The following is a 144,179-nucleotide window of genomic DNA, read 5'->3' as shown; positions in this document are numbered from 1 at the left end:
CACTTATTTTCTGGTACAAATATATTGATTTCCACTAAACACTTGCCGTATGGGAGATGAGCTTCCAAACCAGCACTGAATGAGGGCAACACAAAAGTAAATGTAAAAAAAAAAAAGAGAATTTGGCAAAACCCAAGGACAAATAAGTAGATCTACAAAATTAAGACTTTTAGGTGTTTTATGCAAATAAAACACTTTTTGTTCTCGTTCTGTATGCCCAAGGCCCGTTTATTGACATACTGTAGAAATTGCTGATTTAGTTAAATTTGGGATATTTATCTTGTTGTGAAATATAACAAATGTTTATGCTTGTTGAAACAATAAAACACTTTCAAATGTATAGCGTTTTGTAGCAGCTTCCATATTAAGCAAAGCACCAGCTGTTATGAACCAGGGGCCACCTGTCCTCCGGATGTTGGTTATCGGTCCCTGGCTTGTAGATGATCTGTGGGAGTTTTTATTTAACGCAACCCCCCCCCCAGTTCTCAGATTTTGAGATGTAGCAAACAAAAAGCATAAACTTCAAACATGGAATGGGTTTTGAGAAGGTGTTTACTCCTATTTTACTTTGACATGTAGCTACCAGCTTAAAACTGCATTTGTATTTGCCTGACTGTGAAACAGGGGCTAGTACTTGTTTTAATATATGTGAGAAATGAGGCTGCTAATCTGAAATGGGAATAAAACTTTTAAAAGTGATTAATAAGACAGAATGATGTATTTATTTCTTGTCATTAGTGTCAGTTTCCAACATTGTGTACATTGGTGTATCGAATATCAATCAGTTACTACATATGCTATGCTGTATAATATATTTATCTTAATATACGCCAGGTGCAGGGTGTGCTTTGAAACTGCGACATGGTTCAACAGTGTAGCTTTAAACAAAATGAATGTATTTTGAAAAAAAAGACCTTGTAAATAAATGATGGCTGGTGAATGTTGACTACTGCATATGAGATCCATAAATACTGCAAGTATCACAATAAACCATCTACACTTTTTTTTTTTTCCAAGTCTTTAAACTGATTTTTCCACCGTGGGAGAGAACACTTAAAATTCTTTCTCTGTACGCCTTTCTGGCAATGGGTAGAGTGCTAATAAATAAAACTTGTGCTGCTTTTATAATGGCCTTCCCCTTTGAGCTCTGGATAAAATAACCAATAACTGTGTGAAATACCTCCAATGTAGTTGTTGTTATTCCCCTGATCTAGTCAAGAGTTCTTGGTGAAATCGATATCTGGTATACCACTTTATTTATTGTTCTCCAAACTCATGTAGTCTGTGAGATAGGAATGAACTAATTGGAAGAATCACATACACCTCGTTCAGACTGTTAGAACCTCCGTGACTTAGTGGAGGCTTATGAATCAGGGCTATATCATTCATACCTGGACGCATCATGAATGAATGGGGGCTGTACCAATCTATCGAAATCAATGCAGTTTTTGCAGATACAGGGTTTGTGTGAAGTAGATGGAACCTTAACTGCAGGGAATATTTTCAAGAATTGTACATTTCATTCATGCCTACATGCAGGGTTAAAGAATTAAGCTGTTTAGCTCTCTGGTATCCATGACTAAACGGAGAGTTATAAATATTAATAAATGCCTCCAATGCAAGTAATTTTATTTTGGGCAGAATTTACTGTAAGGGGAAAAAGTACCATTCAAGAATCAGTATGTGGGGTTTTCAGTGTTCTGTTGGAGCCTTTCTTTGTTGTGTGTATGTCTATAACTGACAAACCGACTTCTGAATCATATCCATTTTAAGTGAACGCCTGATGCTCAAAATGTATCCTGCAAATGTTAACACGTAGTAAAGTACTTCCAAAGTATTTTAACATGTATTGTTTCATAATAATAAAATTCAGCTATTGAGGAATGCCCGCTGGCTTTTTTCTTCTGGTAGCAGGAACCAATAGATGATGCCAGTGTGCTGCACTGGCAGGGCCCCCATCTACACGACCATGAAAAGTTCCATATCGAGTGCTGCTTTCTGCTCCAGACCCACTGCAGCCACATTGGAGGTTGAAGCAGGAAATGACCACTGGGGAGGACTTGTACAATATAACATTAAGCGACACTTAATGTGGTATCACTGTACTCAGGAGATGTTGCTGAACACATAAACGGGTGTTGTGTGACCGTGACATATACCAGGAACTGTAAATTCAAAGTTTGACAAAGACTGGTGGTAGAATTAGTGCATGGCAAGAGTTAAAATATAGCATTTAAATTACCCTGGGGTGTCTAGTCTTCAAAAATATATGCTGTGATGGGGTAAATTGCATTGGCTGACTTCAAAAATGTTCCAAATAGCACATAGGGGGAAGAATTAGCAGATTTTGAAAAAAATGGTTTTAAAATAGCAAAATGCAACCTGTACTTATTGGACCATGACGTTCATAAAAAAACATAAAAACATTGGGTATTTCTAAACTCAGGACAAATAGTAGAATCTATTTTGCAGGTTTTTTTATCATTAGCTTTTATAGATGAATAAAAGATTTTACAAGTAAAAGCCAAAAACTTTTTCACCGTATTTTATACTTTTTTTTTAAATAGTAAATTATACGATTCAATTAAAATTACATCTAAAGAAAGCCCTTCTTGTCCTGAAAAAAAAAAACAATATATAACTTGTGTGGCTTCAGTACATGGGAAAGAAGAAAGTTACAGCTAAACACGAGCACCACAGAAATGTTAAAACAGCCAAACGGTACCAAAAATTAGTGTTAACGGGTGCAGGGGACAGGGGACGGTGCAGGGGACCTGCATCCTACTCTCCGATACGCTCAGACAGCCTCCCCTACCAGCACTTTCCACGGGGGGGGGGTTGGCGGCACGGGAGGTTGTCTAAGCGCATCGTGCAGACGGGCAGACGGTCACCGGCTGCGGCTATGCGGATAAACAACCTCCGCTGCCGTGACATCTGCACGATGTGCTTTAACAATCTCCCTTGCCGGGATGTGCCGGCACCGGAAGTTGTATACGCGTATTGCGTAGATGTCCCCCGCCGGCCCCGCAAGACACCCGGGAGTCTGCTCTGATAAGTCGGTGGGGGCAGAGTGGCAGCATATCTCGGGGGGGAGGAGGAGGAGGACAGTGTGGCAGCATATCTCGGGGGGGGGAGGAGAGTGTGGCAGCATGTTTTTTTGGTGCTTTTTAAAGAAATAAAAGCACCAAACTTTTAGGGTGCGGCCTATATACGGGGGCGGCCTATATACGGGGGCGGCCTATATGCGTGCCAATACAGTATATATATATATATGTATATATGTGTGTGTGTTGGGTAACTGGGCTAACTTGGCCTGAGTTGCCTTGCATTTTCCTTTCTAAACACCAGATGGCTCTGCTATACTAGCGCCGTGAAACATGTCAAAAAGAATGCCTTTGTGACTGTGCTGCATGCAGACGCATCTTCAATCACCTGGGAATGAAAGTGATTACATGGAGAGGGCACCCTTTCTTGTCTCTGCTGTACACACTGTGTGTGGCTTGAGAATGACAGCTATGTAGTAAAGTGCTGCAATGTGTACTGAAGAAACTATAAGGTTGTACTTATTCTATAGAATACTGTAATTTCAAGATGGTCTAAATGGCTGCATAATCTAATGCACGAGTAATTGAGTAATTTTTTAACGCTGGAATTCTGTCTAGCTCGTCCTATAACGTCACCTTTGATCCCACAGTGTTTTGTTATTATGATAAACCAGCTATAGGGAAATCCGACTGCTCAAAAGCTTGCCTATACCTAGGGATGCCTTGTATTTTCTATCAATACTACCATCTTAATTCTTTTGTATGTTTTTGTTTGTCTTTTGCAACACAGAGTTGCTTCTATGGACCGTTAAAATCTTGGCGCCAAAGCTGCCGCGTAGTGCGTACCGCGTTAACCCCGTATTAACCTCTTCTACAAAAAACAGCAAAAAAGGAAGAAAAAAATGAAAACAAACAATGTACACGAATATTTGCTCGAACCAAACACAGAAACAGGTGAATACGAAGATTTTTCCCCCCACGAAGACGAACACGAAGAGTTTGCCGGCGCCCAAGTCTACTTACAAGCATAAAAGTGGTTTATTTACTATAGGGAGAATTAGTAGCAGAGTTGTGGTTTTGAGCTTTCTTGCTCAGCTTTTCATTATGACTACTTCAAGTTTCTCTATGGTGAAGGGCTGTGCTGACCCTGTATAATTCAACGGATAAGGAGACTGAAGAAATCTAACTGCTTTAACTATAATTTATACAGGGCAAGCAGTGGAAGTGGTTGGCCCTCCATAATGCATATTAAAGTGTGTTGAAACACCACAACTTCTAATACCTTTTAGTGAATAAACCCCCAAATCTTCTTTTCAATGCTCACATAGATCCCTTTGTTTAGACACGCAAATTGTACTATACTGAAATGTATATAATATTATTTTAATATATATATATATATATATATATATATATAATGTATCGCAGGGTCTTATTTCAACGTTTATGATCTTAAATCCCTTATTTAAAATGTTGTGTCTGATGTGTGTAGGCCTTCTATATGGACGTTCTTCTGCGTGTGTTCAAGAGAAAAATACGGCTGCCCGGAACAGGGTTTGGTTGGTGACAGCTTTGTGGTTCTAGGAGTTTAAGATTCATTGGTAAACGAGAGATGCACTGAATTAGCACCTTAATACATTAAAGAAACAGGGAACATCCTCAGAAAAACATGAATTACTCTAATGAGGAGTATTCTTATTAATCAGCAGAACCTTAGAGATGAAATAGTACTTGGCAGCACATTCTGTCTGAAGCTGTCAGGCACATCTAAACTCACATGGGGAACGAGTTACTGTGTGAACAATTAACCGTTTTGTTCCAGACTGGCTTGGAACACAATGTGCAGCCTCAGCGGAGGTAGATCAGGGCACTGATCAGGGGGGACCCTTTCTGTTGATGTGCCGAGAGCAAAGGCCTTAATTGCCTACTGGGTATAGCAGCCCAGAGTCGATTTCCGATGTTTTTATTGAATCTATGGGGTATTTCAGGATAACGCCAGTGACATCGCGTAGCAGGAGACAACTATGTGTACACAGAGATGGTGTTCATTAGTATAATGATCAGAGGGTTAAGCGTTACTGTGTAAAGATAAATGCTCTTCATTTGCCTATTCTAGAACACAAGCTACATCTTGCATTTTTATTCTTACATCTTGGACTCCCTCCAAGGCCTGTTACCATGTATCCAGTTTGTTCCTTTTCACAGTAATCCCCAAACTCTCCCATTTGTTAGTAGAATAAATAGAATTTATTATGTGGTACCACAGCTGTTTAAGATTAGAGCGGAAGAGTGAGTTGGGGCTAAGGACATCTTTACAAATTCTTAAGTGCCTTTTTCTGGCTTTGAAAAAAAAAACAACTTTAACCCATTTGAATCTGTATCTCTGGCTACTGATTTATTAATGGATAGGGAAGATGCCTGTGAATTATTATACTATGTCTTATTCATTATTCAGGACATCACCACTGCACACATTACACAAATTATCTGAATGTACTTTGCCAAATGACTTCTTTCTATGCATCAGCCGCGTGCTGAAGCCACGGAGCCGTATATTCTGAATAAGTTATTTACAACAGTGTTTCCCTCATTACTTACCTGGAAGAATCTGTATATTTACAAGGTTAGGAAAGACCTCGTAACATATGGCAGCTGAGAATAGATTCCTCTATCGATGTGTGCTATGTAATCAGAGCTTCTAGGTAATAGGCAGGTGTATTATACTCGGTTGCATTTTATGTCTTGTTTTTAAACCACCATTTGTTTTTATTCATTATGCTCATGGCTGCATGTGTAATACGGATGGGTTTTCATATTCACTGCCCGAGGGCCACAGTTTTCATTATGAAAATCTTTATTAATTTAGTATTTGTATTTCTCGCATCTTCACTTAATTCTTTCTAATCTCTTTGTCTCCCAAACATTATGATCATCTCCTTGTTCGCAGTCTTTCTTTTCTACTTTGCCCATGTGCTTTCCTTTCCCAGTACAGCCAGCAAAATAGGATACACTTATGTCAATATGGGCATGTCTAAAAACCAATTCATTGTAAATGTGCTCAGTTTCAATGTAAGGCAGTGGTGTTCAGGAAAGGACACAAGATACATCACTGGTTGAGGCACTGTTGTGTGTAGCTGACCCTTTCGAGTAAAATATGGATCATGGGTCAGTTAGGGGATCCTCCGATCTCCCCAGGTGGTTCCATTGAGTTGTAAAAATCAATGGAGTTCTGCAGGGTTGCACCACGCATCTCCATTGCCACTCATGCATGGCCACCTAGCGATGCTCTCAGGGACATATTTAGAGTATTTGGCACCCGGGGCAGATCCTGTATGTGGCACACTCCCACACAAAAAATAAACATTGGCAAGAATATTTATGTAAGGGTACAAGTTGGGAGCACTAGGCGGGTATTCTATGTATTGTATTCATAAACAGTCAAAAAGTGTCGAGGCAGGCAGCAGACAAATGGAGAGTAATGGACAAGCTGAGGTCAGGACAATAGACGAGCAGGAGAAATCAGGAGTATAGACGAGGGTCAACAGCCGGGGAATCCTATACGAGATACAAAGGAGCAGGGGTAAACAGTAGAGTACTCTGGGAGAACACTCTGTAGCTTGTAGAACATTCAACCAATGAGAGTGGAGAGAGGAAGGCTTTAAATAGTCTGTTCGGGGGAGCCTCTTACTTGGATCCCAGCTTTGTTTCCTTAGTATAGGCAGAGAGGGAGAAAGCCTTTCCCCCTCTCTGACGTGGCCAGCTCCCTTCTGAGCCTCTGGCCCTGCCTCCCAGGGAAAAAAAATTGTGAAAAAAATAATTAACTTAATAAATAGCATTTACTGAGCAGATATGGTACAGCATAACTCCTATCACTATATACTGAGCCAGACATTGATGGTGGTACAGCGTAACTCCAATCACTATATACTGAGCCAGACATTCATGTGGTAGTCCTCTGCCCCTAAAACAACCTGCCTGTGCCACCTCTGCCCCCCTAAACAGCCTGCCTGTCCCATTTCTGCCCCTAAACATTCACTCAGTCATCTATTCACTCTCCCTTACCACTCTTGTAAATTTCACAGGTCCAATGGCTGGCCAAGCGTCACCGGGGCAAGGCAGACATCTATGCGGCCTGACGGCCACCTTACACAGTCCCACAGCTTACTGCTGTGGCATCCGCTCACTGTGTGAGGAAACTCTTTACCCCGAGGTAAGCTGCGGGCCTGTGTTAAATGGCTGTTGGGCCACCGCGCACCCTCTGACATCTGGGGCGGATCGCCCCCTTTAGATACACTACTGGATGCTCTGCTGCTGGTCTCTGCAAGGTGGCTTTCCCGTAAAGGGGGGTGTGGGTGGTCTTTGCCCAGTCTCCACATCTAGCCATGCACCCCAACATAGGTGTCATAATTTGGACACCTGAAATGTTGAGAGATGTGCCTTGGTAAAGTTACAGTAGACCATCAGGTTCCAAATCATCCTCTACTGTGACTGCACTCCCCTCATGGATATATGTAACCAATTTCTTTTCCCCTTGGTCAGCCAAAGGCAAACCCACCTCCCCAGCCAAAAGGTTGAGTCTTCAGGGACCATAGTGGTATTTGACACACAAAATGTTGTATATGTGCACAAAGCAAAAAAGTGTAATGTGTGTGAGGGGGATAAAAAGTGCCTACAGCCCCAGAAAGACCTGGCAGATGACAAAAAATGTAAAAAGTATGACATAGGTTTGTGCAGTCTGTCAGCAAAAACACCTCTGATTCTTGGATGGATATGACCATTTTATAAGACTGATTTTGACAAGAGCAGTAAGAACAAAGCAAACTATACAATGTTTCACTGAATGTATTGACATCCAGGAGTAAGCAGATTGTCAGTGAAGCCAGGCTTCATCAGAGTGAATGTGATAACGTATCTGTTCTGCAAAAGTATATGCTGCAGAGAGATTCAAAATCAGCTATATGTTGCAGGAGCAGGACGCGTCTTCTAATGGATATAGGCCAAGAGATCACGGTCACATTAAAAACATGTAACTTATAATTTACATTGGCATTGATATTAAACAATGGGACTGAAACGAAAATGAAAACCTTTGCCAATACAGTATACAGAAGGTATAACAGTGTGCGACACAAAATAATGTAAGGTATAGAGTTTCTTTTAAACTGTTGAAAACACCAGCATTTGAAACGCATTCAAACCTATCGTGTGACATTTCCATTGTCTTAATTCTGTGTGCAGTTTGTAAAAAACTAGACCTAGTTCAGTTTCCATTTCAATTCTGTACCATAAAGGGGCCACGATGTCCCTAATCTTTTTATCAGTAAGTGCTTTGCAATTGAATCATTTGTTAGGTACACACAAGAAAAGCATAGAATGCATAACCCCAAGTGTAGTGCGGTGTAGTCCCCATATAACTTCAGTACTATTTGAAACACTAGGAACAACACCATTTTTTTATCTAAAAAAAATGGACTAATGGTAATCTGATAACAAATATTCAATAACTTTTATGCAGCATCTTTTTATTAAAACCCCTGCTCTATTCTTCATTCATCTGTGATACATCAGAGGGACCATTTCCCCCAATACGGTTTTTCTTTTGTATGTCTCAAGGTTTTTCCTTTTACTCATAAGAAAGCATTCTAATTATGTTAAATTCTTCTTGATACAGTACATTCTGTCTGTGCTTAGTCATATCAATAAGCATGAACTCACAGGCTAATCATTTTGCAGACTACATCTACATAGTGGAGCCCAGATCCCATTTTGCCTTCAAAATTCCCTTGTTTCATTGGAGTATGAGTTCTACTACATGCTACAATGGAAGCTGGACCATTCGACTCCACCTTGGTAATGCAGATCACTAAACGGCATCTTTTTTTCAACTCAAGGTCAGAGATCAAGCAACAAAGAAGGGAGCTTAGAGGAACCCTACATACATGATATGCACTTTAATGCATAGCTGTGGGATCCCTTTTAATTTTCATAGTGTGAGGACATTCTGCAGTATCCCCCATATGCATTTGCTCCTTTCCTCACCGCCTAGCTATTTTCCATGCAGAGGATGTGTTTAGCTGTACACATCTCCATGTGTGTGATATACTTGCTGGCTCAGGATACACTGGGGAGGCTGTTCAGACCCCCATGCACACAAGGAGAGCGGTTTCCCATTGATTTCTATGGGAGTGATTTCCTGCCACTGGTTGACTGCTTTGTGCCAGTGGGACTGCTTCCCCATGGACCTGCCTAGGCCTAATCACCGTAGGCCAGAATATGTTGCTAGGCTAAGTGGAACAGCTAGCCTTCAATTAACCCTTTCAGTCCTTTTAGGACATACCTGTAGGTCTTTAAAACTTGTGGTAAGAAACTCATTAGGACGTATAGGTATGTCCTGTCTTTGTTGTAGTGGCAGGGACATCGCCCTTGTGCTGCAAAGGAAATCAGACTGTCTATCGCCATTCTGGACTCTCCCCTGTCTGAGTGATCCAACACTGTCATTCATTCATGTGATTGGGTATTCACTTCAGGCAGGTATCACCTCTGACACCCATCGGAAGTACACTTGAGGACAGGAAAGACTCAGCAGGGTTATTGAGGGCTATCAATTTGCTGTGCAATCTTGCTTACCTTTCTAAATGGCCAAAAGAGGAATAAGCGTAAATGGAAGTGAGCAGATGTATCATTAAGATCATTCCTTTTGGCTCCTTCAAAGCCCCCAAAAATGTCACAGACAAACTTTTTTGTTTCTGTAGTATTCAACTTCTAAAGACGATCAATGATTATTGAGAAATCCAGCGCATTGCAGGGTTGTTCCAAAGGGCAGAACATTCTCATACAAGCTTGCAGCTTTCACAGTTGGCTTGAAGAGTCAACATTGTCATGTCAAGCTGAACAAGGTCGACTTGGTCACTTGGAATTCTTTTTTGAGTCATTCCAATGACAGATCAGTTTATTCTGACTGAGTCATACACAGATGCAGCAAGAGTTTGTGGTTTTGGTATCTTTTGGAACGATTGCTATTATAGGGGATTCCGGCCAAAAAACAGATCATTTGTTCAAAACATGATACTTTTTAAATTTATTGCTATTGTTGCTGTTGGCTTGTTAAAGAATGCCTTGTCTAATCATAAAATTATAAATTAACACTTGAATCACGTAAGACTTGGAGCCTAACGTTCTAGAGAAACCCTATCATAAAAGCTCTAAGGGAACATATGTATGATTTATTATGTTTATTAACTAAAAAGTCACATAGGAAGCCTAAGGTGCATCTTGTCACAAATTCTTCTCACGGTGCAAAAAAGAGCTATATATTCTCAACGAGTCCTAAGTGTATTACATAGAGACAATCATGGATCCTACTTTCATACACTTTGAGGGTGAGAGTGCGCAAAAACAAATTCACTTATCATCGCCAGGATTGATCAATCTCCAAAGATACATATGCAACAAAACATAAAAAGTAACATAGTATAAACACGTTAGTAAAATTTATGATGTATCACTATTGTATCCCTCTTGGAGTAACACTCACATTTAGCACTCAGTATATGTGTTTCCAGAAAAACCTTAAGGTCTGGTGGATGTCAGCCATATTCTCAGATGTAGGCAGGAGAAATGTGCAGAGAGCAGGGGGAGCCAAATAATAATAATAATAATAATAATAATAATAATAATAAAAAAGTTAATATAAAAATTCAATTTAAAAACAGCAAGTATCACCTTACATTCTGGATACTTGTTATTAGTCTCCTAAGATGTCCCAGGAGTACATAGTCAGTGTGTAAAGTTAGTCCCATACAGTGAAAAAAGTTCAGAGTTCTGGAGTCACGATTGCCATGTCTTCTGCTCTATTCAGTGGAACTTCTGGGTTGTGCGTGACTCCGCCCCTTTGGGTGGCCCCGCCCCTGATGACATCGACACCTTTTGCTTCCTCCAAGGATGTCCTTTTGATGCTTTTCGCTGCATGCAGCTTCCTCAAAAAAAATTGCGCACCCTTACTGGTGTTTTTTGTTATAGTTTTACTTTTAGTGGTGGATTTGAAGGTGTACACTATTTTTGGGTTGCAGCAACATTATATAATAAGAGTGCCTATATTCACAATATATACACACTTTCTGTTCACCTTACTGTAACACACACACATACAGTGGATATAAAAAGTCTGCACACCCCTGTAAAAATGCCAGGTTCTTGTGATTTTGAAGAATGAGACAAAGATAAATCATGTCAGAACTTTTTCCACCATTAATGTGACCTATAACGTGAAGAATTCAATTGCAAAACAAGCTTAAATCTTCAAGGGGGGAAAAAACCACAATAATCTGGTTGCATAAGTGTGCACACCCTTAAACTAATACTTTGTTGAAGCTCCTTTTGATTTCATTACAGCAATCAATCTTTATTGGGTAGGAGTCTATTAGCATGGCACATCTTGATGTGGCAATATGCCCACTCTTCTTTCCAAAACGCTCCAAATCTGTCAGGTTGGGAGGACATCTCCTGTGCACAGTCCTCTTCAGATCACCCCACAGATGTTCAACCTGACTAAGGCCCTGGTTCCAGCTGAAGAAAAACAGCCCCAAATCATGATGCTGCCACCACCATGCTTCACTGTGGGTATGGTATTCTTTGGGTGATGTGCAGTGTTTTTGCGCCAAACATAGCTCGACAGCCATGCATCCACCTAGGTGCAAACGTGCGGACAAGCTTATACCCACTTTAATGGCGGTCCTGTTTGCATATGGTTTCTGGATGTGGTTTCATCCAATACCCCAATTCTTTTCCAAATTATGATTTTGCCCAATCTTACTCAAATTAGCTCTTCATTAGCACCTGTTTTTACTATTCAGAACGGTTGCTTTGCATTTATCAATGTTGACTTTCATCTGCCATTCCTTTGACCATTCTTATACTTTAATGAAATTGTTCTGCAACACACATTATAAGATGGATTTCTAAGCCTAAACAGTTTGGTATCATTTCTTCTGGGTAAATTATTATTATACAAATTAATAATTATTATACACATTAAAAAGCAAAAGACCTAACAGAGCCTTGTGCTGATGTACATTTTACTGCAGCAGCATCAGAAGAAATTCTGTTAATACAAACGTCCCGCTACCTTAACTGGTTATCAGTCCAGATACAAATACCATCCCAAGCCTAGCTCCCTTAACTTAAAAGTCATCCATTTGAAAGGTTGTGGCAATTTCTGAATAGATTATAGCCACAGCCCTACTTATCTGTAATTTTCTATTTACTTCATCTAGCAGCCAAGGAGGTCTGTTTGGCAGCCTATATTCTTCATAAAATCATGTTGTTTAATACTAATTACCTACCAATTGCACCCTGAACTTATTTTTTCAGGTTATTTACCCACTACTGATGTTTATGTTCCCCATTATATAAGCTTGCAGCTCCTAAAGACCCTTTGGGTGCATACCAACGGTGCCTTGTTGAACTTTTTTCCAGCTTTCTTTTTTTTTTAGTGAGAATGAGGATATGTGTTTTTTGTGAATCCAATATTAGCACTTCATAAAAATAGGAGAAGGAATCATTCAGTATGCTCTCTTTGTCACAACTGATAAAATGTCCTAACTGATGCCTCAAAGAGTCCATATACATATATTTTTATTAATGTATTGGAATTAAAGTTGGGCTTACTTACGGTACTTTAAATTATTGTATTTCATTTTCTGTTTAAATTGACTAGACTGCCTTTTGTGTCATATCTCTTGTTTCTCAAATACATTGATTGCCCCTATCATTTAAGATTTGCGTTATATATATTACCACGGTACAGTCTGTTGTCAAGCCTGGAGAACATGTGTGAAATGTAAGCAACATGACAATTCCTGTATCCTCTTGAGGCCAAACCTCAAAATACCCTTGTAACACCTACCAACCTTGTAACACCTACCTTATATCACTGTATTTGTGAACAAAACAGTGATGCTATAATATAGACAGGTGTGTTTATTCCAGATGAGCAACCTTCATAGAGGGGAAACATTCCACTTTTTTGGTCTCTTGTTTCCTGTGACCGTTGAGTCAGTTGTAGGACCAGGTTTCTGTGCCAAACTCTGTGAGCTTACTGGGCTCTCCTACTCCATGACCTCACATGGACCTGTCTGCTCTAGGTGCTTGAGGTCCAATGAGTCTCCTTTTCATTGTTTGGCAGTCGGGACTTTTCCTGAGGAGTTTTTATGACACTGGGAAGCCATCCTGGATCTCTCAATGTCTTTGATCAAGCATTGCCCCCTCCCCTTTTAAGAGTTTTAAAACTATTTTTTTCAGAGATTCACTTGGGGGTCTTTGTAAGCATACAGTGAACATAAGTATCTGACCAGATTTCACGTTGAACAGTAACACATGGAAAATGTATACTGTACGGCTACATTAAGGCATTGTCTGAAGTTAAATGGGATATTTTATCACCCCAACATATAATATTTTAATACTGTGATGAAGACTTCACTACTCAGCAGGTTATACAGCTACATGAGAATTAGACTAAATATTTGTCAACTTTAGCTAGTTTTTTTACAAACTGTGTTTAACCTGCACCACACCTAGGTGGTGCTGCCGTATAAGCAGATTAAATAGCTGTTCAGGACCCTCAACCAAAAATAAATGGGAGAGATCTCTACGAATGTGATCCATCATTTTCATACTTACATTACTATATTGCATGGGTGTCTTCAAAGGAGGCGGTGAGAAATGGATAGGGTGAAAATGAAAAAGCTTTAATTCTGGCTTTGTGTCCCCCCCCTGGAAAAAAGTCTGCAGATAACGAAGCTATTTGATACTAAAAAGTTTATGCATATAAGAATTGTGCTCCTTGGCCCATGTTTAATTAAATCCATTGGTTTTGTTAAAACTGACTGAGCTATTTCAGGCTCTTTGCTTAGATCTGTAATGATTGATGATATATACATTAATCAGTAAGCTTCAGCCAATTTAGTTCACCATTACTGAACTTTATTCAGGGGTCCTTTAGTGCCCTTTACAGCCCTACTAACGATGAATGCATATTAAAGTGCTCAAAGTGCTTTACTGTACATTCTTCAGACAGAAAAGAAAATCACCTGCCTGAGGCAGATGCTGCAGTTCTGCAGTTGCAGCTGCCCACCTTGTCTGTACTCCGATGATTCTTTCTTCAAGAAGCCAATCAGTGGCAGGAAATCTGTCCCGCTGATATCAATTGGTGCACTTTCCACGCATGTGCACAGGGATCTAGCCACAGTGTTCCAAGAGCTAATGCTAGGACCAACAAGAGGTAAGTATAAGAAGTATATGGAGATGTGTTTGGCTGAACACGTCTCCCGTACAGAAAATAACTGGGGGTGAGGAAAGGGGCAAATCCATATGTAGAATATGTAGATTTTTGTAAGTGTGACCTATAGATAGAAGGTTCCCTTTTATTTTAAGTAACATTGCCTTATATTTTATGTTTTCCTGGATTTGGAGTTTGGGGTATGAATGCATCCAACTGTTCTACATCCCTAAAGGTTACAATAACGTGAATAGAAACATCAGGAAATGTGTTTAAAAATTACATTTTGGAAATAAAATACATTCTTCTCAATCACATGTTAATATCTAGAGGTTACAAAGTGACGTTAGACGGTCTTGTGAAGTCATACACCCCTAAAACTATGGTGTCCCACTTTGACCATTTGAAATGTTGGGCAGTGTGTTGGTGTGTGTTTAACTGCATCAACACAGGGGTTTGTGCTCTTTTCTCTGTTTTAAGCCCATTACCTGATTAAGGAATTCTGCCTTTTTTTATGTAGACCTAATCTGTATAATGTGTATGTTCTCAGCTCATTAATATTAATCAGGATAAACAGGCAGTCCATAGTCATCAATCGTCTAACCGCCTTAAAGAAGCAACTTCATAAATATGGATAACAATTAGGAAATGAGCATGCTGTATAAACATTAATGCATATATATTTACATTTAAAGGGCACACATTTAACAGGCAGCTAAAGGAAACCCTTCTTATCCCAGTGTGTTTGTCATCTGATGCACGTATACTACCCTGTGACTCAAAGGGTTAATTGGCAGCACAACAAGAAATGTATTTTTAAGGAGTTTTTTGTAATTATGTAACAAATAATAAGGCTATTTCCTTCCGGCGCGTCTTTGTAGAAGCGATACTCCGTCCGCTCTGTCCAGCGGAGCGGCCCCTTCCTGTGTTTTGATGTGCTCTGTTGTGTAGCGTCTGTAACTCAATGAGCGACTTCCATGGAATCCCGGACAAACAACAAACACTCAATGAGCTTCTTGCTTTGATAAATGGACAGTCTCCTGAATAAGGGCTTTTTTCCGCTTCATCAAAGGAAAACTATCAAATCATTCGAAATGTTAATTAGCGGTGGTATATTGGTGTCTGGAAATGGTTATAAGGCTGTTCCTCATCCATCTGTTGGTCGTTGTGGCATCCATTAGCACACAGGGACGTGTTAGTGGAACTTGCGCAACCTCTTCTCAAACCAGGCTGGGGTCTGGCTCTGCTTTTGTAGAATAGGCACATTGGTCTACTTGGTCTGAAGCAAGCTGTGTAAAGCAATATTATTAAGGAACTGACCCCTCAACACCCCAAGCACATATAGCCATAGATTACTGATGTGTGTGGCTATATATTACCAATATAAATCTATATGTAAACGCTGTATAAAACATACCTACATCGGATAACCAGTAAAATGAAAAACTACATTTCTTTTAAAACATTTAATAATACGCTTTTACAGGTGCTGTTCTACCCACTGCTGTAATTAAATGTGGCCTTGGAATCGTTTTTCCTAGAACATTCTAACGCACAAACCATTCCCAGAAACAGTTCTTTAATCAATAAAAAGTACATCCCGGCAGAAATCATGTTGTGAGAACATTTAATTGTCATGCAACACAAACGTAGCCAGTGATGGCTTCCTCAACGGCGTTGTTTTCATGTGAAGAATACAATGGCAAACCTGGACACCAAAGCATACAATTAATGTGTTGTTGCCACCTTTAACCTTGAACTTTAATTAAGACAAACTATGCTTCCCGACACTAATTATTACTGTTGCAAGATTAAAACACGATCAGGATCTACAAACCCAGTGACTGTATTTTCAAGGTTCTTATTCTCTTCTGAATGTCTGGATGACGTATAAACCGTTACTTGTGGAGCGCGGTGGATAACCGGCTCATAGTGAGCTTGACCTTAAACCAATATGTATTTAGTATTAAATCTTCAGTCATCTCTTTAATGTTTTGAAAATATTTCTATTGGACCCACACTAGAAATAAGTTGAATTTGGTGGTATTTCTCAGAATTCTAGACTCACAATATCTTTGCCAATAGTTTTTTGCCCTGTGTGAAGAGACTTGAGCGAACAGTATCTATGTATATAACAGTATCTTATGTATATAACAGAATCTATGGATGCAAAGAGGGTGAATTTCACTAATAGAAGAGAACACTCAATTTGACTTGCCCAGTAAAACGGGGGTCAGCAGTGAGTATGCAAACCCCACGTCTCTGTTGAAATGTATAAATGTGCTGTACATTATGGAGATTATCACACCTACACATTAATTATATAAGTAACAATAAACAGAAAGCGAAACATGTAATCTAACCTAGATCCCATCTAAACCTAGGACACCATTTTCCTCAGGTCACTTTTGCTAATTCTTACCATATTTCACCTATTTGTGAGCAGATTTTATGTAAACCTATGCCGTGTCTATTAGCTGTGTATACAGGCCAGCGGTGGACATTACTGATGCCTGATTCCGCTGTGGCATAACGAATGGATGTATAATATATCAGAGACCTCTGCTTACATAACTGATTTACTCGGCAGCTTGGCACAGGCTCCATAATGGAACATGTCACCAGGCAGGCAAGTTTAGGGAGCCACTTAGATCATACATATACTATGCATCCATAAAAAACTTTCATATTATATTTCATGCTCATCTAAATAGAAATATGCATTTCTCAGATCAGGGTTCACCACCCCAAATTAACTGAGAGCATCCTAATTGTTTATAAACATTACTCCTTTGACAATGACTTTTCTGGGTTGTTTAAAAACTGCCATCCAAGATGCCTTGTCATGATTTCAATGCAAAGTAATTGTAATTTTTAGATCATAGGAGATGGTAAGCTTTATTTTGTTGATTTTTCTTGATTCTTCTGCATGGGAACTAGAGTCTTTCCATCATTATCCTTCTGGTGTCCAGAAGACCACTTGGAGAGCCCTTTACGAGTGATACTTGTGAGTATACCACTCTGTTCATGTGCTGTTAGTTCACAAGACAGTAGTCACAGGGGGGTGGGCAACTCGTAGAAAACACCCGGATATTGTTACAGTACTGCCTATCCTGTCTGACATGTAGGCACAGAGGTATCTGATGTAACATGTAAATTTCCTGGTGCTTTTGGGCCACAGTCTTCAAACCGCAGCAGCCTAAGGAGGAATTGCCCAGTTCCCCCTTTTCCTGGTCCCCAAACTCCATGTGTCTGATTTTAAATATACCAAAAGTTGTAAGTTTGGATGCTTGATATATCCATTGAGTCACACATAGTCAATGTCATCGGTAGTCAAGCCAACCATTGAAATTAGTACCGATAATCATTTTTCCATGATGAGTTTGTTTAAGCGATGTCATAAAACCGCACTGAAAATTAGAATGAGCGTGTGGAAAAATTAGTTGGCAAAAACTTTAATTATAGTGCATATAATTACAATGTTTTTGCCAACTCATTTTTCCACACGCTCATTCTAATTTTCAATGCGGTTTTATGGCATCGCTTAAACAAACTCTTTTTTCAGGTCTGGTTTCCTGATGCATTTGAGATATTATGATGTAGCACGCGTTATGTATATTATGCAAATAAAAATATAGTATAGGATGTACATGTCTTTCTTTTAATGTATATCCTAGTTACTGGCAACGTGAGTCATTTAACTTACACATCATAATAAAATAATGCTATTCCTTAAAGAAAAAAGAGGAGGCTCATGTAACAATGGGTAAGGAATCAAAAGTGACCAAACGTTTTGTGTGCATTGTCCATGTTCCATAAGTATCATTTATTTTGTTTGCTAACCTAAAGTGTTATAAAAAAAATCATTCTGCCAATTGAATATATTTGTGTTAAATGGGAACTCCAGTGCCCAATGTAGCGACATCAACAAAGAATGCAAATGAAAGTACTCTGTCAGTCACACTTTAAAGTACTTTCATATGTATTCTTTACCTGAAAGACAAGAAAAAGCACTTATCATGTTGTGCTGCAACTCCAGAACTGCTTGTTATACTGATTCTCTGATCTCCTCTGACTGGCCCAGGGACGGGAAAATCTGTTACATAGTTACATAGTTATATAGGCTGATAAAAGACATGCGTCCATCAAGTTCAGCCTTTCCCATATCTGTTAATTGCTGTTGATCCAAAAGAAGGCAAAAAAAAAAAACAACAACAACAACAACAAAAAACCAGTTTGTGGCTCTTTCTAATTTCGCAACAAACTATGTGGTCAACTATGTGTTGCAAAAACAATATTCAAGGATATATTTTTTTTAATTATGGGGAAACAGCTTATTGATCCAAGGTGGTGAAGAAGGATTTTTCCCCCCAAGAAATTAACAGATATGGGAAAGGCTGAACTTGATGGACTATGTTACATTTTCAGCCTATGTAACTATAACTGCGTACAGAACTTGTGTTCTACAAATAAAGGCACATGAAAGGATAACTTCTCATACTGATGTATCTTCTACACACCAGCCTCTCTTGCCTATACTCCTCGGGTTAAATAAGAAAATCCTTAAAGATATGAAACAGATTGAAATCATATCACCAAATAACAGTTTCATGTGAATCTTGGGACCACACTTTCCTTGGACCATATTGCTGGGTCCCCCACGATTTGGGTGCCATTTTACACTAATCTTTACGGATGTGTCCCATCCTGCTTCCTAAAAAATCAAAAAGGCCTGTAACATTTTATATATAAATGCTTTTTACTTATATTCACTGCAGTAAATATTCTCATCATGCATCGTGGCACACGCCTTAAACATATATTAATTGATGCCACCTTTACAGTTCAATGCTTGGTGTACCATTTTGTGGCCTCCTTGCATGTTTTTGAAGGACAAAGCAAAACCCGTTTTATTTTTTTCTTATAGTAAGAGATAGAAACTTGCTTGTAAACACCTTATCATCCTATTTGTACCAAAGAAAAGAAAGCCTGGAAGAGAGAATTCTCTCACGTCTCTTCTGACCATCAAACAGAATGTTATTTTTCTAAGAGAATGGCACTTTCTCCTCCTTGGCTTGTAGTTATGCCAATTTTGGGGAAATTATAAAAGTTCTTAAAATTGAAACCAAGTTAAGCAACCTTCCCAAAGTACTTTACAAAATGCCAAATGGGCAATGCAATTTTTTTCTTTTTAAAACCTAAGTTTATCCAGATCTCTCAAGATCATATATTTGCTGCTTGGATCATTACATTAACGGCAAAGCCTAAATCTGCCTGCAGGCTGCCTCCTGGTTTTGATGTTTGCTCGTAACCTTTTTTTCACCCCACCGCCCTTGCCCCTTTTGTCCAATTAACAATAACTTAATATAAACTATACAACAGGGTAGTGGGAGAGATTTACACTCAACCTGAATTTAACCTTTCAGGAGCAGGGAGCCCTTTAATTGCCCTTTTAAAATTGTCCTTCCCCACAAGAGGGAAATCCATTAGCTTCCTCAATTTGTCCAAAATGGTTTATCATTCATGATGTCATGAAGAGGACTAAAGGAACGAGAATAAAAGAAACTGCATAATTGGGATGGAGACCCAGCTTGAAGGGTCAAATATATCTAGTTCCTAAAACATATCTGACATACAGGCTTTAGAAATGGATCAACATACATCGGCATTAACCGAAAGGAACATTGAAAAGCACAAAAAGCCACTGAAAGTGGTCATTCGGGAAACAATAGTGACTTTCCAGGATGCGTCATGTTTTAGATGAATGAAGAGAATTGCTTTAAAATGACTACCCTGCTTGGAAGTGTACTGCAAATTGATACTGAAATGTCGGGAGCACTCACTTTCACGAACGAATACTATTTGGGACTACTTCATGTGAATAATATAACCCCAAAGCACTTCTCCATAGGGCTAATGTGATCTATGATTAATCTCTTCTCAAAAATGTAAGGTTGTGGGCACTAATTCAAGCCCTGTTTGGGCATTTGTTAATAATGTGATAACATTTCACTTCGAATTTTATAACCACAGCGCTGTTCTCTTTTTACACAGATTTTACATATTCTGCTGCCCGGGGCAGTGATCCCCCACACTGGAATGTAATATTGTATAACAATGTTGTGTAACATGTATATATTTTTTATTTATTTAGTGCCAACAGATGTATTTAGTGCTTTATAGGTTATCGTATATATTTTTTGAACTTGTGTTCTATTTGATAGGAAGCCAAGGTGTTAGTGTGGAAGTAAGCAGTGTTTTGGAGGAAAAAATCTTAAACTGAGAATGGATTGTAGAGAAGAGATATGGGAAGGGAGAAGGCCAGCGATCATGAAGTTACAGTAATCCAGATGGGAAATGATAAGCTCATGCATCAGTGACGTAGTTAGCTTTTGTGCTGCCCTTAGCCCGAACTACAGGAACATCCCAGGACGCCCCTTCTGCAGTCTGCGTTTTCAGTTTATTAAAAGGCGCGCTGTGCCTTTAAGAAGCAGAGAGCCGGGATATGGCGTCATGTAATGGCACTGTGTCTTAAAGGCTCGCAGTGCCTTCTAATGTAGTCTGTAAAGAGTGGTCCGAGATGGCACAGTCTTCATAGTGTAAATAGGCCAGTTGAGGGTGATCTGCTAACCACGGTTGTTATAGGCATTATGTCACAACATTTAACATAACCAAATTAGGTGCATTTGGCTTGTCGTTGAGCTCAAGTCCATTTCTATATCACAATCGGAAAGAACTCATTTATGAGAAGCCTTTTAGCTTAAGTGTAGAATATGACCGCTGCCAACAGGTCCCCTGTATCTTGTACTGTAGACAGGATGCTGTTTTAGTATTAAGTGTCTGTGGAAAAAGAGTCAGCTGTTTAGTAGTCAGGAATTTCATGTTTTTGGGTTTGCCTCCCCTCTTTGACTGAATATATTCAGTATTGCCCCTCTGTAATAAGGCATACAGAACAATCCCTACTACGTTATGGTTAAGCCACTCTTTTCACCTGAACCACCCACTTCGCTGGAAAGGACTGTTGCACTAGCAATGCCATATAACTGCCATAAAACAACCCCACTGAGAGTGGAATGCAGAATTACTTGGAGAAATATCTCCACTCTCCCTTAATAAATCCATCTAATCATTTATGTGGAAATGAAAGAGGGAAAAAAATTACTCCAAAAGACCTTACCCCCAGAGCTGTGCAGCGAGGAACAATACAAAACCTTAAATAAGAATGAAAGAATCTACAATGTTTGGGATTAGTTTCCCATGAATGAATAATTTGTGGAATGCAGGAGCTCTGTCAGTCCGGGGAGGGAAACCTCTCCGGCCCTCTTGGTACATTGTAGAGCATATTCCATACTTGTGTATATTACTCTAAATCCTTCATTTATTAGCAGTGGGAAGACTTGTAATAGCCACTCGAGTGAAAACGAACTTGCAGGACCAAAACTAAGGAGCTCATTTTGTACATTTGACAACTGTTTGTACCACATGAGTAACAACAATAGTGCAAAGAAATATTATTTATTGAATAGACAGCAATGATTTAAATACCCCTTTCCAGCTATAAACATAGTCGCCTCATTAGTTTCTCTTTTATCTTATTACAATACTACTACAAACTGTCTTAATTATTAACCCCCCATCCACAAACCATTTAAAACAAGTTTAGCCAAATAAAACCACACAAGGCTGGAGCACACTGCGGGTACAAGCTGGATTTAAGCTGTCTGACGCACACTGGAGGCATGGCCGGATTAAAAGCATCACAGGCCTGGTGCTGAGGATTTTGATGGCCATTTTATGGAAATAAATAAAATAGAATCTTAACTCCTTGGCTTCCATACTGGATAAAGATGACATCAGTGTGAGGCAGATTTTATTTATTCCTGCAGTATGTAAAGTGCCAGGAAACAGACAACCAAATATACACACCAGGACAGGCTCTGCCACACCGACACCCACACACACCAGGACAGGCTTTGCAACACTGACACCCAAACACACACACCAGGACAGGCTCTTCCACACCGACACCCAAACACACACACCAGGACAGGCTCTGCCACACCAACACACCTACACAAGGACAGGCTCTGCCACACCAACACCCACACACACCAGGACAGGCTTTGCAACACTGACACCCAAACACACACCAGGACAGGCTCTGCCACACGGACACCCGTGCGGCCGCTTTGAATGATGGTCTGCCGGCCCACCGGGAAATCTCCCGGGGGCTGGTCCGGCCCTGCTCACGCACGTTGGACGCCCCTGACTTAGACAATGCATTTAGTGTTAACTTGTAGCTCTTGGTGTTTAGCGCTCTGTCGTAGGGATATATTATTTTAATGATTGTAGGCTCTGTAGTAAATATTTATGAACAGCGACCGTCCTTTCTCAGGGTGCAATGTGAACAAAAGTACCAATGTTGCTGTTCCCTTGTCCAACAATATTCCAAAGAGAAGAAACGTACCACACACGCCATTAGTGCCACCAATATTTATTTAATAACACACACAAGTAAAATGCACATAAACATGCCCACCCTACGTCCCATAAGATATCCTCTGTTGCATTTAGGGTTACCATTGGAAGCATGACGGAATGTTTCACCAAACTTATATTTTTGTCACAAATAATATTCATGTAAAAACCAAAATGATAAGATTATTCCATTTATTTGGTTGCTTAGACTATAAATTATGTAACTAAATCCTCAATTTGACTATAGAAATAGATTTCTTGAATGATGTGTTTGGCATCTGTGGTCCTTTTATATCTCTTACTTGGGAAAAAAAATATACACACACAATTACTTGTTTAATGTAATTTATTTATAAAGATCCAACATATTATACAAGTGCTGGAACTCACAATATCTTAATTCAATAATAATCAAAACAATAATTATACTACAAAATAGTTTTTATTCCACACGTCAAAAAAGCACAGAGACCAAGGTTTCAATTTCAAAACGCAGAACATTCTTTTCTTTATTCTTTTTATTTATCTTTTTTTTTTTATTTAAAACACTGGCAGTTTGGTCACTTAAAATCAAGTCAAATTACTGACTAGTCAGCGTACAAAGAGAATAAAAGCAGATCTAGATAAAAGTTTGTTATATACAAAGTCGCCTCCAGTTAAATTAGACATAAAATCATTAAACAAAGACAACAGATATATGTGTGGCAGCAGGAAATATAATTTCTAGACACAGATAACCAAATCATTCAGCAGTATTTAAGAAAGCGTAAAAATAAGTGGAATCCCAGCTTTCAATGAAATATTACAGTTACACCGTACTTTGATCTTCACAGTAAATCCATCTTTTATGCCGTATGCCCAGAAACACTTCAAATGTGGAATTCAACCACAAAATACCAGTGCTTTGTGCTGGAATTTCATCATTTACACTCGACACTCGATACAAACATACTGCCCTTGTGTTCTTAATACTTTTACTTCAATTTATCAAATATAAAATTAGGTGAATGGATCGTGGCTTGCCGGGCATTTTAATTGTGCCTTCAAGGTGGAAATGTAACCGATTTCTCAATTATCAAGTAATTACTTAAAAAAAGAAATCTTCAATTTTAAGGGTAATGGCATGATTAATATTTTTTAGAATGGTTAAGTACTGTGCAGCTTACTTGGGATTTGATAGGCCTGCCTTTTTTAACATTGATTTGGACTGTGGTTGACCATTTACTGGTTGTAACTCTCATCACTCTAAGCTAGACAGTACAAGAGAGCTAGAACATTGACCATGCCATAGCCATAGGACAGAAATAAAAAATAAACAGCAAGGAATAGATGCCAAGTACATCCAGAGAACAGAGTAACTAGAAAAGAGGGGTCTAACGCACAAACAAACACTCTTTGGACTTGGTCATTAACCAGGTCATTCCTCAAGGAAAGTAAAACTTTACTTTTATCAACCTAAAGGTGCTTTACAGTAAGAACACTAAACATATGTAATTCACTAAATACAGATGGCGTGCTATTTTGGTTGCTCTCTTAGCGTGTAATATATTCAAAGTTATGTATAAAGCAGCAGGCAATAGACAGAGACGTGTAACACAGGGCTAGAAATGAAAAAGTGACACATTTGGTGTCAGCCTTCTGTCGCCCTCCTGTAGAGTGCATTTTGACCTGTTAACTATTTTGCTTTAGAAAAAGAATCGATAGACTGATTATGTCGGTATTGATGGGCATAATCTTATATCACACACTAACGAGAACAAGAAAACCAATGTAAAAGTAGCCTTATATAAAGGGATGCAGTCATTTTAAAGGTGCTGTTCCAGACAAAGCACTCTCTTGTATGTTACGCAAATAACCTATGGCAGATCTGCAGATTAAGAAATACAGAAATACAAAAAAACCCACAAACATTAAAGATATTGTCTTTGTATGGCAACAACCATCTGCTTTTGTCCCACACGGCACTTAAGAGTCCCTGGCAAAATCTTGAATGAGGCAAAATTGTGCTTCATTTATTTTTGCATTTTTTTTAAAAAAAAAGTTGCATATTCTTAGTTCGGGCATAGAATAGTCCTAAGAATTATATTTGTAGTGGTGAATTTTGTAAAAAAAAAAAAAAAACCCCAAAACAACTTACATTTGGCGGAACAGCACCTTTAATGCAGCAATGTAATATATTTTCCATACATCCATAGTTAAAGGAAAATACCTGTTTATGGAGACGATTTATTACTATTAAGAGGAATACCATATGCTATTCATAAAAGTCTATCCAGGTCACAACAGCAGTACAATACATTCTGTTCTAAACATATTAGATTTAAGTGCCCTGCCAAATAAACGCTACTATTTACAATTTACCAAAAAGATCTTTTGCAGTTTTCTTTTTATTGTTATTTTCTATTAGCCTTCTCATTCAAACCGGCCGTATGCATAATATTTTTGGCTTTTATTTATTTGCCATAATACAATAGACACCACAACACAATACGTGTTCATCAGGAGACTCGCTGCTGCCTGCTTGGTTGATGGGGATAATGTAATCCATATTAATCCAGTTACAAATAACACACCCAAAACCCCAGCCTTCATTTTATGGGAACTGGATACACATGGAACCCAAAAATATTATAAAGCAAAATAATCCTTGCTGGGGAGACATCACAAGTTGGAATACAATTCGTTACCGACAGTAGGATTTTGGAAGGCACTTTGATAATACAATTTGCCATCTGATGGCAGAATGTACATCAGAAATCTCAATTATTGTATTAGCGAAAGGACTGGAACTGAGAAACAGACCACATTGTTAAAGTGGTCCTAGCAGGGAAGAACCGTAAGTCAGAGTTGGTACTTTCACTGGTGGATCAAGTGCAAAGTGCTGGGGCTCACCCCCGGGTTACAGTAAACTTAGCCAACATATACCATACATAACTTCCTATACGGTTCCTCCACTACCAGTATATAGTGGATTACGAAGATGTGAGCACGGCGATGCTTGACACATTTGTAGTGTACTGACATTAAAGGGCACGCCGTATCTAAACATGCGCGCAGAGGCATTACAAAGGACTTTCCTGGCGCACACAGGAATCATCATTAAGGCAATACATAAAAAGTTTATGTCAAACTGCATTTCAGCGATGAATCATTGACTTTTCAATGATCCAGCCCTTCTTCGGCACAGGTGTAGCACTCCTCTTCCTATACACCGATTGCCAAGAGCCTATAGACAGGTAATCATCCTTAAAGCTTATCCCGTTTTAAAATGCAGCTGGACAGTCCCAGGGATAAATCATAAAGAAGGGACTACTAGCTCTTTTGGTGAAAATAAAACCCCGCTACACAATCTACCCATACAAGGGATAGTAAACGTCAGCCACGCTGCCAAAAATATTGCAAGTTCACAATGCTAAAAATGGCACTTTTATTTTTTTACCGAATTCTCCTAATGCAGCCTATTTGGTAATAAGTCTAGCAGCACAGATAATACGGCGTGGGAAGGCACACATGCATTTTCTATCTTTAATATGATCATGCTACAGGCAAAGGACATGATTTGTTCATGCTTATATGGTATTGAGAATTGTTATTCAAAGTCCATTAATTGAACTTTTGTAAAAAAAAAAAAAAAAACCCAAAAACTACTTTTTTGTTGATCCTTTAGGATCTGGCTATATGAGAGACAGTCCCTACTGTCCATAAAGAACACAAACACCAAACTAATTTTGGTCTAAAAACCCATAGGCTACACCTATGACGAATCGTACATTGAAGAATAAAGCTAATTCCCCCAGGATGATTCTCATTAATCTCTTGGCTTATACCATCCCAGACACGGACCGTTCTAAGGCAATGCTTCCGTCTATGATTGTCATTGCTTTTATATACAAGGAGCAGCTGCCAAAATACCGCCGCACCGGTTTCTTTCGTGTGCCTCTCTATCCAGTTCCTTTAGTATGCTGAAGGCTTAACCCCTTTGTTGCCAAAAAGGACCCGTCCTTTCCTCGCTTGCTTTTCTACCAGAAAAAGCATAATACAGCTTTAAAATCATTAAAACTGATCATTTAGAAAAATAAGTGCTATCAAAAAACAAAATACTAACATTTATGTTGCCAGAAGCAAAAATCCATGAAATATGTGGATTTTGGTCTACGGCAAAATGAACAATAATGAAATCAGTTCCCTCTCACATGGGTGAAGCTGACAGTCCTATTACAAAGGTCTTTTTTTTTTAAACTTTTTAATTTTTTTTTTAAACATTACTAAAAGTCACAGTACCACATTGGAGATCCTGTGATAATGTAGGGGAGACTCCAGTGTCACGGCAGAAATGTGCTTACATTTCAAAAGACAATACATTCTTAAGATGGAATGGGTACCAAATATTTCGTACGCCATTCATTAAAAGTCAAATTCACAAAAGATGCAAATGACTTTTTTGGACACGATCAATAATTCTAGGGCATTTAGTTGTCTAAGAGTAATTTTCTTTACTTTGTGCTCATGTCACTTTAACAATCGCCAAATAGTAAGAAACTTGAGGTCTTCTTCATACGCTTGCTTCCCTTTCAGGATCACGCAGAAATGTGATTTTGTGTGATGCAGTCCAAACAACATGTCACTATTCCATATCTTTTCATCATGAAACCTTTTCGATCAATGCAGAATGTGAATATCGTAAAAAGCATTTGTGAACAATACTATCATAATGCGGACCTGCCACCTGAAGACCAATTTGCAATTAATCAATGTAGCTTAAAGAGGTTTATCATGCGAGGCATCTCTCTGCTGGAGTTCAGAATGGTTTGTCTGGACTACCTTTGGAAATAGATTTTTTTTTGAAAGTTTAGCCATGATATCTGGGAAGATATTATCTCTGGGACCTCTTGCCTTGCCAGCCCTGGAGCTCACTAGCAGTGAGTTTAGCATACATGCTTGCTGGCAAGTGGGAGATGCGTTCGGCCGAACTAAGAAGTCAGAGGATGAGGAAAGAGAGCAAATGCATAGGGGAGATTCGGAGCATTTGCACGGAGGGGGGGTCATTTAAAGGGGACACTCAGCTATCTAATACATTAAAGTGCATATCATGGGTAGAGTGTGCCTTTAATTCCCTACAGAATAAAGAGACAAGAAAAATAAAAACTCCTAAAACACGATAGCTATTAGTTATGGCGTGAATCTAGCATAGATCATGAAGATGGTGGGATAATAGGATGGATGATCAGATTTGTTTTGGGGATACAAAAAGATAGCAATGCCTCGTCATTCTAGAGCGTGAAAGATCTCCGCATTAATCAGGCATTGAGTGGGAGCAAGCAGTGGGATGGATTTATGTTAGAGGGCACTTACAGGACCAGTCCGTATGGGCCACGCATTACGATTTATTTTGAGGAATTTCATTATGAAAATTCTTTCTTTTAAAGAAAACCAATCGTATTATCTAAAGGGTCTTAATCTAAGGGTTTCAGACTTATACCCTCAAAGTACTCCTTAAAATAAGTATGAACATGGGGCGCCTCACCTGCAAAAATGAAGATTGCATAATAAACGTGCCCCATTACATTTCCAAATAATCATTTCAAGGCACACATTTCCAATTTTTGGGATCAATGTCCACCTATGGATTATTTTGCAAAGTAGTCTGCCTGTTTCATAAGCATGTGAGCCTTTACCGATGGAGGCACGTGTAGTTACAAATGAGATTCACCGAAAGGAAAATGTATTTAAAGTAAACACATTCTGGTTCAGCTCTTTTGATTAATGGCAAATTCAGGTGGCAGGTCGTTATAAGTAGTGATGTCATCCAAGTAGTTCCCGGCGAGGGAAATTCCCACAGGCTATGTACAGATGGTTACAAACAAAGATTTAAAAGCTGAACTTATCTATGTAATAAATTCTAATGGATATACATGTTGTATGATGATATATATATGCATACAGAGATAAGTAAGCTATTTTAAATGTTCACAGCCTGTAATGGCAGATCAGCTCTTGTGAGTCAAAATTACTAAAACCATAATCAATGTCTCAATTTTGAAGAAGTTAGTGCAGATTTCTTGTTTTTTTTTATATATATAGATTAACAATTTGGTTGCTCTTTCAGGTTGCTAAATTTTATAAACCTTAATATGAATACACAGTGATGACTAACCGTACATCACTGCTAAACAGCAACGTTTTACAATAATATGAATGCGACACTCCAGTGCCACACGCAGACCCCACCATGTTACAGCACTTACCTTTTGACGTGCGTGCGCCGTGGCAAGCACAAGATGTGTTCGGCCGAACGCATCTGCTGAAACCCAAAAAAGGGGGAAAAGAGGCTAATCTGTGTGGGGGTGATTCTTCCCCATGTATTTAGAAGGGGAGAAAACATCAATTCAAATGGGGCACAGCTGGAGTGCACCTTTCATTGTATAGTTGGCAGCCAGGGCTAGTAAGGAGTAAATAAGACTAATCACCCTACCGAGCCCTGTTTACAATCCTGTTGGAAAATGTTATGGGGAGGAAGACAAGTAGTCCCCATAATAAAACTGTTCACTTACAGAATATAGTTGGTATCTAATCACATCCACACCTAAGCCTATGCACTTATATGAAAACCATTTGGCTGTGTTAAATGCACTGTTTGAACCGGTGTCCCTGTGGGTCTGACAGCCAAGCAGACCTGAATTGCAAAACTGGGACAAGAAATGGATCAAAACAGAAATACAACCAACAGTAACAATTAAGAACCGTTGTCTTGCTCAGGCTACATATTGCTGTTTAGTGCCGACTCAAGCTGCAGTTTGTGCCCTGCTGGTACAGGATCTTGTGCAGCAGACAACACACAAGCATCTGTTACAGGGCTGCCGGGTAGAAGCTCTCCGTTCACCACACTATCCTGTGCCTTCTCTTTATCTTCCTCTACCTGCTGCGCCTTCTTCAGATCTTTCTCATGGATCAAAGGAACAGACAAAAGAATCAGCGCTCCAACCAGAGGTGGAATGCCAGCCAGGTAAAACGCCAAGTCATAGCTTCCTCGGTAATCCCGCAGGAGACCTGTAATAAGACAGACGTATTATTTTGGTGGACCGTGCAGTCCTCTGCCTTTTGCTTACCTACACATAACAGGCAGTAGCAGGTAAAGCATTGTATTGCTAGATCCCAGTAATTCACTAATCCCCATCTGCATCTAGCGGTAACTCACGCATGTCACGACTACTCAGAGGATTTACCATCTGCCTAACTTCTCCCAGATTGAGTTTTAAGTCACTATTACTTTGGCAGCTGGAGACAACTTGTTGAAGTTGAGCATTGAGTTTATGTGACACTCACTGTAGTAAAGCAGAAGGTGATCCTGGGGAGTTGACCCTTATGTGAAGAATTACTGTGAAGCAATCCACCTGGGCCTATTTTTATGCCATTTCAGCTCTTAGTGAATAAACAAATGACCTTTTATCCACTGGCCTACTCATCCCTCAAAAAAAGACCCTCAGGTGTTAAGATCTCCCAACTCAAATGGAAAAAAAACCCTCAACCTTCTGCAGTTATTCCTCTCCGTGAGTGCAAAGGTCTGCTGTTTCATAAAAAAAAAAAAAAACATTTAAAATGGGCGATTAGCTTTGTTAAAGGTAATGCTACATCAACTAAGCGAGCATCATTTAAAATCCCTGGTTAATAAACACATTGTTGTTTGTATTCATAGTATCAGCTTGTACCCAGTAATATTTATTAGTACTCATACTCCCTCGAGATAACATATTCAGAATGTGACATTTCATTTTTCTTTTAGGTTTTTGCCATTTCATTTTTATGATCAGAAAGCTGAAATGTAAGGAGAAAATAAGTGGAATTGCACACATTGTTGAGTTTGTATTTACAGCCAGTGTGTTACTGACAACATCTAGTAAAGGTTCTGAAATCTGAGGCACTACACAGCACACAGTGAAGTTGCAGTAGGCATCTCGTTCCTGCTTTGTAAATGGCTCAAGTTAAAATTCTATATAACCAGCCATTTGCTTCCCGCGAGGCATGTTTATCCAGGCAAATGTCGTCCTGGGATACAGTGCTAAACCCGGAACGGTCAATCTTAGAACTTTTACTCCAGAGTTACACACCAGCTTGCTTTGATAAATCAACTTGCTCCAGCTTGTTTCTTACGTATTGCAAGCAACCTCACCAAAAGTGTTATAATATGCTCCCCACCCCCATTCACTTGCGCTGCTCCTAACCTGCTATAGGGGGTCCAGCTGTCATCGGGATGGCCATAAGTCCAAGGACATAACCAATTGCTTGAGAGGCCTGCATTGGCCCCACCAGCTCAAAGACGATAGGACTCATTAAGCTGATCAGAAAACCATCGCACAAGCCCAGGAAGAGGCACACCACAATGACACTCTCAAACACTTGGCACAACGGCAGCATCATGCTCATGATTCCCAGCAGCAGGAACGAGGCCACCTGAAATACATAAGAGAAGTAGCAAGGTATCTGTACAACCGATTAAATACAGACAGAAGAGAATAGTAACACCACTCCATGTGTTTGTGTATATTCACCATGCTTCGTTAATGCAGCATAACAGCAACTTGGTAAGCAATCGTTTTTATCAATGCATCCACCCAGGATATACATTATTGCGACATTGGCGAGTCCTGATTTTGGTATAGATATTGTACAATCAATGACATGTTTTGGGGGTTATTTGGAGTAAAAGCTACTTATAAGGAAAGGGCAGAAACAGCATATTTAACCATTTCCTGCAAGTTTTCTCCTCTGTACCTTCCACCGAAGACAAGCAATAATAGATTAATTAGGGGAGGGATAAATCATATAAAACCTGACAATATGATATATATATATATATATATATATATATATATATATATACACACACACCTATAACTAACTATAAAACTACCTGCAACATGTGTTTTTGTAAATCAGTGAGCATTTTTGGTGTGGAGAGGAACCATAATTAATAATAATTTAATAGGGATGAACAACGCCTTAAAATATTAAGATGGCTGCTCAATTGGCATTCCTCGGCACTTCACAGAGTAGGGTACTAGGCGCTCAATCTGTAAACACCACTATGTGATATGTTTTGTACAGAACAATAAGATATAGTTTGGGAAAAGTGCCAGAGGAGCTTCAGTAACACGTAGTAGTATACTACTCAATTATTCTGAAGTATTTTGCTGTAATATAATTAAGTTAAACATAAGATCTAATGGTGATCTCCAGACCAGCAGATAAGTTAATAAATTATCTTTCACAAATGTAGTATCCTCCCTAAGGAATAAATACCTAGGCATTATTAGCTTTATTTAGCAGATCAAGATATGGTCTGGTAAAGATAAAACAAGTATGCAGCACTTAATCATCAGTAAAATATGTATTTATGGTTTTACCAGTCCCTCATGTTTGTGGAAAAAGAAATAAATGATAAAAAAAAAAGGAACGGTATGTATCCTTTAATTTATCATAGGTGCCACCAATAACATGCCTGCGTTATGCCATGTCTATTAATAATTGTGTTGGAATACACTGTATGATACATAGCTAATCTTCTCCACAGAGATGGTGGTCTTACAGTTTATTAGGATAAAAAGTTATTATCCTCTGCCTACTGCACGTAACATTTATAAGCTGCTTCATTTATTTTGGATTTGAACTCCTCAACCTAGAGTCTTATGTTTGTCATATAAATAGATTAGGTCCACGAGTATATGAAAGTGCATTCTTATCTGGACTTCAATTACACAGCAGCCATGAAAGAGACTTAATTAAAAGCTGAAGCAGGATGTAGTTATCAAATTAATTAATACGATTGAGCTTTATAGGACTTTACATTTTACATGTTTCAGGTAAGTGCATGCAAAACCAAAAGACATAAGGCTCCCTAGCAACAAGTTGGCGCCTTTTCAGAAAGCACCGAGTTGTCTAGCGTTTGCCTGCACAAATATACATTGACTTACCTCCGTGATTCCCTGCACAACATGCGTTAATGATTTTGTACGGACCATGGACTGCAATAAAGCTATAACACTTGTTTCTATTTGGACTTGGATTGTGCCTCATTTGCTTAAAAAAGTCCCAATGTTCATGATGATTCATTCTACACTTGCTGCGGAGTAAGCTCATATTGTCTGAGCACCATGTGATGCTGATTGTATTTTGCATATACTATATTGCATATATATCCCTAGCACCATGTACTGTATATTAAAATAAAATAGTTCTTAAAACAAATGAAACGGGTGCCCAGGAACCCCTTATAATCAAAGAAGGGTGCAATAAGCCAAGACTTATTTTATTACCTCCGTCACTTTGTGCACCTGGTGTAGGAAGGGAAGATATTGGCCCCTTCCTTGGTTAATAAGGGATTTTAGGTACCTCTCTTTACATATACGTGTCAAATATGAAGGCGGGGACAGAGGCGGGGCATACAAATGTGCAAGTTGGAGCCTACTTCTGACTCGCATTTGCTGCTTGCAAGCAATCCACAAGTTGCTTACTTTTTCAACTCAATGCTCTTGCAGTTGATTTGTGAACAGATTTTAAAATACAAATGTGAGTTGGCATTTCTGAATCCGTGAGTTGTTCTTTTGTTCAACTCATGCAACTTTTTCGCTGCAAACTCACATTTTTTTGCAACTTGCAAACACTCAGTTTAAAGCACATGCTCCTTCAACTCTCTGATATATGTGATTGTAATGACCCTTAGATCACTTTGTTACTTTGCAGACTTGCCCACATGCGGTACTGGTTTAAGTTATACACGGCAATGATTTATTTTCACTCCCGTTCATTTTTTCTGAACTTTTAATGAACACTCATTTCAGGGGAATAGAAAACCAATAAAACCTTCTACTCTCTGTACCCACATGTCATGATTTAATGGCCTTGTTATATAGGCTCTGGACTCAGAACCTGTTACACGTCAGCAGTATAAAATTTCCTGCAACATATATAGCTCTTATAAAAACCTCAGACTTGTGGCTGGCCAAGAAACTTGCTAAACCTAGCACTTCATTTCCACAATCCTGCAGGGACATTCTATATGTTGTAACCCTGGATAAAGAAATGAATGTTACCTTATAAATTTCAGTGGAGCAGCTGCATCACATAAAAACTAAAATATCCTCAATCTTACTAGGTTAAGGAAAAATATCTACCATATTGCATATTTACTTCTTATATCTATATAGACACACTTACACTTACTTTGTATTTTATATATACATACACAGATAAAAGGGTAAATACTTATTTATATTAACAATGTAAAAAACAGTCCCAAAAGGTAAAGTCTCCAGGGCTAGAAAACTGACTGATAAAACTGTAACGTGCACAATAATATTCTTGCTCCTAATGCATCTTGGATTGGTAAGTTTCAAGGCTCTGATCTGTCACTTTTCCCAAACCCTATTTTTCAGTTTTACGTTTTATTTGTTTACAGATCAAATGAAGCGATAAATACATTTATGAAACCCACCTTATGTTTATAGGAGCAGCCATTTTAACTTCTTGTATAATCTACATGATTATTCTTCCCCATTGAGTTATCTCCTCCTACTGCTAAGTTGCTGATTGTTGCTGACTGGTCCAAGCAGCTTTCCCAAGGGTGGTTGGGAAAAAGGTGAGAACTCAAGCATAGGAAATTGATCGGATAATGCTACTGATCTTGGCTTCCCTAAGTAAGCTATTAAAGTAAATACAATATATATGCGTGTGTGTGTGTGCGTCATTTTTTTAGTTATTGCCCCAATGCCTAAATTACCCTGCAGAGTATTCAGCCCATTGACTTGGTCCATTTAGTGTTCAATACCCTACAAACCTGCAAAGACCTTATCAAAAACAACAAGAACCCGCAAATTGGTCTGAAGTGCATACAGCGTTGCTTACAATCGATTAACTGGCATATAGACTATAGTACCTGCAAATAGATCTTCTTCAGACCCGGGATGCAGTCACCGATTTTGCCAGATGCAAGACGTCCAATGCCAGATGTGGCTCCAATACAGAGCAAGAGGACCCATTCTTGTGTATTCTCTTTGAATCTCTGCTCCACAAACTTTATCTATGAGAGAGGCAGCAAGCAACCAGAAACAAAAATTTCAAAAAAGCAGGAATCTCTACTGTTGCAATTACTTTGCACGATTAGACAAAACAGTGAAATCTATGAAACGTGTGATTTAAAAAACAGTAGATAAAATCGACTGGGTTTTAGAATAGACACGTACCAGATGAACATAGGGAACAAAGTATCCAAGAACTGTGATTGCAATGCCACATGCCCAAATTGTGTAAGTTTTCTTCCGAAAAACCCGCATACTAAAATACTTCCGAGTGTGTGCCAGGCACTGATGAGCCTTGCTTCTTCCAGGCACTTTTTCCATCTCTTTGCTGTAATCAATGGGAGGGGGCAAGAGAGGTTTGAAGGTGAGCGACAAGAATATCTGGATAAACATGAATGCACTCAGCACTTGAAAGGTGTGTGCCAGCCCGATAGCTTTACCCATGGTCTTCAGTAAGAAAGGAAGGCACATCGAGAACACGCAACTACCACCAGCCACAATGCCATTAGCCAGTCCAAGCCGCTTCTTGAAGTAGTGACCAAGAATGACCAAAGAAGGCTGGAAAGCAAAGGAGCTTCCGCAGCCAAAGAGGATGCCGTAGGTGAAATATCGCACGCCAAGAGAGCTGGAAAAGAACAAAAGAAAATAAACTGCTATCAAAGGATTCCAGAGCACTCTATTATGAGATTGACATATGAATCAAACTCCACAATGCACAAAACATCAGGGGCAATTAACTATAATCTTATAAAGTTATGTTTAAGCTGTAGATGATGTCTGTTCATCTCCAACATCAACCTCACTAAGAAAGCCGCCGTTGTGGTGAAATAAGGAGATGACTGGGTACAGTGCTAAAAGAAATAACACTAACTGGGACAGAAGCAGAAAAAAGTGCTGTGCAAACTACAATTCATATCATTAGATGGTAGGTTTTAAGAAATGAGTTAGAAGGGAGGAGACAGAATTAATGTCTTCCTTATTCAAGCAGCAAATAATCGCTGTATATGTGCAGTGGTAGTAAGTATGGTTTTGTCCACTTAGATGTTTGATCGTGCCTGTTGTGGCGACATCACTCTGAAGGGTTCACTAGGTGAGCTTTTTTGTTGGACTGGTAAAAAAGGTGATCATGGCAATAGGCTTAAAAAAACAATTTATTTTTTTGCACTCTTTCTTTCTTTCTTTCTTTCTTTCAGAAAAGAGGTTGTTTTAGTAGCTGGTTTGACAAAGCTTAATGAAAAATATTTCAGTTACATCACTAACACTAAATACACATGCTAGACATGTTCTTCAGTCAAAATATTTACCCTGTGTAAAACAAATGGAAATACTGATGAGGAATTCTTGGCACATATGATGTAATAAGTGTACTGCTTACATATCGTATTACAGACTTCATAAATTGCTCTCAGTGGCTGTAACTGGTAATAGAAAGATAACTAACAGGTTTAATTTGGCATTTCCTACACACACAAATTGACCTCAGCTGTACACAGAAACTAGCAAACCACATAAACTGCCCCAGACAAGTAAACCAAACCCAGCAGGGAAACGGTAGCATGTTTCTCTGGACAGGAGAGAAAATGTATGTGATATTCGTACTTTGTGAATGAACTGGACAGCAATCCAATGCAAGCCACCGCAGCTCCTCCAGATGAGGTTATTCTGCAGCCCAGCCTATCTGTGAAGATGCTCACAACCGGAGAGCAGAAGAAGATCATCCCCATGGCCAGCGATCCGACCCAAGCTGCAAAGAAAAGGCAGAATTTGGTTATCCAACATATTGAGACATATCAGGTGACCTTGAAATGGTGACCTATCAGATGTAGCAAGTATACTGTGGCAGAAGAGTTGGCAGAAGAGTCGAATACTTCAAATACTCAACTTTACTATGCATTATAAAGACCAGAGTTAGATTTTACTTTAAGAAGGACTGAGCTGGCCCTGCTTAGTTCACAGATAAATCTGGGAGCCCACATGAAACAGATCTTTACACGTTGACTATGCATTATACAGGGCCAACTCAGCCCTGTTTGGAAGGAGAACCTCGCTGACGTTAGACCCTTTATAGAGTAGATGGAGAGGTAATATTGGCCTGCTTTAGTGAAATTTAAGTGAATGCAGCATGTCGCCCTAAATTTTGCTTAACTCACCTGAAGAATACAGCTAGCTAAAAATAAGTTGCTCACAGCTCAGATTCCTATCATTTCCAAACGGATTTGTGTAAGCTTTTACAATTCACCATGGAAATGCTTCACCTCAGACCGTATGCCCATATTGATTGGGAAATACTGACAAACTTATTAGTGAGTGATTGTGTTAACTGCAATTTGCCCTTATTAGCCCCCATTTTTGTTTTCTAACTGCAAGACCTGTCTGTTTCTGTAAATCTCCTTTCCTAAAAACCGGCCTAAATCTGAAAATATAAAAGTGAAGATCAGACATGGTTCTTCACATTCAATAGAAAATAGCAAAAAAATAATGTATGTGTTAAAGAGCCATAAAATTATTAGTAGAGGTTAATGTAATTGATTTGGGGGGAACGGGGGTACACCTGATAAAGAATCCATCACACTGTTGCTCCAAGAGGAGGTAAAAACTCATATTGTAAAACATTTTGGTTCAAAAGGCCAAAAAATGAGTTAATCCAAAATAAAGTTTGCCATTATACAAACGAACATGTTCGAACCATGATGGACATGATCTTGCTGCTTTCTTGTTCAGAGACTCTAATTTGATTTAGTTGACTTTTAGATTTAACAATATAGAAGATAAAGATCTTTAGCAGGACAATCAGATTCTATTCCTTCTCTTTCAGAGAAGCAAAGTGTCATTTGCTGTCCTTCTACTCTCAGCAGTGTTTGTAATCTGTAATGTAATTTAGTTACTGCTCATGCCCTCTGATGGCATGGGTTCATACATAGTAATCAGGTATTTAGAGGTGGCATGCACACCAAGCACATTTGTACCATGTTGTTTAGTTTGGCAAAGGATCCTGCAACAACCGTTGTGATGTCAGCGGAGAGAAAGGGCTTAGACATTCAAGGCATAGTGCACTTTTTTTTAATCATTAAAAGAGTAAACGTGAGATTTTCTGTTGTATTCAGAAATACTAATAGCCAGAGTTCTGACAAAATTCCACTTACTCTATCATCAACGTATGAAATGTTTAAATTACTTTTACTACTTCTATGAAGGCTACAACGTCAAGACTCCCTTGTCATTATCGCAGTGATTTGCTGGACCTGTCGGAAACTTTGTTAACTTGTTCCTGAATTTTACAAGCAGAAAATTGAAAACAAATTTTCCAAGAATCAAAGCAAATGCACCCTTGCTTTGATACACAGACTCCCAAGCGATTACACGCCCTGTTGATTTCAATAGCCGCAAATGTTTATTTTTTTTTCTTACCAACCATGAAATTGCCCAGACTGAAGGCATTCTTCAATGAAGTAAAGTGTTGATAACCTACATATGGTTTGTATACACTGTGCTTAGTGCAGAGAGTTAATTGGCCTTCTCTCGCACACAGTCTCCCTACAGATACTACACTAGGGGATATAGAAAACGGGAATACAAGCAACACAGAGAAATTAGTGCAGTTTACCTAAAAGTTGTTAGGTTGTTCCAGAAAGTATGTTTGTGCAGAGGTAGCCTGGCGCATTATTAGAAGACATGAGCATTCCGTTGCATGAAGATTAATATATACCAATTCAGAACTAACATTGAGTGACCTGCAGTAGAGGTTGGAAATTGCGCCAAATGTATGTTTATGCAGAGAAATTGGTAACAAAAAAAGATAAACTTTTATAATATATTATATAATACACACAGCCACTATGTATGTTATATTAGACTTGTGAATTCTCAACGTCTCTTTTCCCCATATCCGCTTCTCATCTTGCCTCTTCCCCTGTTATCCACTCTATTAACCTGGCCTCACCGAGTGCTTCTGCAAGAGGGTGGAGCCTCCGCACATACCCTCTCCCTTGATTGGAGGAATGGGGAGAGACCCTGTGGCACATGCTGTGGCTCCGCCCTTTTGTGGAGGAATGAGGGTGAGGTTCTGGCCTGTTGCGGATGTACTACACGAAGCTAGAATAATGTAGACAGATCTGCAGAGAAATAGAAGCCACTTTTATTCCACAAATCAGTCTGCATTATTCTGGCCTCCTGGAGAACTTCTGCAAAAGAGTAAAAAGCCACTGTGTGTCCCACAGGGACAGCCTCTCCCCATTCATACAAACGGGGGAGAGGGTTTGTGGGGAGGCTCTCTCCTTTTGCAGAGGTTCTCTGGGAGGCCTCCATAATGCAGAAGATAGCAGGAGGAGCTACAAAAAAAAAGGGAAGACTGGGAACAAGAAGAGGCAAGGCAAGAAGCTGAGGTGTCGAAAAGGAGACGGAATATGGAAGCGGTTGGCGGACAAGGTAGGGAGTCCTATTAAGAGGGTATGAGAGAGTGAATGAGGATCCTTGACAACAAATTTAGTTTCCGAATGACAAAATTCTTGGAATTTCGTCCAAACTGAAAATATTTTTGTTTTTAAAAATTGTAATTCAGACATTTTGTTATTCTGTTGCTTTTGAGAAAATAATACAAAAAGCTCTGTCTTAGCAGTTGATTTGTTTTCTGGAGCTTGAAGTATATACCGATACAAGCATTTAAATGAGCACACAATGCTAACATACTTCCCCTCGGTGCTGGCAGGTGAATGGTCAAATAACTAACTCTATAATACATAATATCAATCAAAATGTATAAGCCAATAGTGGAGAACAAAAAACTTTAAATTTACCAGTGAAAACAATATAAGACAAAGCCAAAACACAGAGAAATATTTTGACAGACCCATAAAGCACATCTTCATTCTGTGTTTGTTCAGGTTGTGGGTTCACATTCTACATCCCAAGTAATAAAGTAAATATGCCTGAAGCCATACGAATTCCATAATTCTACAGGTCCCCTTCAGGACTCTGAATGATTATTCAAGACCGGAGACTGCCACCTTTGGCCATACAATCTCAGCTTCCTCAAGCAGAATACTTCCTAAGATAGATATCACCCAAAAAAATTGTGCTGACTAAAAACTCATAAAGTCACATTCAATATCTCACTATAAAGAATCGCTAACAATCCACCTGTTAAATGCCACAAAGTCCCTTATCCCACTGAACTGGAAAAAAGGGAAGTACCCCCATCTCAAAGTGGTCCATACAGTAGAATTCATTAAAAACATGGAGGGCATGGTGCTCATCGTGGGGCTCAACATAACACAAGATGGATTTACTGGTCTGATCATATGTTCAGCTGATATACAGCAAGGTGTATTGCCACAAAGGCTTGATATTCAATATTATCAATACTCCTCATCCTTTCCTTCTCTTTCGCACTCTCTTTCTTGGAGTGCCCATTGTTGCACATTGGTTAATTGTATAACATGACGCTGTGCATTACTTGTTGTAACATGGTAACTTCAACTGCTCAATAAAATAAACATAAGAATAATTAAAAAGTTACATAAGTCGAAATTCTCCTGTAGGACAAGGTCTGAACAATCCCAATGATCATGCACCCCAAACCCTTGCCAAGCAAAACTCAAAAAACAACATTAAATAAAGCGCTACTTTGTGGTCATGTCCATCACCACGCATTTTTACAGTGTTTACAATATGTTTAATGAATTCCACCTAATCATAGTGATACACGGTACCAGGATACTAATACATTTTATTATGTTCAAATGTTTTTATGAGCTTGAAAAAAAATATAGCATCCCGTGGTTTAAATCCTGCTGCCTGAAAGGATTTTGTAATCCAATGCAATGAAAACCAGCCATTGTACTTGACCCACTTGCACCACAAATCACTGGCACATGGAGCTCACGTTGCACAATTATGTGTAATATACAGGAGCCAGCGCCCTTGACTTAAGCCCTTGGCTCAACAGGTATTAGCTATTAATGTTGAAAATATAAATGGTAACATGGTAAAAAAAAATCATTATGGGCACACAGAAGAAGCAATACATTTATATTAATTACATGTTTCAGCTTCTTTGTGTGCCTGGGAAGGGTGTGATTTATTGTGCAATCATTATAAAAGGCTGCATGCAGCTTGGTAGAGACCCAACCCTGACACTCAAACCTTCAAAAGGCTCTTGTTTCAACCCCTATGCCCTGGGCACTTAATGCCAAGTGAATGTTTCTGGGCATTACCCAAAGAGTTATGGTTAATGTTGAAACACGCAGGATATTATAAGTTAAGAATAATGCCACGTCGATGTTCCTGTCAAACTATGATCTAGATGTATCACCTGAGCTTGATCCAAATGAAACATGGGCAGACAAAAGACAGCTACTATACTAGGGCTGCAACTATTATTTTCATAATCAATTAGTTTGCCGATTATTTTTTTCGATTAATCGTATAAAAAGAACAATATGCAAATGTTTTGTTTATTTAAAATAATTTTATGAACAAACTGGGTGTTGGAAACAAACAACAGAATAAAAAAAATACGTGAACATGTGTCTCTGTGCACACAACACTTATCTCTTTATCACAATCGCCTTCTTACTTTACTGACATTATAATTAAGGCTATAAAGCCCAAACACAATTTTTCTCAAACTAGGTTTTAATACCTAAACAAGTTTTACTAGTAAATATTAATTCACATGTACACTATTTTTTCATATTTAATTAAAACTATGATTGAGAAAAATGCATTTTTTGTTTTTATTTTCTCTTACTTGCCAACCTGCCCCCCAGTTATGCACATCTGCCCCCAGGCTTGCCACTCTGCCCCCCACATATGCCTTATACCCCCTATATGCCACTCTGCCCCCCCCTTGTACACTCGTGGAGTATTAGTCAATTAACTTGCAACAATATTTTGTTGTAAAAACATGTGTTGTTCCTGGATAAAGCATAGTAATCCTTATCCAAGGAACATGTTATAATTCCACCCTAATTGTGGTAAAAAAATACAAGCCAGTGCAGCAAATGGTTAAATGCCTGACCACAGAAAAAAATTGCCTAAAGGTAAAAACATGGCTGGACCTTGATTTAAAAGAAATAAACCGAAAATAGCATTTTGAGCAGTGGTACAAATTTTGATAATTAAGAGTTGAAGATAAAGAGAAAGGATTATCGAGAACCTTTACACTCAGGACAGTGAGCTATAGCTGGATCCTCACTCCTCACTACAAACCATATTCCAAGCGGAATCCAAGGTGGGGCAGAGTAACCTAGATGTGCATTAGAAATCGTAGACACAAGGTGTCCTATATTGTAGGTGGGAACACGGAGAATGCTCACAAGGCATTTTGTGCAAGAGTGCTTAATCATAGGTTTTGCATATAAAGAATGTTATCCCTTGATGAAGACTCATTAAAGGTGAAGCACGTGTACGGCTATGTGGATAGTTCATGCGTATCTGTTACCCTTGAGCAATATGCAAAGGCAGATAGTTTGAGAAACATGTGAGGCAGGGATAATATGCACTAATATTTTTTTTTTAAGTTATAGTCATCCATATTTTTTTGTTTAAAGGGATATCAGGAACCTGGGTGGGAAAAGAGGAGTTTCCTCGCAGAGCATGTGGGCTCCACAGCGGTAAGCTGCAGGCCGCGTTAGGCGGCCATCAGGCCCGTATAGACATCAGTGTGGCCCCAGCCCACTGGGAAATCCATGATTCGAAATTTCTTGCCACTGATTGACAGCTTAAGCACCCAATCAGTAGAAGCAAATACTTCCAATGAAATCAATGGAAGTATGTCCTGTCATTGACAGCTTAAGTAGCCAATTGATGGCAGGTAAGTGCTCCCATTAAAATCAATGGGAAGTCTTTACAATGGGAATTGCATAACTCTCTTTACTAAATAAAAGACATAAGAATTTAAATTATTCATTTTTCCCTTTAATTTAATATTAGGTTTTGATTGGAAATCTGAGACTATTCAATGCCGAATGTATACAACAAAGCAGACAATCAGACAGGGGCAAATGTTTTTTTCACACAACTATATTTGGATACAAAGATCTCTCCATATACACAACATCTGGTTTTAAGCAGATGCAAAGGCTTCACAAAACAGTCTGATTTGCATTTTCACTGCAAAGTTTATTCATATACCCTTAAGGCTCCAATCCATTTGTCTAAATGCTACGGCCTGCGTAGTACTAGTCGAATAGGCTCCTTCTCTGCAAGATTGTAGGACTCCCATTCTCGTATAATGAAAGTATGAAGTTGTACAGCTCATGCATTGGAATGTTCATTCAAAAGATGCTGAACTTAAAGTGCTTGAACAAATCAGAGGGTTCCTCCAGTTGTGTATTTACTGAAACCAATGGTAGCACTACTACTTAGTTGCCCTCCTGATGTCTCCTACACAGGGCCGGCCCAAAGCAAAATGCCGCCTGGGGCGAATTTTAAAATGCCGCCCCCCCATTATCTACCCCCCCCCTTGTACTTACCTTTCAGCAGTCCTGCGGCGAGTCTCCCAGTTCGGTCTCGGTGCCGGCTTGTAATGCTGAGCGCCGGAAATCTTGGGGCGGCGAAATTCCGCCCCATCAAAAGTGCCGCCTGGAGCGGTTGCCCCACTCGGCTCCATTGTCAGGCCGGCCCTGCTCCTACATCTTTTGACCTACCTTTCAACTAACAACAATCCAGACCCACAATCTAAGTCTCCATAGACTATAAACTGCACATAACTTGAAGAAGCTCTTCCACCTAACCTAAGTGCTATATGCAACACAGATCTAAAAGCGGGACAAAAGCACTACACAAAAGGTAAGGGAAAGCATCATCATAATGGTTACCATACAAGAAATAGTACGTCAAAATTCATAGGCAAAAACATAAGATCTTACGAGTAGGGTGTACATTTAAAACTAAAATACACTTTAGAAGAGCTGTCCTCTTAGTAAACAAATAGAGAAAAAAAGCATCCGGGTGGAACCTCTATTTGACCTTTACAAAGTCTACATTTCTGTTTCTCTAAAGAATCCACAAGTATTCTGATCGCAAAAAGAAAACAGTTAAAGGGCTGAAATTAAGACAGAATGTGGTTTAACTTGGGCACAATGTCTTTGGTACATATTTTCCATTAATGGAATAAAGATTCTAAAGCCAAGGCTGTTCGGTAAGGAGCAAGTAACAATATGAATATGGTTCCTGGCCAACAGTGGGCCATCAAAAATGTTGAAACCCTTTTTTCTGCTACCCGAGAAGAGCTGTGAGGTAAACGAACACCAACGTCAACTTCAAGCCCCTGTGTCTTTGGGTCTGTAAATATATTTTTATTAAAATTGATGTCAGGAACATTGTAAGGACAGTGGGCTGTAGAATAATGTTTATGCAAGTGTTCTATGGATTATTGCTTTGATCAGGCACTCACCGCACAGGCTTGATTATAGACCAGGTTAGTTAAATAAAACCTGATTCTGAGCACACACAGTCTGTCAATATATGTCTGTTCTCTGATAAGGCTGCGTGATGTAACATTTCTAGGAATCCAGCCCCGTGTCAAATACACAGCTTATATCAGGTATGTCATCATGGATTATTTCATCTCCAATTCTGTTTTTTCTCTCCTCTCCCTGCCAGGAGGCATGATTGAGAACAGAGAGTCTCGAGACACCAGGATCTGGTAGTCAGTTAAGATCTTGCGGTATATGTAGACAATCGTTTATGGGCCTTCACAGAGTGTTTGAAGACCTTCATTTAATGGTACTATTGGTATTTAGAGGGAAATATGTTCTAGTAATAAAAGCTATTGAAGGTCTGATTGCTTTTAATTCCATGAACTGATTTATCTGGAAACCGAGACAAAATAAGGTATGGGAACGTGATTTTGCTATAACCATTTCGAAGGTGAAGTGGCGACTATTAACAATGTTTGGCCATTAAGCAACGGGACAAAAAATGTTTTTCTTTTGTACGTTTCCTTTTTAATGTTGAAGTTCTGCACGCTTCCAAATCTCATGTAAACCACAAACAATGAAAACAATAACTGTTTCTGGCTGCTTTTCAGAAATTCCAGCAGCCAGCATACAGAGAGAATTTCATGGTTGCATAACATGTTTTGCGATGGTTTGCTTAATTGTACAGACCTTAAGAATCTGGGATCTGTTGAAAAATGTAGGATAAGCCTCCTGCAGCCAGCTATACTTCCTGGTGATAAGTTAAGCCGTGGCTGTTGTGGTCTACTGTAGGTCACTGAGGATTTAATATTTTTCGGTAAACAAGGAAACCAAGCTGCATTCACAGTTCTTACGGAATCTTAAGACGTTGTTGTTCCATAAGCCATCTACTGACAAGTTAAAACATTGCCATTGGGCCAAGTGTGGTGTCAAATTTTTCTGGCCACTAATTTTTCATTGGTCATCCTCTGCATGACAAACCAGTCAGGCAAATGTACCAAATACACATATATATGTTATGGTTATATATTATCATGCTGTATTTTGGGGTACTTTGCGGCGATTCCCGCTTTAGCCAGTTTCTCTCTTGGGAGCAGCACAATGTCAAAATGTGAACGTAATAGCCTGCTGAATAGGGTGCAGAAAACCTCTTTAACAGTCAATAGATCGAATTATCCAACAATCTCCATGTTAAGAGTTTCCCAAACGGTGATGTGTACTCCAACATTGGTATTCACAGGAGAAATATAGGGATGTTACTTGCAATACTTGACTGGAAAAAAGTTGCTTTACTTGGATAGCCACTTAACAAGCCCTACAGCTCAAAGACAAGTACTCAATAGGGCTCCATTAAATTCAGGTTCCATAACATCCTTTTTTGATATGGAAAACAGACAAATGTATGCTCCAGAAGGGTTTAAAAACTAGATATAAATACAGTGACTTACATGTTTTTGTAATTAATATCTTTTTTTAAAAGAACCCACACAAATATTTTTATTTAATTTTTTTTTTTTTTTTACAGGAATTGTTGCCCAATTTTCCCCCTCATTAAATTCTGGCGGTTTCCTACAAACAGCGCTATGAGCTTCATTCTTGAACATTGGCATCCGTGCAGGAGTGAAGTTAATCACTGTACATCCTCCGATTTACAAAAGGACAGTATTTTATAGGAGGCAGCATGGAAAGCTACTCTGCACGCAAACCTGTATTCGGACCCTTGTAGGGATCCCCATGCTGTGAGAAATTTAAACGATTTGTCCTGGCAAGGGAAGTGCCCGTTAGAGCAATCAGACCCTTTCCATTGTTACTGCTCTTAGAACAAAACAATTATTCCCACACATTACCCATAGAAGAATGCTCTTCTCCTTGGCTGCTAATTACAGAGATGCAGTCATATACTTTGGTCAAGCTCTCCAATATCCTGCGGTTTTTGGGATGTTTGCTATTAAGGGTTTTAGCAGAGACCACCTTGTTACAGCACAAGTTAATTAGCCAGAGATGGGGAAGAAAAAAAACACAGCAAAGTGATTGAGAAACATTTCTCCAGTTAGAGCTTCTAAAAAAAGGATTTCCAAATAAAAAGACCTGAAAAGGGCCAGCAGACTGAGAACTTGTACTCGTTAACAGATTACAATTAAATGAAAAGAGAATGTGTACTAATATTGTATTGAGCAGACACAAAGGGCAAACAGTAGGACTGAAAGATCTCTTTGTTAGAGCTGCTTTCACTCTTCCATATAATTAACCTGGAAACACAAAAAAGAATTTACCAACAATGAGGAGAAAGGAGCATGGCATATACCATCTTGAATGCCCCTTTTAACAAACAAACCCAGAGATTTACACAGTAAAAAAGCCAATACCTACATCTGCTTCTGTAAATTGTCTTTCTGGGGTACCTTAACAGGTAGAGCTAGCAGTTCCAAAGTCAAACCATCACCAGCAGAGCATGTCATTGGGATCTCCTCATATGATCACAGCTGGACCAATTCTTGCACTTAACATCGCCAAACAGTTCTGGTCGTCTCCATCTGTAACTAGACAACAAAAGCCACGTCTCCCAGCCAGGGTCTGCCCAGTCACTGCATGAAAGACAGCCATGGTTCAGCAGCTGAGATCTAACAAACTGGAAGCGTTACAGTCCATATCATCCTCATTTGGACCTTGGTCTTCAAGTTTATACGATGCAAGCTTTACACAGAACCAATCAAAACTACAGTTCAGGGCTAATATAGGAGTACAGGGAGCTCACACCTAATCAAACGCTGACAACTGTTACAACACAAAGCTAAGTTACAATGTAAGCTCATTCTAACGAGCCGTCTTGGTAACAAAGTATTCCCAAAGAAATTAAGAAACCGCGACCAAAGCTTTATTCTACTTTATTTGTGTACACACCAGCAGTTACATCTACATTTGAAGCAGGAGGTAGTATATATATATATATATATATATATATATATATATATTAGTCTGTATTTACAGGTCTGGTAACTGATGCTATTGTGTTTGTTGTGCAATAGGAATCACTCACATGTCACAGTGTGTAGATTAGCTGTATGTACCATTACTGAATCTATTTGAAGCAATATGAGGCCACTTACTAGACTAAACTACAACAGAGTGTTTGAGAAAAATCTTCCATTGTAAGACCAGTGAACGTCTTTAGTCCAAACTCTCTGAGATTGTCTTTTGATCACATAGCCTGAAGCAGACTTCTTCAAATATTCAGAAATCTGATGACCCTTTTGACTGACGTTCTGAGTATGATATGGCTGAGATCCTTATTTCTCCAGGTGACGGAAATATATGTTCTTACATTATAACACGTTGGTGTTATAACTTGTATTTGGTCAACACTGTTGTAATTAAACAGAAAGTTGTTACATACAAGAATAACGGTGGATCCAATACACTAGTCAGGATAATGGTTTAATTATGAATTTCAATTACAAAACAAAAAACAACCAACAAAAGAACATGCACAATATATAATATATACACACACAGTACTGTGTAAAGGCTTTCAGTAGGTGTGAAAAAATGGTGTAAAGTCAGAATGCTTTCAAAAATGGACTTGTCAATAGCTTATTTTTGTAGTGAGTGAACAGAAGAAAAATCTAAAATCAAATCAATATGTGGTGTGATCACCCTTTGCCTTCAAAAAAGCATTAATTCTTCCAGGTACACTCGCACAAAGTCAGGGATTTTGTAGATCTCTCTAGCATCTTGTCTAATAGTTTGGTGTTGTCTGTGTAGTCCTTATTGTAATGAACTGCCAGAAGTAATGGAGTCTGATTAACCCTGTAAATGTTTGGCAGACTCTGGTTCACTTTATTTTAATGTATGTGTGTTTTTATCGCTCATTTACAGAACCTCCTGCTTAAGTAATACATGATCATATGATCAACAAATCTCCCTCTTCTTTGCACATAGGGTTCATAAGTTAATTAGAAAGGCGGCCATGTGAGCTTCTAAAGCTGTAACTACTTCTACATCAGCACCACTTGAAGAAAAGCTTTGTAATGCGGTCAATTTGGGGCCAAGTGGGTTCAAAAACCTATATTACAAGCCATTCACTGCATCAAAGAGAGTCTACGTGTTGCCTAGCAACATCAAAGAAGCCATACAGGAAAAACAATCGGCGGTACGCACACTCTGAAATAAACAACACACAAAAGGCTACTCTTGCCGCTAAAAGTTAAACGAAGGAAGAAAGTAGCTGCATAACAACAGCTGCTACAAAAGTCATATATGATACAACTGTTATACATTGTCCAGGCATATCAATGAAAAATATGACATTAGATGGCAACAGTGTTTTTCAACAACTAAAATAAACTGTACTTTCAGTGACTCAGATCGAAAAAGGGGCTTATTTTGGCAAAGGCTCAACGGCGGAGGCAGAACCTCTGTGTTTCTACCATTTAGAATCAATAACAATGAGGCCTCTTATAAATTCTCAGTTGTCTTGCTGGTTTGGGAGATCGGAGAGGAAAATGAGATGGAACGACTGTACTAATATTTCAAGTATGACAACAACGTAGAATGAAGCATTTAAGAAAAATGCCACTTCATTGTGTCCCACACTGTACTGTAATGCTAGCGCCTTACAGTGTGACAGATTCACCTTAAAGCCTATGATCTAGTTTCTAGGATTATCCAGGATCACCATTCAGATTATCACAGTATAATTCAAACAGAGAGCCCGTGGAATCTCAAGTTAAATCATATATTAAGATTTGCATTCATTTTTCTTCTTGTTTATCTATCATACATTAGGAGTAGAATTTAATGCAGTGATAATACTTATTCATTCTTTGTTCATCTTTATAATCAAGGAATGCAAGGTGTAAGCGATAGTTACTGCCTTTGCCTTGAAGCATTATCTTTATGTTAGAGAAACATACTAAAACGCTTCTTTAAGGGCAGGATTTCTAGGCCAGTGAAAATATTAGAGGATCCATACATACCGGTTTGGCGTAATATCAAACTACAGAACAATGTACATTAAAAAGAAAGCAAGGGCAACAGTATATGCCCGTTTAATCTTAAAGAGAACATAAAATCTCTATTGTCTACTGAATGTTACTGGTTTTTTTTTCCTGATGGCAGCTGCACTGAAAAACTGCCTGGAATCCTGTCGTACATACCACAAGAATCCACCCACATGTGCAGAAGAAAAATTACCATACTCTCAAAATCAGCGGGACAACTGGATTATCAGCGACCTTGCTACAGAGAAAACAAGTGTGTCTGCCAAGAAGGACAGCTTTGGCGCAGATGGCGCAACAGCGTAAAGCGAAATATGCCACTTCAAACTTTATGGACATCCAGAAGAGCAGCTTGGATAGGTGAATTATACTCATTGTAGTAAACCTGGCCTTCATACAAACAAGGTAAAGTACTGTCTAAGTTTGAGTGAAGTGCCCTACTATGTAATCTTGAAGACGGTTCAGCAGAAATCGCATGAAGGGTCATGTAAAAAAGAAACCTGGAACATTGTTTAGGGATAACTTGTAGTCCAGGTGATCTATCACTAACATTCTTTGCTGTGGCTGGTTATGCTGAAAGTTATTTTTCAACCACCAGATTTTTCTGAGAATGTGACGTTTCTACAGCTGCCAACGTACATCTGATTAGTGGAAGAAGCAGGGCCGGCTCTAGGGTTTCCAGCCCTCTAGGTGAACCAGGTTTGTTTGGTGTCCCCGCAGAGGACCTGCTGGTGGATATCAATCTAGCTCAAACTCTAGTAGCAGTGAGCGACAACAAAAATAAAGCAACTTCTAAAGACCCCTTCTGAAAATTCCAAATACATTTTAAAAGTACATTTTTTTCCTTAAAATAACTTTAAAATTATTTTATTATTATGTTTCTTGTTACTTTAAGTGCAGCTCCTGATAATGTAGACATTCATTGGAGAACATCTTATCTGCAGGTCAATAACAAGTGACTAGACTGCTAGTTCACATACCCGCTGGAAGGAAGTTATTTATAGGCAATAACCATGATAGAAGCTGGGACACGGGAATGAAAGGTCATTGTGTAAAAAAAACAAAAAAAAAGAACAAGTAAAATGCTCAAAAATCATGAAAACAGCCATTCATAAAATGTATCTATGTAATGTCTAAAAATGGGCATCTATAAAGATGTATTTTTGTTTTTCTACTTCTTAGTCTATTAAATAAAATAGTATATTAAATAAAATCTCATGGTGGCTCGATGTAAGCACTTTAAACAGTTGCTGTCCTGAAATACAAGCTTTCCACATATTACATGGCAGCTGGAGAGCAGAAAAATGACGCTTTGCTGCGCCTGTGCAAAAGCTAACTTGGGGTTAAAATGTTTCCTTAAGACATCACCCAAAATTATCAACGTAGCGCAACTACTATGTCTTATAGTTGTGCAGTTTTAGTTAAAATTGTAAAATAAATATACAAATTACCCTTAGAGAATTATTCTTACAAAATAAGTGAATTACGGTTTGTTGTATTTTGGAGTCTGAACCAAAACACTTTTTTTTTATTTAAAAACCTAATGTTTAGCAGATATTATGCATGAAACAGGACAGTAAGTACAGAAAATAGAGTGTTTGCTTACTTGAGAAAAGGGGTAAAACCCAGTAGCAAGCAACAAATTCATTTTAAAAGCTCAGCATCAGTAATAAGGTGCATTTTGGTGTTTGCAGCTTTATAGTACCTGCCAGTATACACAATGATGTGCAACATCTTAGCAGTTTGCACTTTTCACAATCATCTAATGTTTTACATGTAAAGTATTTAAATGTCAAATAACTGGCATTTTTTCTAAATAGTCACAATTTAAGCGTGTGCATAAGAGCTTTATTAGCACAAGTGCAAACATGTATGCCACGTAAAATTTTTTTTTACAACTTATACAACACGATTTTTTTTCCTCTCCATTTTTGGAAAGTGTCTTTTTCCACTGTGGTCATTTAGTAAAACACACCCTAAAAATGAAATAACTACATTTTACCAAATACACACATATACATTATATATATATATATATATATATATATATATATATATATACACACACACACACAAGTATATGTGTGTGTAGATTGTTGCAGAGGGGTAAGGTCATTACATGTATACTTTTATAATAAAACGTTCAGGGGTGATGTCTGCAAATAATTAAGTATAAGTAATAAGTAATACATAATAAACAATGGGAATAACAAAATAATATATCCCAGAATATTTCTATTAATTATTAATTATTAATTAATTATTAATTAATTATACATTTAGTTATAAGGAAACTTAAAAAAAACTAAAATACATAAACAAAAAAAATATAAAAGAATGATTAAATAATTTCAAGCATTGGGAACAACGAGGTTATTCCCAGCTCTGGGGAAATAATGGTTACTAAGACACAGGGATTCGTCGCCCAGTGCTACCAGCATGTTTATGCTTCCGAAGGTGGCCCAAATCCTGTACGTGTCTTCATTTTAAGGGGTATGGTTAAGTAAAAACATATGTTCTAAACACATAGTATAACTGCTAAGGGATTTTTATAAATCAAACTGTGATCTGCACGGTGCGTTCTAGGGGGATGGAGACACCATTTCCCTCCATGTACCTCTCCTGCCAATACATATGAAATCAGATCCGACACAATATTTTGGTTGTTCCAGAGCTTCCGGTACATGCAGCAAAGCTGCTGCTTCTAGTCGGTAGCCAATACCGTATATCGCAGAACATCAGGTGGACCTCCATATAAAATGTTACAGCATGCAACAAAACTGGAGAAAAAAAAACAAAGAAACACACATATATATTTTTTCAAGCAAAGAATACATATTAAAAGTACTTTGAAATGTACAGTTCCTTGGTGAGGCTAAGTATGACATTAAATTACCCCTTTAATTTGGAACTGAGCTCCAAGACAAGTATTTGCAGAAAGAATACAAGAAGAGCAGCATTTTCCTTGAGATATGCTGATGATTTTTCTACACACAGTGGCTTCAAAATGATGAATGAATGAATGAAGAAAACAGAATGAAAAAAACAGAGCTTCAAAGAAATTCAACCCAAGATTACAGGCCAAACAGGAGGATTTTGAAAAGATTGTGAACTCATCAGAACACACTAAATTATGGAGTAAGTTTTTGTTTGGGAAAACTATGTAAGATTGATTGATCTGCCAAGGAAAGAATCCAATGAGTAAAGAATGGCATCCATGACATCCATTTTTAATGAAGACTTTATAACCAAAAAGGGGAAAAAAGGATTTCTTTCTTTTCTAAAAAAAAAAAAAAAAATGCAATCCTTCTCGCCAGGTTAGGAAAATATGTCTGCTAGCACCGCTGATCTATAGCTGCATTTTCCTCTAACAGACTGTCGCATAAAGAGGTATAGAGGAATTAATGCTTGCTGGAGAAACATTACTCGTTACTTCGTGAAAAACAAAGCAAGTCCCAAATGCTGATCTAAGGCACTCATGCTGTATCATTTGGCGGCCCTTGGATCGGGGCCAGGTGTTCACACCTTAGCATCTACCCAGTGAAAGGGTGTGTTAAAAAAAAAAAAAGGCATCTAAATTATAACTTTCAATCAGATGAAAGAATACACCGGACTATTCCCTTTCATACAATGCCAATTTATGTTTAAGAAGAAGGTCACAATGATGTCATACACAGCTGGGTGCAGCAAGTGGGGCAGAATAAATTAAGGTATAGGGAACTGAATAATAAAATATTGGCTTATATCCCTATTATTTATGGTAAAAACCAAAGACAGCCTCTACATGGGTATTACCCACAACTTAATCTGGAATCATTGAAATCCTCAGTTATGTCAATAGTAGACACTCACGTTTTATTAACAGCTTCTTATTTTCGAAATATCATCATAATCAGAAAGCCTGAGGTCCTGTGACCTTGGGCTTCAGAAAGCACTTTTAGAGATTGGCCATGAGAAATACAAGACATTTTGTATGGAGACCCCCGATATCTCTGTATTCCTAACTAGCACAAGAATTGCTTCACAATGAACTCTTATTTATTTAAATAAAAGGTATGCTTTAATTTTGGGCAAAAATGCAGGAAAAACAGTCTACTTTTAACAAGACCATATATACATAGAAAAGATAGTGACGGCAGGAAAGAACAGTCTGTCTATTTTAAATATATATATATATATATTTCATTTAGTTATGCTTTGGGATATCTTTATTCACATCCCAGGCTTTCTTTGTGCGTCCATTCTAGGTATCTACAACCCTTTCAGTAGAGATTTCTTGCACTACTTTTCAGTTTTCTCTTGGTGTGTATGTGTGTGTTATATACACATATACATATATACCTACTATTATAAAACCCATTATATTACAACTAGTCACTGTTGATTTTCAAAAGAGGTGTGTGTGACGCAAGTACGGATACTCATTTTCTACAAGGCAGAGTGATGACCCACGCATGGGTGACCAGGTACCTTTTTAGAAAATCAGCCTTGCGTTCATAATGCGAGTGCTACAGTATGTACTTCTATTCCACGCAGGGTGCAAACTCTGAAACTTCAAGATTAATCGAAAGCCTGCAGAGCTACGTTCTCAACAAATCAACAAAGTTAATCAGATCATACCATACTGTACTCGCTGAATTATTAACCATTAAAGTTAGCTAAGAGTTTAAAATACATTGAAGTATGTCCAGTTTTGTATGTCAACTTTGAACTGATTCACCAGCGATAACTAGACTTGGGCAATATTAAGTTTGTCCATCACCAGACACTACGCAAACATGTTTTTCATCCATGTTGAGCTCATCCATTCAGACTGGTGTCTGCTGCATTACCGAAGGTCAGGTACTGAACATTCAATGTAAGCACCTCTTAACCCTTATCAGCGCTGGTAATATTCCCCTGACCCTAACAAGTAGACACGGAGCTAACGAAAATAAAAAATAAAATAGTGTTTTTTCTCCCCCCCATTTAAAGAAATTAAATGTCACACATCAATCTACACGCACATACTTTAACCTTTTGGTGTTAGTGCGCAAAGAAAAATGCTGCTCCTCATCGCGCAATCAAAGGGTTAACAGCAATTTCTCTTTACCCCTTTTCTTCGATAAACCAAACATCCTAACGTAGCTATAAATAAAATGAATGATGTGTCTTGTTGTTGTTTTAACCATTACTTTTGGTCTTAAAGCACGTAAAGGACAGGGATGAGTACCGTTTAGCGCACATACCCTAATGCAGTCCTCAGACGGTCATTGAACTCATCCATTTTCAGAGAACACCATTTCACAGAAATGTCTCATATAGACAAAGTGAAGAATGGCTCAGTGTGTTGCACACGATCGCGAGGATACATAGAGTTCGTGGTAGTGGTCATATGGATCAGCTTCCCAGAAAGAGCAACCGCCGCAAAACCAGAAAAACAAAACAAGGTGGAGGCGTTTAAGTCAAATCTACGACATGATGTTGGTTAAAAGGGGGCAAAGGGACCCTGTAGCACAGGAGAGGGGCTTCATGTGTCACATATTACACCAGATCGTAGAGGGGTATATTCATCAGATGACCAGGGCAGAGCTATAAAAGTATCAAAATGAATTGATCGGAAGTATAAGTTTATTCTTCTGCACTTCCCTGAATACGAACTGCTTGTTTAACCTATATCTTATTTATTTTTGTAAAGCAGAATTCTCTTGCTGTTTTGCAAAGACACAAAGGAGGTGTTTTTCCTCCCCGCGTACGTGTATTTACCTTCCCAATGAAATGTGCAATCTATACATTTCCTGCTCGCATACGTGAAGAGGAAAACATACAAAATGTCTATTGGCGTGCTCTGCGGGGGTAGGAAATAGGGTACAGCGCTCCCGTCGCTTCGCACCTCAACATATTTTAGCAGGCATTCCCACAGAGACTTAAAAGGTTATGTTTCTCGCTTTTCTCCAGTGACGAGCTTTGAAATATTTCAAAAATAACACACAGAGGGAAGTGCAAAAAATATAATTTAAGATCCAAGCAAAACAATCCAGCAAAAAAAAAGGCCGCAGGAATATGGATTTAGTGAAGTGCGTGTTTTTAGGGTTCGCGCTGGTCATATGGAAGTAATTCGGATTTTTATGAACATCTTGCTCTCTTGTATAAGGAAACACGCCATAAATCAGGATTTCCATTAAGGGGATACATTTTTACCAAGAACCACGGACATTACAACAAGAGGCACAAGAAGGGGAAGATCCTGGGTCGCGGTTTCCACCCAAGGATCTTTGGGCCTATAAAATAATCCTGTCCTTTATAATTCATTAAAGCGCTCCGTTGACTGGAACATAAAAGCCACTATGGCGAGGCAGTCACGCCTGCGGCCTAGAAAAGCTTATAATAAATAAAATGGAAACAAAATGAAACGTCATTATTAGTGTTAGCTCCCCAGCTGTTACCCGACGACACGTTCCACACTATTTCAGTGTAGAAATAATACATACACCATAACGCGTGAGGAAAATACATCAGATTTGGCACACTGGAACTTCTAACTGGCCTTTGTGGAAACAGAAACCTCCAAAAGAGATAAATTGATTATTTTTTGTAGGCTGTGGGGTAGAAGAAATAAAGTATTTTATTTAAGTAATTTCCATAGCGGCCGTCTCAGTTGTTGAAAGGCAAAAAAAAAAAAGAACCATACTGGATGTATTAACAAACATGGAATTTCTAGAAGAAATTCTCGAAACTCAGATAAGATTAAAGGAACGTGTATGCCATTCTCTGCAGGTTCTGAAATATATTCAGAATGTGTTTTAAGCATATGAGGGGCAGCAAATGGTTCATGATATTTGTCGTTGCCTTCAAAAGGATTTAATGTATGAAATATTAATATATATATCTATTTCTTGGTTGACAGACATTTGCGTCGGACACATGTTCTTTGTAGTTTTAACAAAAAGCGTCCTGCTCAGAAGTTTTTCAACAGATTAATTCAGAGAAATTTGGCTTCTTAAATGCTGCTAAAAGTAGCACAACTCATTTTACCTTTCTTGAAAGGCTGTTGTATGGGAGCCGGAGAAAAAAAGGCAGAGAATATCTGGACAGGGGGATTAATACGATTGTTCTGCCACCTTTTGCCACAGATCTGTTAATCTGACTTTTAAGTCAAAGATCTTCAAAACACATGCTTTGGGTTGTCTTACCAAACATGTTATGTTCAGATAATTTCCTTTGATTCTTCCAAGAAGTAAATTCTGATCTGCATCACAACTACTATACCCACTCAAGTCGTGGAAGAGATTAAAAAAGTCCAAGAACTTGATGGTGGAGTATGGAAAATCTTACTGAAGCGGGCCGGCCACAGTAGCGATCTTGGCGAGACCCTAGTAGAAATTCTAGCTGTGTGTGCATTTGGAGGACTCGTCGTATATAGCACATCACAATGTAACATTTCAAGTTCTCAGCACCTTCTGCGGGAATTATTTTTTATAAATTGGCTAAAGACGTAAACCACAGATGCTCGGTGTTATGATGGTCTATGAAACTGACATTAGAAAGGACTTTAACAACCCTAGTCGCCTTCTTCACAGACCCAAACGATTCAAACAACTGCAGAACTTCTGCATCAATTTATTCTTCACGGGGGGAAATTGATAAGAGTCCATCTTCATACCCCACATTTGTTATGGGTATGTCACAGTTAGAAATGAGTTGCAACGTAAGTGTTATTGTAACCCCTTTCACCGTCAGACACAAACAATGCTTTGCATACTTCATTACAAGAAAAATGGTTCAAGAGGAGGTTGCTTAGAGCTTTGTCTTTCTTTCATGATGTTTCCATAGCCGTTCTTATGCAGCATTCTCTTGAAGCAAGTATTTTATAGCAGCATCAAGATATGATTGACGTTTAATCAATCCAGCAAACTGCAAATGTTTCTGAATCTTCTACAAGTTTCATGATACTAAAATATCATCAAATCTGACTTAAGGATCAGGCTATGTCAACAGGCTAATTGGTAAATGTTATAAAAATGTAGGAGGTAGTATGCAGCCCGAAAAGCAGCATGTGAAAACAGAAGTACAAGCTGGATGGGATTGCAAAACTTTACATTGCTCCCAATGCTGGAGACCCCACTCCAAAACAATATGGCTACTAAAATGTTGCATGGAGATGACATTCCCATTTTTTATATATATATATATATATATATATATATATATATATATATATATATATATATATATTTATATATATAAAATGGGAAAGAGTAAACCATCTGAACACATAGCATAGAAAGATAAGGGAGAAATTTAAATACTGAACAGTACAGGAGGAAAGCATATTTTAAAAGGAGAAAAAACACTCCAACAAAAGGCCATAGTCTAAAAGTAGAGGGTCAGCGGTTTAGATGTAAGTTAACTATTAATTCACAGTGGAACAGCCTTTCTGCAGCTCTTGCAGAGGTCAATACAATAAAAGAAGTTGATCATACAAGGTTTAGCCTTGAAGGACCATGTCTGAGGTCCTAAACCAGGTAGAAACAAAAATGGGCCAAATGGCTCTTATCTGCCGTCAGATTCTAATAGGAAAGCTTTACTTGATGGTTTTACTCATAAATACACAGATAAATAAATTGATCATAAATACACAGATAAATGGACTGCGAACAATCCCAATAAAGTAATGAAACAGAAAACTATAGATACTTCTCCTATGCTGGCCTGATAGCGCTCCTCACTGCATTAACTTTTATCGGTATAAAAAAAATTGGAAATTAATATTAACTTTCTTCCAACAGAGGAATCAGTTATTCATAAAACATTTCCTTGATTTTGTACGGTTTTCATTATAAAATCAGGGGTCACAGTGAGTATGCAAAAAACCTAAATAAATGTTGAAATTTGATGCAAAAAAAAAAAAAAAAAGAGTTCCATTCTGAATATGTGTGGGATTTCAAGTCCCTGGAGATGCAGATTTTTGTATTGTTATGAGCAAAAGCTATAAACGGACAGGAAATTCTTTATTAAACGAAACAACGAAAGAGTACACAGAGTACCAGCGAGTGCTGATCAGAGAACGGAATATCACTTACCTACTAGGGCTACACAAGGAACAGGCTTATCTCTGCTTTAAATATACATCTTACATGGTTTTTAACATTAACTCCTGTGCAGAAACACATTAGCGAGCTCCCTACAGACTGCTCATTGTTACAGACAGGATAGATCTGGCCCCAAAGATACTAAATCAATTGTACCCAGGTTTTCCCTGCTCCAATTCCCACTTGCCTTCTTTATGACGCTGGTTAAGGTTTGTGAGTCTTGCATGTGCCAACACACATCAAAGTGCCATCTGCTAACGTCAGTAACATAATAAGGCGGACAATTTATCCGCCACGTCACTTCCTACGGCTTTAATAACTTTTAGGGTTTTTCAAAACAAGCATTGATGAGGACTTTACTAATTAGGCAACACCTAGGCCCCGTCATTCACAATTATTTTGAGATTTATCGTTCATTGTTATTATAAGTGATCCTCCTCTGGATATCCATGTACAAGATATGGTTTATCAGATGAAATCCACAAAGCTATAATCTAGCAACACCTAAGCATGGAGCTTCATCATTCTCTCTACAGGCACCATGTCCGGTTCACTAAACGTGTAAAAGTCACTTTTTAACCATGCTGGGTTTTTTTTTTTTGATTTGAGCGGCTGCTACACATTCCGATGGCAAACACCAAATACAGCAAAACATGCTTTCGTGATGAATTGCCTTTAAGCCCTCATTGCACCAGCGCTTCCCTTTGGTTTTAATGGAAGGCCCGGCTAAATCCCTCTCCTTTCTGGAGCAGGATGAAATTTCAGATGGGAGCTGTCAGAGATTATTCCGCTGTAAGAAGGTGAAGCAATCCTTAAGCCTGAGCAGATGTAAACAAGCCTGGACAGTACATGCCAGCAGCGTGCCTAACCAAGCTAAAACAACTACAGAATCTAACATACAATTACTGCAGGCTGGCTGAGGACCATAGGAGTTGCAGTTCAACCTCAACTGGACAACTGGGGTTTAGCTAATCCTGATTTAAAGGCAGTGTTTTTTTCTTTCCTGGGCATTAAATGCCTGGGCTGTGGGGTCACTTATGGTGCCTTGGAACGAGGGTAGTTAGGTCTAGCAGATGAATGCGTGTCATGTACTTACATAAAAAGATAATTTGTTTCCAAACATTGCAGTTACTTAAAAAAAAAAAACTTAACGTTTGTGAATAAGCTAAAATACATCAGACTGCTAAATATGTACACTGCATTGCATTCGCGCCTTTCACTTTTTCTGCACACCAAGGAAACGCGTCTGAGATGGAGATTAGGCCGCGCCGTGGGAACATCACTGCGACTTGTTCTAAGGGGCAGACACTGCCAATTTCATTTACCTTCATGCCTCCTAGACAACGCTAGGCAACATGCATGAATGACCCAATTTTGCACACTGTGCTGATCCTGCGGTCCCTTCTATCCACATTGTTTGTGCGCCTGTATCGAAATCATCATGCAATCCTGGGCTTTGCTGCCTGAAATGTTGGATATGGGACAGAAGACAGGTACATCTGCACCTAAATAAAAACAGAAGAGTTTTCCGTCTCCTCCTCTGCACATTCAGCAGCAGAGGGATTTATTCACTATGTGAGATCTGGCTCCTTTACGTCACTATAGATTGCGCCGGTCCAACCCCAGTGAACCCAGGGAATCCTCTGTCACAATATACATTAAACAAGCTGCACTGCCCACAAATGGAAAAAATGGCCACTGTGGCCACTCTTCTTTGCATACAATGCAAGGCAACAATATTTAACTTACGCAAACCCAGTGTCCTAGTTTTCCAGGAACAGCGCTGACGTAGGAGAGCTCTCCGCCCAGGTCCCCAAGATCACTCATGAACACGAGACCAGATGCAGCAGCTCAACTAACCTCAAGTATGCCCCAAACATTTTTTAGGTTTCTTCACCCTTGACACATCTAAGCATTTGTCCCAGATTTTAAACTCGCCTTTTAACCCATTATGTTGATTGGCCAGATACCAAAGTAAATTCTCAATTACAAAAACGTACTAATTTGTATTTTTTTATACAAAATGTAGGCGATAATGTTGGTTGTGGGTGGTCATCTGTTGGCGCTATTCTGTAGTTCACCCAGTCACATGACAGTATAGTGGCAAAAGGTTTAGTTTCACTGATACAAAGCTTACATATTTAGAGTCAAATCATAATAATTATAGAGCCATTTGGTAAATACAGTAGTGAGTTTTAGGTGCAGTCTACCGTAAGCATGCTATGGCTGCATTGCCATACATGGTGGAAGAGACTGCTTACCTGCATGTAAAGTTGTTTGCAACTTTACTAAATTTAGCATGGAAAATATTCACGAGTGTGTGTGATACTGATGTTCTACACTATACACAAGTAAGTCAGCCTCAGGTCTTGACTTCAAAAAAAAAAAAAAGTGCTTTGCATCAGGATCCTTTTCCCTTTTTCTGTTGTTTCCCTGGTAACAAAATTTTGGGAAGATTGGCAACATTCCAACATCTAATCGCTGAAATCATGTCACTCCTTGGGAATATGCAAATTTAACACACACACGTTTTTCTTTTACTGAATAACCGCTACTGTTAATAAGCACAGTTTTCAGACAGACAGTGATCACAAAAAGCCGCGAAATAAGAAAACATTTAACAGCTTTTTTTTCTACACAAAAAAACAAATAAAATAATCCAGTGAGGTCTAATGTTATAGAAATTGTGCCAGTGTTGGGACTAATCAATAAGAGATTGGGTGGACACTGGAGTGTAGGGTTGGCCCAACTGATCAGACTTGACTTGAGTCTCATGAACTCACAAAAAAACTAGGAGATTTGGTAACATAAGAGATGTCTGCATGGCCATGGAGGCGCTGATCTGGGTCAGTGTTCAATGTGAAAATGCCATTAGCTCAGAATGGGGGTGAGCGGGTAAAGGTTGGGGGCCTATAAGCCCCCAAGAGCAAATTTCTTACCCCCTTATCAGACACACAGGGTGATGAAAGAGGGAGCATGCACACCTTGATCATTAAATCTTAAAAATATTTTTTTAAGTTGTTTTTATTTTGTGTGTTTTGGCAGGAAAGTGGCACTCTGATGCCACCACTCTTTTCCCTGGGCTCCAGAATCTTCAAGTTACATGCTCTTTATTAACTCACATCAAACTTTCTTGAAAGTAATCGCAAGCTTTCTTTAGCGGATTGCACTTTTGTCCAACTCTTGCAAGTTTGTTCCTTAAAAATCAAAGTTTTAACTATCTCACAAGTACTCACAGCTTAGTGAATAAACCTCTGTTGTGTCCCCAATACCCAGGGGGCATATATGCCTAATTTATTTGGGGGTACAATTCCCCTTACTCTACAATTCTAAGTGGGATATACCGTGTATATATATATATATATATATATATATATATATATATAAATTATTGATTCGATTTTCACATGTAAGACTTATAGAATCCAATGTTTTTTTTCCTAAAGTAAACATTTCCAAACATAAAAGAAAGTAAAACAGGAAATAACTATGCGCAATATGAAAATAAAACTCTTGCCAGCAAAAATATGAACAATATCTATGCTACAATCGAGTACTTTCTTTGAAGTCCAGAGGATAAGGGAGGTGTAGAGGCAGAAACCGAGAAAGAGGCGTGATATTATGAATTTCTCCAGGATGTTTTGGGTTAACGTTTTGCAAGATACAAATACACTAAAATCTAAAGAGGCTCTAAATTTGGATGGGCGTGAAGGGGAAAATAACATAAAAGATTAGTCACGTCAATTTTCTGGCATGTATACTCCTTTTCAGTAAAGACTGAAGCCCCTCCAGCCTCATTGTGCCCTGTATAATGAGCCGGGCTGCCGTTTGGCTAGTATCATGGAGAGGGACAGGGTCACACCACAGACAAATGCATGGTACTTTTGTCTACATTTCTAGGCCATTAGCATGGATGTATAAATATCTACATTGCCCTCCAGCAATCAACGTTCACACATACCCACAGATCACCATTTGCGATCCCGCAATACATGGTTCATTACGGTCGCGGGCAAAGGTTTTGATCAGTACATATGCTAGCACTTAGAACAACGTACAGGTCAAACTACATTCTTCATTCGAAATAGTTATTACCTAAGGAACTAAGAAGCATATGCCCATAAAAAGAAAACCAACAGCAATAAATTCTGATGATCTAATAAAAAAGAAGTAGTTACCATTACAATGGTGACAATTTGGCTAATTGAAGGCTCAGTTTTTGTACTTGGATTTATTTATATTAAAAAGATGTGCAGTCTATTAAAGGGCCCTTATACAAATTTGAAGATTTGGGTTATTGGAGGTCAGCTTTCTGGCCATATAGGATATTTATCTACTTTGGAAAGTATACTCACTAGGTGGACTTCTTCAACTATTGACTAAAGATACATGCTCCCTCTCCACCGTCTGGAGTATGGAAGAAGCGGCTGAGGGGTATCTCAAACCTCCAACGCTGAACTTTTTCCTGTTTTACCCATCATTTACAAAACGTCTTTGCAGACACAAAGCAACAGATGTTTGCTTTATTATTGAGAAGCGCCAACGCAGCTTTTACTACAAAGCTTATATAATACTTCCGTTTAAAAAACAGACAAAAATGTTTACCCTTGAAGATGAAACATCATTCTCCGAGATTAAAATTCTTGTAAAATATGTTGTTCTTATCACCTGATCGATGTAAATAGCTGGTTATGATATGACATATTCACAGATAATACAGTTGTGTTGGTGCACAAAATGTTAAATTTTATTATTATTATTGAAGTTATTTACAGTACCTTCAAAAATAATTTTATGTATTGATAATTATTGTTTACTTCCATTATTTTCACGCTGATTATCGTTTTGGATTACTGTATCCCCCAGAGGGCCCTGATTAATTCAGTTTGCTAAAATAATGTTGTGTCAAATGAACCAGTGTTACAGACAGGATCGTCTGTAAGGCTCGAGTGAGGTCCAACAAATGAACCCCTTACACACACACGCAACATTACACATTTTGTTGATGTTCTAAGTGAAAAGAAGGCAACACAACCTGTGCAGCAGATTCTGATTAAACACAATATTCTTCTGCGAGTTTCAACGTACAGTTACTGTTTAATTATTTATTTACAATTTAATAACTTCAGCAAACAGAAAATGTGGTGCGCGTTCTAGGAAACTCAGCACGACGTTTGCACTATTTGCCTATTCAGTTTACAAGCAGTGTACATTAGGTTGGTAGTCGCAGGGAGACAGGAAGCACGTTCTTCAGACGTTAGCACCAAATTCATGGAGATCTCACGGCAAGAGGGTCTATAAGTCCCAGTTGTCCTGCACACCAAGTCCACAGGGGAACAAATAAATAATTAATTGGCCTGTGGCTCATGATATGAAATCTGCAGACTAAAATGGAAGCCAAAGGGCAATTTGTTCTACAATATAACACATAGAGCAGAGGGGAAACCCAGTCATAACAGGATCTTCACAGAAGGCCCTTCTTTACCCTACCTATTGGTTTATTTTAGTCCATCAATTCTAGTTTTGCCATGCCTTTCGAACATATGCACTGCAAACCAACATTTTTTAAGGGACTGTCATGCCATGCCAAAAAGGGGGGTAATGCTTGCACCTTTAAATACCATTGCGGCAGTGTCTTAACAGCAGCTTTTAAATGATGTTATTTATAGAAACCTCGTTTTTTTACTTGTCTTGCTTGTTCCTGCTTTTATGTCCTTCTAAAGAGAAGGTTCTATGGGCTTTGCATGAAAACTTGCTATTTCCTAAATTGTCATTCATGAAATTTCTTTTACCTATTGTTCAGTCGTTATTTATTCAAATCCTTTATTGTGTTACTGGATCAATTGGCCAGGTGGTGTGGTATGATACCTGGTCAGTCTCACCCATGGCCTGGCTTTTATGCTATTCCTCAGTCAGTATAAAATCAGCGCTGTATGGAGTCTGTTGTAGGTCAGAAGAAATCACACGTAAAATGACAGGCGGCTTTGATCATTACTTGATGTTATCCTTTTAATGGCTGTGCAAATCCTTAGCTAAGAAATACTTAAGTGCTGAAGTCATTCCAATTACAAAGTCTAACAAGAAAAAGAATTATTGTAGGCCTGTACGTATTATGTGACACAAGTTCTGTGATCTTACTAGTAAAAGCTGAATATTCACACCATACGTCAGCACTGGTGGTCTGGTGCAGGTGGTCAAGGCAATCACTTGAGCCATCAAAACATGATGATACATCAAACATGCATACAAAAAAACTAGGTGGTAGGGCTAAATAAATACGAATGCCGGAAGATATGGACTGAAATACAGAGTTGGTATTGCATTTCCCTTCAAAGATGCTCAACTAAAACATTCCCTAGTTCTGCTGTATTCCCAAACCAGAAAAAAAGTTACATCTTGTAAGATGTTGTTTCCCTCTAGATTGTAAGGTCTTTTGAGCTCACCTGTTGAACAGCGACAGAATAGGATGGCATTATATAAAAACATTAATAACCTTATTCATTATTTGTGACAGGAACACTTACAGTTGTGAGGAAAAAAAAGTATACCCTCTTTTAATTCTATGGTTTTAAATATCAGGACGTAATAACAAACTGTTCCTTAGCAGGTCTAAAAATTAGGTAAATACAACATCAGATGAACAACAACACATGACATATTACACCGTGTCATGATTTATTTAACAACAATAAAAAGGCAACATGGAGAGGCCATGTGTGAAAAACTAAGAACATCTTTACTGCTTCTATAAGAATTAAGATTCTAAGTAGCATATGGGGGCTGCTAATCAAATGCCCTTTTTGACTGATCATCAGCAGGTGTGACTACCTCCAAGTTTTAGCAGCTTGCTTGTCTGAAGCATTCAGGTGTGTGTTAACACAATGTCATGGAGGAAAGACATCAGCCATGATCATCATTGCAAAGTCCATCATTCTACAGTGAGAAAGATTATTCAAAAGTGGAAAACACTCAAGACAGTTATTCTCCCAGGAGCGGACTTCCAAGCAAATTCACACCAAGGTCAGACTGGGCAATGCTCAGAGAAATTGCAAAAAAAATCTGAGTTAAATCTCAGATTCTACAGGCCTCAGTTAGCATGTTAACGTTCATGACAATACAGATAGAAACAGACTGAACAAGTATGGTTTGTTTGGAAGGGTTGAATGGAGAAAAATAACATGGCAGCACGGTTTAGGTTTGCAAACTTACATCTGAACAAACCATAAGACTCCTGGAACAATGTCCTTTGGGCAGACGAGACCAAAGTGAAAATGTTTGGCCATAAAGCTCAGCCCCACACTTGGCGAAAACCAAAAACAGCATATCAGCACATACATCAAATCAAGCAATAACATCAAATCAAGCACTGTGGCGGAGGGGTGGTGATTTGGGCTTCTTTTGCAGCCACAGGACCTGGGAACCTTGCTGTCATTGAGTTGACTATGAATTCCTCTGTATACCAAAGTATTCTAGAGTCAAATGTTAAGGCCATTTGTCCAACAACTAAAGCTTGACCGAACTACAACAGGACAACGATCCCAAGTACACCAGTAAATCTACAACAGAATGGCCAAAAAGAAACTAATAAATGCCCCCTTATGAATAAAGGTTTATGTCCCTTAAATGCTATGCAATACAGTGACAAACAAACCAATGTCTGGTGACAATAATCTAAATAAAAAGTTAAAAGGCACTGCAAACATGCTTACAGACTAGACTAGATTATTTTCAGTGTGTGTTTGTGTATATAGTGGCCATTTCATTTTGTTACCCCTGGTTTTTACACCTCAGTACCTCTTCACATGGAAGGTACGTTATTGAATAAAATAATCTGCAAAAGACTTTGTTATAAGAAACTCCTCAAAAATGTGGATCGCTTATTTGAGCAGATCACAGGAAAACACTGTTTGGAGCCAAGCAGCCTGCATAGGATCCATAGGAAATATAAAGGTTAAATGCACAGGATATTAGAATCTCTTATAAGAACAAACATCCACAGGCAACTGGGAACTAACGTCAGGTTCAAACAGAGACATGGAAAATACTGAATACAAGAATAATAAATACAGAATACACTCCCCATTCTTTTACCGTGATGGGTGGCAGGAGATAGCATTTCACCGGGTGCTATTAACACAACACCTCCAGTTATAAAATGATGGAGGGTCATAGCTAAAGCCAGTTAGTATATAGAGATTCAGAAGATGGGGCTTATGTAGATCAATCATTAGCGCAAATAGCGCACAACACTGGCATTAAGTGGCCACAATTAGCCCCACAAGGCAGTCAACAGACTCAAGTCCTAGGGACAAGCCTCCAAAACACACATGTATAGTGTTGAGGAATACAACTGAACTGTGTAAATCAATAAGTAATATTAATATGCATATGGAAAACCTTTAGTCCATTTTAACAGTTTTTGTTCTCAAATAACGACATCATTCTGTAGATGATTATCACTGCTTAGATTCACTACATTATTATGCAAAGACATGATGCAATTTCTCTTTCAAGTAGATTTAACAGACTGCACTCGGGCCACGGACAGAGCTCTATATTCCACCACTTTAGTCCTGTGGGCTTATAACACCCTAAGTTATGCAAAAAAAAAAATAAAGTTATCAAGGTTTGTGAACCGAGATCTTCATGTTGAATGTACAATTACCCCACCGCAAGTAACCCCATGGGTCTCTAGCTCCAATAACTTACTTTAATTACTGTTATTTCCATGGCTGGAAAAATAATAAATACTATATGTCTTATTAGCTTCCTCGTAATCACTACTTAAAACAAACTGCTAGCTGCCACTCTCTATCCCATGCTTACAGTGCTTAATAAGCTGCAGATCCAGGGGTTTCTTCATGTTGGTGTTTAACCCTTTGTGGGCCGCCGAGAGCACTTATACCATGCTGGAAGTTTCTCATGCCTTTCCTCTCCCCTGTGGTACAGGGAACTGTTAACGCCTCTGCACTCACCCATTACTCATGCAGCTCATGTCAAGCTTCAATCCTCTAATTGGATCATGATGGCGGAATGCGCTTCTCATTTTTTTATTAGCAATGGAGAACTGAATCAGTACCAGATACTGTCTATAGTGCGTCGGTTTTCCATGTTTTCAAGTATTTTTTTAACTTTTTCAATTTTGTGAAAGGGAGCGACAGTACAAACGGCCCTATCGTAAACAGGACTTCATTATGTGAGAGAGATACACCAAGGGTAGTAAAGACTAAAACTCTCCATTTTACTTTACACTCCGGTATAGGAGTAAGCAAACACTAGCCTTAATCTAATGGTTGCCCTGAGCCACCACAGTTTTAGTTCACCAGCTGCTGGGTGGTCACCATTCTAGCAGTTCAGCTATTGTGCAATTTCTATCTTTAATATACCGTATATACAATATGCAATGCAAAGGAATGGCGGAGGGTTTCCTCATTGAGTAAAAAAAACTGTAACAAACCCTTTGTTATTCTTTCTACAGTAACCTAACAAAAATAAGTAATCATATTCTGTACCCAGAATGTGTAAGTTTCTGTAAAATGGATCTGTAAAATGAGTTCCTCATTTAAAATGAGAGATAAATTGAGCCTCTTGAGTTCCATTTTCACAGTTTCCCCTCCGCAGAAACAAAACAAAAAATATGGTTCAATTACATAGTGCATTTTAATGTAGACCATATCTAATAGAGTTAGAAAAAAGAAAAAAAAAAGGAGGAAAAATAATATTCAAGGCATGAGCTTGCACACATGGCATAAACGTGCAGCTTAAACAGTAACAGACCCTTGTATCCAGTACTGCATAACAGGGCCGGACTGGCCTACCAGGGAAATTCCCCCGTAAGCCAGCCCTAAGAAATCTGCAGCTGAGGTAACATGGTGCAAAAAGGTGAATGAATGAGTGAGTGAATGTACAAATGTTTAGGGGCAGAGGTAGAACAGGCAGGCTAATTAGGGGAAAAGGGGGCACTGTGAGACATAATGCTTGTGAAGTTGGGGTGCTCTGAAGCAATTTTTGCACCGGGGGCCCTGTGGTTTCTAGTTACACCCCTAGTGTGGCATGTGGGCACATGAGCTTCACCACGCAAAAAAATATATGGGGGCTGGTGTCCAAATAGTTCCAGGTCTGCTTTTTATTCCCACTCCAGCTCTGCTGCATAGGCACTACAGTGCATGTACTTTCGCTCTTTAAAACCAGACAGGTCCCCATAACGTTGGTGAAAATGTGGTTGATATGTAGTCGATACTGAGTAATCAGTGACGGAGTGTTAGAAAAGAGCAGTTTAAAAAATTTCCCAGAGGTTAAAAGTGCCAAAGCTGTAGTATACATCTGCTAGTAATGGCACGAGCCAGAAGATTTTGATAAATAATGCCATACGACTATTGCTAAATATCAATATAATATACAACATAACTGGAAGTATGTATACAGGGCAGATGTGATTGTTATTGTGGTTTGTCTACTTTAACCAGTTTGCACAAACTGCCCTTTATTTATAAGCTCCCGGCACACCTGAAAGCATAGAATTAGTAGAGGCAATACATTATTGGCAATTATAGCTGTAACTGCTTAGTACTGTAATACATAGAACCCAAGGTAATAGTCGTTCCCACTTCATAAGTGGTAAACTGGAATAAAGCTGCCTACTTCATCAATGGCAACTGTGGCCACATGGTCGAATGTAAAATCAATACCTAGACGGGGAGACGTGACGCGGTTTGCTTCTATGAGAACTATAAAATATTTATACTTTCCAGTCACATCTGTAAGTGTCATGCAAGAGAAATGTCATAGATATACCCAAGATGTATGGCTTAAATGGATTGGAAGGCCAGGCATTAACCCTGGCAAGTGTTAAAGAATTTAAACTAGTTTTATTTTAGGGAGTCAGTGAAAAATATAAACATTAAAAAGGTTTCTCCTTTTCTTCTGCTTACTATGGTGCCATGAAAGAAAAATGGAGAAGAAGAGCAACGTCATTTAACCAAATACCTACAAACCAACCACAACTCTAAATGCCAATACCCAGGTGATAAGTAGCTGAAAGACTGATGTGTTGGCCGTACGAGCACCAAAACAAAACGGCAATACAACATCCCCTATCACGTATTATTAAAATAAAAATAAAAATGACTGCAATACTTCCTAAATCAAGCCTTTCCTTTCTGTAAATAGAAGCATCGGAGTACAAGTCTTATTAATGATTAGATCTGCACTCATTTCTCACACAGATCTGTCAAAACAGTTTGCATATAACAGTTTGTTATATTAACACTTTAGTCTACTTTAGTCTTTGAGTTACGTGGAGCGGCTGGGTAGTGGGAATCAGGTAAGTGAGTTGGTATTCTGCATTTCTGATGATGGGTGTAGGCGCACATAACAATGAATTCATCTAGCTACAAATATTGTTCACTTTTCTGCCGGCTGCCTCCTGACGTTAGTTATGCAGCACTTCCAGAAATGCACGCATGTGCAGATATTGTACCTTCTCATTCATATGCTTTCCTAGCATTTTCTTAAACAGGTCGTTTTCATTTGCTTTCGATTTTTAAATTACCCATTAAACATGACGGATTCCACAAAAAGCCACATTTCAGGGTAATCTGATACCGGGGATTACAGCAACACATAAAACCTCAAACAGTTAATATATTTGTTGTAGCAACTGTACTTTATAGCTACTCTGCTTGTTAAACAATCTCCTGCCACATTCCACCAGGGGACAAACTACATTTTGTATTGTAGCTAATGTCATTTTTTGTGTGCTACAACGTAACTAATCTTACTTAGCAAGCTTTATGGACGGTACACAAGAAGCTTAGCGTCTAGTTGCTGAGTGAGGTATAAGGGGAGTTAACGTCTTTTTTTTATAAAAGCAACTACCAACATGTCTCCTTATTTTGGAAGCTCAGAGGCATTGCTCTGTTGGGTGCCAGACATTGGGCGTCCATTGTTTATATGCAAAGCTTGGGAAACGAACGTCTTTAAACTAAAACACAAGGATTAGCAGTTGGCATCGGATCAAGAACATTAGGGATGTTCAGTTCCATCTTGCAAACATCCAGATATATATTCTGGGATTGTGGTATGCAATGACTTAAGAGTCCCTTCATAAGAAGAAGCCATCAAGCTCATTCCTAGCAATCCAACACTTAATGCTGTTAGCCAATAACAAAGACTGACACTGGTTGTCCTTGTTTAACCCCTGTAAAGGTTCTGCAAGGAACCTAGAGGCACTTGTATTCCTCAAGCCAGTAATGTAACCATTATAGTATTTTCTGGTCATTTAATTTGATATTAAAATGGTCTAACAGACGACTACCGTAAACAAATTTGTTTACATAGTTACTTCAAACTACTAACTAAATATAAATCTTCATGAATCATTAAGTTTTCACTCAGTTTTAGTTGCGGTGTCTGTGTATATTGTGTAATATTCCCAATAAACAACAAATACTCACCACCGATTTAAAGCATTTCTAGAAACTCTTGACTTGTCTACATACCATAAACAATAAGATGATGTATCGTTAAAAGTCCAGAGATCATTTTGATCATCATGTGCTCTTAATTCAGACTTTATTACAGTTATATCCAATAACCCTGGATAGCCAGGGTGGAAAAGGTAGTTGTGTGACAGTAACATGAAACATACCCAAGCATAATCTTGTCAACAAGGCCAAAGTTTTTAAACATTTGTATGGAGAACATCGTAAAGACAGGGGGGGTTTAGAGAAGGAGACATAAGAGGCAAAGCTACAGTAAAGAGATGTGAACAGAAAACACAAAATAGTGGATAGTTATTAATGAGGTGTGGACTTTTGTGTTTGACGTCTCACGGCACAGATTGGTTGTACATGGTCTCAATGAAGTAATCACAGATATAATTGCAGCTGTTAGTTGAACTGATATTTTGCGCGGTAAGTTGAGCTGTGGGTTACACCAAAAGTCAACCTTCATTTTAACTTCAATTCCTTAACAAGCAACTCATTTTCCAGAACTAGATCAGAATAGAGGCAGTAGAGCAACATGACTTATCGCAATGGGGCCACCTCTACAAAATGTAGTGCAGAGAATTACTTAGAATCAACTGCATTCACAGTGGAGGATCACTAAATGGTGAAACTGCTCTGTAACAAGGGTGACGCTAGGGGTGGGCTAAGGGGGCTAATGCCCCGAGTGTTCTGGTGGGAAGCTCCATGGGGATACCTTGGCACTTTTGCCCCCGTAGGGCGCATAGTACAAGTGGTACCGCTTTCATACAAGGAGGGATGCCCCAAGCACACAAGTAAGCTGAAAAGCACCTGGGTGAAGGTATATAGCATCTATCCAAGTAAAATGTTTAAATGTTTTTTTTTGCTTTTATACATTTTAAAGAAATAATACATTGTTATTCATGATACTCGTGGTACTCTTGTGTAGGGATGTTCATATTCCCTCAAATTACAAAACTAACTATATCCTGAACATAATCCTGCAAAACTAATCATTGATCTGCGTTATGTTGTTGGAACATTCCTAGGAAGCATATGGAACTCTACAAAATGTTTGGAAAGACATCTGTTTGCATGTAGCAGGAGGATGCACAGGTGCGGGAGATTCCTATAGCAGAACCTATTATCTGGGGAAGAAATCAATTTAAGAAAAGGGCCAATTTAAGACAGGGCCATCTCTGCTGTTTAAAGGACCCCAGATAAAGTACCATCCTAGTCAATAGTTTGCCATGCCATTGCAGCAAACTATGAAGTTGCATTAATTTTGATGACATCACATTAGCTGTTAGAAGGAACCATCTTAAAATTCAGAGACAGATGAACACTGTAAATAGACTTATTTCTCATTGAGGTTTTTCTTTGTCTACTTAAAAAGGTCAAACCGGCAGAGGAATAAAATGACTTGCCAGGCAGAGATATTAATTTTTCACCATTCACCATTAAGTATTTAATTGAATAAGTCTGTTTTTGCAGTGCTTTGAACACTGTAATCACATTAGTAGTTTAGTACATATCTCTTGTCCTAATAGGAAGGCGGATGACATCTTGGTTCAATAACCAGGAAAGAAGTAAAGTTAAATCCCATATGATGCCTCTTATGAAATCATAGATCACTGATAACTGCGGAAATATATCTGCTCCCCTTTTTTACTGAAATACAAATCTGCTCTTCTGCGCTAGGAACTGAAAGAAAAAAAAACGTTCCGTAAATATTTTACGTTAAAGAAAGGGAGTTTACAGCGGAATATGTTATCATAGCACGCCGACAAACATATACAGGCCTTGCTCCAAAAGTCTTTGAGTTAAACATAACATCAGCAATCCAAAATGCCAGCTAATATATGAGCTATGGTGAATCAGATGGGGTGGAGATAGGATATCATTGTCCAGAACAAAAGAGGGGAAAATCTGGATGACAATTACTCATGGTCTCTAGAGGATTGAATGCGAAATGGAAGTTTCACAATCTGTTTATGCTTCAAATGAATTGTTTACGGGCAGAATTGTTCACCACATCTTCCATGAAGTTCGACTTTGATGTATGCATGCTTTCTTATTCTGGGTAAGGACGTGTATTTCTGACACAATACCCTTCAGACAATTTGTTTTGCAATATACAAAGGAAATCCTTTGGATATTTGTACTGTATTCGCTCTAGGTCTCTTTGATTTGTAATACAAAGTAGCCTTATCAGTGTAAAGAAAAAGAGTACGTTATTTTGCAGAATAGAGAATAAAAAGAATAGAAAAAAGGGAAATATATATATATATATATATATATATAATGTCACAAGAATTAAACACCCCACCAGTCAGCTGTTAGTACAAATTGGTTATTAAATATATTTTGAAACTGTGGAAAAATTCAGAAACGTCAATATGGGCAGTAAACAGCTTTTATACTCTACTTATTGATTTGTGGCACTTTCATAGTAATAAAAACTATGTCTGTCAATATTAAACTTCAACGTCAAAATGTATATGTTTACAATAAATTTATACATAAAAAACCCAAATATAATTATTTTAACCAATGAAAAAGGCTAAGGGTTCTGAAACTGTCATGCTTTCGTCTCCTATGTGACAGTTATAAGTGTCATTGATGCACTGGTGCAAAGATTATGGTTATGAAATACAGCAAATTATTTTACAATTTGATTTGTGACAAATGGATTCAAATATTTGTGACCTTAATGACAAAAACTATTGAAAAATTAAATGTATTACAAACCAGTCTTTTTTGTATATCATTGGAGCAAACGTCTTAACTTTTTGTTCTTGGAAGATTTTTCATTTAAATTAAAAGGTACCCCCCCATGCTAAGTCAAGACCCACCTTTGGTGGATGTTGCTTGGTTCTAGTAGCCAGTATAGGAAAGGAGTATGAGAAGGAGAGCACTAATTGCAATTATACTAGTTCTGGTCCCAAAATGTAAAAAGCCTCCTTAACAGATGACTACAAAACAATTACACTTATTGGCAAAAACACACAAGTTACAGATATTTTTATAAATTAAATTTTGTTAAGCCAAAACCTCAAAATGGATGTTTCCATATGTTTTGGAACAAAAACACATTAAAAAAACAGCTTTTCTGGCACTTTCTAGCCAAACAATGGTAGAACATAATTTTTTAGATCAGCAGCAGTGCTAGGAGTGGGTGGTTGTAATGAGATGACCCCGCCACCACCTCTCTATCCCATTAACTGAGAAAGTAACAAATAACAAGCCAAAATGAAATGGGTCTTCAATACTCTCTGCTTATTATAATAATCCTCTAGTTCTCTGGAGCAGATATAAATCACTTTTTAGCCTTATTTCATTCTAAAGTATGAATTCCCCACGATATTGCGTAGGATTTAATGTCTAAGACTTCATGGCTCCATTTAATATCCAGATTATTTATTGCCCCTTTTCATGAATGCAGCTTTTAATTTCACAAAAAGTAATTTTACCCTAGGAGGACCACACAGATTTCTTTGTTTGAGGTTCTATAGCAACATTTTTCATGTTCGAGGCGCCTACGGTATCCGGAAAAGGCGCTAATTTCAACAGCAGCTGTGTCCAAGCTCCTTCCCGCTGCGCAGCATAGACCCCTAACAGCGTATGTCCTTAAAATGTTATATAAAACACACAATATATATCTATATATATCTATATATCCAAACACTCATATTTTAATGTTTCATCACGTTGTAAGAATCACAGAACAAAAAAATAACTAAAAAGAATATATGTTCCTCAGGTCATGAGCCTCAAACAATTCCCAACTCAATGCAATATCTGAACCATAACCAACCTCCATTACCCTCAAATGGTTTAGAGCGAAAGGTTAGTTTACTTTTGTTTTAACCTTTTATGTTCTTTAAAACAGTTAAACATTTTTTTTTTAAAACTCTCCCAGCATCAGTATTTTGAAATAGAAAAATATAGAAGTAAATGAAACATTAAACATAACCTTTATATTGGCTGTTTTTGTATTCTGTTGTTCCCAGTTGTTTTTCTTACTATATTTTTATAATGCACAGGAAAAAGATAATCATTTTTTGCTCTGAGAAAGACCTAGTTGTCAACAGTTATTTTTAATACTTCTTCCTAAAAAATCGTTTCTAAACAAACCAGTATTCATTAAGCCACACATTTGCGGAACTGAATACTTCCACTCGTTGACTTTACATTGTATTTTAAAAGGTCCCAGTGCGTCTCTCCTACAGCTGGACCTACATTATGCATCTTTATTGTGATCACCATCTCCTAGAATGTATTAATCATTTTGTAAATCCAGCTCATCTCTTCTTCCTGAAGTAGTTTGCTAACTTTAGCACATTGCCCAGTAAAAGCAGGGAGTCGAAATGTTCAAATGTTTTTGCGGTTCATGAAAACATTATTTTGTTACCAGACCAGAATCTGTGTGTATCAATCTTTTTTTCTGTATTGTGTCCCGATACTGTGTGTTCATATATGTTACAAAACAGATCCCAATGATGCAATGCATTCAGCATGCATGTTACAGATATTACATAAGAGGTAAAATGATGCAATTGATAGAACATGTAAATGGTTTTAAGTGTGTTGCCAGCCAGGAAACCTAAAACCGGTTACTATGGTTCACAAATGATTATAGTCCTTTTGTAAAGTACCGGTTACGTACCACAATGAGTACAGTCTGACTTTATTATTCGTTCCGTAGGCATCCCACTGCAGCACCTCGGGTAACATGTTATTTACCGTTATTTTTATAAAAAGGTCATATTATTTTTGGAAATCATGACTTTACATGCTACACTGGTATCCCCTTCTGCTTTCTTGGCTGCAGCTGAGAAGACCAGACATCAGGGAGAGGACACCTTAAAGATCATGAAACCTTTGTGGATATTACATTTTGACTGTTTTCTGGGCTGCTCACTACATACATATATTCCACAGGTGTCTGCAATCTGCGTTCTGGAATGTTTTCACTTTTTGGGATATGCATTGACATTATTTACATTACACCACCAAATATACCTTATTTTACTACTTACTGCGATTACCAGATCTAGAGCGGTTCCTAGAGTTGGTGTATAGTATTCTAGGTTATGTACAGTTTGTAAAAGGTTGTAAAATCAGGAAGAGTTACCAAGACCAGGAGTAGCTGCACATACTGTCTACAGATGCACACTCACAGCTTTGTGCTACTAAACACTCAAATGACACAATTTGTTTTTATGCCTTAAAAATACATCCCATCCATGTGCTGATCTCCCGTGTTTACAAGCACTTGAATTAAAAACTCCACATGCAATAAAATTTCTGGTCCCCAACAATGTGCGTAAAAAATAAAAGAAACTCCCTTCATACAAAAACACAACAGAACTCAACTTTTACTGTCAGATCCCCCCCCCATAATTAATTTCTGGTTTATTTGCCAGAATCCTGGGCCAAAGTATCAATGTAAAGTACAAGATGGTTTTGACAATGCAGATTGACAGAATTCTGTGTTTGCGATGAGGGATTTCTGAGTTACATTTGGTGGTAGTGTTAGCATCAGCTTGTGGAAGGCGTTTGAAGATGCTGTTCCGCTTAGGCAACACATTGAGCTCACAAGTATGTTAAAACAAACATTAGATCTCTCACATTATTCTTTCCACAAAATGTTTACTCTTATAAAAAATTAGAAGCTTTTAAGAAACCCTTTCAGTTGCCTTGGTAACAACCTTTCAGCGCACGCTTTTGCGCCACATGACAAATAAGCGTTCTGGGCAAAAATATGGATCAAGCTAAATTTGAATAATTAAATGAAGGGTTTTGACATTTAACTGTAATTGTAATAAAGGGCTGGGCAGCTTGTGCCTTTTCACTTCTTGCAGGATTTCTTTGCTTTCCCTTTGGCTTATGGTGTGCCCATCACAAAGAAGACTTCGAATAGGATGTCCCAGTCCTCCTTGTCAAAGTTATACAGCCAAAGCGGATGCGGGATGAGCCTGGATCAACAATCTTTACTGCCAAAGAGAGGGGCTAAGAAAAACCGAGGCCATAGGAGATTTAACAGCCTTTTTGGAACACGATTGTGTTTGTATTTGGTGGTTTTACATGGTAAAACGTGGTAGCCACATCTTTAGTTAAATAAAAAATCATGTAACAGAAGCATTAGTAACTCACACAAGCACACCTTACTCCAAGAGGCTCTTGACCTAGACGCAAGTTTTTTTTACCCCTGGCAAAACCCATGAACTACGGCTCAATAAAAGAAATGTTTATATAGTAAAAATAGCTTGTATTACATAACTACACACAGACACACACCGTTCTAATTCATTATTAGCAGCTGGCTGAAGGGTTTATTTATCCAACAGAGAGTTCTGCAAAATGTGGTAAGGTTGCCTTGGGGAAAGCGTCCCGTTCTGGCTCTTGAAGTTACTCTACTGCTAAAAGTGCTTCCGCCTTATGCTGCGAGGACCTTTGGGCAGGGCTTCATATCAAGTTGTTAAGCGCAAAAAAAACTATCCAACAGTGACACCTAAAAAAACAACATCGATGACATCATATCCCAGTGCCAGGGAGGTAAGCAACACACTTGTTCAAATACCGTCACTGTCTAAAATAGATCTGTCACAAGAGTATACCGAAACACTTACTGAAATTACAGTGTTTGGAGGGAAGAATTATCTGCACGCTTTGCTTACAATGCAGTTGTCGGCTTATCAAGGTCATGTCTGTAGAGTTCTCCGTATCCCTTGTTCTAGCATGACCAAGTTTCATCTTCTGCAAAATGTGTTTCATGTAAAAGTTTCAACTGCAGCATTCCAAGGCGAGGAAGGGGTTAATCAGATGCATGTTACAGATGCTACAAAAAACCATGGCGTCCCAAATTAAGTAGCGTTAATGTATTACTTGGGGAGGGATCCTAAACTACTGAAAAGTTTAGAAAATATTATAGGGACTCTGACACCAAAAATAAACAGTACATTAATCAACAGAACATGAAAAATGCCTATATGCTGCGTTAACATTTTACGCAGACCATATGGCACTTTTAAAGTTAGCTGCCACAATTGATTTGTATTTGCACTTCCATTTCTTGCCTCTTCTTGCCTGCGGGAAATGTATCTCAGCATTGAAATGACATCCTCACTGCTCGCTGACTGGCAACACAACGACTCCATAAAGCTTGTTATTTGATTTATAGTCAGTAAAGGTCCTTAAGCACATGCTGGGAACTGCTGAACTAGTAGTGGATGGTCATGTGTGTCACGAGTGCCCATCTCCTACAATAGCCTGGTAGCCCAGAACCTGAGGCCCCTAGGCACATGCTTAGTGTGTTTGATGGATAATCTGGCTCTGTTTGTAGTGTAGAAAACAGAAAATAGAAGAGACTTTTAGGAGTAGCTAAACAAAACTGGCTTTCAGGTGGGTTAAAATAATTTGTTCAAATTGTATTATAAAATAATAATAATAATTAAAACATGGTGTGAATTTTACAAATAAAAACAAAAGCAAATTTGCCAAAAAAGATAAAACTGTGCAGCCACAAAAATACATGTAGACCCAACACAGACAGTATTTGTTAAACAAATAAAAAAGCAAAAAAGTACAGTGCAATATTTAGGATTTTTAAAAAAAATATAATCTAGCACTAAAGGTAAGCTGTTTTACGCGACCTGTTTATTGTTTATAACAATACTTAGCAAATGCATGGTCAGCGTTTCTATCTAAAAGTCAACTATGGCTTTCGTACAGACATTATATTCAAAGCCACCGTATCCCACAGCACAGATGTTAGAGGAAAAGCAAACAAGAGTTTGGATACATGGGAAACAGAAGGGGTCCTTCTGCCGATGCACTACAGAGGTTGTGACAGCCTGAAAAGCAATCAGGGCCTGGGAAATGTTTTTATAAAAAACCATATATTTGGGAGGGTCGGATTAGTAGCTACTAAGTGGTTCATATAAAATATTTAAAAACTTTAAAACCAGAAGCTCATATGCGCTGAATGTAGAGTGTGAACCAGAATAAATACTACATTTTTAATACTGGGCACAAGACATTACTCTTCCCTGATTACATAACCAGCACCTGTTTTGGAAGTAGGAAGCCACACCGCGCAGGAGTGCCCAATGTTACGGCACCCCTAGGCATGATCTCAAATGGAAAAATCCTGCCTGTTGACATGGAAACAAATGAACAGTCTGCTGTTAAGACTCAGTCCTTAACCAGTCCATTAGCCTCTACCATTTCTATTGGAAGGCTGTTCCATTTATTAACCACTATCTAGGTAAAGTAAAACTTCCTTATATTTGAGCTCTGATCCCTCGTTCTGACAATTCTCCTTCTTTTAACTAAAGTCTCCTTCTGTACGGTAAGAATGTCAATGTTTCTATGACATTAGCCCTCTTGAACAAGAACAGCCTGCAGCTGGAATACCTTCTCTCCACCTGTTATTAGACTCAAATAATATTCATCATGGTAGCAGACATTATTTCCTTTTTATCAGTGTAACCCTTTGCTGTTAAAACAGAACCAGATATTCTTATGCAAGATATTAACAAGTCTGCCCCCCCCAAAAAAGACAGCGAAAAATAAAATGTTTTGAAAAACAAAAAAAAGAAATGCTGAAAACACAAACACGTATATATATATATATATTATATTGAAGAGTTTTAAGAATAATTAAACAATGTGTTAATCTTTAAATGATTAATATTATTCCCTTTAGAACATCTAATCTTGTAAGGTAAAACTAGCTCGAAGCCATGGCAGGAGGCGAGTCCAGTCCTGCTTTTCTACATTTTAATCTATAACAATCACTATATTCTAGATCTCCTGAAAAATAAACACCATAGCAAACTAGAACCAGATCCAGAGAGCTCAGCAGCACTTAAACACACTAACTAGGTGGCAAAACAGTGGTCATTGAACAATTCCCTGAAAACACAGATGGAATTCTCATAAACAGAAATTACAAACTATTTAGGGAAAACAGTTGAAGTGCTTTCCAGCAGAAGCGGTACACATTTTAAATTTCCTCAAACCTGCATGCAAAATGATCTATACATTAGTAAAAAAATTACTCCTGTTCAAGACAGGTTATAAAAGAAAATAAAAAATAGAAAAACTTTTGTGACACCATCATGACACGCAGGGTGTTTGTCATATTCTACATTCCTCTCAATTTTTTTTTTTTAACCTATGTAGGCGAGTGTACCATTATATTCCATAGAAGCAGCAATTTGCGTAAAATTCTACGTATCGCTCAGCTTTATTCTGGGAATCCACATCTCTTTGCCGCCAAGCAGGCAGGTTTTATGTCCCCAGAGGTCCTTCATAAACACCAAGTCATTTTTGCCCTACCTTGAGTTGAAAACCAGTTAATGTGGAATTAAAATGTATTCGATTGCAAAGAGAATCCCCCAATTGACAGATCTACAGCTACTACAACACAACATTTATAAAAGAAGCAATAAACAGTTACTGAATTACTGTTATCAGCAGGTAGTTGGGGCATATTTTAAACAACTGGGATACAACCAGATGTGACATCAAAATCATGCTTTACATACAATACGACACAAAATGAAAGATATTGTTTATAATAACTGAAAGTAAAATCTAATTGCTGCGTTGTGTGTAGGTGTAAGGATGTGGATAATCTGGAATGTGATAGTTCCCCCTTTAAAATATTTTCATTTTGGTAGATAAAACAAACATTAGCTAACGCAGCCACAGCGGATTCACACGGAGCGAGACTCGGCTACATTTCACCCCCTCTACAATTTAGCCCTAGAGTTTAGAGTTCATGCAAGACTGGCTCCATTATGTATTAAAATATTTTACTCTGGGACGTCCTTTAAATACACTTTAACCTTCCTCCAAAGCCTTTACAAAGACGGCAGAGGACGTGTGAAGTTGGGAAAATGTTCTTCATAAAGTCAAACCAGCTGTCCGAGACCCCCGCAACGACTGTTACGAAAACAAAACCTGTGTGGGAACACACTTAGAAGACCACATTCATGTGCAGATCAAGCAAATACTGAAAAGAAGAACAGACTCCAGAAGCAGCTTGTCGATGCCCCCTCTTTAATCATAACATTGTATTTTAACAAACGGGTCGTTTATTGTATGATTCCATTCAAATTAACAGAAAGTTTTGCAGCATTTTGATGCCTCTCCACCTTTTCACCATCTAAAGCATTGGACTCCTAAGAGAAACCTTAATATTTTTAACTAACTATCCACGGGTACCCTTACCAGTCTGACAGGCCAACCTACTTACTTACCTATTCTGAATAGGTGCCATTGGGCTAGTTGCCGGATCTGACAACAAAGGATAAATTCATAAACACACTTTCCCAAAGCCTGGGCATCACAGGGGAAAAGATGGCACACTGCATTGTTACAAACAGGAAGCTGCCATGATGTACTTTGTCCAAAGGTAACAAATATTTATGAGCTCACGGTCACTGGCACAAAACAGTCACCTGAACCAATCTGAAAAATCTCTTCTACCATGTTTAGCACAACCATTACATTGGCACCACTGTTGGCACAACCATTACATTGGCACCACTGTTAGCACATACCACAGTAACAGAAAAGGTCTCGTTTGGTGGCACATGTTTAATAAAAATTCAAGAACCAAAATTAGAACTTAATGTCTCCCGGCTATAATCAGATTTTACCCCGGAGTATCCAGGCTTGTTGCAGATGAAGAGTTCACCAGATCGCCCACCAAACTACTATGAATACAATGCATGCCATGAGCCTCCTGTATACAGTTGAAGCTCTCCTCGTGCCATACATTTCAAACATTTTTTCACTGGTCTGTAAGTGCAGATTTTCTAGATTTGCTATGTATACAGGAAGTGAAAAGACCCAGAATCCTTGGTCATTAAGTAGATCTTAAAGGAACAGCTATGTCATTTTATAAGCCTCAACAGCATTTATGACGTTGACTCCACACCTTCAAAACCCCCTTGACCCCCAGCTTGTCGAGTAGATGGCACAGATACGCTGTCCTTCAATACTTAACCCAACCAGTGTGAAAAATCACTGGAAATGCGCAAGCAAACAGGTAAAGCACATATTTTTCAATGACTGCAAAACCTGGGTATATCTGCGCCTTTAAGATCAAGATCTCATCTGCAAACCTGTGGTCTGGGAACCTAATGCCTTGAAAATGTGTTACAACTTTCATCAGCCTCAAGTATACCCCTCACATTTTTGTCAATATTTTATTATATCTTTTCATGTGACAACACTGAAGAAATGACTCTCTGCTACAATGTAAAGTAGTGAGTGCACAGCCTGTATAACAGTGTAAATTTGCTGTCCCCTCTTTGGTTTGTGCCAATGTCTAAACCTTGGCAACAAAAGTGAGTACACCCTTAAGTGGAAATTTCCAAATTGGTCTCAAAGTGCAATATTTTGTGTGGCCACCATTATTTTACCTGCACTGCCTTAATCCTCTTGGGCATGGAGTTCACCAGAGCTTCACAGGTTGCCACTGGAGTTCTCTTCCACTCCTCCATGACAACATCACGGAGCTGGTGGATGTTAGAGACCTTGCGCTCCCCCACCTTCTGTTTGAGGATGCCCCACAGATGCTCAATAGGGTTTAGGTCTGGAGACATGCTTGGCCAGTCCATCACCTTTACCCTCAGCTTCTTTAGCAAGGTAGTGGTTGTCTTGGAGGTGTGTTTGGGGTCGTTATCATGTTGCAATACTGCCCTGCGGCCCAGTCTCCAAAGGGAGGGGATCATGCTCTGCTTCAGTATGTCACAGTACATGTTGGCATTCATGGTTCCCTCAATCAACTGTAGAGCAACAATTCTTTTTTCAGATTCTTTTTTTCAGAGAGTTCTTTGCCATGAGGTGCCATATTGAACTTCCAGTGACCAGTATGAGAGAGTGTGAGAGCGATAACACCAAATGTAGCACACCTGCTCCCCATTCACACCTGAGACCTAACACTAACAAGTCACATGACACCGGGGAGAAGAAATGGCTAATTGGACCCAATTTGGACATTTCACTTAGGGGTGTACTCACTTTTGTTGCCAAGGTATTGAGTTATTTTGAGGGGACAGCAAATTTACACTGTTATACAGGCTGTGCACTCACTACTTTACATTGTAGCAGAGTGTCATTTCTTCAGTGTTGTCACATGAAAAGATATAATAAAATATTTACAAAAATGTGAGGGGTGTACTCACTTTTGTGAGATACTGTATATCCACTTACAAATTCAGTGACCTCATCTCAACAATTACTTGCAACTTTTAATATTATTAAAACTGCGGATACAGGCGTTACAGTGTGCCGGCTGTTTAACGCTAGAAATAAATATACTTATATTGAAAACACAGAAAGTACAGCTTGGGTGGCACGGACCTGTATGGTTAGTTATCCTTAAAGCTGAAAATGATTGTGCAATCGCTCAACTTTCTCATTGAGCGTTAGATCACTAGGAGAATGAGCTCAGTTCTTGGCACCCAGCTGTATTGTTTTTATTTTTACACTAGCGATTTCTGAATGACCATCTGTTGATGTTTTTTAGGCTAAATGTCAGGCTCTTACGGTGTTTATGACCTGAATACTTCTCAATGGCAAAAACACGGATGAAGGCTTGCTCCTCCGTTAATATAACAAGATGGTATCATACGGGCAAAGTATAAATAAATAAGCATTGCATACAAACAGTGCACTCTGCCATTCTTTCTGAACGTGCATTGGATTTCTATGATGTATATGAAGAGTGTAAGCTTGCGCTCTATACCTAATGTGTCGGTTTCACTTAGTCTGACAATTCTAGTTTTGTCATTCTCTTTGTATATACATGTAGAACTTAGTAAACTGCTGCAGTCTGCTGAATTTATTATCGTTTATTTATACTGTGCTGTTAAGCGGGAATGAGCACAATTACAAGTGAAAGTAGCCTACGCAATAAACTTTATAAATGACATGCTATTATTAATTATTATTATTATTACGCAGAATCATAGAACGTGTTAGAAGAGGAAATGGCTCACTGTAGCCTTTTCTGGTAAACAAGCACCGTGACTAATTGCTCCAATCCCTGGTTTACTAAAAACAGCAGCACAAAACAGCTTATATTAGCCTAAAATAGAAGCACCGTGCCACTTTTCTATGTATTATAGTTAGTGGAGCAAATGGAGACGTGTGGAGTGGAATATACACTTATTGCTCCAGATTTATTGTCTTCTTTGTTCCATTTATGAGCCAGTCTTTCAGCACTGCACCTCCGTACTATACTTTGCAATCACATAGCCAACAGATTAGGCCCTATAGCCCCGAGCAGAGCTAGCCAGTCCGTATCCTGTGTCTGGCAGACAAGCCTGGGAATAGTAGTTTAACAAAAGCTCGTGAGCCGGAGCCTGGATAATCCTGGCTTAAAGTCGGCCCGGCCAGAATGCTTTCAGTCCTGCAGAACGGCAGCGCGGACACAAAGCATGCAAGCGCTTCATACGCCCAACGTAATAGAACGAGCAAAAAAAAAAGATTCTGTTCCACCGACGCAGAAAACACAGCTTTAAACAAATTCATTTATGTATAGGCAGGTAATCACTAAATGTCTCTGAAGATTATAGGCGCTATACACAGGTATACACGCCGGCTCCCGGCACATGAATAGTGAGAAGCAGCTCGGGTTTCGCCTGATACTATAGCATGACGGAGGTGTGGGCCGCCCCACGGACGACGCATTCTTAGCTAATACCAGTAAAACATCTGCCTCCCCGATAGCAGATGGCATCATGTCGCATTCATAAGTGTATTCTTATTTATTGGTGCATTCGCTGTCACCTATCTGATCCAGCCCGCCGAGTGCCATGGGAGGGAGAGTGTCACGCTCTGGTCCATGACACCCACCGAACTTAATGAAGATATATGTAATATGAAGCATAACATGTAACGGGGCTGCAGGATAACTATCACCAGGAAAGGCTAAGAGATCTGAATTTGTGTATTTGTGATAGAAATGTTTAAATACATACAGGATGGAACTTTATTTCAGAGGAGAAGTGTTAGAACAAGAGGGTCAGTGGTTCAGATTGAACATAAAGAAGCAGAAGTGGTAAAGGCTAATACGGTGAGGGAATTTTAAAATGCGTGGGACAGGCATAAAGCTATCCCGAATCCAAGGACCGATTAAGGTCTGAGTCTTATTTCAGGAAAAATGGGCACACTGCTGTTTTATTCTACGTTTCTAGAATAAACGCATGTTGGAAGAAAGTGTGCGATTAACTGCCCCCCCCCAAGGCACGGCTGGACATACTTACGTAAAAGTTAAGTAAAATATTTGTAGAGGTTAATAAAAAATGGCTTAAGATGAGAAGTGACAAGGCGTCAGGCAACAGTTTCTATTAACATTAGGAAAGCAAGAGCTCAATGACCAGGTCCTCCTAATACACCCAGCTACATCCCAACTACCCCAAGGAGCGGACGCTTAACCCTGACATTATCCTAACGCAGCTCTCATTAAGATCAGGATTTTTGGGATACTAATACCAAAGATTGGGCTGGTTTAAAAAACGTCGCTACAAGGAAGGGACAAACAGGGGCTTATTTACTAACGGCACAGTTGACTTTGAGACTTTGCAGGACATTTGTGCCCTCTGCTCCTTATTTCGCTATTATGAAGGGCCAAAAAACTAGCATTCTCCAAGATGAAGGGCTAAGCTAGCCATGTATAATGCATAATTCAGAAGGTAAGGAGACTTGGATGAAGCCTTGCCGATTTAACTATACATAATACCGGGCCAGCCGAGATCTTTCTGCAGCAGAAGCTCAGCCATTCATAATGCACATCTACGGGGTCACGAAAAAACACCACATACAATAAAAACACAAGGCCTTTTAATTCAACACACAGCCCTCATTTCACGACTTAGAAAAGGGAACTAGAAACATAGCACAAGGTCACTTTTATGCGATAAATCATATTGTGATTGACGAGCAGGTATTAGGTGTTAGAAGGTGAGACACGTACTATCAGCATAGTGAAAGCGGCACCAACGCCAACCAGATGCTGCCAGCAGTAGAAGGCTTCAGACAATATATTATTATTATTACTATTATTATTAAGAGAGGTATAGGGCATTCCCCATTAATGTCTGCTTTTGTGTCAAAAGAATTGAAGAATGAGACATTTTTAGATGATTAAAGAGTTATTTCTTTGAAGGGCATTGATTCAGCACTACTAGGAATAATAGAGTAGGTGGAACAGCAGCTTTAATTCAGGACATAAGTGGTGCGAGAGTTTCATTTTCTGTTTATTATGTTAAGGATGTTCCTTTCTATGCTGGTCCTAGAGGTAAATGTATTCTAGCTGTGGGCATGCACCCCACCTCCTGTATTAAAGATGCGGATATATATGTAACCCATGCGTTATTATGACAGGGGGCTGATGACCGGTATATATGTGTGTGTATACATATCAGATGAGCAGTATACGCGTGTGTATAAGGCAGTGTAAACGTCCATACTATTAGTGATGGGGATACCTTCCTGTACCTCTACATATCCATTGTGTATGTTAGGAAGAAGCACTGCATGTGTGGGGGGTGTAAGCATGTGTCGGGGGGGTGTAAGCATGTGTCTGGCTGGGGGTAATAACATGCACTGGGGTGTAAGCATGTGTCGGGGGAGTAAACATGTGTCTGTCGGGGGGTATAAACATGCACTGGGGCGTAAGCATGTGTCGGGGGAGTAAGCATGTGTCTGTCCGGGGGTATAAACATGCACTGGGGTGTAAGCATGTGTCGGGGGAGTAAGCATGTGTCTGTCCGGGGGTATAAACATGCACTGGGGTGTAAGCATGTGTAGGGGGTGTAAGCATGTGTCTGTCTGGGGGTGTAAGCATGCGCTGGAGTGTAAGCATGTGTCTGTCTGGGGGTATAAGCATGAGTTGGGGGGTGTAAGCATGAGTCTGGGTGTAAGCATGAGTCGGGGTGTAAGCATGAGTCGGGGTGTAAGCATGAGTCAGGGGGTGTAAGCATGAGTCGGGGGGGTGTAAGCATGAGTCGGGGTGTAAGCATGAGTCTGTATTTGTTTGTAACATTTTGGGTATTAGGGAATACATGAAATGCGCCATAAGTCTGTGCAGTGATGAAAGGGGTCCTGCGAGAACCGGAGTATGAGGATGATGTGAAGGATTTGGGCGATTTATAAAGCTGGATCCAGAGCATTGTACCGTGTGATGCAGACAGACAGAGTGACGTGTGTCCGAAGTATGTGCGCAGGAGGCGAGATGTACCAAGCGCCAGGTACCAGGAAGAGGTGAGCGCGATGTCTGCGCACACACTGGGGAAGGGAGCGCTTTGTAACTCCCGGACACCCCGCGCCGACACGTGCACAACTCTCCGAAGGGAAAGGGGCTGAGAAGTGAACTCGAGGAAGTACCGGGACAGGTGGGAAGGTGCCCCGCGTGGGGCGATTACCTGTCTTGAAGTCCATGCCCTGTCCTTTGTTGCCCTCCATCTCCTCCTGAAGAATCACATAGAGGATCCCGAATGAGTTCTGGATGCCGAAGATGGAGCCGCTGCACCAGGTGGCCGCCAGCACCACCACCCAGCCGAAGCCTCCCTCGGGCGGCCTGCTTCGGACATCCTTCTCCCGGCTGCCCGGTCCGGGTGCCTCAGCGGGTACCGCCACCCCTTCCGGGGTTCCCCCAAGCAGGCTGTCCCGCATCCCCTGCTCTTCCCCCGGTGGCAGGTTCTCGTCCTCCTCCGCTTCTTCTTCCATCGCCTGGCTCTCCTCCTCTAGCAGCTCCCTCCCCGCTCTCCTCCCCTGTCCCTCCTCTCCGCTCCCTCCCCTGGTCTACCTGCTTGTGAAAGCGGGAGACAGACACTGCACCCTTTGCTGAACCGAGCTGTCTGGCAGGCTGTCTGCATCCGCTGCACGTTAAATACTCGGTTACCGAGTTTATCCCGAGCTGCCAGTCGCGCAGTCTTACCCTGCTGCCCACAGTGCTGTTACCCTGCTGCCCCTCCACTCTATGTTACTCTACTGCCCCTCCACTCTGTTACCCTACTGCCCCTCCACTCTATGTTACTCTACTGCCCCTCCACTCTATGTTACTCTACTGCCCCTCCACTCTGTTACCCTACTGCCCCTCCACTCTATGTTACTCTACTGCCCCTCCACTCTATGTTACTCTACTGCCCCTCCACTCTGTTACCCTACTGCCCCTCCACTCTATGTTACTCTACTGCCCCTCCACTTTGTTACTCTACTGCCCCTCCACTCTATGTTACTCTGCTGCCCAAAAAACTGTGTTACTCTGCTGCCAACAGTGCTGTTACCCTACTGCCCCTGCACTCTGTTACTCTAATGCCCCAAAAACGTGTTACTCAGCTGCCCACAGTGTTGTTACCCTGCTGCCCCGCAGCGCTGTTACGCTCCTGTCCAAAACACTTTGTTACTCTATTGCCTTGCTGTGCTGTTACTCTACTGGCTCTGTGTTACTCTACTGCCCATATGGCAATAGTATTACTGTTCACACACATACTCTAGGTAATAATGTCTGGACCTACTCACTACCTGGTAATAACACTAATACCTGCCAATCACACTAATACCCTCCATCTACCTACTGCCTGCCAATAACACTAATACCCTCCGTCTACCTATTGCCTGCCAATAACACTAATACCCTCCGTCTACCTACTGCCTGCCAACCATCTGAAGATAAGAATTAGGAATGCGTTCAGAAGTGGGATCAGGTATTGCTGTGCCCATCACCCGCAAAGTGTTCACTGCACCCTCTCACTGCCTGGTCCATGGCATGCCCAACACACTGCATTGCAGATGAATCTCTGTACACTGCAGGCATGTCCATGACCCTTTATCCCTGTACTGATGGGAGCACATAATGCGTGTCATCCAAAAGGCACGTGGGAGATGTCAGAGGTTACTGCAAATGCACCCTGAGGCATTCATGTCTCCTGTGCACGTAGCATGGCTGCTTCCTTTACACTTTATCTCTATATGCTGATATGCACACCGTGTACCTATACATGGCACACACTACACGGGCTGCATTCCCAGTGAAAAGGCTGGACTGTGTGCATACGAAGCACATGTGAAGCAGACCCAGACTGTACACGTGGGTAGGAGGGAGGGGCTGTTATTGTGTGTGGATCAGCATGGAGAGTAATGCTGAGCAATGGCTCTTCCACGGCGTGCACGCAGCCTGCAATAACAATCGCCCACCATGCCTTAACCCTTACAGAATGCATGCTAGGATCTATAGGCGAGACTGTGATAGAATGCAGGAGAGTGCTTACAAGTTTGAAACAATGCTCGTTTCAGTATTGGTGCCTCGCCACTGAAATGTGAAAGAGTCTCTACTATATGTGTGCATATATATATATATATATATATAATCTGTAGCAGGGCTGGCTGGATGTCAGAGCCTGGCTCCTATTTGTGTGTAACCATATCCCCAATTCTGTAAAATATATTGTTTAGCACTATGATCTCTGACCTACTTGTCGAGGGCAAGATGAATATGGGGGAGACCAGCGAAGACTTTATTTGCAGTAGTTAAGATGGGAGATATCTGGTGCATGAACAAGAGCATTCGTTGCATTGTGTGTTAGGAAAAGACAAACACAAGCAACATTCTTTAAGATGTAGGCAGAAGTGTTTGGAATTAGAATGAACGTGAGGGGTGATTGAGAGGTTGGAGTCAGTGGTGGTACCGTGACGAGTGTGTGCAGTAGGGATAATTATTGCACCATTGACATCCAGGTAGACTTTCAAAGGAATGTTAGCATCGGAGTGAGAGAAGATATGTTTTAAGAATCATGCAGACATCCAGCCGGAAACCAAAGCAAGCCAATTACTCCCATGACAAAAACAGGCAAGGAGAGAGATTTGGGGAGGAAAGGTAGAGCAGGGTGTTTCAGCATACAGGACAAAATGAGTTCTCCAGAGGAGACAATGTAAAGTCAGAAGAGCAAGTGTCCCAGAACTAAGCTGTTGGTAGACCAATCGAGACGAGAGTCCCACTATATCACAGAAAGTTGTGTGTACAGTAGTTAATATGCTCAGTTTAAATTTATTTTTCGCACAGCAACTCAGGTTCATCTCACTGTTTAGTGAATAAATCCCATGTGGGATTATTTCAAACTGTTGAATGAATGATCTAATTCAGCAGAACTGATGACTCTTCTGGACAGGCTGAGACTCATACCAGGCTTCGCTTGGCATTTCGATTCCTGGCTGGCAGACTCTAAACAGTTCTCAACTCTGTGAAAGAGGATTTATCCTGTAATGGATGAAAGCTTTATTTTCTACATAGACATCAACACGTCTGTGTTTTTAATTATTTTTATCATTTGAGATATTACTACATTTATTCAAACAACTTCCTCTAATGAAATTACAGGCCAAAGGGTAGACCAAAAAGTCAGCCCAATAAAGTTTAGTATTAAGGAATATGATGGCGTGAACAGTCATTCAAAGTGAATATGAACTAACATATAACGAATCTCACAAACCATATGAGACAGAAGCTTTTGAGAAGTATTTCAATATTCTTCAGGAAGCTCAATGCTTATACACAAGATCAACCATTTTTGGTTTGAGGCATTACATCGCAAACTTGAACATCCTGTAAAGTGCCAAGTACTTCTGGCCCTACGTCATCTATCAATGAGATAATCCATACATATCAAGTATCTCTCTGCATCCCTATACCAGAATACATTGCTGGTGCTGCCCTCACCTATGGCAGTATCCCGAGCACTTACCTCCACAACCACCGTGCTTTGTACTGAATGCTGGTATATGATGAGATGTCCCAGTGCTCTGCTCAGAAGGCTGTGTGGTGCTGGGTACAGCATGCTATGGCTTTGTGGTCACTTAGATCTTCTTTAGGCACTAGGTTATCAAACTTTTACTCATATAATTGACCCTCACACCGAAGAAGCTCCAAGTGGATGTAGTTGCACAGACACACAGATCTATTCTCTCAGAAATTCCCTAACCAAATAGTCTTCATGACATCAGCCTTTTCCCCACCTCAGTCTTTAAAGGGGGACTTCCACCATCATAACTTAAGCTTAACTAAGTGAATGTATCAAAACTACCCAAAACCCATGCTTTTTAATTAGTCTAATTGTTTTCCAGACATTTAACAGGTAAATTATACTTTATGGGAGTGGAAATCTACAAAAGGTGACATAACTAGCATATAATTAATTTCTCATGTCATCCTCAATGACCCATTTTGTTCACAAAATCAGAGGAATTCCTGTATGTATGAGTATGATATATAATATATATATATATCTTAAATCTGTAAACTTGATAACATAAATTTGCTTAGGTTTGCTTTTTCTTAGTGAAATAGAGACTGAGCGTGCAGGGTATGGATTTGCTTAGGACATGAAAAACGTTCAGGCCAAGTTATGATGAAGACAATGTAAGAGGTTTGTATTTAGTTGTCTGCTGCTCTTTAATTTTCTCACTCTGAGATTCTGCACAACTTTATTTATAATCACTCTGGGATATACTAATTAGCTTAATAAAATAATGTAAAGAAAATGCTCACGTCTCAGACGATTTGAGATGGATAGTCCACCAAAACTTGTCCAATGTATGTTACCAAAACACTTCAGGTGTTTTATTTTCAATAGCGATACAAGTTGAGTGGGACTCACCTGATCTTTTAACTGGCAAATCTGATTAATTATAATATTAGGACAGAGAATTAAGTGGGAATGTCCCTTGAATTATGGCAGCATTTAAAAGGCGGTTAGAGAGATTGCTTATTTAGTTTGGATGAGTGCAAAACCGGTTCATAAAAGTAATTTCTAATATTGACACATTTCTATTTTTCTGTTCAACTGAATTTTTGTCTTCCCCTGGAGTTTTGGGTTCGTCAGGGAATCTGATACTTCAGTCCATGTGCTTTTTATCTTCCCACAAAATGGAGAGTAAGAAGTGTTTTTCTTCACATATTGTCTTAAGAAGAGAGTCTTAACTTGTTACCCCGTGTCTAAATATCAAATATCAAACTGAACGTCTGATCGTTGATCAAGCTTTGTGTCACATTCCATCTAAAGCAAGCCGCATAGGTTTAATGTTTAAAAAAAAAAAAACTGCTCTTCCATGGAGCAGGGAAAGGGTTTTGTTATTGTGTCCATTAGGCGGATCCAACGCTGGTTTCAATGTTGATTGAGGCAGGACCTGAGTGAAATAGCCAGTGGAGAAATTATAGACGAAGAATTGCATCAAGGGTAACCGCTGGTGTACCGAACTTCTCAAGGCACCGGATGGCTGGAGACCACTCCAAGCATATATAACCATACACATACGTACACACCTAAAAACATTCTGTAGCTACACATACCCCCTTCACATCAATGGCACAGCACATTCATTCATTCATATTTCCTTAGCATACATTGTAAGCGTCTTTTTTTTATATATTTTTATAGTCATTGGCTTTCAGACTTGAGGCTTCCTCTAATACAACCTGGGGTCCTGCACTTGTTTCCATCCTCTAACAACAAATCTGCTTCTGCAACTCAAGTTTCCCGACTTTTCTCATGAGTTGAATGCCTGCCTTAAAATCAGTTTCAACCGAACGTGTCTCAGCTTGTAGAAACCAAGAGATAATTGGCAAATGGTGAATTAGTGAGCTCAGCATAAGCTAAACTTTGAGTTTAGTGAATAGACCCCACAGGCACAAGTTGGGTGTGTAAATTTCCTTCTGCTAAACGCATGCTATTAGGAACATATACTACTTAAATGGTTGCACTATGTGGCAACCTTATTATTCAGTTCCCTTTGTCAGTAAGACAGAACTTACCGGTATTTAGAATCAAATCACACCTATACTAGGTTGGCTTTTGATTTGGGACTCTGTACACGGGCACCATGTCTAATCTAAACACTGCTTATGATCAATTGGTTAATGATAATTACTGTCTTGGATCCATAGTATCAGCTAAGCTGAGCATTTAGCAAATGCCACTGCGCAAGAGGCCAACTGCTGTGGACTTCATTTATCTTTTGCATCAGCTATTAAACAAATTCCAGATGTTTAAAGTCGGATGCGTGCAGGGAATTAAAACGCTACAAGCGCAGGTAGGGTTACCGCCAATCTGTGATCAAAACTTCTGAAAATTGTAAACCTGAAAAGAACACACAAACAATTTTAAAGCCAGCGTTCGTGAACATTTTATTTTGTTTATTTTTTCTATTAACGTTGTATATATTATTGTTACAGGAAAAAAATAAGAGAAAAATGTGGATTTCTTTTCTTAATCAATGCAAACATTCTTCTGTATCGGGATGAGATACTTGTCAGCAAATATTTATAATAGTGCTTATTGTACCCGTCTTATCTGCCTGTACTTGCTGATGTATACATTTTTTTGTTCTTCTGTACTTAATAAAGGACATTTGGGGAAAATAATTTTAAATCATCTGTTGATTTAAGATCAAGTAAATTTTAAAAACTTTGTGTCTCCTTTTGATGAAGTCATTTTTTTTTACCTTGAGTCTTGAGAAAGCAGCTTTAGAACTTACAAGGGACTGGCTCTGCCCAGCATCTGGAGTCACTTTATTGGTTTTACCACCGATCAATAGCAAGGGATCTTATCTACATCAATAGAAAAGATTGTTCTAGCTGCTTCCTGTGTCAGATGATTGGTAAAAAAAAATGATACTTTATCTAAGATCCACTACATTGTTAAAAAGTTCTGCAAGCATCTTAGAACTTCTGTGTATTGCAGAGAAACCAGTTATGATGCAACTTAGCATTGTAAGTTATGGACAACACCTCTTTTCAGTTTTATAATATGGTTCGACTAAGAATAAATTTTAAATCTCGTCATACAATGATAGGGGTAACCTGGATGGTTCAGCTGCAATGGGAGTTCATGAATTTCTTTGACACTGTGTTATGAATTCCCCAAACAAATGATGATCATACTCTTTTTGCTTTCACACCTTGGATTGGATCCAATCCAAATATTGACCCGACCTGTGATGGAATCCTGATCTGCGTGTGTCCCTGCAGAGCGCATGGATAATTGTGGCCTTTGTATCCTCACCAGCAAATGTTATAACATTGTACTCATGTGTGTAAAGGTATTGCTGCTCCTGTTAACAATTACAGAGAATAAAAAGAATTATTTCAAATACATTTGATGTGTTTGAAATATGACGATGGGGAGATATGGTAAAATATGCCTGGAATGCGCACATTCATGTACATACTGTAGTTAAGGAAGATATATATAGGCAAGAACAACCTCACACTTTTGTTGTTAAACATCTCTATTTGGATACCTGGCAAAAGGAGTTCCCACTGATCCCTTCTTACAGCGTCTTAGGTCTGTAGACGAACAGGCAGCATGTGGTACTTGGAGCTTTGCTATGTTCTTCATACCTCTTAATAAGTTCATGTACTTTAGGTCATTATTATTATAACCAGATTCTGTTTATAGGGAACATCCAAGTACACCTTCATAACAAACTGACCCCAACGCCACATGGCATTAAATCTTAGGGGCCCCATAAAAGGTCATGTGACGTGGTCCTAGTTGCACCCCATGAGTTACATTGCTGGGCCAGGATTTTGTTTGGTTTTTAATCATTTGCTTCATTACCTAACGTGGAAGCAGTTATATACTTCGCTTGGTGTCACTTATGGGTCTGCTCACATGCTGATGTCACAACATTCCCTCAATTACAGTATGACTAAGAATAACATTAGCAGTTGGCAACCTGTATGGTAATTATGCACACAGGTAAATAAATTATGTTCTGTCACTGTCTGATTCCACCCTTGCTTTCTTTTCATGTCTCTACTAACTAACTGCTGGCAGACAGGCTTCTTATCTATAGGAGTTTGAAAAATATGTAAAATATTACAGAGACTCTACAATCTCTTATACCATATTTGCTCAATTATAAGACAACCCCGATTATAAGATAACCCCCCAGTTATGCACATCTAAATCCAGTTTTGCATATCTGCCCCCAGGCCTGCCACTCTGCCCCCAGATATGTCACTCTGCCCCCCAAATATGCCTTATACCCCCTATATGCCACTCTGCCCCTGATATGCCATATACCTCCCTGGTATGCCACTCTGCCCCAATATATGCCTAATACCCCCTAATATGCCACTCTGCCCCCTAGATATGCCTTATACCCCCTAATATGCCACTCTGCCCCTAGACTTGCCAACACATCCTCAGACTTGTCCCCGTGCTCCAGACTCCCTAGTTTCTAGTGGGACTTCTATAACGGAGCACCGGGAGGTCATGTCACACCGGCGCTCCATCATAGTGGCAGAAGTCCTGGCAGAAGTGCCGGCAGCAGAGAGGTTGTGTGCGCGCATCACACAGACATTCACTGGCTGCCAGAGAGGGGGATCCAGGTCCCCTGCAGCGCTGCGGGGGATCTGGATATTCGAGCAAATACGGTAGTTTTTTTGCTTTATATTCCCTTCATAATGAGCACACACACAAAAAAACTAATAATATACAACAGAACAAACAGAAATGCTGTACATATATAGAAAGCATAATTTTATGTAGGTAGTTCACACCAGCAACTCACTTCTATTTAATCACATGCACTGCCAGTCTTGTAAGAGCACATCAAAGCATTCTTTGGACTTGGAATTTCTGTGCTGTACATCTAAGTAACTATGCCTTTGTAGAAAATGTAAGAAAATGTTCCTGAGAGTGATTTTAAATAATAATGCATATTTTTAAGTACTTTCTGAGTGCTTTAAAATGCAGTATTGAACCTAATATTGTGCAGCACTTCACCTCCTCTGAGGTCTAGCGATTTTTGTCTCGGACTAGCTGCTTCTAGAAGCCAATCAGTGGCTGGAAAGCAATCCCATTCATTTCAATATTTCAATATGTTTTCTATGCATACACACTTTAGTCCTTCCCCTTAACGGTCTCCAAGCCGGCACAAATGCATATCTGGAAGTTCTGCAGAATCCACCCCCCATGCATTTGCAAGGTGCACACCACTTCTCAGCTATAAAAGTACATATGATGGTTGGAGTGTCCATTTAGAGAAACTCTGCCATACAAGTGTCTGAAAGCCTTGCTACAAAGCTTGTAACAGGATCTATATATGCACCAGACTACACTTTCTTGGTCCTGGGTTGTGATGCATGAGGCGCCATATAGAGATACTCTCACCATGTTTACACAGCAAACACACCAACTTTATGACAACTGCACCTGAAAAGAGGAAGGGTAACTGAACAAGCAACATTTCTGTGGGAAGCACTGAAACAGGGAACAGTTCAAAGGTATGAGAGTGGAGTTGTGATAAATGGCGAAAAATGGCTAGTACCCTAAGTTATACTAATCATTTTATTTATTATACAAATGGGCAATAGCATTCTCATCACCATAAGAACCAATTAAATATTCATGTTGGCTGCGCCACTTGCGCCAGAATTGCCTTCATGCATATGTGTGTGTTTGTATTGTGCCTTGTTCTCTGGTAACACGTTGTTACCTGTATTCAGTGATTACTGGTTTGGCAGCTATAGGCATCTCCAAAATGTCTACCTGGGCATCGAAACAAGATCGTGGTTAGTGAGTCACAGAACAATTACCTGAAAACTTTAGGTCCCTCACACCCAGAAATCATCTTTAAAGAATATGTGTCTTTGGCTAGCTGTGCATTATTGGAGGTGAATTTTCACAACAATTTAAGATATTACTGTTGAACTCCACACAAGAATGTTTACGCGCAAAGCAAAGACGTTAGTATTAGGTGGCATTTACTATAAGTGTATAAATACACATGATATTTCAAGTTTAACGCAAAACATAATATGGTCATATAGCTGTTGCTATAAAAACATCAGTACATATTAACTTGACATGCACAGTAGAAATACAGCCCGTGGATCGTAAGAATGTTTCAATTTGGAGCATATGCCATTTAAATTTGGCTTTACTAACGTGTAACAGGAAAAGTGCCAATTAGCCATTTACTGCTGTAATCCATCTTAAAGTCCAATAATAACAGAACAGGAAGTTTGACCGTTTTTAGTGTTGGGGCAAAGAAAGCTGAATTGATTAAGTCATCATTGATTAAAATGTTAACATGAACAGAGCACTTCTTCAATGCAATTCTGCAGAGTCATGTATTTTTAGAGGTGTCTTACATTGATTTAAGAATTTTGGGCCTAATAAGTATACAACAGAATGATTCGCCTTACTGGAAATGTAAAAAGTGTAAGGGTGACCTCTCCTGTTTGACTTGTCACGTCCAAATCCTTATTAGAATTATAATCCCAACTACATCAATAAACACATCCGGGCCTGTCAATTAAGATCAGACTTGCTGTCTTCCAGGTAATTTCAACGAGCCATACAAAGATTGCTGTTCTCCTCACTTGTCATTGCGGATTTCTGTCTCAAGTATTTAATACATGGCTGTGCTTAGAGTGCTCTGGAAATGCTGGCTCCTGACTATCTCCTGATTTAGTAGACACTCCATCCCTCTTATTGTCTTGTACACGACTGGTGATCAATCACCCTTGGCTTTTTTAACCTGTTTGAATGTACTTGGCCATAGTAATGTTCTAAAAGATGGACCTTGTCCTTTTCCACCAAACGCATAGAGGGAGTTGCTTCTGACAGTGGAGACGACAGCTAAAAAGATTTTTAGAAAGGCCCATGTTGACTGTATTTATCCAGTGCCCCACTATTTATACGACATATCCCCCTTACAAAATAAAAATAAAAACAACAAATCTTGCAAGTGCATATCTCTCACGCATTGTATCTATAGGGCTTAACATTTTCTGAGTGGAATAGAACATTGGATTTTATTAAATCTCTATCTGAAGCAGCAGAAATTGGTTAACGTAGGGTACTGAAGCATGAATTGGATAGGCATACAGTAATAGGCCTCTTCAGACAGTAATATCGGGATCGATATATATATATATATATATATATATATACATATATATAATTCTAATAACTGAGGTAGAAGTCTGCTGCTCTCCGGCTGTTGATGAGTTGCTATACTTTTATTAAAGCCATGGACTGCTTACCCCTGACATAGTTCTCCCAGGCCTAAAGGAATTTAGTCTGAGGGATTTGATTTTGTGCAACATGAATTATAAATTGCCTTGTGGATGAGGCAATCCTGCCCTCTAGTGTTTGATGCTTCCTCTCATATCACAAAACGTGTAAACAAAAATCTTTGTTTTAATCTAAAAAAAATAATACAAACACGGTGCAAGATTGGGGATAAACAAGAAACAAGCTTACGTTCGCAGATATTCATAATTTTAAGCACAATTGTAAAACTGATAAATTAATTTGCGTTTGAGTATAAGGATGTTTAAGCTTGCACCGTCCTTATGCTCCTGTGATTTTCACAGACCTGCTTTTTTGTGTAATGCATTCATCTGTTCACAAAAGAAAGGATGGTGTGCGCTGTAAACACATTTTGTGCTGTGTGAACCACCTGACCCCTCTTTTGTGAACAGATACAAGTTACTGCTGCCGTACTGATACTTAGCCGCGTGCCATTTATTATTCCGCTGATCAGAGAGAGAGCGGTTGGGATGAGCAAAAGGGTCGGGCAGTCAGACTGTTATATAACATCTCGCCATTCCCTAAAGGAATATTCTGCTGCAACTTTAATAAGATAATTTTACTCATTCATATTTATACATTTTTGAACTCAAATTTGCGATTTCTTTGTTTGACTCTATGGTATTATCAAGAGAAAATATAGTTAAGATGATACCATTTATTGGCTAACTGAGAGTTTAATTGCAAGCTTTCAAGACCAAGTTGTAAGGTCTCTTCCTCAAGCATTGATGCAGCTAAAACAGAATTTCCTTAATACAAAAAGCACAGTTCACAGGTTATCAAAGAGGTAAAATAAACAAAGAGTTAGCCGGACTAACAGAGATCTAATAGATTGATGCCTGAGTAAGGGACCTAACTACTTGGTCTTGAACGCTTGCAATTAAACTCTCAGCCAATGAATGGTATCATATTAACCATACTTTTCTACTGGTTTTCCACAGCTAACACAGTACAAACCTTTGGATCATGGTATCATCCAGAACAGACGTTCCCAGGAAAATATTTTCTGTGGATGCCCAAACTCATTTTGTACTGGCCACAGACGTACCATGGTGGCCATGCATAAATACACAGTATGGTATGTGGTGGTACGTCGTATTTAAAAACCGTATGCAAAGATAGGCATATTGATAAGGTATCACAGTCTTCAGGGGAGGGCTGGGGACAGGTAAAGCCAAGTGGCCCCTTGCCCCCTGATAACTCACACACAATGGCACACATATTTACACACACTATCACGCTTACGCAGACTTACACACTCATGCTAACACACATACACATATTCACTAACACACACTCTAACACATGCTTCCACACACTCACTCTCACATACATGCTACCACAAAAACACACATTCATGCTCATACACACACTTACACATTCATGCTCGCTCCCACACTGACATACACATTGGTGTTCACACATTCATGCATACACAGCTTACATGTTCATGCTAACACACACTTACACACACATTCATGCTAACACACACTCACACATTCATACTAACACACTTACACATGCACATCCATGCCCACTTACACTTACTCACAAATACACATGCACATTGATACTAATACACTCTCCCTCTCACACTTACACCTACACATCTAAACTGACACACACATACACACTTATGCATGCACTCCCACTCACATCTGTTACCCTTGCAATACTTAAATGGTCAACCTTAACTTGGGCCATCAGCCAAATTTCTTATACCTAATAAATATTGTAAATCCATCTTATTATCTGTCCTTTTCTTTATTTTTATGACATCAGGACAGGCCTTTTAGACCACAGAGTCTTCCTACTTTATCACTGGTTTTCCCCTCTATCGGTGCATGGCCAGTGATTATTCTGAGTGTTTTTTTGTTAGGGTCCATCTGCCCATCAGGTTCTTTGTCATTTTAATGGTTAATTACTAACTGATTATTACAACAACCATAGTAACTATACGATTGTTTTTTTAGATTGTATTTTACTTTTAAAGTTAGAACCCTATTATTTGTTGGTGAAGAATGCCTATATTGCAATTGTAGTTTGTAGGATAAGAATTAACAGAGCAGAATACTATGCTTTATGAGTTAGTAATCCTAACATTTGTCTGTTTTAATACAAATTATAGACAAATTGTTCTGTGTCACTCTGAATGGTATAATTGGAATCTTCAAGACATGGTGCATATGACAGGTGTCATTTTTTCTTTAATCTTGTCACATATTAGCATGGAACTGCAGTTATCACAGAACATGAAACAACCATACTCTACTGAGAAGGAATCTACTATAATAGAAGCATAGAATCTGATGGCAGATAATAAGCATTTACTCAATCTAGTCCGCCCATTCATTTCTTTTGTTAAAAATTTAAATCCTATTTGGTTTGCTCTGTTAAACCCCTTATGGACAAAGACTTATTGTACTTGAAGATGAAAGCATTTTTACCATTTTTGCGGTCTCATCCCTAACGTCTTTTTCTCATTAATTTCATCCAGACATGTTATACATATATATTGTTTTTTCAGTAGGGCTTCCTTTTGAGACCATAATTGTATATATAAACTATCATTAACTATCAAATTAAAAAATATATTAAAAGGATTTTAACATATTTTATAAACGACTAGGCCAAATCAAAAGATAGGCGCTATGTAAAAATTTGGTATGCAGGTATGCAGAAAAAAACAACTTTATTAATACTGAACAAACTTTCTGACTGATTACATGGTCAAGACTGCGAGGGGTCTGTCTGCGTGGGTTTCTAGAAAGCCATCAACAGTGGCTTTCCAGAAACCTCAATCACAAGGGTGGATGCCACCTGCTGAATGAAGTATATACTCGTCATTCAGCACAAAAAGGGTTAATTTCCTCACGTTATTAGCTTCTGCCATTTTCAGACAGACCAAAAGCTGTCCTTCAGTAAGGCAATCTCCACCCTTGTGTAATATGTTCCCTTTTCTGTTTGGCTTTTTTTTTATTAAGGGTTTAAAGCAAACTTCCAAGGGAGCAGTCAAAGCATAACATTACTAAGATTAATGTTTATGGAGGCTTCATGATGCCATAGTGTATAAGAGTACTATAGTAAATAAACCTCTGTAAAGGGTTTGTGTTCTACAACATAATCAAAGAAGACATTGTTTCTCTGGACACCATCATAATCACTATATGAAATCTCTTCATGACGTGATTACGTGGTAGCAAAGTTCTTTTTGAGATTTGTATTGCAACTACTTATTTAGTTAATATTTATTGAAAAAAACCTGTCAGACTGTAAAAATTCTCGGAAATCAGCATAGCCCTTATCCCCATAGATGTGAGTTTAATAATACTTTTTTACGCATTATTTTTGACCATGGTGTATCTTATTTTTATTAGGAGACATGAGATATGTCTGTAGAATAAGGGAGAAAAATGGGGTTAAGATGATAAAACATTAGGAAAATATAGACTAAGAAGGGATGTTTTTTTTTTAAAGCACAAGTTAGAAAAATATAGAGTTTCCAAATTTTATAGATAGTTGGAGATTGGTCTCTGACCAAAGCCATCGATCTGTTCATGTTAGTGCCTGGAGGATGTTCTTTTGACTTAAGCTAAATTGAGAACATCACGCTATGTCCATGTCTCAAGCAGAGCCCTCCAGGACTTGTTTTGATATTTGTCACTAATGGTCAAGAAAGGATGATGTCTCATGTGGGATCCTCTCATCAAACACCAATATATAGGTTGAACTCTCACGTTCACGTCTCAAATAGATTTATAACTTCATGTTGCAATGCGCAAGTGCAAACCAGCTCAGAATACACACATATATACATATATAAGTATTTGTAAACTGTATATGTTTGTGTTATAAATGAGAATAGAGTATTTAACCCCTTTGTGACTATGGCTGATTTTATTTTTTGTACCCTTCATGACAATGACTGTTTTAACATTTCTGTGGTGCTCGTGTTTAGCTGTAATTTTCTATCTTTTTTTTTTCAGAACTGTATCTTGAGATATCTTGAAACAATTTTTTGTCGAACACCCCAATATGTGTTCAGCAATATTTGTCCATGAAATACCTAGTACGTCGATTGTTGTTAAGGGGTTAAAGGTACACACTAGCCATCATTGCATTTTCATTTTACCTTTTTTTATCCAAATGCATAGAGGGATCCCTCAGAATCCTCTCTACAAATGGTGCCTCTCCAGCTCCTTGCCTTACAGGAGATGCTGTTGACAAAATGTGCAAGCAAGGATGCTGGGCCTCAGCGCTGGCTCACACAATATTTCCAGGGCTCCTAAGAAGATTCTCTGTAGGCATGGGGATTAGGAGTTACGCTGCAGCCTTTTTCAGAGTAAGAGTATTTAATAAAAAATAATGCATATTAAAGTATTTTCAGCATATTGGTGAGGCTGTTTGGGGAAGTAGTTCCTTTAAGTGCTGGGGGTACAGATAAAGTGTCTTTCAAGAGTAAAAACGCACCATATATATAATTAAAATATCTTGGAACCAGCAATTTGTGATTCCTGCTCTATTCTTGGCAAATTCACTATGCGTGAATTCACTAGTGGGTGACATGTCTTCCCTGGGTTGAGCTATGTGGGGAACTAATTAATACTTTGTGCGCTTAGCCTGGCAGGGTATGAAGTGCCACTTCAACCTGCTGAGTTGCCATTCAGGCTGACCCCAGCTGGGCCTCAGAAAACTTAATTGGATTATAAATCTAATAAATCTAATTTTAATTTAATTGACCTGTACATTTTTCCTAAAATTCTACTTTACTATCATAAACTTTACTATACTATACTTTACTATACTAACATTGTTTAAACATTCATGAGAAACATTGTTCTTTTGATAATGTCTTTTCAGATTGGGCAGTGAAACTGCAGATTTAGAGAATGAACTCTGCAATATATTAATTGGATTTTAAAAAAAAAGATGTACAGCTTTAACACAGTTAGTGTGTATCTACGTCCCAGGTACCAGTAATACAAGTATATAGCTTAAAGTCTATTCGATAGCAATAAATCATTTAAACTCCAAGCAGAGATATTCATGCCTGCTGCTGTTTGGTGAAGAAACAAAAACAGCACCATTCATAATACCGTGACAATATCACAATATTTAAATTAAAAATAAAATGAAATTCCCAATTCACCTGATTAACTGTTCGATTAAGAAATTCTCACCCACTGAGAAAGACACAGCCCCAGATCGAACATTTTCTTTCCAACCGCATGTTTTTATCATACTTTGATTAGCCATTCATCTCCTTTAAACAGCATTCCCTAGCATATGCTTTCACACCTATACAGTCTCCTCTGTGGTCCATCTTTTCACACGGCAGCCCTTTGTTCATGATCCTAGAACCTGAAGCCAATTACCTGCATTCCTGACATCTACGTTGAGGAAATCATTTGAAAGCTTGTTAAGGGATAATGTTCAAGAATACATACTGTTTTACGGAAGAAGAAATAAATGTGTACATTATACCTTAAATGGGACTGTATTTGGGAAATCATTATATGAAAAGGACTTGGGTATTATTGTAGACAATAAACTTTTTCTATCTCTCTTTTCCCTCCTTCTGAAAAGCATCCTCACATGGTTTACCTTCTCCTGTCAGCCTCTTGTCACAGATGGGGTATGCAAATCACTGCTTTAGTCAACGTGTAAGAATAATTTTATTTTATTCATATTAATTTCACAACACTAAATATTGCAGCTCTATTGAGTGCAGCCATTACAACTATGACTTCTAGGACTCCAGCTACCTATTGTAGCACAGTAGTTTATATGAGCAAAAACAACTACAAAATATTTAAATTATTTGAGTTTTATTTGTTTCCTAATCTCTCTCATGCTCATGTGAAGGAGACAGCAAGTGCTGTAGAAACAAGCCTTAGAATTGAGGAGTGGGAGGTAGAGGAAGGGGAGAGAAGTGGTGGGCCAGAGGGGGAAGGTCAGTTGCTATAAGATTCTTTGGGATGAGTGTGGTGGTCGCACCTAAGGGTATGATGGCTGTAAGAGTCTTCCAATATAACCAGGGGATGGAGATATATAAGATGAAGAAAAAATGAAAAATAGTGCAGTATGTCTTATGGAGCCAAGGTGAATAATAACAGGAAACACTTACACTATATAGAGCTAAATATAGCTCTATTGTAACAGCATGGGCAGTATAATCCCCGCCTGTGGATGTTCTTGTGGGTGTGGCTTCTTCTGATAGTATACTTAGGTCACAGGTTTTTAGAGTAGATATGTAGAGACATAAATTATACGAAACCTAGTGTACACTGTGGTAATGGGATAAGCTTTAAAGAAATGAAATAGGTTGTTCAATCCTCATCAGCATGGGTGCTATTTTCCCCACCAAGACATCCATATAAATAGTGTGGAAAGCTTTCAAATTTGGCGCCTAAATGACATCATAGTCACATGGTTACACACACTAATTAAAAGAACAACATTAATAAATAGAAAATACACATATTTCAATTATGCATACATAGGAAAAAAAATTCAAAGAATGATCTTAAGATGATAAGAGAACTTTGATCATGTGATTTATATTATTTCTGCTGAAAAACGAGCATTATTTGCAAAGATTGAGTGCATATGCGGCAATCACATGATCACGATTAAAGCACAAAAACATTTTTTTTCTTCTTCTCCCCTTTTTTCTTCATTTATAATGATTGACACAACAATAGGCAAAAAAATCGACCACACATAGCAACTAAACAAGACCTCAGTATATACATTACTTTGAAATGTACACCACTATTAAATAATACGATAAAAATTGATTGTTTTTAATAAAAGAACCTACGTATAAAAAATTAAAAAGGTCAAAATCTGCATTAAATCTCTTAGGGGTAAGAGATTTCAGATAAAAGACCCACTTCCATTTCTTTTTTCCCCAAAATATTAGTGATATTCCCTTCTTTCCAGGGGATCGTAAATGTATCTATTCCACAGAAACTTAAAAAGTTAATGTCTTTGTTTTGGATTAAAAAGTGTTTTGACAATGTATGGTTTAAAAAACCTCTAGATACATATTTCGACAAAGTTCCGCTATTCTAGTTTTAAGACATCTAGTGGTCATTCCTACATGTTGGAAAACACAGGGGCACTCCAGTAAATAGATAACATTTTTTATTTTATATTCTTTATTTACAACCATTGATTTAAATGTTTCTACTTTATTAGTGGTTTTGCATTCAATGCAACTTTTACATTTATAAAACCCAGTTTTGTCAAGAAACGTTTGTATAGGAGCATCTCATTTTCTAGTATAATATTTGGTGAGAGAAGTTTTAAGGTTTGGGGCTCCTCTGAAGACAACATTTGGTTTACTTGGGATAATCTTTTTTATTGTTTTATCCTCCTTTAAGATATCCCAATGCTTTTGTATAATTTTTTAACTGTTTTGCTTTTGTTATTAAAGTCTAGAACGACAGGTAAGATGATATATTTTTTGTAGTGCTTGTTTTTTCTTTATACTTTTCAATAGTCTGTATTGTAGTATCTATATTATTCTCATCATATTTGTTTCCCAAAAAATTTAATTTCAGACAATTTGCTTACAGTGGTATCTGTACAACCTGTACAAGTCTGGTAAAATTGGCTTTTTGGTATAATATCAAGCCAAGGGGGATAGTGGCAGCTAGTATCATCAATAAAAGTATTTGTATGTACTTTTTTAAAATGTGTTTGAGTTTTCAATATGTTTTCTTCAATATAGATTTCTAAATCTAAAAATGTAACCTGTTTCTTACTAAAAGCACTGGTTAAATTAATACCTCTGGAGTTGCTATTTAAAAAGATTAAACATAAATTGAGGTCTGATTCTGAACCTTCCCAAATAATATGTTTGAGTTCTGCAAACTGCTTGCAGAAAACTTCATTATCTAGGTGGACCCAGAGGGTCACATTTAAATTGGCATAAGGTTGCCACTGCTTTGTCTGAGAAGCAGCAGTGCTAATCATAGAAAGCAAAACCGCCGTAATGTACAACTAGTGGTTAAGGGTAAGATAAGAGGTATAGGTAGATTAAGTAAAAAATATCCCCGGGACCATTGAGATGGAGTTTTTGATACACAACAATTTTTCAAATTAGTAATCCATGACTATATATTTGCTACCTTTAGTCTGGAGTTGGGTGCTCTTGGCCAATTACGGAGAGTCAAAGCGAGCAAAAGTAGGAAGAGGTGACCCTGGCTTAAACGGAGTATACAATTCCTCTCCTGGTCAATTCAGCCATGGTTTTCAGCTAGGTCCATGCTCTAAGCGATGGACTGCTAGGAACCCGTGCCATTGGGATGGGTATAGAAAGTATATCCATGTCCTGAAGAAAGGTGAGCTATATATATAATGTGTACATTACACACACACACACATGTATGTATAGTTTATAACCAAATGTGTAATAAACAGAATTTGGTTATGGAGAAGAGAGAGAAAGAAAGAGAAAAAGGAGAAAAAGAGAGACAGAACACACAATGACATAGTTTATGGTATCATGATTAATTGACAAACTGGAGAATGAAACCCAATTTTAAAATAATGCAAGGGTAGGTGAAACTAATAACATCTATGACTATGTGATTGGGTGGAACCTTTCCGTGGATCCATGAAATCAAGGGTAGACGAGCGTAACTAATCTTACTAACTCTGTGACGAAGTAAAGAATTGAAAAAGGGAGAGATGGTGAGTACGAGTAGGAAGATGGATAATCTGTAACTGGAAAGATAATATGCGGAGAATAAATATGATATTTACGTCTATCTATGAGAATACATTGTTACGGAGAGACACCAAAAATAAGAAAATATAAAAGGGACTATGTTTAACATAGTAATTACTATATCGGTATAGTATTATCTTAAATGACTTTTAGTGTTTAGATGTCTTGTCCACGGAGTGAATTCAGATGCACAGACAGTTATGGAAGCTGTAGGGCACTGAATAAGTAACGGGGCAGGGGACAGAAACCTGTACTACCAGGACACAGAGAAGCCACATAGCACAGGGACCCAGTAACAAGGAAGTGCTGAGCAGAGCTCGTTGCTTAGCAACCTGGATGGGCTAGCTCAAGGGCTGCAGAAAGCCAACAGGGCTGCAGAAAGGAACTAACAAGGATGAGTGGGGAATGAAGGAAATTAGAGCAGGATAACAATGTACGTTTGACAGGCGAGGGTGAAGAGAAAAGGAGGGGGAGAACCAGTATAGCAATGGTGTCTCTGAGCAACGGCTAGAGAGTATTGGTGGCTTCTCCCGTGTACCGAGAACTGTGCTTACTGAGGCTGAATCCAAATTGCCCGCGATTTCTTGTACAATGACGTAACATTTTAGGAGGGGCTGGAATAGAGGGTTTTTAATAGCCTTCCAACCCCTCCCGCAAATTCAGGCAATGTCTTTAACGTGTTTGTGTGCTTTCATTCACGTATGAGTGATCTGCCTGTGCAGCCGTGTTAGGGTTAAGTTCCGGGGTATTTCGCCCCCTCCTTCTCCCGGGAGTGGATGGCACACACAGGCTGCAGCTCTCATGTCAGCACAGCCGGAGTGCTCCGCATGCGCGCTGCCTGCACTGCAGAGTAACGGGAGAAGCAGTGCTTTCCCAGCCTGGGGCAGCACGCTCTGCACATCCCACGCACACTCATGACCCCTGAAGGTAGGATACCCCAAAATAAGAATGACAAGGGCTGGGGCACGTGGGGCAAAATCTGCAAGGTAGATACCCCTGCTCAGCAGGGTTCTGGAGACAGGTTGATGCTTATTTTAACCCTTGCACGGTTGGGTGATTGATGATGTTGTCTCTAGTGTATTTCTGTGTGGAGTTGCTATGTCTAGCCTGCTGAGGGGCGGTTTGGGGCATCCTCTGTCAGAGAGGGTCTTGCTGAGATCTGCGGCATGTGACGGGTCGATGTTTTTTTGCAGTAATGTATCGTCCGGCACTGTTTTCGGCTGGGAGCTGCTCACAGGGATGCCGTAGCCACGGGTGGGTCTTGTGGTCAGGAGTGGGATGGGGATGCTGCTAAAGATGGAGAAACTGATGCAAAAGGAGTAATGATGTGGGGGCGGGATAGTGGGAGTTGCTGGTTTGCACTGTAAACTATCTGTCTGTCTATCCATCCATCTATCTGTCATGTATCGACATGTCTGCCTCTATATTATGATGGCTTGTAGTGCTGCATGTTGATCCCAGGTGCCATGATACATTGGCTTATAGTGCATAATTTATGCCATCAAACCATTAACTCTTTTAGCATCTGAAAGCGTAACCCCTTTGGTTACCTGTCGAGTCTGATCACCTTGCTACACCTTCCCATTCAACCCACCCCACTAAAATTGCACTGCATGGTGTTTGTTGACGTTAATCCCTGTTCCACAATATCTTAACGACAGGGACATGCTACAAAAACAGCAAAACAAACATATAAAAAAAACCTACAAATAGAACCTCACCTTTATCCCCTATATGTATAGTACGGTTCAGGTGTGGCTCCCTGGTTGGTGCTGGTGGTATTCTAATAGCATGCATAAAAGACACAAAAGCCTGCATGTGACGTTTTAACCAATATTGTTCAAAATAAAGCTTCCAGTTTTTATCATGTACATTACTCCTGCACATTAGTATGGAAACCCACTGTTTTATATTGATCACGTATAATTAGAACTGTTAAAATGCTTCTCATTCCCAGCTTAAATCATTCCCAGCTTAAAATCATGTTAATGTCTTTTACCTTTTATCATGGTGCATTGTTATAAATATATATATATATAAATATATATATATACATCTTTCTAGACAACCCCCGCAATTATTGAGTTTAGGTGTTTCAGCTACACGCATTGGAGTATAAAATCACATACATAGGCAGCCGTCTCCACAGACACATTGGCAGTAGATTGGGCTGTACTGAAGAGCTCAGTAAATTAAAAGGTGGCACTGTTATAGGATACCAACTTTGCCACAATTCAGTTCGTAAACTTTTTGCCCTGATAATCTGTCCTTTTCACTGGATGTGTTATCATTGTGAACTGGAAGAGTCTAGGAGTAAAAACAGCTCATCCATGAAGCGGTAGACCTTGGGAACTCACAGATCAGGTTCACCAAGTAGCTAGAATAAAGTACCTGTCCTGTGTAGCATCACTCACTACAGAACTCCAAACTGCCTCTGGAAGCAACAACAGCACCATCACTGTGTGTCAGGAGCTTCAAGAAACTGGTTTCCATGGCTAAGCAGCTGTGTACACTATGAAGATCACTATGGTAATGTCAAGTGTCGGCTGGAGTGGAGTAAAGCACACCATCACTGGACTCTGGAGCAGTGGAAACGTGTTTTCTGGTGTGAAGAATCACACTTCACTGTCTGGATGTCTGATGAATGAATCCTGGTTTGGCAGATGCCAGGAGAATGCTATCTACTGGAATGCATAGTGCCTACTTAAAGTTTGGTGGAGGGATAATGTTCTTGTGATGGTTTTGAGGGTTTGGACTAGGGCCCTTAGTTCCAGTGAAGGGTAATGTTTGCAAAGACATTTTAGACAAGTGCATGCTTCCATCTTTGTGGGAAGGCTCTTTCCTGTTCCACCACGACTGTGCCCCCGTGCACAAAGCAAGCTCCATAAAGACATGGTTTGACTAGTCTGGTGTGGAGGAACTCGAGTGGCCCCACAGAGCCCTGAGCGTTTAAAAGCAGGGCTTCTCATCCAAAAGCAGTTCTTGATTTCACAAATACTCATTGGTTGAATGAGCTCAAAATCTCACAGAAGCACTATGAAATCTTGTGGAAGCCTTCCAAGAAGAATGGTAGCTATTATAGTGAGCTAGGGGGGTGGCAAATCATTATTAATACTCATGGTTTTAGGTATTAAGCTCATGTAGGTGTGATGGTCAGGTATCCATGTTTGTTCATATTGTGTATATGTATAGAGACATTATGTTAGGTGTTCCATAATACTTAATTGTAAGAGGGCACACAATCTTGTCAAACAATCTAATGCGAAAACAGTAACAGTATGAATCACTATAAGTGGGACATGTTGTAAATGAGACAGTGTACATATGATATGCAGCACTTATATAAGGTTTTTGCTTATTCTGAGGCGTGCAGCTCTATGCTTATCTTTAAAGTCAATTTCTATGAACCGTCAAAATACCATACTCTAACTTTATTATGATTATTTGCCTTATTTGTGCCATATTTTTTATATTTTTCCGTCAGACACTGTTTGTATTAGCATTTAGTAATTACCAATTTGCAGCTGCCCAGTCATTACTGAGATATGGCTCCTATGATCCTTTGAAAGCTATTCACTATATAAAAAAATACATTTTAAAAAAAGCTTTTTAGAGGATCATGGGAGTTTTAGTTCATCCATAGCTGCATAACTTCTTGCTTGATAAAAAGTATAACGTAACATACTTGCTGCCAGATGTTTGTTTTCCTATTCCTTCCTATTTTATGTAAAGCTACAACAACATTGGTATCTTACCCACCATTCAACTTTTCATTAACATCCAGAGCATCAGTGCTTGTTACTTTTGCAATTGGTACAATTTCATGTAATGTACACTATCCCCAGAGTGTCATTCTGTTATTTACACACACAGCCCTGCTGCTTTAATTAATAGCCATGGTGTCACTGCTAATTATCCAGGAAACCACTGCTTCTTCCACTCCTTAGTAACAAGATCATTATTTTTATTTACACGTGAAACGTCACCATGTATGCGTTATATTCAGAGTGCCACTAAGGGGATGGCTGGTAATGGGAGCCAGGGTGCTATTGCCCAAATGGAAATTGTTAGCCACTAGGAGAAACTTTTTTTGGTTTTAATTAACAAAGTATTGTTACCAAGTGAGGTTACTCCATTGGCCATGTGTTCCAGTATATCTGTACATTTAACCTCTTTAGGAACAGACTGTTTGTTTTTTTAATTCTTTTTGTACCCTTCATGGCTGTTTTAACATTTTTCTCTGCGCTTGTGTTTAGCTGTAATTTTCTTCCCTCCCATTTACTGCACACGCACAAATTATATATTGGGGTTTTTCAGAACAAGAAGGACTTTCTTCAGGTGCCTTTTTTTCCCTATTAAAAAAAAATAAAATATTGTGAAAAACTGAAAAAAGCACTTTTTCTCACTTTTTCTGCTAGATAGAAAATAGTTAGAATGTTTTTTTGGTTTTTTTCCATTTTTGTGCAGGTTTAAGGTACATATTATAAAAAATTTACCTTTGCAAGTACAAGTAGCATTTTGCTATTTCAAAACTATTGTTTTCCAAATCTCGTCCTTCTGCCCAGACGTCCTCTATAGGTACATCTTTGAAGCCGGCCATTGCAATTTACCCCATCAAACCATATCTTTTTGAAAACTAGATACCCCAAGGTATTTCAAATGTTGGTATTGTAACCCTTTTCCTTCACAAATGTTATCATTAACATTCTTCATTTTGACATCTGGTCAGTCTGCGCTTATACCCTATTTGGGGCAATTCAATTCACCCCAATTTACCATACAATGCATTTTTTTTAAAGTAGACCCTCCTTGGGTATTTGAAATGCTAGTATTTTAACTCTTTCCATGTCAGGATTTTTGGGAAGACACAGCGCTAATTTAATCACTCACTCATGAAAGTAAACTTTTTTTTTGGAAGTGGATGGTTCCCCTGATGGTGACATCACCACATAATTAGTTTAAATGTTACCACATTTTTATTTATTTTTTAACTATTTTTTTAATCATTTTTTTTGTTTTTTCCTTTTCATTTTTCTTTTGTATTTTTTGCTAATCACATTGTCGTTAGAAAGCCCAGAGTTCTCAATCGGGTCTGGGGAGACCCTCCTTGAAACTTTTTTTTTCTTTTTAAAGGGCGTCACCATCTTTTGAGAGGCAAAATCTCTCACAGTGGCTCTTGTGACCTCTTTCCGGGGCTGTCACAGTGTGTCCTGGGGTGAGTTTTTGGTGTCGCTGAACGCCTCAATCATTGATCGCCTCCTCAGCTCTAAGTGTATGGTGGACGTTGATGCCACTGTCAACCATCTCCACCTCGGTGTTCCTGAATGCCTCAACATCGAGGCTTGTTTAATGCCATGACGTGCCAGGCACGTTATTGGTAGTTGACTGTTTTTGCATTAAGGAGTTAAAATGATGAATGACTATTGTAAACTGCCGTTCCACAGTATGAGAGATGCCTAAACTCACAGAATTGAATAAGTTACTCAGTTATACGTACCCCAGGCTGCAAGGTAGCACTTTACATGGGTTGACCAGCAACAAATGTATGTTTGTCCTGGAAAACATGGGTAATGTGGTCCTCTTACCAAATATTTAGTAACTTCATTAAAAACAAAAAAAGAAAACATTTAATACCTACTTGAGCCTTGTTAACAACCCTGCACAATCTGAGGTGGTCAACTCTTTCGTTCCAAATGCCACTTAATATTCTAGTTATGTATTCATGGTAACTAAATTATCCTCTAAAACACAGATAACCAACAAGTGCCCCTCCAGCTGTTGTGGAACTACAACATGATGTTTGATGATGGGTCAGTAGGGGAAGGAAACAACAGGTTTTTGTGTTGGACCTTCCCTAAATGCTCAAATACACAATTTCCCCCCCATCTTTTATCCAGGCATAACTTTGATTCGGTTGGCACTGGGCCAGTGAATAGGGAGCCCTGAATATTAGCTCATGCCATGCGTTGAATAAAACAGCTTATCTCTGTGATCCCGAGGACTATACTTGGAATTTTCAATAGGTTTTTAAACAGAAGCCGCAATTATTATTACTATTTTTATAGCATCAACAATTTACACAGTGCTTCTTAGAATACATATATTCAAGGAGAAAGACAAATCTAAAATTGAAAGACTAAGACAAACGATACATTAAAGAGGGCCTTGCTTGAGGGCCACAATCTAGAACAATTGGCATCATATCAGCATTTTATTTATTTTGTTGCATTTTTAAATGTTAATTTGCTGTAAATTACTTCAACAATGGCCAAGATGTACCATCTGTTTTGGTTTTCTTTTACGTTTTATTTTGCTATAATTTAATATCTATATATGAATGAGATGGATTAAAATAGTTCATTTAGCATGGCAGCCAAAGAGTTAATACTGATGCATGTGACCGTACAACTCCATGAATAACAAATATAGTGCTAATTATATCCAAGATGTATACATAATAATGATAAAAAATGTACCTGGTGTGCAAATCAGTAGGAGATATATAAAAACTGTTGAGGTGTAGAAGGGTAAAAGTTGGGCAACCAGCTGAAAGTGCCATGACTTATATGACTTAAGTCTCTTCTCCAGATGTAAATCTCTATGGACTTCTCTGGGACCAAAATGGCAATGGCAATGCTTGTGTTGACCGCTTTTACAACTTTCTAGACCTTTGCTAGAATTGCTTTGTTTACACGACTGTCGTTAGCCATCCTGGGCATCCGGCTCTGATGCGAAAATGTGTCTTAGAGAAACGGTGATGCCTTCAATGTCCCTTTGTGTACCTTTTCTGTATTTCCTTTAACCCATTCAGTGTGATAGATTGTTAGTTTGTTTAGCAATCTAGTACATGATCACAGGGGCATACCTAGAGTATTTGGCACCTGGGGCGGATCCTGTATGTGGCACCCCCCCCACACACACACACTTTAAAACTGCATAGCTTCTATCTTTATACTGGCGCAGACACTGAAGGTGGTACAGCATTACTGTTATCATTATATACTGAGGCAGACATTGATGGTGGTACAGCATAACACCTATCACTATATAGTGAGGCAGACATTGACAGTGGTACAGCGTAATCCCTATAACTATACATTGAGCCAGACATTAACGATAGTGCAGCATAACTCCTATCACTATATACTAAGCCAAACATTGATGTGGTGTAGCCCTACCACTTCACTGTCTGGCTTAGTAGTAGGGATGCACCAAAACAAATTCTGGACTGACACTGAAAATGCAGCATTTACCTGTCCGAAACCGAATATGACTCCCCACCATAAAAAAAAAAAAAAAATCTCACACTTCTATTTAAAGGTAAGTAAAACACCAAAATAGGACAAAAAAATTAAATAACAATATTAATATATGTATATATGATTGTTAACAGCAATCACACTCCTATCATGCCCAGGCATACCCAGATTCCAGCATGTACTAGCTGACTTGGCATGATAGGAGTATGATTGCTAACATTAATGCATTCTCACAAACTCATTAATTATATCCCTCATTCTGACAATTCATCCATTCTCTCACTCATTCTCACAATGCATTCACACATTCATTTATTCTCTCACTCATTCTCACTATTTATTCCAATATACTTATATACCCCCCGTCTCACTGTCTACCCCCCCTCCCTTCTCACTTTAACTGAATGCTTTCCTACCTTTCCTCTGTTTCTTTTCTCCTTTCAGCAGTCAGCTCCTTTTCCTCTTCTTCGCTCTTCTTCTGTTTTCTTCCGTCTTCTTCCGGTTCAGAGGGCACGGACGGCGGTGGGCGGTGATCTCCCCAACCGAGCCTGCTCCTCCAGCGGCGGACATTACTGTCCGTCTCTGGAGGGGTGCCCGGTTCCGGCAAGTTGGCACCCCCATGATGAGCGGCACCCGGTGGGGACCGCCCCCCCGCCCCCGCTAGGTACGCTACTACATGATCATGTAAGATAGGTGCCAGCAGGCGTCATTAATGAACCCTGACACTAGAGGCCTACATCAGCTACTGGTAAAGTAAAACACAGCTCACTTAGTGCTAAGCCAGAGATCAGTGAAGCAGACATTGTTTGATTTGCTAATCCCTGAAAAAAATTCTGGCATTGTTTCCCATTTTTCATTTAAACAATTCACATATTCTATGTTACTTTTTGTGAACCAAAGGACATTGTCTTCTTTTCTGCACACCTCTCTGCGAAATACATGCTGTATATAATACTGTAAATCAGCCTTTTATTGTAAACTTTTATATTGTCATATTTTTGCACCATTAGTCTGGGAGTGGGTAGATCATTCAGCATATTAATTTAAGGTCTAACCCATAGCCCCCAATACTTGTAATAGCCGAATCGGGGTACTCTTAATAGGTGTGGTTATAGGTGGTGCCAGGGGGTTGGGGGTTTCACCAAAACCTTTAATGCGACTGTGATTTATTGATAGCTATTTACATAACGAAGGCATTTAAAACAATAAGTGTACACAATTACGTTGCTAAAAAAACATCTTCTGCTGTTTATAGACATGTTTTTGTAAACGCATATTACAAGCAAATATTCTGAGCTCCTAGAAGAGAGAGACATCAGCGGAGGAAATAGGGACAGAATGGTTTTGGGTCAACCAACAGACTGTCCTTTCTTGGAAGATGATGGTGGGATGAGCCTCCTCATCCCTGTGGAAGAACGTTCTGTTTGCTATGGCTAAACTAGCTCCTGAGACCTGACTTTCCCTCAGCACATGTGTGAAGTAATGTGTGAAGCCTCGCTCTCTGTATTGCCGAGGTGACACAGCATTTTCCTGAATTGGAGATGAAGACTACAGGCAACAAATACAGACAGGAAGCTTAATATAGAGGGATCAATAGTCACACAGACAGATGCAGACTGGACAGACACACATAGATAGATGCAGCTAGATACTGTACATAGACAATTATATATACACAAAAGTCCACAATGTCTGCACTTAGCTTGGCAATTAACATAAGTTTCGATTCGCCCAGGTGCTATACACACTAGATTGTAAGGTCGTTTGAGCAGGGACCTCCTCACCTGTTGTCTCTGTCAATTTGTTATGTCACTACTACTTGTTACGTCCTGTCTACCCATTGTACAGCACTACAGAATTTGATGGCACTATATAAAACAATAAATAATAATATTAAAAAGTTATTCAGTAGATAGAAAATGTAGGAAGGAAGACTTTTTCTGAAAACATCAATTGTTTTTTTTTTTGTTTTTTTTTTATAGAGTGGAATAACTTTATTATTGAAGTGTGAAAAAGTCCTGGGAGTGCTCCCTACATTTTCTATGGACTGTATATATATATATATATATATATATATATATATATATATATATATATATATATATATATTGTGTGTGTGCATGCATGCAAGGGCTAGGGTAGCACCCCCTTTAGTTTTTTCCACAGTAATGAAGCACTCCGCGGTCAGTTAGAAACTAGCTGAATGAAATGAAGGCAGTTAAACTGCTTTCTTGGGTCTAATTCGTAAGTCCTAAAGAGGTCAGTGCTCTTAAAATATTTTTTTCCTCTTCTTCTACAAAAAAGCACCTCTAAATCTCCCAGTTAGAAGGTTAGGGAGATTCTTATAATGTTCTTTGGGTGACAGAAGGGTGGATAGTGAAGATCACTTTGTACACCTCCTTTCACTCAAAAGGTGCAACCTGTGGAAGCAACACAGATGTCATTCTGGTGTCAATCAGTACTGATACACACAGATAGATAGATAGATAGATAGATAGACACAAAGATGGCTTAAATCCAAGTAATAATACATTTAGAAATCTTATCTGCCTGGGACAGGTGATTACCGTGATAATATGCCGCAGAAATGCATCTATGTCAAGTTATACAAATCTTTGTGAGAGAACATCTGTCAGGAGTCACAGACACAGCTGTGCAGGGAGTTCACCCAACGGTGATAAGCACTTGTTTCCGTTCTGCTTCATTTAAAGGTATAATCTCTAGAATGAGGTAGTATTTATCAAAGTTACAGGTACTGGAAGACTTATTTTACACTGTTAATTCATAATATTGCCCTGGCAACAATACACATATAAAACCAATAAAGTCAAAATGTTATTCTCACCTTTCAAGCTGCCTAGTGGTAGCATACAACATAATTGTAATGCAGAACATAGTAGAGCGAGATTAGTTAACTAGGTTAGTGAATACCCAGGTTTCCATGGAAACCAAATAGGCCTTTTGAAATAAGAATTATAAAAATGACTGCAGTCCAAAATTTGTTGGTAAGTCATACTGGATTGTCTGTGGCAGATCTAGAATGTCCCAGTATCAGCCTCCAACTCCAGATTGGTATAGTCAAAAGGAGATAGCCATTGGGTAGATTTATTCCTTCCAATTTGACATAGTGATATATGTACTTTATAGTTTAAACAATGCAATTTTATCTAAAAAGAATCATAAGGTCACATAACTTTACATTTTTAATACCACTAAAATAATAAACTAAAGCATAAAGTGCCCACCTAAAGTAAAGGTTTAGTTTATTTTTATCGCAAAGCCTATATTGAGAATAAAATGTATACTTCACAGATATTACAAAATATGTATTCAGAAAGTCTTATTCTGCCATTTTGGTATAACATGCTATTATGTGACTGGTAGCTTACTTAAACATAGAAATGACCTTGATATGGATGATAAAGTAGTCCTTTGAGATCTGCTTGTAACTGCCTCTCATTCACGTGGTTACTATGTGTTTAATGATGGTTTAATGATAGCGGGAAACAGAAAATTGGTAATTTAGAGCAATTTAGACCAGTGCATTAGCAGAAGAAAGGCTTCATCATTCTATGCTTGTTCTAGAGACTAGAGAGTCTGCAGTAAAATCCCACACATTGCATATATATTCACGGTTTATAGTTCTATGCGTGTCTAATGGGGCATGTTTAGCAAGCCAACAGTCCTTTTAATACATTGTGAAAGAGACGTGTACATTCAGTACCAAAGAAATCACAAGTAAAAGAATACATATGTTTTTGAAACAACAATCATACCGGGTAGATAAATGCAACTGTTTCTAATAGATGTCCATCTCTAAATACCAATATTATTCTGTTAGTAATTACAGAGTCATTTGGAGTTCCCTTAAGGGGCTGACAGTCATTTTAAGACACATGAATTTAGTCAAATGTAATCCTGTTATTTGTTTTTATTCTGAAATGTATTGAAATGCTCGTTCATAGCATGATTCTGGAAAAGCTATTACGGTTGTTCCACTTATCGGCAACAAATGTGAGACAAGCACTTCAATGTCTCATTGACCGCGTTTTATTATAAATCCAATATATGCTCTTAGTGCTTGGAGGAGCTGTTGAAGCCTCTAACCAGGAATGCCATCGAGGAGAATGAGGAGAAATGTCAGCTTTACTTTGATTCACTCCAAGACATTTAAATCATAATGAAGTGGTGTAATGGCATACACCTTTCTCCAGGACATCTATTCTTGTAGACAGAAAATGCCAGCTATAATGGATCAATTTACAAAGCTGGCAGAGTTGTTCTGCTTTGAGTATTTAGAGTAGAGATGACATATCTATTCATATGGATCATCTTTGTATTGTTAGCTTGATTTCACCAAAGGAACAAAGGAAAGGGAGAGAGAAAGAGAACGGGAACTAAAAAGAAAGAATAAGGAAAAGAGGGTGGGGTAAAAAAAATAGAGAATGAAACAAAGTGAAATAATAAAGAGAATGGGAAGGGGGGTCAAAGAAAAGGTGAGATATATAGAAAAAGGTGGAAGATGAAAGGTAGAGATGGACATAAAAGAGAGAGATAATGAGAAAGAAGAGAGAAGTCAGGAAAAAATTAAGAGATAGAGAATGTGCTTGTGTTTTGAAAGTGTTTAGATGTATGTGTGTTTATGGTCAGGCATTTGTAAGGGCAGAGTATATGTGTGTTTTTTGACACATTGCTATTACTTTTTTCATGGAAAACAAACAGAGGGCAGAGCTACCACCATAAGGCTAGGTTTCCACTTGGGTTTTTGTCCTACGTTTTTTTCTTGATGAAAAACGCCAGGAAAAACGCCAAGAAAACTGCCACTGCATTTACCTGCGTTTTGGCGTTTTTTCTGGAGTTTTTTCTGGCGTTTTAGCCTTTCTGTGGAAATTGCTTTTTTTGACCTTAGGCAGTTTTTCCAGCCTTTACAAGTTAGAAGTTTCACCCAGCTAAAAGGGATTCGGATAAATGGCAAGTGTCTGCCCCCTCCTGATGTCATTTACTTGGTAGAGTTCTACTTAAATGCCCCGGCGGACCCTTTTGTCTCTTTTCTGTGGTTTGTAAGGCATGCTTTATTCCGAATGTCTGCTCCTCTAGGAAGATTGGCCCCAAATGATGGTGCAAATTGTTTGCTGTTGCTTTTGGCACGCAGGATCCAGTTAATGCGTCGGGTATGTTTGTTTGTAATGGCATGTTTGTTCCCAATGGTGTAAAATTCAATATGAACTTTGTTTTGTGTGAAACTGTTTGTTTCCAGCCTATTTCTCGTAGGACACACAGATACTGGGTCCATCCTCTGCATTGTAACTGTGGAAAAAACGCCATAAAAAACGCCAAGGCAAAAAACCCACATGGCTTTTTCATGGCGTTTTTTCTCTCCCATAGACTTCTATTGGAGAAAAACGCCAAGATTTCCTTGCAAAAAACGCCAGAGTGTCAACATGCTGCGATTTTGAAAAACTGCCACAGAGCCCAAAAAAGCAAAAAAACGCCAAAGAGGACTCAAAAAACGCCAAACAGAAAAACGCCAAGTGGATATGGCATTGTGCGATTTCCTATTGAAGAACAGCTAACATCTGGCTGCAGCGTTTTTTTCACTAAAAAAACGCCGTGTGGCTGAATTGGCGTTTTTATGGGCGTTTTTAGCAAAAAAAACAAGTGGAAACCTAGCCTAAAGCCATTTATCTTTTGCCCCGTGTTGCTCCTAAACAAAATGTAGCTTTAGACATGACTGCCATCATTCAAATACAAACATTACTACCAACAAAGCTTAAGAGTCTTTGTGCGAGCCTCAGAAATACATTATTCTTTTTACAAATAATACATATTTATTGTTCCATTAGTGGACACCAACACATCCTAAAAGGCTTTTATTCCATGGAGTGTTTTCTTAGGCTTACTTCAAACAGTTGTAAAAATGAATCTCATATGTTATTCCGTTCCCATGTGCAGCTATTTACACTAATATAATTATTATAGAAGAAAGGTGACAATTTATGTTGTAAAATCGAAATTACTGTATATTTGTATGTTTCACTACAAGTTTATGTACGCCTTTTATTTGTTTAGCATGTGACGGATGGATGCTGGTACTACCTGTCATTGTGTAAAGAACTGACAGGTCTGTTTCCTTTCAGTTAGATTAGGACTCTTTGATGTATGCTAGTTACATTAAGATGACAAACAACATTTATTTCATTAGGCTTGATGAAGCTCAATAAATCATCAGCAGTGGTAAAAAAAGTACTGAAGAATAAGCCGTATAAAGGAGATATGTAACTAGCAGTGGGTTGGGAAAAGGGGTAAATGCGTATGGGCAGATTCTACAGCCATCAGTGATATTCACTTAATAACCACTATGTTTGCATCAAAAAGGGTACAGATGCTCTGAGGCCATGCTTTCAACAAAGGAAGCAGGTAAGATACTAGGTGAGGTCTTGATGGAAATGCTGTATATCTTTGAGCTGTTCATGGTTTTATACTATTAATGATTTTGTATGTCATGAACATTTCAAATAATACTAATAGTAACATTTCATGGTGTTTGCATTTGTTACCCGTCCACTTGGGTTAGACGCTGCTTTTCTTGTAAATAGATGGTATATGTATTATTACAGTATGCTAATGATGTCCATAGTATTTGAAATTGAGAATGGACTGGGATGGACAGTTGTGTGCTGAGAAGGCAAACTAGGAAAACAGACTGATTTTCAGTTCTTGCAATAACATTTAAAAAGGTGAGATTGCAAGGTTTGACATTTAATCTATTTTACTCTAAGCAATCACAAGAATTATGCAATTAAATATGCTTCCGTTTTACAGTTTACATTAATCAGCACTTCAGATTTCCATTTTTATATATAACTCTCTGGTTCCTTAGTAAACCTTTCATTTAAAATATAGTTTCATGCGACTAGAAAGAGTATTTAGTACTTGTATATAGTGTCTGGGTATTACTAAAGTTGTATGAGCCCTCACACTCAATGCAGAACCATCACCTTTGAGTTAAAACCATAATGTAATTCACCAATAAAATACATGTATCACTTGTGTTATTGCTGCATTTATTTATGTTAACTTTTTTTATTCATTCAGGTATATATTTTCCAACTCTGACATCCATCAACGAGGTGCAAAGAGTTTTTTTGTTTCCCATGATCCTTTACTAAAGATTGCATTGAAATCCTATAGTCAGCTCAAACAGATGGGTGTAATTACACTTCATTTTTTGTTTTATTTTTGGTCCATTCATTTTCGGACAATACATTCTTTTCCTGACCTTTTTTTTGGGACAAAATTTGAAGGGATTTTTCCATTTGGAAACAAAATTCATTGTCACTCGCCCTCTCTCTCATTGTCTCACTAATTTTCATGTCCCTGTCTCCTCTTCTGCAGCTCTGCTACTTGTATGACCTCTTCTTGTTCCTTCTTCCGCTTCTCCCTGATATCATCTCCATTAACCAGGCCTCCTGGAGTACTTCTGCAAAGGGGAAGAGCTATGGGGTCAGCTGCTTCCTGTACCTTTAATTGTGGGACAGCATGTACAGTATGTGGAGGCTTTGCCCTTTTTTTTGGAAGTGTACCGGGAGGCCTGGTTAATGGAGCTGATACCAGGGAGAAGAGGCAGAAGAGGCAAGAGAGGAAGCAGAGCTGCTTAAAAGGATACAGTGGCACAGAAGCTCTCTGATTCGTTTTCCTTTTGTATTGTTGACATCTCTACTCATTTTCGAACATTTGTATAAACTAACAAAACTGGCAACTTTTAATTTAACTTTTTAATTTGTTAAAATATTTTACCCGACTTAAAAGCCACAGCTCTAGAGCTATTTTTGTGGTCTGAAGATGTTTGAGATATCGGAGCAGGAAAGCACTCTCTTTGAAACCAAAGAGACTGCTTTCTGAGCATACACATGGGGTCTGAACAGTGTTCGCCGAGCCAGCACTGGAGCTGTCTGACAGTTAATACATGCGGTGGCTGACTAGGATGAAATGTCCATTGGGTTGGCAGGCCTTCTGCTGCATAACAGGGTGATCAGGGTCACAGTAGTGCTATTGTTAAGTGGACTGGTTGCCTCCACAACTGGCCCATTAACACTATGAAGGACCGTGCAGAGTTGGCCCACTTGTCTTTAAAAGGTAGAACTACAGTAGTTGTCCTATTCCTATACTCAGCATTAGGGACTGCGGCACGGAGGAGGTTGCAGTGGTGTTGCCCTGGGTTAGACCTAGTACTGTTCTAAATATGGCACATAATCATGCGCGTGGAGATATGTTTAAGTGAACACGTCTCCTGCAGGAAAAAAAAGCTGTGCGGTGGGCAAAGGGACAAATGCATTTGCAAGTAGGCACCATGAAAATTGAAAGGGACCATGCAGCTATCATAAGCATTAAGGTGCATTAGTAATTCAAAGGTAAAAGGCTAGCACTATTTTATTTAGTATAACAATGCTTGAAAATGAGGGTCTTAGCCATCAGACTCTATTACATAATTTAATAAAGCAAATTACGGAGGTAAGGAGAATCGGAAATTTCTTTTAACATAATGAAAATGTTTGCACATGGTTTGCTGCATTAGAAAGCAGTAGTGACATTTACAACAAAATGGTAAACAAATTTGTTAACGTATTTAATACTCAAACAATCCATACTAAATTGATGGGTGCCCCAGGTTTACATTGTTGATTGGTCAAGAAATCATTAAAAGGGTGGAGGCGGAGAAGGTAGAGAACTTCAAGACAGCTAGCTAATTTGGCTATATTTTGCCACAGGCCTGAGCTTATTTGAAACTATGTATCTTTAAAACAATTACACTGACTGAAATAAATATACAAACCGTAGATATTTTTGATAAGTGAATTTAGTTATACTTAATGATGACAATTCTTGTTTAAACAACCATTTGCTCTGACATAGTACATAGTACTCTCCAAGAGACACAATCTTGGGGCCCAGTACATGCTTAATGTCTGGGCCCCCCGTCCATCCCACTGTCACACCCATTGCTCCACCCATTACTCCACCTTAACCCCTTAATGACAAAGCCCATACATGTACGGGCTCAAAATGCGTTGTTTTCAATGGGTTTAGGGGCCACCCATTGTCCTTAAGGGGTTAAGATCCTCTCATAAGCACACCTCATGTGAACAAGGGCAAGCCTAGGGTTAGTGGCGTCTGGTTTCAGTATTTCTTAAAGGCCCCCTATAACTAACGAAGCATATAAACCAGCACGCATACTCTCTTTTAACACCCACTCACTCTACCAGCGTACACTTACATACACACACATTATTTCTCCTTTTCCTCCTCTCCACCTTCCTGATGCCACTAGGCTCACTCCTGAAACACACCGACACCCACTTACACATGCTAATAACAAATACTAACACACACACTCATGCGAACACCATACAATTACGCACTCTAACGCCATACAGTAACAGACACATACATGCTCCGAAGAGCAACCACAAGCGCCATCAGTGAATGATGTTGCCGCAACTCACAAGATGACAGCCAACTGTCAAATCAATTCGTTCACAGAGGGTCTTTCCAGATCCTCTTGAGAACTCTCAAGCTCCCCCTGCTGATTGAATGCAGGCACCTCAACCATGCAGGTCAATGGAGCCCAGCTCACTAATCATTTTTTTTGTTAAAAAATTAAAAAAATTTGTAACATGTAAAAATAATTCCCCACTGTCACCAAAAAATCCAAATAAATTATATATATATATATATATATATATATATATATTGTGAGGCTGTAAACCCCAGGGAGATGAGTAGCATGGCATTTTGGGCACAGGTGCTATGCAGATCATACATATGGGTCCCTGGGGTGTAGCAATTGGAGAGCAGGGTGGGCCCCATTCTGTGGAAAATCCATGCCGGAAAAGTTAGCGGGTAATTAGGCTGGTCAGTCTGGACCAGCATAGTTTATTTAGAGAGGGCTCCAATTGGGAGCTAGGTTTTCTTTATATGATTTGGTTTTGGGGTTTGAGCAGTTAAAAAGTGCTTAAGACCCCTAAATGTGAGATTTATGGCCCTCATGCTACAGGGGTTGTCACAATATATACCGTATTGGCTCGGATATAGGCCGCCCCCGTATATAGGCCGCACCCTAAAAGTTTGGTGCTTTTTTTAAAGAAAAAGATTTTTTCTTTAAAAGAGCACCAAAAAAACATGCTGCCACTGTCCTCCCCCCCGATATATGCTGCCACTGTCCTCCCCCCCCCCGAGATATGCTGCCACTCTGCCCCCCCCCCGACTTACCAGAGCAGACTCCCGGGTGTCTTGCGAGGCCGGCAGGGGACATCTACGCAAAACGCGTATACAACTTCCGGTGCCGGCACTCAGCGGATGTGCCGGCACTGGAAGTTGTATACGCGTATTGCGTAGATGTCCCCCGCCGGCCCCGCAAAACACCCGGAAGTCTGCTCTGGTAAGTCTTGGGGGCAGGGGTAAAACGCATCGTGCGGACGGTCACCGGTTGCGGCGATGCGGGTAAACAACCTCCGCTGCCGGGACATCTGCACGATGTGCTTTAACCCCCGTGGGAATTCCCGGCAAGGGAGATTGTTAAAGCACATCGTGCAGACGTGCCGGCAGCGGAGGCTGTTTACCCGCATCGCCGCAGCCGGTGACCTTCCCCACGATGCGCTTAGACAACCTCCCGTGCCGGCACGCCCCCCGTGGAAAGTGCTGGCAGGGGAGGCTGCCTGAGCGTATCGGAGAGTAGGATACAGGTCCCCTGCACCGCTGCGGGGGATCTGTATCCTAACCTCGCTGCCTGCCCGGCGCCCGACCCCGAATATAGGCCGCACCCCCACTTTAAAGACTTAAAGTGGGGGGGGGAAGTGCGGCCTATATTCGAGCCAATACGGTATATGGTTTTTTTATGAGCAAGTCCTACCATTAGAGCTATAGCTTCACAGAAATTTCCATATGGAAATAGTTGAAATATTGGCATTTTAAATGCCCATAGAGCACCTAGTTTTAAAAAAATGTATGATTTGATGGGGTAGCATTTGAAATATCCATGGGGTGTTTAGTTTAAAGAAATTTATGGTTTGATGGCTTAATTGAATTGGCCGGGTTCAAAGATGTCCCAAATAGAACATGGGTGCAGACCAGATGTCAAAATGAAAAACAAAAAATATGCACCTCCCAAATGTGGCCATTGAGCCCCCAAACAACTTGATAAACCCATACATGAAAGGCATCACTGGGCTGTTGCTTGGCCTTGACCAAGTGCTATATATTCATACCTAAATTACAATGTATGTTAAAAAACACACACACAAAATATAATTACCACAAAATTTGACAAAGGCTGGTGATAGAATTAGTGCATGGAAAGTGTTAATATACCAGCATCTGAAATACTCTGGAGTGTAGTTTTCAAAAATATATGGTTTGATGGGTTAAATTGAATTGGCCGGCATAAAGTATCTCCCAAATAGGACAAGGGGACATGATTACCAGATGTAGAATTTTTAAAAAATGATTTTGAAATAGTCAAAGGCAACTTGTACTTATTGCCCTATAACTTGCAAAAAACATTGGAAATTTCTAAACTCAGGACAAATTTGTTTTATAGGAAATTAGATCAAATGGTATATAAAGAAACATATTCTTGTTCTGAAAAAATGTATGACTTGTGTCATAAAACAAGAGAGAAGAAAATTACAGCTAAACACTAGCACCACAAAAATGTTACAACAGCATCAGCATGAAAGGTTTGGCCTGTTTTTATGTGAGCTGACACTCCTGGAAAAAAAAGTATTATTTTACAAAGATACAGTGACTCATCGTTTGCATTAACTAACCAATTCTAAAACCAGTTGCCATGGAAACTATAACTTGCGAGGGCTCCTTAGAGTTTCGGGCATGTTTGGTTTTCAAAAAAAACCCTACAAAATTGAATAATAAATTAGAATAATGATTTGTAGACAATTTAGTGTAACATTATGTCATTATGTTGTTTCTGTTACATTATAATGATGATAAAAGTATATTATCATAGTCCATAGGCAGTTGTGTTCCTCACCAGATGACCACCACTCCAACTTCCGTTTGTCTACGTGACCACATGCACATTACCCCATTCAAATCATGGACACCATCTTGGTTGGTCTCTGTTTCTCACCTTCCCCAAGTTCAAATCTATTGGCTACATTAAAAGACTCCCCTGTCGCATTTGATGCCCCATGGGCCGGGTATGACAACAAGTGAAGCTATTTGTGTCCTGGATGTTTATTCGCTTTTGACCTGTTGTCCTTAAAAGCCTTGTGTTTTCCACCATAAATGTTATCTGTTACTTTGCATCCTGACTGGTTTGTTGTTACTGATGGTAGGGTTTTCCTTAGAGAAGCATACTTACTCCGTGTACCAAAGGCTACCCACTTGTAGCCAGCTCACACTGTATGGAAGACAACAGTAAAAGGCAGGGATCCCTTGGTCCCCCCCTTAATGTAAGAAACACTCACTGCAGTCAATGAAAACATCTTGGTGGCATTGGGATGACAAAATGAAAATTGAAAGTAGAACACAGTAGAAGTAGTTTTTTAGATCACATTGTGAGCAAGCTGCATTACAGGTTTTTTTTCTCTGTCATGTAGTGAAAGTAACTGTAGTGATCAATCAGAGTTAATGTTATAGCAAGCATTGTGCATAGACATTGTGTACATCTGCAGAAATCCCAGTGATTCACATATTTTGTGATGTTTGTACAGCTCACTGGAATATGTTTGTCTCTTCTCTCGTTGAATTCAAAATCACAAGCATTCATAGTAATTGTAGGACAACTAGGACTTTGGGGAAAAAATGGGTCTCCATCCTTTCCTTTAATGAGAGCTGCAGGTGTTTATCCCCTTCCACCCTTCATAATGTTCTATGCCTTTACACCTATAACGGTGGCATATAACCTTATGTCTTCAGCAGCAGTTTATGCATTCACTCACACAATTATCTCATAGTCCCCAGTGAGAAGGACTGCCTTGCACCTGTGGCAAGATGCCTCCCACGATCACATGTAAACGTGAGGTTTTGCTTTACACGAGGATTTGTGGGGATTGAGTGCTGCTGAATGGCTAGTGACCAATCAGCAGTCTCTGAACATATTATACACAAATGTTTTTATATATTTATATAAATATTTTTTTTTAATTACAGTACCCATTACTCAGCTAAACAGATGAAGAGGATGGTAGGAGTTGTAGTCCATAAAAACATTTGTACCATAGGTGGCATTTGTGTGAAAATGTGTATATTTCCCCTGAACTGAGTTTCTTTAGTATATTTATGACACCTATTTTATGTGTGCCTATGCTGTCACGTATTGTGTACTGTTACCTAGTGAGATGAGCATGTTATGAAATAAATTCAAGACACTTGAATATATTTTGGCCAACTCATCAGAAGAAAGCCCTGTCTTTTCTTAAAAATATATAATTTGTATGAATACCCTAAAATTTATATTTTTGAGACTGAGGCTTTAGTTTAAAAAACATTTTATGAGTTTATATTTTTGATTGTGTTTCATTGTTTTGTGTTGATTAGACTTATGTACAAAGTCCCAAAATCATTTCTGACAATTTTTTTATTTTGTTTTTGGCTCATTCGATTTTAGACAACAAATTCTTTTACCTGCCCTTTCTGGTTTGGACCAAACTCAGAGGGCTTTTTTATTCGGAAACAAAATTTGTTGGCCCCCCAAAAATACCTCCTCTTTGTGTTCCCCCAATACTGTCTGTGCCCCTGCATTCCCCCCACCTGCTCACTTACCTTCTTTACTTACCTTACCTTTCTGGTCTCCTCTGATCTCTCTCAGCAAAGGGATACACCATGCTGACAGCAGAGGGGAGTCAAGTGCGTGAGAAAAAAAAGGAGCTGCTCTAAATTACCTCTGTAGAGGTAAATTAATGCACAGTTTTCCTTACAGGCACAGAAATGGTTAATTGTCATTTGCATATTAATTATGCCCCCCCTGGGATTTTTACTTTGATTTAATAAAGTTTATGTAATGTAAGGAAGACTTACTTTAACGAGAAGGTGGTGGATATGCCTCTCAGCTGAAGAAACTTGAGGTACTCACAACTGCTGAGATGTGCACTTCTATTTAATGTAATAAAGTCCTTCTTAATGTAAGAAATATTTACTTCATTGAGGGGCAGTGCATATGAACAGCCTTCCAGCAGATGTAACTTGTCCACAGGCCCCTATTTTTTCCCAAATTTTTGTACCTCTCTATTAAAGCTTTAGTTTTAGAGTGATCTCTTTTTAGGAGTTTTTCCCATATAGATATCTGTGGCATTGCAATTGTTAACCATACATGTGTTTTTGTATTTTTCTCTTGTACCCTGTCCTTGATTATTTCCTGTGGAGTTTGCATTTGCTAACACTCTTTATCAGAGATGTTTACGAATGTATAACGTTTTACGAATACCGGCAATTTTCATTAAAAAAACTAATTTGTAAGAATCCAAATGCACAAGTCTACTTCTAAGATATTCATACACACCACCCACTCACCCTGTCATCAAGTGTGAGGGCCATTTAAAAGCTATTCATTATCAGCTAAATGGCTAGTGGGTTACCTACAGAAGACCCCAGATTTACAAAAGTGCTAAAACGCAATAGCAGAAGTGGAACCGGGATATGACTCCATGCCAACAATAAATATATCACGAAAACGCAAAAAAGTGCATTTATTTTCGACACTTGGTAATTATCCCAACAAAGTTTTGTAAGAAGATGTATGACCACAGCACAAAAATTTGCAATAATCTTCCCGTTAACTTTTAATGATGGATTATCTACCTATAAAATTCTAGTGTAATCTAGCCTAGTTGCCTGATTCTGTGTGCACATTGCCATCTACTGGCAAGTGGAGGAAGTCTCACTACTATTAAATAGAAGGAAACATCAGTAGGATAGATGTATTGGAATACATAACAAAATGCCATAAAGGAATCGTATATGATATAACAGAATACACCCTGTATCTGTAAACAGAATGTATGAAGCAAAACCTTTGTGTGGGCTGGCACTCTCTTAAAAAGAGGTTTTGTAAAAAATAAAAAACAGCTTTAAATTCAGTTATTTTCACCAGAAATTTACTTGTGCAAAACAAGAAAATGGGTAACAGTAAAAAAGGTAGATGTGGGGGAAGGCATAACATTGACTTTCTACAGTTAAATGATGGTATGTATATCAGGAAAGATGGGCTGAATACTTATCTGCCGCCAAATGCTAATGTTTCTAAATGGCATCCATCTGAGGCTTGTCATATATGGGAAAAAAGAAAATTGTGTGCTGTTTATGAAGGATCATAACAATGTGAAGGGCATTTGACTAAATGCCCCCTAAGCAACAATAACTTCCACAAGCCGCCTCATGGATACTGATGTCTCGGTACGTATACATTGCCTACTTCCAGCAGTGCCTTCTAATGGGTGACCATCAGATTAGCCTCTGCACAGAGTCTTTCTTATTATTTTTGGATTGTTTTTTTGGAAAATATATTGCTTTCATAAATGTGTCAATGTATATGCCTCTGGTATTATTTGCATTGAAGAGACAGAGTTCATATTTCTTGCTCGTTCTATTACTCAAACTCTCCTTGCTGTTTCTTACAGATTGACCACTAAGAGAAAATGCCTTTAGTCAAGCGGAATATCGAACCACGGCATTTGTGCCGAGGAGCAGTTCCAGATGTGGTGACCAGTGAGCTGGAGTGTGTCACCAACAGCACCCTAGCTGCCATCATCAAACAGCTGGGGAGCCTCAGTAAGTATTTGGTGTTGTGTTTTTTATTCATATGATATAGTGTAGTTTGTCAAGAAATCAGCCACGTAGTTGTTGGTGAAGTTGAAGAACACTTGGTGACATTCCAGGCGAAGGCATCAGACCATCCTTGATCTCCATTTAGGCATTTCAGGATTGCAGCTACACAGCATTTTACATATATCATAAAGTGGAAGCTTGTTCCATTAAATTCAACAACCTTTCTACTCAATTTATTGGTATTCCTTTTGTACCTAACTCTTAATGACTCACGACTGGAGAACATCATTCCTGTAGCTACTCTTGGTAAACAATACTGGGCTTTTGACTTGCTAACACTTAATATTCAATAGGCATGGTTTCTAAAACTATTTGTGTCAATTCCAGGTCACTTACCAGGCCTCTTGTGACTTGTGCACTAGACGAGTATAAGCTACTGGGGTGCCCATACACAAAAACTGACTTGGTGACCTTCAATGTTACAGACGAAAACAATAGGCAGACTACATGGGCTGAATTGCTTTTCCCTGCTGGCAAATACTGGCAAACACATTCTGTTTCTATTTTTCTATGCATATGAAGATACCTGTTTTGTCTGGAACCTTGGAAAATTCTGTACGCCAGGCTCCTCAATTCTATTTGTTAAACTCTATAATTATCTTTAGTTTCTAGCTTACAGACCAAAGGGCTTACCATTCACCACAGAATATCTCCCCCGGGTGTAAAATTCGGTCTAGTACCTGACAGCAAAGCAACGGAAGCCGCCACAATATACGGTGGACGTGCACATCTATGCCTATGTTGGCATTCTCAGTTTATAAAAACTTTTTGCCTTTGTCTGGCCTTAGTCCCATCTACAAATATGTTGCCAATAGAGTTAAGACCTTTCAACTTTTCACCATGGTGAACACCGCAGGTCTTTTTCCTCAACAGTAACTGATACTTGAGATTTTATTTTAAGACTGAAACATTACCCAAGTCCATTTTATTTTACTTTTTGTCATCAACATTTAGGAGACTTTATTGTCAAACCACCTACTCTGGGGGAAAAAAGCTCTAAACCAGAGGTGTCAAATTCTGAGCGTTCAGGACTTAATTAATTTAACATTTTGTGCTCCTATGTCTTGGAATGTTTATAGCTGTCAATCCTGGATTTTACAACCCATTTTATGAGAGTTTCTTTTTTCTTCAAAAGCTTGCATTGTCACAAGATGTTAGAAGAGGATATAAGTGCAATACATTATTTTCAACTTTAAGATCCTGCAGTTAAGCTCCTCTTTAAATATGGGTTATGAGCCTGATACTGGATTTAAATTTTAGGCTACTACCACATATCTGAGGATATATTTATGCCAGTCAATAAACGGTTACTTACAACAAGCCTTGGTTACAGGTGCTGATGCATTGTAATTGAATCCTGTTAACACTGTTTGTCCTGTACTATTACCAATTTTTTGTAACAGAGATGCCACAGACAAGGAAATACCTCAACAATGAACAGGCGTTTCCAGGAAGGATTGTCATATTCATGTAAAAAAAATGCAGTCAATTAATTTTGTTACAGTATTATAAGGTATTCATTTTCATAATATTATAGTATTAATTGTAGACGTGGGCACCGGCCAACTCTTCGTGTCCGTCTTCGTGTTCGCCTTCGTGGAGGAAAAAATCATCGTATTCCATGAATATTCGCCCGTTCCTGTGTCCGTTTTGGGCGAATATTTGTGTGCATTCTTCGTGTTCGTTTTTTTCTTTGTTTTTTTTTTCCTCTTTTTTTGTAGAAGGGGTTAATACGAGGTTAACGCGGTACAGACTACGCAGCAGCTTTAGCGCCAGAAGTTTAAATGTCCGTAGAAGCAACTCTATTGGTCGCCTGCAGGGGCCTCCTCTGCCATCAACCATTGAAGTACACCTGTACCTCATTGGTTGATGGCAGACGAGCCCCTGCTGGCGACCAATAGGGTCCCTCGTACAGACTTTTAAAATCCTGGTCCAGCAACCTGGCCGGCAGAGACCACTGGTCTCCCTGCTCCAACTGTTAAAGGTCCGTACAAGGGACTTTATTGGTTGTTCGTACGGACTTTTAACTGTTGGAGCAGGGAGACCAGTGGTCTCTGCCGGCCAAGTTGCACAAAGTTAACCCCTGACAGCGAACCTAGGGATTTCCGCTCCTGTTATCTATGCAGCATCACAGGGGTTAACGGGACCGGAAACCTGTAGGTTCACTGTCAGGAGTTAAAAAGGCTGTGCGAGTGAGCCTATTGGTCGCCTGCAGGTTCCTCCTCTGGCATCAACCAATTGGTTCTGGCGACAAAGAGAGTCGCTCGTACAGACCACTGGTCTCCCTGCTCCAACAGGTCCGTACAACTGACTTTATTGCATCACAGGGGTTAAAAAGGCTGTGCGAGTGAGCCAATAGAGTCATTCGCACGGCCCCTTAACCCCTGACGGCGAAACTACGGATTTCCGCTTCTGTCAACCCCAGTGATGCTGCGTAGATAAGGTAGGCTAGATGGGGAAGGGACCAGGGAGATTAGTAGATGAAGATGAACACGAAGATTCTTTGTGTTGTGTGTCCTCGTCTTCGTGTACGTTTTACCGCCTCTATCTTTGCTTCTTCGTTTCTTCTGGGACGAACAACAAAAACGTACTCTTCGTGTTCGTTTTCATGTTCGCCCGAATATGAATGCACAAGTCTAATTAATTGCAATTTTTGGCAATTTCTGCATCTCTTTGGTATTGACAATGCAGCTGTCAAGTAGGAGTCAAGGTGGTAACTGATGTTGTCGGTTATGGATCATTATTAGTATTAATTTAGGATACGTAATTGGTAATCATTTTCGCTTACAATGTATAGGACAGTTGTCCTCAAAGTTCTGCTTACATTACTGGGGAATAAGAGATGAGAATAATGCTTACTAAGGGAGGCTGAGAAATTCTGGAAACATCCCATACAATAAACGACATCCATACAATAAACGACATTTGATGACTGAGTATGATTATTTATTTTTCCAATTGCTCTAATGTGGCAGGTCGTCATGCAGAGGACATCTTTGGAGAGCTCTTCAACGAAGCCAATAGTTTCTACATGAGAATGAATTCCCTGCAGGAGCGGGTGGATTTGCTGGTTGTTAAAGTAACCCAGTTAGACTCTACAGTGGAAGAAGGTAAATTATAAATCTTTCTGACTATTGTTAATTATTATTATTTATTATTTTATATAGCGCAACCAAATTCCGTAGCGCTGTACAATGGGTAGACAGGACATAACAAGTAGTATATAACATAACAAATTGACTAACAGAGACAACAGGTGAGGAGGGCCCTGTTCAAACAAGCTTACAGTCTAGAGGGATTTAGGGTGTATTACACAATAGGTAAAAGTGCCAATGTAAGGGATGGACCAGCAACACTAGTGTAAGTATTGCATTAGAGGGACTAGGAGAGGTGAGCTAAAGGAATATGGGGGTGTTAATGTGCAATATTATAAGCGTCCTTAAAGAAGTGGGTCTTGAGGGATTTTTTTGAAGGACCGGAGGCAGGGCATTCCAGAGGATAGGGGCAGTCCTGGAGAAAGATAGAAGAGGAGAGGATAGAAGGAGATCATTGCATGAGCGGAGAGACTGTTTAGGAGTGTAGTGTAATGGCAACACTGATGGATGATGTTACAAGGTTCTCATTTTATTTTGCGTAGAAGTCAAATAATTTCATACTAATAGTCCATACTAAGCCTGCGTGTATAAGGTTGCCTATCCTTGTCACATTGGCTGCTGTCGACTTTGTATCAATGGCTTATATTTATCCAGCTTTATCACTGCTTAGGCTCTTCTACAACAAAATAAAGAATAACAAGTTGACTAGTTGCTCCTCAGAACTCACCCTTCCCTCTGTTTAATGTTTGTTTTGGGTTTTTTTAATTGCATATTGTTCTTTAATGAACTGGGTGTCCAAATATGCCAAATCCATATAGGCATGACCTATTACGGCATGTATAGCAGCATGACAAAATATCTTTGCTGAACACCAGAACCTTTTCAAACTCATAATTTCAGATTCTTTGTAGTTCCTAAAGCACATTAATCTACCATTGATACCAAAGCATATGTTGTTTAACCTAATATTGGAGACTCGTATCACAGTCCAACCTATATTTTTCCATTTTAGGAATGTTATCTATCACAGGAATTGCTTTTGCTGCATGCACCCTTTTCACTGCTGAATTAAATCTGTCTACGTTATTTTTTCCTCTTTTATTTAATGTAGAATATACATTACTAATCTTTGAACAGTCTTAGGACTTTGAGGATCCTAAAAAAGTAGATTGTGTCTGTCAGTCCAGTAGACACTCCGAAGCTCTTTTGTAATATGATATTTGCTTAAAGGGAAAGTATCAAAGCAAGTTAAAACAGCTTAATGAATTTGATAAAAATATATTACAGGCAAAAAAAACCTAGAGCTTCGTCATTGCTCAGCATAAATTTTAGCTTACTAACCACAGCTTAGTGAAACAAGCCCCAAGAGAGATTTTTCAGATGTCTGCTAAATATAAGGCAAACGCATCCCTTGGCATCTCTGAAGCACTCACAGTAATTGGTAAATCTAAACTTCAATTAATTGGGGCACTTCTGAACTCCTCAAACACTCTATCTAGAACCAGCTGACCTACTTGGAAAGATAGGCTTGTTTGCTAAATGCCTAATACTTCCTTAGCATCCTGTTAATTCATTAATCAGCCCATGTGTTCGTTAGAAAACAATTGAGCTGAAGATGAATACATTTAGGCATATCACATATGCTTGCAATAAACTGAAACAAAATAACAAAGCTGTAATGTAGAAAATGACATAGGGCGTGATTATTTATCTAGCACTAGCAAGTTATTCAGGAGTTGATTTAAGGTGATTGGTTCTCCAACTCCACTCCCAAAGAATGTATTGAAAGAAAGTCTACACATGGTACTCCAGCCAGGGGAAAGTCAACACCATATGGCATATGGGACAAGTAAAGCCAAGTGCACCTAACACCAGCTGATTTGGACCATGACACCCATTAAAGTTAATTAGCCTTGATAACCTCTGTTTTGCTCTAGCAAGTGATTCAGACATTGATTTACGGTGTTTGGCTCCACAGCCCTACTCCTAAAGAATGTATTAAAATAAGGTCAACTACCTATAGCAAACACTAGAACCCCAGCCAAGGAAGGGATGGCAACTTCTGACACAGAGGCAAGTAAAGCAAACCTCCCCCCTCAACCAACTGACCACCCCTAGGCCAGCCTGCCCCTGACTCCAGCTGATGTAGATCATGACACCCATTAATGATAGTGAGCCTTGATGGGCTCTAGAGTGTCCTGGTCCACAGCTTCAGAAACCAGAGGCTGTCACTTCTGACCAAATATCTTAAAAGCGGCTGAGCCTGGATTCAGAATGTATACTGGCACCTGTGGAGTAAACGTCTGTTTCCCGGGTGTTTTAAAATTACATCCTGGCTTGGCTTAATTTATGGAGGCTGCTGTCCAATCACAGATGGAGAGCACAGATTAACCCCCACTCTGCTGGCATATGCCTGTCATCTTGTATCATCTCCCTGTGTAATTGTGGTTACAGTGTCCTTGCAAGACATTAACATGCGGAAGGCATTTAAAAGCTCTACGGTGCAAAACCAGCAAGTGGTGTCTCGCAATTCCATTCCCAACCCTGTGATGGAGATGTATCAGCGATGTGATAAGCCACCACCGCTCAACATCCTTACGCCTTACAGGTGATGATTGCATTTATAAATGTTTTATATGCCCACTTTTCATCCCTATTTGATTTATTCTACACAACATTTTACAAAAAAATGTACTTACAGATTATAAATCATGATTTTGGCAAATGGCTATGTGCTAGAGATTATCTAAAGGGTGCCTCTTGGCCACAATGTCATTCCATACAGTAGTGTAACCTTTCTGTGTTTTCGCTTTCACTTTGTAGACTTGCAAATGTATTTTGTGCCTGTGCTTTGCAACTAAAAGATATTATTTCCTTACCGTCTCTTCCTCCCTTTTATAAAGTATGGTTATATTCCATTTTTACGGTAACAAATCCTAAATGGCAAAGTTGTATCCTAATATATATTAATGAGTATGCATTAGAATACATTATTTTCTTAATTTACTTTTCTAAAAAGTATGGAAATATAGAAAGTATCTATAGGTACCTGGAATATAACCCCAGCCCTGGATATCACAATATGCTCAGCTTTCCATCCTCAGTATAGCAAGATAATTGTAGTAAGTGAAGAGCATAAGCAATCTCCATATCTTCATAGATGAGCTACTGAACTATGACATATGTATTGTAGAGATGATAAAAAAGATGGGCTCAGATTCTATACGGATCCATCTTACTTCTTCAACCTGTGGAAGGAAAAGATGTTGCAGGCCACTGAAGACAAGAGGAAGGAGAAGAGGAGACAAAAAGTAAGCTGTGTCACATTGGATTTATTATGAACACATCAAATAATGTAAATACCTCTGTGCCTCTTGATATAAATAAAGATTTGATGTATATGCATCCTGTTCCTCAAACAGTCCTTGTAAGTGGGTGATTAGGGGATATATTTTGTGTAAGTTTTTGCAGGTAGGGCAAACAAAATATTTTTCATGCACCTCTCCATTTATTTATCTCTGGGGGTACTGCAGAATTACCAGTTCTATTTACTGGACTAGGGTCCTACCAAAACTATTCATTAGACTTTATTAGTGCATTAGTACTTTTATTTGAAAATTATTTTACTCATCTACTAAATCTAATGAAAAAACCTGCTAAATAGATTCTACTATTTGTCCCCAATGTTTTTATGCTGTTGTTTGTTTTGCTTTTCCTTTGCAAGTTATAGTGCAATATTTACAAGTAGCGTTTTGCTATTTCAAAAACTTTTTTCCAAATCTGGTCATTCTGCCCCATGTCCTATTTGGGACATCTTTGAAGCCAGCCAATGCAATTTACCTCAATTAAACGGTATATTTTTGAAAACTAGACACCCCAAGGTATTTCAAATGCTGGTATATTAACCCTTTCCATGCATGAGACCACCAGCCTTTGTCAAAGTTTGTGGTAGTAATTGTTATATTTTTCACACAAATTGTACTTCAGGTACGGATGTTCAGCTCCTGGTACATGTCTCTGTGAAACAACACCCCAATATGTGTTCAACAACATCTCTTGACTACAGTGATACCTCCCATGCATGGGTTGGTCTGGTTGTTTGGGGCTAAAAGGCCACATTTGGGAAGTGTGCTTTTTTTTCATTTTGTCAGTCTCTGTGCCTATGCCATATTTGGGACATCTTTGAACCCAGCCACTCCAATTTGCCCATTAATTTTTTAAACCGGACACCCCTTGGTTATTTGAAATGCCATCACTGCATAATTATTTTTAAGTGTTACCATATTTTAATAAAAATTCTTTTTGGCTATTTTAATCACGTTGTGATTAGAAAGCTGGGCTCCATTGACTTGGATAGTTGAATGCAGTACCTGGAGAGACCCTCCTGGAAACTTTATTTTATAAATTACTATAAAGCAGTAGCCTCAATTCTACATTATTAGATTCCAGTGAGGATATACATAAAAATCGCATATTCAGACAGGTATTGAGGGTTTGTCTGTCTATTTTTTTACTATCATTGCCTTGTCCTCTATGATATGTCACTGATTTAAACAAATTTCCTCTGAATTAGATTATACATTAGTGGGAAGTAATGATGGATATAGATTATATATATATATATATATATATATATATATAATATGCAGATATTTAATACTTAAAATTGGATACCTAATGTGTGGGACTCAGGCACTGTTGTTACATGAAGTGCTTGTGATGGGATTCATAAAACATTAGTTCCATGTTAGATTGTTTTCAACATTTATTACTAATGATAGCAAAATGAAAGCCTTGGGGTGGGACACTGAACAAGAGAATCACTGCATGTTCTAAGCAGAGTTGGCTGTTAGTAACTCCAGTTTGGCAAGCTCTGATGTTGATATATTGTGGCATCTTAACTTGTTTTTACCCAACCTTGGCACGCGAAGGCTCTTCAGTGCTAATCATGTCCCAGCAGGGTACGTGTTCTCCCCTCTGAGGTGCTGGTCACAAACAGAGGCCGTTGTGTTATGTTAATATATGAGAAGCCATGCTTTTTTTGCAAGTCCGAGTAACTTTAATTCTTGTTGTGTTTACGGTCCGTTTGAGTTTAGTGAATCTGCATTTTGCTGTATTACAAGCCAATTTAATTGAATTGATTTAAAAGGTTGATTCTTCTTGATCTTTACTGAATAGAGCTTTCCAAGGAAAAGGAAATCCGCATTGAGATACCACAAAAAAATGTAAATAATGGATTTAAAAGTTGCGTGCGGTTTTGCAAAGACAATGCATAAATTCAAATAATCTGATAAACGAAATCTGAAACTGACCCTACTAACATTGAATTGTGTTACGGTAAGCAGTGGGATAATCGGATAAGACAGACATTTTTGGAACAGGTATATTGAAAATCTATGTACCCCCCCAACACCAAGAGCTTGTGACATAAAATTGATTTCCACCTTTGTTCCAAGGCTTTGAAACACAGTTGAACTGTGTGAAGCTGTTTGCAATATATTGATAGTACAATCATGTTTTTTTAATCCTTAATCCTGTTCTTATGGATTTTAGGAGCAAAGATTGGTGGAGGATCCTACTCGAGAAGTGAAGAAGGTGCGGAAAGCACGGAACCGCAGGCTCGAATGGAACATGATGGCTTATGATAAGGAGTTCAGACCCGATAACAGGTTCTCACCATCTCCATATCATGTGACTTCATCCGAGGGATCACTGTCCCCAGATACTAGGCAGGTTCCACACACAATGTGTCAATGTGCAAGCTGGAAAAAATACCAAATAAATGGGTATAGCAGTGGTCTTTTTAGAAAAAGTTGGCTGAATTTGTTTAATTCTGTATCATGTTATCATACAGTCAGCCTGGAATCAAATACCTTGTCTTATTGCTTAAATCAATATTATGAAATATATATAATATAAAGGAATATTTTTATTGAACCCCTTTCCTTCGGAATTCCAAAGCATCAAGGTAAAAACAGCCCCCAGCTTTAACAAAGTTGTATGCATTTTATCAAGGTAAATTGCAAAATAAATGTTAACCCTTTCATTGTCTGCCAAGACCTCACTAAATGTGTATATGTCTAACATGCAGGTAAAGTAACTGCTTATATTACAACTGCAGGTCTTATGCATCAGATCTTGATCACTCTTATCCTGCTAGTCCCAATCACCCTGCCCAGCAAATGATGGCTCCTGCCCCTCACCTGACGCCAGAAAACAAGGAGATTGTCTTAATGGCCAGTCAGGCCCAAGAGCATTGTTACCGTACTTCGGCTCCTGGTAGCCGACAGAATAGCTTAAACAGGGCTCAGCAGGCTCATGTACCACAGCCACCAGAGGCCATCCTGAACGGGCCACGTCCCCAAGTGATGAAGGATTATGGGTAAGCAACACTTTAAGTAATAATAATAATAATAATAATGATGCTTGTAACGAATGTATAATAATATCAGCTATGTGTGCTATAAAAACATGAGTATCAGCTAATCAATAAAGGTCCACAGTGATTCTAACCTATTTATTATACATTCGTAAGGTCCTGGAGGTCTGGTTCTGACATTAGTGAATTACACCGGTCACATCTAGAGGAGGTCACAATTTGCTAATTAAATCCTTAGTAGATTTGAGATGTAATCACATTTCACCATATGTTGCCAACACTGGGCCACTTTAAGGTTAATGCTTCATTTATTGGCATTTTCCCACATGGCCAGAACAGATATTATGAAGTCCCTCAAACCAAGACATAATAAAAGGTATTTATACCGTAAATAATTTTTAAAACTGTATTAAATAAACACCCAAAAAGGAGAGCTTGGTAAGGGTTTTCGGTGGACCTTGAGAAGAGAACCCGCAAAAATGAAAAAATGCATTATTAATCTTTATTGACTTAATCTTTATCCTTGGGGTGGGTCCTCAAATACATTAAATACATCATAAAAACCCAAACTTAAAAACTTGTGTTAAGTTATCACTTAAAAGGTAAACAAGACAAAAACATGTGGAACAACCCCCCACCGCCCAAATATTAATAATACAGAATAAAGTTATATAATTGAGTTTTCGCAAAGGGGAGGCACAGGTCATTATATTATAAATTCAAAGTATTTGGACCAAACCATGAAACACTAATAAAGAAATTGGACCAACGTCATTCTAATAATTGAACTTCCATATTTTTAACAAGTTATTATTTTTTTCCCCATCTCTTTCACTGGTTGGTATTTAACTACTAACTTGAAAATTGCATTTTTTATATTGTTACTTCTTTAGTTCATTCATAATGTTTTGGAGAAATATCTGTGGTAATTTCATATTTTATTTAGAATGAGGATTTTTGATGTAGTGTGAAATGGTGAAGAAGCCCAGATATTGTGATCATTAGCTAGAAGTTTTTGTGCATATTGTCATAAATGAACTGTAGTTGGCAAACAGGAGGAGCATCTTCTTCTTCTGTGCCTGGATGTCTTAGGTATTTTTAGCTTATCATTGATATCGTGTATTGTTACTTTTAATGTTAAATTAGTATTCTATAGTACCTTGACTATTATACAGCAATAGTATATGCTGGCACCCTGTAAATTAAGTGTAATGATAATAATAAAGAACATTCTCTTTATGACTTTCCAGGAAAATATATAGACTACAGGACCCTGGAGAGCTCACAGTGTATATGTAATTACAGCTGAGTGACCAGTCTGTATTAGCCTAGAAAACACATCTTAATGCCAGATACTGCTCGTTTCCATTCTTGGCAGTTAGTTCTTGGTAAAGGTGTTAATTCCAGAACCATCATTTGGATTAACTCAATAGTTTTCATAAACCATTATCTCATAATACGGCAATGTATTTTGATATTTATACTAACTGGTGCCTTTTTAAAATCTATTTATTGCTCACAGATATTACCTTTTTAATTATCTCAATATAGTTATAGAACGAAAGAACAGCGGTGATGTCAAAATTACAAACTACTGGTATTAACTTAGAAATTATATACAGTACAGTAAAAGGTTAATAATGCTACATTAGTGCTATTACTCCAGGCTGCAATTACATTTTAAGTGTAGAGCAGTCATATCCCAATAATACTGTAGTACCCTTATCCCCATGCAATAATTGAAATAATAATGTAAAACCCTACATCGGATCCTTGGCCTATTCTTATGTTCAGATTTCCTCTCATATTGGCTATGATGTTTTTGCTCATCAAACATGTCTTTGTATTCCTCTTGCCGTTCACTCTGAAAGGTATTTCATATTTTCATAGGCCTTGTGTCGACATTACATCTTTTTAAAATTGTGTCTTTGTGTGCATTACACTTACACTACAGTCTTATAAAAATAAAATACACCCTCTTTGAATTCTATGGATTTACATATTAAGACATAATAACAGTTATCTATTCCTTAGCAGGTCTAAATATTAGCTAAAATAAACTTCAAATGAAGAACACATGACATATTACATCGTGTTATGATTTATTCAACAAAAATAAAGCCAAAATGCAGAAGCCATGTGTTAAAACCTAAGTACGCCCTTACTGCTTCCATTGTAATTAGAATGCTAAGTGTTAATGTGTTAACACAATACCAAGGAGGAAAGACATCAGGAATGATCTTAGAGAAGCAATTGTTGCTGCCCATCAATCTGGGAAGGGTTATAAGGTCAGGAGTCACATCTCGGACTCTACAGGCCTCAGTTAGCATGTTAAATGTATGATTAAAAAAAAAGGCTGCACTTGTTTGGAAGGGTTGCCAGGAGAAAGCCCATTCTCTCTAAAAAGAACATGGCAGCACGGCTTAGGTTTGCAAAGTTGGACATGAAAAAACCACAAGTTTCGGGAACAATGTCCTTTGAACAGATGAGACCAAAGTGGAGATATTTGGTCATAATTCAGAGCGCCACGTTTGGCGAAAAACAAAACACAGCATATCTGATGAAGTCCTACAGAAAACAATTACCTCAAGTTATTGCCACTAAAGGTGGCTCTACAAGCTATTAAATCATAAGGTGTACTTGGTTATCAAACATGGTTTCTCTATTGTGGCTTTATTTTTGTTGAATAAATCATGACACGGTGTAATATGTCATGTGGTGTTGTTGTTCATCTGATGTTGTATTTACCTAATTTTTAGAACTGCTAAGGAACAGATGATTATTGTGATGTCCAGTAAAACCATAGAGTTCAAAGAGAGTGTACTTTCTATTTCACTCGACTGTATGTAGTCTTTTCCAAACATCTCTCCTTAAATAGAAACGTAGAATTTGACAAAGTATAAGAACCATTTGGCCCATTTAGACTGCCCATTGTTTCCTGCTGTAAAAATCGTGTTATATATTTGAATGTTCCCAGTTCTAGTCTTTAGCTCATATTAAAATATTTAGCATATAACATAGAAACATAGAAACATAGAAAGTGACGGCAGATAAGAGCCAGAAGGCCCATCCAGTCTGCCCAACCTCTGAGTACTCTCCTTTAGTACTTGCCCTTATCCTATATCTAGCTTGGCATTATGCCTATCCCATGCTTGCTTAAATGACTTTACATCTACCACTTCCACTGGGAGGCTATTCCATGCGTCCACTACCCTTTCCGTAAAGTAATATTTTCTGATGTTACCATTATATATGTCTCTAAGAAAAGGCCAACAGCCATAGAAATGCTGTCCGGTGTATTTTTGGTCAGCTGTCTGGGATAAAGGCATGAAAATGATACCGCAAGTTAAGAGTGAATTTACTCTCCTCTGTTTGTTTACAGTGGTCAGCAGATGCCAATTACTGAATATTTTGTGCCTCCTGCTCCCCCTCCTCCACCTCCCATGATCCCCTCTGCCCAAACTGCCTTTGACAGCCCCATTTCAGCTCCTACTCCTGTGGCACCCAACACTGTTGCATCTCTGTCTTCATATACACCTGTCCCACCTCCAGCACCCCCCTGTCCATATTCTATCTCTCCTCCTCAAGCTGGCCCAATGGGACCCCCTGTGGCTCCCCCTCCTCCTCCTCCTGGACCCCCAGCTCTCTCTGCATCCCCTGCTCATTCAGCTTCCCCTACTGTTGTCACCGCGGAAGCAAGAAAACCTCAGATACCCCTCATCCCTATGAGCGACGCCAGGAGCGACCTCCTGGCTGCTATTCGCAGAGGTGAGTGTTTACACAGTGCTAGCAAATGGTGTTCTTCTTTAGATTTCAAATTACTCTCTATCTACTTTTAAAATGTTATTAATTTATCAATATTAGTTTATGAATAGGGGGTGTTTTATCATCTTCGAGTTGTAACTTTAATCCCCATAGTATAACCGTCAGTGGCCACTTAGCAAGAGTAGTGCTAGGCACAAAAACAACTTTGGTGGACAATATCTTGTAGCTATTAGTAGATACTATAGGTAATGTTAACTGGAAATGGTTTTAGATGAGTGTTATTATCACTGTCCATATCCAGCGTTATGTTAATGCATCATATTTTACATTTTGAATACTTTGGCTTTACTCTCAAGGTATCCAGCTCCGGAAGGTCCAAGAGCAGCGTGAACAGGAGGCCAAGAAAGAGCCAGTTGGAAATGACGTGGCTACCATTCTATCTCGCAGGATTGCTGTGGAATACAGCGAGTCGGACGACGACTCCGAACTAGAAGAAAACGAATGGTCTGATTAAGTCAAAGTCATCTTTCTGCACCATACTCTCCTCTACCTTATGTTTTAAATTATTGCCATGGAACATAATTTGCTCACTATTTGAAAGGGGAATCCTGAATTCTGCTTACCTGTGTGTATTATTACAAAATGTCAAACAAATGCTGCTATGGGACACAAGGGGCAATGTCAGGCTGCACAAAAAGCACATATTTTTAAATCATTGCTTATTGATTAGTTCGCTAATTCTAACTTAATAAGATGCCACCAGAACAAGAATGATCATGTAATGTGTAATACAGTGGAACCACAATGTTTCTAAGGAAATTAAACCCATGAATGGCACTGCATCAGGTGGAACCAGATCTGAAGTGCCATAATTCGCACTTCATTCACTAACTGGAAAACTGGTATAGTATTTTTTTATTTGGTGTGCAATACTATGAGGCCTATTCACTAAACAACAAGTGCATGCAAGTTGGCAAAAAAATTGATTTTGAAGTGCGAAATGCACTTCACATTATCATTTCAGCACTGTGTATTTAACCATTAACAAACGCAGAAAAAAGACACAACATTGTTTATTATATCAAATGTAATAGCATTATAGAAATTTACACATACTAAATTCCGAATTTAAAGCT

The 144,179-nt window shown here is 38.9% G+C and overlaps 2 protein-coding genes and 1 long non-coding RNA gene across 3 annotated transcripts; 2 read left to right on the top strand and 1 right to left on the bottom strand.

Moving 5' to 3' along the window:
• The first annotated feature begins 24,607 nt into the window (after positions 1 to 24,607).
• Positions 24,608 to 24,827, top strand: LOC128503259 (uncharacterized). Its single transcript, XR_008355211.1, has 2 exons — positions 24,608 to 24,638; positions 24,674 to 24,827. It is a non-coding gene; the product is annotated as an uncharacterized LOC128503259 (long non-coding RNA).
• A 4,320-nt stretch (positions 24,828 to 29,147) lies between these two features.
• On the bottom strand, positions 29,148 to 87,613 carry SLC16A2 (solute carrier family 16 member 2). Its single transcript, XM_053473295.1, has 6 exons — positions 87,283 to 87,613; positions 36,471 to 36,615; positions 35,037 to 35,496; positions 34,730 to 34,873; positions 31,020 to 31,248; positions 29,148 to 29,847 (listed from the first exon to the last, which is right to left on the bottom strand). The coding sequence occupies exons 1-6, from the start codon at positions 87,584 to 87,586 to the stop codon at positions 29,558 to 29,560; spliced, it is 1,572 nt and encodes a 523-aa protein (XP_053329270.1). The 5' UTR covers positions 87,587 to 87,613; the 3' UTR covers positions 29,148 to 29,557.
• A 19,926-nt stretch (positions 87,614 to 107,539) lies between these two features.
• Positions 107,540 to 143,598, top strand: LOC128503842 (actin-binding protein WASF3-like). The gene is made up of 9 exons (XM_053474037.1): positions 107,540 to 107,629; positions 129,597 to 129,747; positions 132,780 to 132,914; positions 135,354 to 135,507; positions 136,093 to 136,210; positions 138,453 to 138,734; positions 139,079 to 139,281; positions 142,661 to 143,046; positions 143,400 to 143,598. The coding sequence occupies exons 2-9, from the start codon at positions 129,615 to 129,617 to the stop codon at positions 143,555 to 143,557; spliced, it is 1,569 nt and encodes a 522-aa protein (XP_053330012.1). The 5' UTR covers positions 107,540 to 107,629; positions 129,597 to 129,614; the 3' UTR covers positions 143,558 to 143,598.
• The last annotated feature ends 581 nt before the right edge of the window (positions 143,599 to 144,179 follow it).

Source organism: Spea bombifrons, chromosome 8, assembly GCF_027358695.1.
Source record: "Spea bombifrons isolate aSpeBom1 chromosome 8, aSpeBom1.2.pri, whole genome shotgun sequence".
Taxonomy (NCBI): Eukaryota; Metazoa; Chordata; class Amphibia; order Anura; family Pelobatidae; genus Spea; species Spea bombifrons.
Note: the sequence above shows the minus strand (reverse complement) of the source record. Positions and strands in the feature narration are given on the sequence as shown.

Bases quoted from the DNA above. Each gene is read 5' to 3' on its own strand.
- LOC128503842 (XM_053474037.1), top strand. From the start codon at position 129,615: ATGCCTTTAGTCAAGCGGAATATCGAACCACGGCATTTGTGCCGAGGA. The intron at 129,748-132,779 runs GTAAGTATTTGG...CTAATGTGGCAG, and splicing joins CAAACAGCTGGGGAGCCTCA to GTCGTCATGCAGAGGACATC. The intron at 143,047-143,399 runs GTGAGTGTTTAC...TTTACTCTCAAG, and splicing joins CCTGGCTGCTATTCGCAGAG to GTATCCAGCTCCGGAAGGTC.
- SLC16A2 (XM_053473295.1), bottom strand. From the start codon at position 87,586: ATGGAAGAAGAAGCGGAGGAGGACGAGAACCTGCCACCGGGGGAAGAG. The intron at 35,497-36,470 runs GTACGAATATCA...GTTCTTTTCCAG, and splicing joins CTGTCCAGTTCATTCACAAA to CTCTCTTGGCGTGCGATATT. The intron at 29,848-31,019 runs GTTAGGAGCAGC...GTCTTATTACAG, and splicing joins AGCTGGACCCCCTATAGCAG to GTCTCCTGCGGGATTACCGA.